Source organism: Panthera pardus, unplaced genomic scaffold, assembly GCF_024362965.1.
Source record: "Panthera pardus isolate Hobbes unplaced genomic scaffold, ASM2436296v1 HiC_scaffold_12, whole genome shotgun sequence".
Lineage (NCBI taxonomy): Eukaryota > Metazoa > Chordata > Mammalia > Carnivora > Felidae > Panthera > Panthera pardus.
Genome location: NW_026526677.1, coordinates 5592695 through 5724495, shown reverse-complemented (window position 1 = coordinate 5724495; position 131801 = coordinate 5592695). Strand labels below are relative to the sequence as shown.

At 42.8% G+C, this 131801-nt stretch overlaps 2 protein-coding genes across 2 annotated transcripts; both read left to right on the top strand.

The window, feature by feature from the left end:
• The first annotated feature begins 16877 nt into the window (after positions 1-16877).
• LOC128776234 (spidroin-1-like) lies at positions 16878-19824 on the top strand. The gene is made up of 3 exons (XM_053900604.1): positions 16878-17011; positions 17106-18611; positions 19638-19824. The coding sequence occupies exons 1-2, from the start codon at positions 16878-16880 to the stop codon at positions 18337-18339; spliced, it is 1368 nt and encodes a 455-aa protein (XP_053756579.1). The 3' UTR covers positions 18340-18611; positions 19638-19824.
• Positions 19825-47780: 27956 nt separating this feature from the next.
• On the top strand, positions 47781-131141 carry KDM2A (lysine demethylase 2A). Its single transcript, XM_019415135.2, is given in 22 exon segments — positions 47781-47829; positions 51268-51416; positions 81406-81544; positions 82817-82895; positions 83342-83388; positions 87833-88011; positions 94456-94562; positions 94923-95016; positions 96200-96353; positions 97207-97322; positions 103082-103208; positions 106566-106960; positions 116723-116806; positions 118250-118519; positions 119078-119209; positions 121458-121547; positions 123724-123807; positions 123809-124437; positions 126154-126317; positions 126814-126972; positions 127540-127755; positions 128180-131141. Coding segments are annotated over 22 exon segments (3630 nt in total). The 5' UTR covers positions 47781-47795; the 3' UTR covers positions 128362-131141.
• Positions 131142-131801: the final 660 nt, after the last annotated feature.

Sequence of the window (131801 nt, the reverse complement as noted above, 5' to 3'; positions counted from 1 at the left end):
ACGTGTACCAGGTTAATATAAGACACTAGTAATAGGGGAAAGTGGGTGAAGGGGTACATAGAAACTCTTATCTGCTACTTACTTCTCCTATAAATCTAAAACTTCTAAAATACAAAAAGATTATTTAAAGCATTAATCCAAGTAGTTAGTCATCAGGAGAAGTCTCGTGTTACTTGGACATCCTATTATTTATGCTGGGGTAGGGCCCCCTAATCTCTCGGCTGAGAGCCTCTAAAGACCCTGTCAGAGCAGGAACCCGTGCGGTGCCGTGACTGGTGTCTCCCTGGCAAGATGGCTGAGGGCAGGTCCCAGAGACTTAGTGACACCCCCTGGAGGCCTCCCTCAGAGGCCTTTAATGTTCATTAAATAAATGCACGTGGGCTATGTAAGCCTGAACTGCCCACCCCCAGGCAAGACAGATAAGAAGGGTGCAATTCACACCGACTTGTGAAATTCAAGTTCTGAACTGGAGCAGAGACCCAGAGGGACGAGGGGAGACCTCCTGGGGTTTAAACAAACAGACTCTGGCCGCTGACAATAGAAATGTAAACAGCCCCTAATGGGCTTGCTCACACGTTTTCACTCTCAGACGTATCCGCCCAAGCCCAAGTTCCCCTGACCCCAGGAGTCTGGGGAAACCAGTTCCCATCAATTATCCAAACAATTTCAAATCAGAACTAGGTAGTTTGTCCCAATGAACTCAATTCGGAGCCCCAAGGCATGACCCCTGCCCCTGGGCTGGCAGACTGCCCCAGGGACTCCTGGCCGTGAGGGTCCAGGACGTCCCTCCCAGGGTCTTCAGGCGGCGGATAGAGCAGGTCCCAGTGCCTCTCCAAGCTCACTGGCCCCTCTTCCCAACCCCCGTCAGCAGAAGGGATTATGGCAAGTATTAAAAGCCTGCCGGGGAGGGGCAGAGATCGCAGCGCCTGTGTCCGGGAGGCTGAGGCGGCTGGAGGACAAGGCATTGCTGTCCACTGGCCAGAAGGGGCCCCGAGCCCCTCCGCTCACCCTGCCCGAGCCTCCCTAAGCCTCTGGCTGAAGGTCTACCCGATCCAGCCTCACAGAGCAGGGGTCTGTGGTCACCTGTGCGTGGGTCTGGGCCCTGGAATAGAGGGCCGTGGTGGAGGTGAGGGAAACATTTTGGGCTAAGCCAGGCAGGGGGACCCCAGAGAATTTTTGCATCTGGGCTGGGGATAGAGCAGGTGTGAGAACCACAGGCAAGATGGAGGCTGCCCAAGCATATGTCCAGGTTGGAAACTAGTCAGGGCCAGGATCGAGACCCTTCACCTAAGGAGCAAAGGCCCAATCTGCGCCCCCACCCTGGCTCCCTTCTCCTGAAGCTGCCCTTTCAGCTCCCGCCAAGTACACTACCTGACAGCTAGGACATCACAGTCACTCAGAGGTGTGGGCAAGACCCAGGACAAACCTCCCTTTGGGAGGGGATCTTGCCCCCACAGCCATGTACCCCGCTGGGCTCTGCCCCAGTCCCACAAGCTGCGCTGACCCCTGCAGACTAGCCCCTCCTTGCCGGTCCCAACTCCCTCCTCTCCTCCCCAGGAGCCCTCTGGGATCCAGAGGAGACTGGGGCAGGCGTCGGGGTGGTGGTCACTGGGCCTGTGAGCACGAAGTAGCCTCCCTGCAGCGGACCCACCCTCCGCTGGCTGCCCCTTGGCTGCGGCCCCTGCCACCCCCGGCCCCCCTGAGGGGCATATAGACAGGAAAGGCACCTTAGCCCCCTCGCTGGGGCTCTCGCTCAGAAATGAGCAGGATTTCAACTTCACAAACTTGTCATACCCACCCATCTGAGGATGAAAAAAGCTTGAGTTGTGTGCTCCAAAGTATCTCCAGGTCGGCACCCTGTGAGGAGCAGCTCTCTTTACCTGGTGCATCGCCTCGGTACCCGAAGAGCCGCCCGAAGTCACCCCAGGCACAGCTCAGCTGCGACGGCTGGCTGGGGGCTTCGTCCAAGGGGATCGCTGCCCTCAGACTTGTCGCAAGACGATGAGCCCCCAGGTCCCGTCTGGGCCCCTGAGAGCACATCGCTGCCGGCTGCTGCTGACACTCAACGTCCTTAAGCAAACAGAGGTCAAAGAGGACAACGGACATGGGGTACCTTCTGGCTGCTCACTCTAGCACCAGAGCACAGTTAACTGCAATCTGCTGAACCTCGCGAGGGGAGAGGCAGGGGCATGCGTGGTGGGCAGGCATGGCTGCTGGGCATGGAGGAAGCAGGTGTCCTTGGCCTGGGCGCCGGGTGCATAGGAGCGGGCAGGCAGGAGGGAGGGGTGTGTGGGGGTGAGGAAGTGGGAGGCAGAGTTCGTCTTTCCGCTGCAGGATCAGACCACCTTGCTCTCTCTGCTTCCCATGTCTGCTCCCAGGCTGCTGCCATGCCCTGCCACGGCAGCCGTCACCTCCCTCCATCACTTATCGTGGCCTTTTTGATCTCCTCCACTGGACCGTGGTTCTGCTTGAGAGAAAGGGCTGAGTCTTCCTCGCCTTTTGCAAACCTAGTGCTCTCCGGCGCCTGAGATGGTGTGACTTCTGTCTTGGGCTCCTCCCATGTTGGGTGGACGTGTCTCATCCCCTGGCCCACAGCAGTGCCTGTCCCTCTTCCGCCTTGCCCCAGTCTGATGCCCAGGGAAGCTTCTTCCTCACCATGTTCCTGCACTGCACCCGTGCCTGGCCGTCAAGTTCCCGCGGGAGGCCCCCTGCAGCCATTCAGGCAGCCAGCAGCCCTCGGAGAGCTTCATTTTATGTCACTTGTCACTTGACACACACAGCCTTCTATGTGTTAACAGAGCAGGAACACGACCTCACCTGTATTTTTTTTTAAGTTTATTTATTTAAGCAATCTCTACGCCCAACAGGCGGCTCGAACCCACGACCCCAGGATCAAGAGTCGCATGCTCTACCGACTGAGTCAGCCAGGTGCCCCAAGAAATGCGACTGGTTTAAAAGGGCATCTCTGGGGCCCGGGTGGCTCTGTCAGTTAAGTGTCCTACTTCAGCTCAGGTCATGATCTCGCAGCTCGTGAGTTCTGTGCTGACAGCTCAGAGCCCGGAGCCTGCTGCGGAGTCTGTGTCTCCCTCTCTCTGTGCCCCTTCCCCGTTCATGCTCTGTCTCTCAAAAAATGAATAAACGTTAAAAAAATTTTTGAAAAACCAATCTGAAGATCTTTTCTCTCTGGAACTGACTGCTCTCTTCTGATGCCCACGGCCCCTGTCCCAGCGCTGAGAACCCATAGAACTCTCTCTCTCCGCTGCATTCCACAGTCCCGGATGTGGTGGCCCATCCATGGCTCCCTAGCAGCCCATATTCTGTGTCTCTGCCTGAGGGCTCCTTAAGCTACTAACTCTGCACGCGTGCAAGGCAGTGAAAGTTCTAAGGAGCTCATGGCCTCTGGAGGCACCCCTCAACCAATGACAGATGGCATCTGGTGGGTAAGTGAAACTCTGAGGCCTGTTCTACCCTCCCAGAGGCCCCAGCCAGGCTGAGCTGCAGGGACCCGCTGTAGCAGTCACCTGAGATGCCCCTTCTGTTGGCCGCCTTCTCTTCCCTGTCCTATTTCCGCACTTCCCTACCAGTGCTTCCTAGGACCACCCTCCCACAGAAACGACTTGCACTGGAATCCTTGTGCCGAGTTTTGCTTCTGGGTGAACTCAAATCAAGACACACTCACTTTGTTTACATTAAGACCAGAGTCGGGGCACCTGGGTGGCTCAGTTGGTGAAGCGTCCGACTCTTGGTTCCAGTTCAGGTCATGATGTCATGGTTCCGTGAGTTTGAGCCCCATATCGGGCTCTGTGCTGATGGCGTGGAGCCTGGCTGGGATCCATTCTCTCTCTGTCTCTCTCTCCCATTCTCTCTCTGTCCCTCCCCTGCTCATGCTGTCTCAGTGTCTCTCAAAAATAAATACGCTTAAAAAAAAAAAAAAAAAAAAAGGCCAGAGTCTGCCACATTTCTTTCCATCCCTCGTACCTAGCACATAGGAAAACTGAAGAGATGAACAAATCTGTAGTTCTTCTGGATTCTTCCTTGGACTCCACATCCGCATAGGAATCTGACAGCATCCTCAACCTTCAGTCAACAGGATCGAGCTCTCAGATTTAGTCAGAGTTCTTGGTCCTTGGTCGCAAGCGACAGAAATGGACTCCAGCCAACCAGAGAGGAGTTTAATCTAAGTGTGCGTGTGTGGTGGGGGAGGTGGCTCTCAGAATTTTCTGGGGACTGACGGACCACATTTGGGTTGGCGGGAAGCCAGGGAGCTTCACCTGGCTCAGGATCAATATTCGGAAATAGAAGGTCTGCCGGGTCAAACCTAGGTCGCAAGCCCCGCACCCACCCCGTGACTGCGTCCGATGAGGTGAGGACGGCTGGCCCCTTCCACTTGCACAGAGGGAAGACGCCGCCATGCTCCCTTAAGACCACCCATGAGGCCTTTCCAACCTTTTCTCTTCAACCCTTTTGAATGGAGTTGAATGGGGACCACCAAGAAATGCAGCGTTCATCGGCCTCTCCTCTCTTCATGCCTTGCCTCCCGCTCGCAGGGCGAAGCTTCGACTCTATGAGTCCCTGCCATCCTCCTCATTCCGTGCCCTCTGCCAAACACTGGTCTTTCTCGGCCTGGTTTCCACTCCTCTTCCCGTCCCTTAGTCACTGCCTCAGTCTAGCCTGTGACCATCAACCCTCCCCCTTACCAGCCTCGCCTCTAGCGACAGCTGACCAGGTGCCCAGAGCTGGTGTTACAGATGCTTTTCTTATCTCTGGCCTTGAGTATGGGACACTGCCCTTTCTGGAGCCCCTCGAGACTATTGGCCACCAACCTGCTGCCATCCCAGGCTAAACTCGCCACCAGATCCTCCTCAGGCCCTTGGCTCCCTCTTCCTCTTCGGTCTCTGCCACCCACTGGCTGGGCCTTCTTGACAAAGGGACTCAATGGCCTCCATCATTTCATCCCATTTGAGTCTCTACTCAGATGCAAATACTTTGTGCCCGCAGTGTTCTCCTCTGAGAGTTACTTTATGAAGTCCACCTCTTTCCTGGCAAGCCCTCTAGTCTGTTCCCCGTGCCCTCCGTTCCCAGACAGTGGCCTGCTCTCATATTACATGAAATGAGTGAGGAAATGGCTATTTTCTTTTTTTTTTAATGTTTATTTATTTGAGAGAGAGAAAGAGAGACAGAGATCGAGCGCAAGCTGGGAGGAGCGGGGGGGGGGGGGGGCGGTGCGTGGGGACAGAGGATCTGAAGCAGCCTCTGTGCTGACAGCAGAGAGCCTGATGCAGGGCTCGAACTCACAAACGGTGAGATCATGACCTGAATCGAAGTCGGACACTCAACCGACTGACCCAGCCACCCAGGGGCCCCGGAAATGACTTTTTTCGAGGGCTGATTCCAGAGACGGTGGAGGAAATCAGCACGCGTAAGCCCCAGCCCTCAGGGGGGCTTACTCCAGGAGGGGCTTACTCAGGGAACATTCTCCATGAGGGAGACTGAAACATACTCACTGGAGATTTTTAAAATGCAAAAAGGTCATGCAGTAAATGCCAAACTGGGTGGGTGGTTTACAGGCCTGGGGGAATCCACGGGGGTGGGGGGCAGCAGCGAAGGCCTGGTGCACATGTTTGAGGGCAGAGGAGGGCCTGGGGAGGAGGGAGCAGAGCCTGAACCTGTTTGGAGGCGAGGATCATGCGGGAGACTCATTCCTCACGGGAAAGTCCCAGGGGAAGCTCCAACAGCGAAGTTGCTGGCCAGGCCGTGTGGGAAGGTCAGGGTTGCTGTAACTGTGGGAGTCACCCCCACCTAGATGATATCTGAAGTTAGAAAAAGTGGAGACCTGAAGGGAAGGAAGAGCTGAGGGCTGAGTGCCAGGCTTTGCAGAAAGTCCAAGGGCAATTATGGGAGGGAGGTGGGGCTGAACCCGAGGGAGGCAGAAAACCCGTGTTTATCTGTCAGCTGGGGACCCATGGGGCCTGCTTTGGACTCTTCTAAGTTCTCCTTCCTCACCGACCTCTCGCATGACTTCAGGTCACAGGAGGTAGGCTCCCCGCCAGCCCCCTACTACTCCCCAAATCCAAGGACATGGCTTCTGTCAGAGAGAGAGGGATGGGGGTCGAAAGCCTACCACACTGCCTTCTCCATCCCTAAGACAGCTCCAGCGGTTCTCAGGTGTAAATGCGTTAGCCTCTTGTCCCCGCACCCCCCAAACCATCTCTGTGCAGCCTCTCCAAGTTCAGAGGAACGTGTCTTAGCCGGAGCTAATCTCAGGGCTGGTCCGCCCTCGCTGGCTGTTCCACACAAGGAGCCTCCCGTATTTCCAGGTTCCATTTCCAAGCCCTCTCTCTACCGACACCTTGCAGGCCACACACAAGCTCGGTTCTTTCCCATCACACTCCTGTCTTCCCCCTGCTCTTCAAGGAGGCTTACACTTGCCATCTTTTCTTCCCATTCATTCTTGGCTCATCGCATTCTGGCCCCCCACCCCCATCTGCGCTGACGCTGCTGTCAAAGGTGATGTCATAATGGCTCCCCACGGAGGGGGGACGTCTTCCAGCTGTGTCTTGCCCCCAACCCCTCCCTCCCGCTGGACACTGTCCTCCACGCTCTTTCCCGTGTCCTACCTCTTCGGTCTTTCCTTCTCAGCTGCTTTTACGGATTCCTCTTCCCCTGCTGGACACTTCCCACATTCATTCATTCTTCAAGCAAGAAGCAGGGACCGATAAAGGGCCAGGTGCACCGTCCTCTCAGCTGCAGCCCTCTCCCTGAGATTCTGGTCTCCTCCCACACTTTTTAAAACTTTCTTTCGGGGCGCCTGGGTGGCTCAGTCGGTTAAGCGTCCGACTTCAGCTCAGGTCACGATCTCGCGGTCTGCGAGTTCGAGCCCCGCGTCGGGCTCTGGGCTGACGGCTCAGAGCCTGGAGCCTGCTTCCGATTCAGTGTCTCCCTCTCTCTCTGCCCCTCCCCCGTTCATGCTGTGTCTCTCTCTGTCTCAAAAATAAATAAACGTTAAAAAAATTTTAAATAAAAAACCTTTCTTTCAATGTTTATTTTTGAGGGAGAGACAGACAGACAGAGTGCGAGCAGGGGAGGGGCAGAGAGAGAGAGAGACAGAAACCAAAGCAGCTCTAGGCTCTCAGCTGTCAGCCCAGAGCCAGATGCAGGGCTTGAACTCAGAATCTCAAGGTCATGACCTGAGCCGAAGTCAGGCACTTAACTACTGAGCCACCCAGGCGCCCCTCCTCCCACACTTTCTATGGGCCATCTCGGTCCTCGTTCCTCCCACGGTGGGTCTGAGTGTCACTGCTTTCCTCTGTCCCAGCCTTTGAAGAGCCCCAGTCTCAGCAACTGAGTGGTGCGATCCCCCTCCTCCTGCCCCGCCCCTGCTTCTCCCGGATGCCCCCACTTCAGGGGCTGGCACAACCCCTCTGCCCACACAGACCTGGGTGTGGCCAGACCCTGCGGAGCTGTCCTCTACCTTCCCTCTCCTCTACCAGATTTACTGCCTGAGGCCATGGCCTCAAGTTCAAAGTGAGAGACAGAACACCTTAATTTTCCCTCCAGCATTCTGCTTTTGCATGAGAGTTCTTTCTGAAACATAAATTTGATCTTGTCATCCCCTTGTTTCCAGGACCACCATGGGCTGCCCCTGCCCTGAGAGTACACTCCCAGCTTGTGGCAAGCTCTGTACGACCAGGCTGGGTCATCTCAGACCCCTCTCAGACCCCTCTCCACCTTGGCCAATCTGGGCGGCTTCTTCTTCTTTTCTTCTTTTTAATGTACGTATTTATTTTTGAGAGAGAGAGAAAATGAACAGGGGGAGGCAGAAAACAAAGGAGATGGGGATCGGAAGCCTACTCTGGACTCCGCACTCACAGCAGAGAACCAGATGCAGGGGCTTGAACTCATGAACTGGGAGATCATGACCTGAGCCAACCACTTAACCAACTGAGCCACCTAGGTGCCCCCCCCTTTTTTTAATTTTATGTTTATTTATTTTGAGAGAGAGAGAGAATTGCAGAGGGGCAGAGAGAAAGGGGGAGAGAGAGAAAGAGGGAGAGGGAGAGAGAGAGGGAGAGAGAGAGAGAGAGAGAGAGAGAATCTCAAACAGCCTCCACGCCGTCAGTGCTGAGGCAATGAGGGGCTCAAACTCATGAGCTGTGAGATTATGATCTGAGCTGAAATCAAGAGTCAGATGCTTAACCGACTGAGCCACCCAGGCGCCCCTGGCTCACTTCTTTTTAAGTACAGGAATATCTGGTCCCACTGAGGGCCTTGGCTCAAGCGGTTCTCTTTCCCTGGAATGTTCCGGTCTGTCATATGATCTCAACTCCAATGTCAGCTCCTCAGAGATGCCCTCCTATTTTCTTCACAGAATTTATCTAATAAATAATTTGCTGTGGTGCCCCCAACTAACTGTAAGCTCAGGTTTATTTCACAAACTTGCATAGCACTTGCTAGGTTCCAGGTGCTGTTCTAGCACGGTGAGTGTTAACCCGTTTAGATCTTGTGACAACCACCTATGAGGAGGGACTCATCCCCATTTTATGGATGAGGAAACTGAAACCCTAAGAGCTCCGTGGCTTGATCAAAGTGACATAATCAGTGCAGGATGCAGCTAGACTGGGAACACAGACAGCACATCTCCAGGGGCCGGGCCGGGCCGCCACACCATGTTGTCTCTCAGAACAGCCATCTGTCTGTCATGTCCACCGTATTCCCTATGACAGTGCCTGCTACCTAGTGGATACTCAGTAAATATTTGCTGCCTGGATGACCAGATATCTGCCGGGATCCAAAGGGGACTGGGGGTCACTGCGCCCCCATCTGCTTGCTGAACATGGTGTGAGGGGTCCTCTAGGATAGAATTCCCCCCACCTTTGCAGACTCAGCTCTTGCTGGCCATCCTGCTGCGTCCAGAGCATGTCAGGGATAGGAAATGCCCTTCCCCCATTGTCTTCTTGGTTAACATCAAAACCTCAGTAACTGTCAAGCATCACCTCCTCCAGAAAGACTTCCCTGACTGGACACCCCTCCCCCACCCCTTTGTGCAGAATTGGCCCCTCCCACCTTTGTGCCCTCACAGTATCCTGTACAGACCGTGCATATATCCTGCAGAGACCTGATGTCCACGATGGCACTCTTCTTAGTTTTAACACCTGATGTGCATATAGTTATCATCAGACCTTTTTGCTGTTTCAAAGGGTCTATAAATTAGAGGCTAACTTATATGGTCACCTGACCCCCCCCCCCACGCACACATAAGGTGGTCTCATGCACACCCACATTGCAATCAACCTCAGTGCCAAGTACAGTGTCCTGAGCAGGCTGGTGCTCTTTCTGGGGAAGGAACAAATGAATGATCTTAGATCTGATGGTTAGAAATGACATCAATTTGAGTAGTAGCAGAAAAAGCAGCGATCAGAAGACATGGTTTATAGTTCCAATTTCATTACTAAACTAGCTGCATGACCTTGGCCAAGCTGCTTAACATCTTTGGGTCTCAGACTGCCGGTTTTTAAAATGAGCGGGTTGGATTAAATGACCTCCAAGCTCCACGCCAGCTCTGAGATTCTGCGAATCAATGCTAATGTGCCCAACAGAGAGGGATCTAACAGACCCTAAGGAAGAAGTCGGTGCAGCACCGAGTAAATGCACCAGGGAGTCCTGGATGAGAGAGAACTATGGCTGCAGATTCTGAAGTGTGCAGATTCTGAAGTGTGCAGTCTCCTCCCTCTTCCAGCCCTACCAGGCACTTGTTGGTCTATGCACCTTGACAGTTTTCAGGTAGTCGTCTTTTTGTCCTTTTCTCTTTAAACTGTAAGCCCCTTGAGGGCAAGGTCCCAGTTTTATATTTTAAATCTTGAGGACCCAGCAGGTAGTTAAAAACTGGCATGTGTTTTGTGGTTGATGATGCTGATGGTCACACAGAGATCCAATCAAATGTGAGACGGTGGGTGGCAGGTTTCATCAGAAGTACACCAGCGAATGAAGAGCCGCTATTGGAAATGAGGGGCATTGTTCTCCTATCAATAGCAGCCAGATCGCATGCCTGTGTATTAAGGAGCGACTTAAACGCATATGGAACGAAATATGGTCCCTTCAAGAGGAATAATGTGGATTCAGAGAAAGGAAGACATTGCTTCCAGCAAGCTGGATCTGAGAATTCGATTTGCCCACTTTTCTGAATTGGTTGACTCTAAAAATGTATAAAATATAGGAAATAGCAAATGAGCACTAAATACTGAGGTGAAACAGAAAATGCTTAAATATGTTATAGACAATACTAACATTCATGCAAATAGTAACATTCATGCAGAACATAAGCTTTCACCAACAGAAACATATCCATTAAAAATAGATGTTGGGAGGTGCCTAGGTGGCTCAGTGGGTTAAGCGTCCGACTTTTGATTTCAGCTCAGGTCATGATCTCATGGTTCTGTGGGATTGAGCCCCGTGTAGGTCTCTGCGCTGTGAACACAGAAAATCTTTCTCTCCCTCTCTCTCTCTCTCTGCCCTTTCCCAGCTTGTGTGCTCTTTCTCGCAAAATAAACATTAAAAAAACATAGATGTTGCTAAATCTTGTAATCGGTTTCAATAATAAAGGCTAAGAGTAAACATATAGTGTCTCCCACATTCTTTATACCAACGAAATTATACAGGGATAGAAAGTTTACTAAGGATGTGCAGCTCACCAACAATAAGATAATTAGATCAATGGTAGAAGCAGATCTAGTAATTGTGACAAAATCAAAACACAAACTCCAAGCTGTGTGGCAAATCAGGTATAATTGCAAAAAAACACAACATGAAAATCTCACCTTCAATGTTGTCAATATTTTCTTGAGGTCCCCCAGAGAGTGTGAAAATAGATTTAGCCAGAAAGAGAAAGACAACTGAATACATTTCGGAGTTGAAATATTTAGTAGGCATTTTGGAAAAGAAAGGAGATTGTCATTTTAAAATTATACACTTCAGATATAATGAATGGTGTAATTAAAAGAGGCATTTTGAAAAAAAAAAGTTGACTGGAGATATTAAGTTTATGATATCACATCGAAAGCTGTACTCCAATATGGACTCTAGAGACGACACCCAGAAACTGGAAGCCGTAGAGATAAGTAGAGTGGAAAGAGTAGGTCACAAGAGAAGCTGGAGTAAAGAGAGTGATGAACTTGGCCTTAAATTCGCATCCTTGCTACCTGGCTGGGTTTGCAGTTGTAGGGCTTTGTCTGTCACCTCTATTCCAACCTAAGTGACAGCTGCAGGAACAGTTCACCTGCAACAATTGTTATCACACCAATCCTTTGCTCCAGAATCTATGTGCCTCTCTTACTCTGTCAAAACCAAACCTACCTGCAAAGGTTCCAAGCCCTCTGGTCTTCACACCCCTGTCTCTCAAAAGCATCACTGTACTACTGTATTCATGGAATCAATAAACACGGTCGAATAAATGCCAGCTGTGGCCAGCACTGTCCTGGGCACCGGGGATACAGCAATGAATGTGAACAAAATGAACAAATTTTCCTATCCCATGGGGCCTACATCCAGGTGGAATTCTCTATCCAGTTCCTATTCTTACATTATCTTCTGGTGATTGACCGTAATGATGATTGTTCTCCAAGCATGTCATGTCTTCATGGTATCTCCTCCATGATGTGAAGTCTTCAAGGGTAAAAGCCAAGCTTTCTAATTTTTCAAATCTTTTGTCTCCATATAAGCACTCAGTTTAGTGTTGGCCACACAGTACGTAGCAACAAAACAATTCCTTCATGTAGTCAAAAGAAGAAATAAACAGAAATAGGAGAACCAGCAATCTTGTCTAAATGTGTTGTCTTTCAGCTTTCGTAGAGCGTTCGTGTGCATTAGTCCATTTGATTCCACAACAATCCCAGCAGGAAACAGGGCAGGAGTCATTATGTCAGTTTTATTAAAGAGAGAACAGGGATCCTGATAGGTGAGGGGCCTGGGCTAATAACACACAGCTGGTAAGAACCTCTCACAAAGCGGCCAAAGAAGGGCCAGCTTTAGCCGAATCTGACAAAAGGCAGTGGACGCTCTTGAAGAAGATGGGCAAAGATCAGATCCACTAGAAGAATCCAGGAACAGGCCTAAGTGTTTAGGCAACTAGCCCTTTGGGGATGTGGCTGGAGGACTGAAAAGCTATCAATACCTGAGCCAGCAAATGAACATAAGGTTGCAAACAGATTCGAGACCCCAGGGAGCCAGAAACAGCCCCAGACCAAGCACAGGTGTAGTTGAGGCACAGGGCTCGGCTCAAGACCCACTTCCAGGAAAGGCAGGGAGTCCTCCCTCTTAGAAGTGAAGGTGAGGGTGGCCCTACCCCAACGTGAAGTAAGGCTGCTCAAAAGAGCAGGTGGATCCCAGATGCTGCTGCAGGTGCCCGAACAGCCAAAGTCAAACCCATATGTCAGGGGAGGCAGGTCTGCACAAAGGCAGGCTGTATGTCTAGAAAAAATGGCAGCAAGGAGGCATTGGGCCAGGGAGGGCTGTGGTCCCACAGTCCTACAGAATCAACGATGCTCCCTGAAGCTTACGAGAATCTCATGTGCCATTCATGTTCAATGATATATGACAACTGACAGGGCATTTCTGGCTTCCTTTTTTTTTTTTTTTTCTCCTGATCAATTTCAATTTTTACTTCCAAACTCAAAAGAAAACTTCTAGGGGTGACTGGGTGGCTCAGTGAGTTAAGTGACTCTTGGTTTAGGCTCAGGTCATGATCTTATGATTTGCGGGTTCAAGCCCATTTCAAGTTCAAGCTTGGGATTCTCCCTCTCTCCCTCTCTCTGCACTTCCCCGGCTCGCTCTCTCTCAAAATAAATAAACATTAAAAATAAACTTAAAAAATTTTTTTTAACGTTTATTCATTTTTGAGAGACAGAGACAGAGCATGAGTGGGGGAAAGACAGAGAGAGAGAGGAAGACACAGAATCCAAAGCAGGCTCCAGGCTCGAGCTGTCAGCACAGAGCCCGATGTGGGGCTCAAACTCACGAACTGTGGGATAATGACCCAAGCCGAAGTCGGATGCTTAAACAACTGAGCCACCCAGGCATCCCTAAACAAAACTTTCTATCCCTTAAAACTCACAATCACCCAACACCTAGTGTTTATACCTCCTAAGGTTGACACAGTAAGTATGTGATATTGATTTTGGAAGGTTTTTTGACAGATACAAATGTGGCCAGGCTCTTGCCTTGACAGAACTTATCGTCTAGTGTAAGGAGGTGGACGGAGGTGGTCAGGAAATGATTTTTTTTAAGTTTATTTATTCATTTTGAGAGCGAGAGACAGAAAGCGAGGGTGCATGACCTGGGGAGGGGCAGAGAAAGAGGGAGAGAGAGAGAATCCCAGGCAGGCTCCATGCTGTCAGCACAAAGCCCGATGAGGGGCTCAAACCCACAAACCACGAGATCATGACCAGAGCCGAGACCATGAGCTGGATGCTCAACCGACTGAGCTACCCAGGTGCCCCCATTCAGGAAATGATTAAGTAACAAAACTAGAGAGCATGGGCTTAAGTGCTCCAAATGGATGGATAAGGGGAAGTGAGCAAGTAAGGTCTGCCGAGGACACAGTAGAAGACAACAGGCTGGGCTGGGAGAGAGGAATGCACACAGCAGGTGGAGAGTGGCAGAGTGATGGAGAGAAGGATGGAAACAAAGAGACCTTAGGAGGGAGGTGATGATGAGAGGGGCACAGGCAGAGTCCAGGAAGAGAGGAAAATGGAAATCAGAGACACAAGGGGTAGGGAGGAAAGAAAGGCTTAGCAGCTAGAAAGGGAAAGAGGAGAAGCTCTAAGTCACTACTGACACTCCATGTCAATTTGCCTAAATATTGAAACATCTTTACTTAAAACTTTCCTTAAAACTAGAGGTCAGAAACGGGCGCCTGGGCGCTTGAGTTGGTTAAGCTTCTGACTTTGGTTTAGGCTCAGGTCATGATCTCACGCTGGTTCATGAGTTTGAGCTGGGGTTGGGCTCCGTGCTGCCAGCATGGAGCCTGCTTGGGATTCTCTCTCTCCCTCTCTCTCTCTCTGTCCCTCTCCCTCCCTTGCTCATGCTCTCTCTCAAAATAAATAATAAACTTAAAAAAAAAAAAAACAGCAGAGGTGAGAAACATAGTAAATGCTCACAATTGGAGGTTATCATGTGCCAGACATTGAGCTTTAAGACATTATTCATTTGAGAGTTAGGCATTTTCCTACTTCATAGATGAAAAACGGGCTTTGAGGAGTTCATTAGGATCAAATAGCTGGTAGAGAGTATACCTTCAGTCTCAGATGTCAAAGCTTTTTAACCACTAGTTATGCTACCTCTTAGGGCATCTTCGAGACAGATTTCTCTATGTTGGTTTAGACTTCTACTGCTTGAGACATCCCTATTTCCTTAACATTTAAGGAGTGCAGAGAAATTAGAAATAGATTAACTTACTTCATGAGACTACACAGTTCTCCTTTCGCCTACTAAAGTCTCCCAAAAGAAGTGGGTGATCTGGATTTTGACTCTTAGCACTTGTTGGCTCTCAGCTTTGCTCAAGAAGGCAGAGATGTGTTAATATCTTATTAAGGTACCAGCGTATTTCAACCAGGGGTCCTCTTCTCCATGTCTCTAGAAGGCACCTTTCTTTCCTTCTCATCTACTACTCTCTGCATCTGCCTGCGGTTACAGTTGAAGCCATACAGTTCATAGCTCTACTGCCCTTCTTGGGGAATCACCCAAAGTCTATTCTTGACAATGTCCTTTTAGGGCAAGCAGCGAGCCTCAAAATTACACCTTTGCCAATTGGGATTTGGGAGGAATCGCTAGGCACCTGACTATCTCTTATCTCACCCTGCACATCTTTCAAATATTAACAAAGAATGCTTGTGTATATCTGTTTAAACGCTATTCCTCCTCCCCCCCGCCCCGGCCCCGCCATGCAATGCACACTAGTTAAATAGCTTTCAACTGGAAAAGAGCTGGTTGCAATCTGACAAACTTTTACTCGCAGTTCTGTTCAAATTAAGTATTACTGTGACTGCTCTTAGAGCCTTCTTAGGTTTCCTCCCAGCATACCAACTGGGTTCAATCTGTAGGAGGTATCTTTTTGCTGAAAATGAGCAACTCACTCGGTGTTGACGGTTAATTACTTAAGGGGGTCGGAACCATAAGAAAAAGGGCAAAAGCAAGTTGAGCTACTGCTAGAGACCTCCTTCTCCTTCTCTTTTCGCTGAAGTATCCCACGGGTTACAAGGACAGGTGGCAAGGTAATAAAGCCATTTATTTTGCAAATAGCAATGAGGCCTAACACTTAATCTAAGGATAGCAAGAGTCCTCCTCTTCTACTGAAAAACAAAGCAAGCTGCTGCCTTTTTCTATACCTATAGACAGCCAGTTGCCTCTGGGACCACGTCTGGTAGCACCAATGTGAAAGACTGCTGCTTTTAAGGTATATTTTACTGTAGTCTGAAAGACTTAAAAAGGCTTTGGACCTGATAAAGTTTCGGTGAAGATCTTCACATCCGTGCTCCTGAAAATCTAAGAAGTCTGAACAAAAACTGGTATCAGAATAAAGAATATTTCCCAGTGACTGGAATGCAAGAGGGTAAGGCCATATTAACAAATCTTTTTTTTTTTTTTAAGTTTTTATTTTAATCCCAGTTAACATACAGTCTAAGTTTCAGGTGTACCGTGCGGTGATTCTAGAATTCCACACACCACTGGGTGCTCATCACCCCAAGCGTGCTTAACAAACCTTTCATTTTGTTGTGAGATGCTGCGGTCTGCTATCGCAGAGCGCTGGACTCCTCTCTGTTAGAGTAATTAGGCAAGCTGTTTAACCTTTCCAAACTTCAATTGTCTATCTTTAACAGGAGTATAATACTACCAGGCACGTTAGCTTGACTCCTGAGGATGCTGTGAAACAAAGTAGAGACTGTCTGTAAAACTCCCGACGTATGCATGTAGAAAAACACCGTGTGGTAATAAATAATAATACCTTGGGTTTACATAGCGCCTTTACCCAAGAGTTCAAATCTTAATAGAAATAGAAGCTATCATTATTTCAATTGTCTTTATCATCTTCCTAAAAGAGTTGAAGGCTGTTTATAGAAGTTATATGATTCACTCCATTCCTCCCCTGCCCTGCATCCCCGGATCCCAGGAATCAGAGGTTAAAGACTGGGAACCCAAGGCAGGGAGAAAAAGATCTGTGTGACACCTCTCGGCAAGAGTGTAGTGCAGCCAACAGTGCCGACCCGGATGCGTAACGCCCAAGCCACGGTCCTTTATGGGATTTATAATTTAAACGGGCCCCAAAGCACGAGATTGGCTGGGGAAATGCCCTGATCGCGGTTGGGCTGCTCGCATGGCGTTGCTCAGATACCTCCGGCCGGGCTCCGTCGACGTCCCCAGCCTGCTAGCCCGTCGGGCAGCTGTCGAGCTGCGGGAGCCTGTTCGTGGGCAGGGCCGGCGCGGCTCGGGCGGCCGCTGCCCCGTCGCTGACCCTCGCGCGAAGCTGCGCGCACCGAGAGGAGACATCTTCCCGGCCGGGCCTCCCGCGCCCGCCGCGGCCCGGGGCGGCGGGGTCGGCCCGGGGGCCGGGGCGACCCGCGCACCCCTCCGTGGGGGCGCCCCGACTCGCCGGGGGCGGGGTCACGTCCCACCCGGGGCGCCGGGGGGCACCGGCGCTGCGGAAACCTGAGCGTGGCCGAGGAGCGGGGGCTTCCAGGGCCACCTCCCCGGGCGCCTCGGGCCCGCAGTGGGCGCGCCGGCCGCCGCCGCCCCCGGGCCGTCGCGGAGACCACTCCCGCGCCTGGTACCTGTGGACGCCCTTGTCAAGCGCCTGGAGCTCCCCCGGGGGAGCCGAGCCCAGGACAGACATGCTACTCCCGTTTCCTGCCCCTTCGGAGCGGCGAGGAGTGGGTGAGGCGGGGCCGAGCCGCTGCACCGAGGAGACCCCGAGCCGGGGGCGAACGGGCCCCGCGGCGGGGGCGCTGGGGCCTGCCCGGGGATGGCGGGCAGGCCGTCCTCGGCCCACTGGCCGGCGGGCGAGGGGAGGGCAGCCCGCGCAAAGGCGCCCCTTCTCTGCGGCCCCTCGCCCTGGACAGGCCCGAACACGGCGCCGAGGTCGGACCGGCCGGGCCCAGCAGCCTGACCCCGGGAGACCCCGCTTTGAGGCGGGCAACGGCTGCTCTGGCCCAGGCCGCCTGGCCTTCAGGTTGTGTGACTGTGACGGGCCGACTGGGGCAGAGGGCGGCTGAAAGGGAACGGGGCGCTTCTCCCTACTGCTTGTGGGGGGGGGCGGTGGTTGTGCTTTGTGGGGGGTCGGGGGGGGGGTCACCACCCTCCCGGGAGAGGTGGGGGAGGGCCGCCGGCGCAGCTGGCCGGCAAGGGGCGGGGTCACAGAGGCGAAGTCTGTGTGTTCGAGCGAGGGCGTGTGGGAGGGGAGGGCGCGCGCGGAGGAGGATCCTGGCCTGCGCGCAGGCGCGAGCAGCAGGTCGGGCCCGAGCCCAGGAAGAAGGCCCTCGGGGAGCGGGGGCGGTGGGCCGGCGGGAGGGCGGGCGGGCTGACGCGAAGGGGGGCGGGGAGCCGCGTCGGCGTCGTCGGGCGCGGGCGATTCGAGGCCGACGCATCCGCGCGTGCGCGCGCCGCGGAGTGTCCGCGTTAGAGGGGAGTGACGCGTGCGCGTTCACGTGCGCCCTGGAGAGCGGTAAGAAACGAAGGGAGGCTTGGAGGGGGGTGGGGGTGGAGGCGAGCCGGAGGAGGGGTGGGGGGGCGGCGCCTGCGCAGTGCGCCGCGGAGCTGTGTGTATGTGAGAGTCTGACGGGTTCAAAATGGCGGCGGCTGCTTCAGCGGCTCCTCCTGTGTGAGGGAAACAACACCCCTCCCCGGCGGCAGCGGCGGCGGCGGCGGAGGCTGCGGCTCGCAGAGCACCTTCCCAGCGGCTGGGCCTGTCGCCGCTCCGTCTATCCTGGGCAGGGGGCGCTCCGGGAGGAGGGGCAACGCCAGGGGGCCCATCCCCCGGAGTCCCTCCTCTGCGACTGGGGAGTAGCCGGGGGCTCGTCCCGCAGCGCGGAGCCCCGGCTGAGGGGGAGACGCGAGGGGAGCCCGGGCCCCCAGCCCGGCGCGCCGCGCCGCTCCCGCCCTCTCCGCCCCCCGGGGCCGGGGCCCGCGTTCCGGGGGGCCGGGGCGGCGCGGGGAACCTCGGGCCGGCCGGTCTCAGCTGATCGGCCGCCGCTCCTGGGCTCCGGAGGCGGCCGGGCGGCTGCTTGCCTAGGGCACGGCGAAGAGGGCGCTCCCCGCGGCCGGGGGCTGGCTCGGGGCTCGGGCTCGGGCTGCTGACCGCTGGCCCGGGGGAGGCGGGGGCGCCCCGGGCTCGGCGCCGAGGGGTCGCGCTCCCCTCTCCTGACGCCTCCGACTGCTGGTCTCCGAAGCCTGAAGAGGAGGTTTGATTCAGCAACTGTTTCCTCTTTTCCGGGTCGCCCTGACCCTCTCTGGATAGTGGGTTGATCCACGGAAAAAACCGAAGACGACGTTTGGGATTTAATTTTTCCTCTCAGTTTTTGGAATCTTTTACTTCTCACTTGGACAAGAACTCACGAGCAAAATCCCCGGTGAGATTCCCCCTCCGCGGCCCCCCCCCCCCCCTCCTGGAAGTTTGGTTCACCGTGGCATCTAAAGTCTTAATGTAAAGTTTCTATTTCTTTTTCCGATGGGTGAACCATTGAAACGCCTTTCCTTGCGGGGATCCCGGCGAGATTTGCCATTTTCCTGGCCGGCCCTGGCTGCTTTCAGTCCCGGGCGACACTCGCCCAGGGGGTGCAAACACGGTCTCTTTCCCTCCCGACTTGGGACAAGGGCTTCCTCTAGGAGGGCTCTGCCACAAACTGCTCTTGCAAACTGTGTCATTGGGTCCTCTGGTCTTGGAGCAGTTTTGAAAGGATGCTATTAACGTGGCTGTAATGTAGTTACAAAAAGGAGAAAAAAAAAAAATCTGCGTTCCCTATGGAAGCCATTATCCTTGAGAATATTTAGAAAAAAGAAAAACCTTTCTTGGTATTATAGATCGACGGTGGTGCAAACCGGTCGTAATTTTTGGAAAAGATGTATTTTACTTGTTTCTCTGGATGGATTCGCTCATTTTATTACTTTATCCCAAAGGATCTAATGGAATTTTTGAACCTGATCTGCAACTCTCTTGAATTTGTTTCAGAGTTGTACACATCTTGGTTGGGGTGGAGTGTTGGTTTGGGAATGAAAAGATCCAGGGAGTCTGGGAAGGAAGGCGACGATTGTGTGCGGCTTTGCTAGAGGGGTATGGGAAATTGTTTTGGAATCTTTCTTTAAATCCTGATTTCTTGTCCTCTTTTTATGTCGTCTGCCCTTTTCCTCCCCCCTTTAGTTTCTAATTACCATTGAGAGAGAACTAATTTGATTGGGATCTGGATTAGTTCAGTGCCTGCTTCACCTGGTCAGCTCTCTACACATAAAAGTCTCCCCCCACCTCTTTTTTTTTTTTTTTTTTTTTTTTGCTATTGCTGCCATCAAGGGGAGGCTTGCTTATTGTAGTCCTGTGGGGAGAAACAGTGGTGTGGCCCATCCACCAGGAACTGAAACCAGCATCACCTCCTTCTGCCTAGGCCTCGGACAGTTGTAACGTGATTAATGTTGGTCATGACATGGAACCACTTGCCCGAGAGCAGAGGGGTCTCAGGCTGATGAAGAGGAACCAGATTTGTCAGCCTTTAACTTACACATATCTTAAATCTTCTTTCTCTGAAAGCTTGAGTTTGAGGATGAGTTCTCATCTCTGCTCATATCATTATTCTTTAGTGTTGCAATCTGGTTCCTAAGGAGGAAGAGGAAGGCAGCCCTGGAGTGGTTTCTTTACAGTAATTTCAACAGAAGAGTGAGAGATGGAACCCGAAGAAGAAAGGATTCGTTACAGCCAGAGATTGGTTAGTATTTTATCCTCCCTTTTTTTTTTTTTTTTCCAATTTTGAAGCACAATAACTATTTTGTTTCTATTTGTGAACCTACTATCATTAAAACTTTTCAGGTGGCCTTTCTGTGTACCAGAGGAAAGAAGGTATATTCATTTGGTTTTTAGGCCAAGCAGTTAGAGCCTTAATACTCATCCTGTTTGGAAATGGACTTGTATGTGTAGTCTTAATTTCTGTACAAACTATTGTAAATCAAAGGATTTTGTGGATTACAACGTGACAAGGATCACTAATTTTGCAATACTGATACTGTAATCTGATTTAGATTCGAATGTAAATTCTAGGGGCGAAACTGAGGAAGGATAGTTCTATATCATTTTGTAGATTATGGTGTGTCAGGATTTGTGGCTTTGAGCTGGGGAGTAGAACTATGGATTTTTATTTTTATTTTTTAACACACAAGTAATACTGATAGGTTTAGAGGGTTGGTGGGGATTGAGTGAGAAAATGTGGAATACCAAAAGTTCTGTGTTTTGTATTTTTGGGAGGGAAATATGAGATGCATCTTGTTGAAAGAAATTTTTACTTAGTAGTGATTTGGAGGGAATTTCCTTGTGTGTGCATATGAATGCTTGCTGCTTTAAGACCTACTTTCAGGGTTTCCCTATTGGAGTTTAAGAATTTGATTTTGGTATTTCCTAGTGAAAGAGAACTTTATTAATATTCTCACCATCTATTTCAGAAATGTGAATGTGTGTCTGTAGAGTAAGGTTTGGGGAAAACCAAAGAATTGTCTGTACTGTGTGAATTTTGGTAAACTGAAAGACCTAGAAGATTACTGAAGGAATTTGTGGTGGTCTTCTTTAGGTCTGCATTTTAGACTCAATTTGGGGGGGAAAAGAGTGATTCTATAATCTATTTTCTGATGATCTCCACTCTTTTTGAGAAAAGGCTACTTTTTCTTTTTTTAAATGTGACTCTTACAAAGGTGTGGAGTGCATTGGCAAGTATATCTAGCAGGCGTATGTTCTGGCAAGTCTTATTTCAGAGATTTGCCTCTTGTCTCCCAATTCGTGTATTGAGAATACATTTCTTTAGCTTTTAGAAATAAACTACGTGTATCAGTAGTGAAATTTTGTGTGCTAAGGATTGGTTTTTGTTTTGACATTTCTTAAGCTTTGGGAACGTAGAAGAAAGGATGCTGCAAAATTCTCTTCCCAGGTGATTATTCCCAGCTCTATATGGGGAATTCATTTGTATCATGTCAGGCCTGTAAGAATTGTTGAGCTGTTACATAAATACCTGAGGGATCTTGGATCTTGGGATCCAGTCTTTCAAAGGAAGAGCCTTTTCTTCAGCTAGCGAAAGTTCTTCACATTTTTTAACATTTTTAAGATAGGGAGGTAGCAGTAAGGAGATCCAAGGAATCTGTGACTTTTGTCCTGGCAAGTTTTTTTTTTTTTTTTTTTTTTTAAATCATAAAGTGCTACCTGTTGCACACATTAACCCTTTCCTTATCTAGCATATTTTTTCTTTTGGTTCATGTGCTATTGTAGCAGTGTTGTATAAGAGGGTACATCAGGTATTTTGGGGGCTCTTATTTAGAATTTTGGGTGATAATTCTGAAGTTTAGAGTGACTGATGTCTGTTTTCCTTTTTTTTTTTTAGTTTTTTTAAATGTTCATGTATTTTAGAAAGAGAGAGAGCTCGCACACACACGGGAGGGGCAGAGAGAGAGGGAGACGCAGAATCCGAAGCAGGCTCCACGCTCCTCACTGTCTGCACAGAGCCCTGCGGCGCAAGGCTCAGACTCACTAACTGTGAGATCATGACCTGAGCTGAAGTCGGATGCTTAACCAGCTGAGCCATCCAGGCGTCCCATGTATTTTCCTTTCTAAGATTACATGACCAAATTATATCTGAAGTGTAAATCCCTTCTATACCATAATTTTTGATGTGAGAGCATGTTGGCAGCTTATTTGAGTGACAAGTTTGCCTACCAAACTTCATGTCTCTCTCTCTCTCTCTCTCTCTCTCTCGTGAGTGCTCCTATTGATCCAACATTGATTAAGTTAGATCTTACTTGAGGAATTTTAAGACTATAAAGGCTGATTTTTATAGTAGTTAACTATTTTTTAACACCTTGTCTTTAGGCTAAAGTGTAGAACTTATTTTTGTTTTGCAGTTGGTCATAGAGGATAAAGTTTGAAAGAGACAAATGACAGGTTTATTTGGCTTAGTGGTTAAAATTTGCATGGTCTCGTATAATATATATTTGTCAAATTGAATGGAATTATCTAGTACATTGATTATAGTGTTTTTAAATGTTACTTCCATGTTGTTTTAGGGGACAAAACCTAAATAGTCATCCCTCTGTGATATACCTTCAAAGTAGCCTCTTGAGAGAGAAAACAATACCAGTATTAAAAGCCTGAGTCTAGACTCATTTTGGAATGACTTTTTTGTATTTAGGACCTTTTACCTATCTTTAAGAAAAAAAAGTTGTATTTTTATTAGTAAGAATACTGTTAATAGTAATGATCTAACAATAGATCATATCAGTGCTTTTTGCTGATGATATAGCTATTTCTCAAGTGCATAGGCTGAATTTGGCAAGTTTTGATTATGTTTATATCCTCTTTGTCATTTTGTAAAGTCAGAAACAGCTCGTTTAAAAAAAATGGCATGCCTTTTGCCAATCTATTTACTATTACATGTGGAAGAGAATTGTACCTTTGAAGATGGCGTGTATGTAGTACATTTGGGATATTCGCTCTACTTTCTGGAGCGAGAATGCTTGTTTTGCAGAGTAGGAAATGACAAGGATGGGCGAACAATGTTTGATTATTCCTAAGCAAGACATTGTTTTGTTTTTTAATGAGAAGATTAGTAGTTTTGTGTATAGATTCCTAGAACAAAGCCAGATAGATCTCTAAGGCAAATTGATACACTTGAAAGGGTAGTCCAGTGAGAGGGATAGAAGCTTCAGTGTTGGCGATGGGTGGGTATTTGGTTGTCCTGAGGTAAAGAGGATTTATTTCCGTGTTTCTGGTAAATTTAGATGGAGAACCTTATTGAGAAATACTGACAAGTACTGAAGATGGAACTTTTTTTTTTTCCCATTTGATTTCACGAGCCAAAGTGTTGGAGTAGTTTTGGATGTTTGTTACTATCCGTGTATATTTAAGTATTTATTTGTAGGGAATGTTTAGTATAATACCTTACAGTTTCTTAATCTAAAATGTTAAGTTAAATCCTTAGCAATTATAATGATCTTTCAGGTTTCTAAAATCATACCAATCCAGAGCAATCCTTATTATTGCATAGAAAATCAAGGGCAAAATAATGTGCATTTAAATGCTTAAGATTTCTATGCTATGTAGTATCACTTTACCATGGGACTTTTTCCACTTTTATTGGAAGAGATGGCCCTTGTTAAATATTTTAATACACTGGATTATGATATGTGCCTTCAACGTGTATAATATTTTGTACACATTGTTACATTTAGTATGGAAAAAATTCATTAGCTTCTGCCAAAGGCAATTGTAGAAACAAACGGACACCTAAATCATTGTAAAAGAAAGTGAAGACAGTATACTTCCTGGTAAAAGAAATTATGTAACCTGAATATTTTTCCTCCTGAATTCGCCTAAGTCTAGTGGTGTTATCTGAAGAAGGAGTTGTCGATTTACTTGAGAATTCAGTTTGCTTGTCAATCTTGATGATGACATTAAGAGATATTCTAAAGGATGTTCTTATACTATTGGATGTTCAGTACTGTTAATGTTCCCAACATACGGTTTTCTTCGAATCAGCTAAATCATTTATCTTTTGTAAGAAACTGGGGGCACTGAAGCCCTAGTGATATTCTCACCGTTCTTTGGGTTACCCTTAAAAATTGTCTTCCCAGATTCAGCAGCAGTTACCAGATCATCCCTTTTGCAAACAGTCCTACTCTGAATGAGTGGTCTTTCTGACCACACTAAGGTCTATTCTGACCAAGAATGGACTAGGCAAAATAAAATTCTAGTTTTAAGCCATTTTTTTTCCTAGCATGAAAGTATCATACTGTTAACAACTGGAAAAAAATTAAGATGATCTAAATTGTTGAATTTGCTTACTTATAATTATTTCATTAGACTTAACCTTCAACTGTGTTGGTGGAGGAGTACATTGTTCCGAGTGTTGCAGCCTCCTTACTGATGATGTAGGAAAAACTTGTTGCCCATTTTTTGGGTGATTCAAAATGCAAATAATGAGGGAGCTAATTCTTTATTCTTACGCATCAGTCTTCCACAGTAAGCTATATTTTAGGGACACATAATGAGGACTGTATTTAAGCCCTATCACTTTCTCTTGTTTTATTTTGCTGAGCACTAATCAGTACCATACTTGTTTGTTTGTTTGTGCATCTCTCTCCTTTGGAGTATATGCTCCTTGAGAGTTGAGACTTTCTTTTTGTTTATGGTATATACTGGATGCTTCAAATAGTGCCTTACACATAGAAAGTGCTCAATAAGTAGCCTCAAAAAAAAGAGAAAGTACTCCGTCTACAACACAGAAAGGGCTCAATAAGTATTTGTTGATGTTGTTGAAAGCCCTGATAAATACTTTTCTTTGCTACCAATTTCTTGAGTGCTAGGAATAAGCCACTGGAATGGAGGAGAGTTTGGTGACTGGGGATGAGCCAAATACCTGGGTATGTCTTGCAGTGTACATAGAACCAGAAGCTACTTTTGAGAGAGAGAATGAGTGGTAGAGGGATAGAGAGAATCCTAAGCAGGCTCCACGCTGAGCATGGACGTGAGGCTCAGTCTCACAACCATGAGATCATGACCTAAGCTGATATCAAGAGTGAGATGCTTAATCAACTGAGCCACCCAGGCGCCTCGAACCAGAAGCTTTAAGCTATGACGATATATATACAGATATAATATATATACACATACGTATTAATATATATACATATATATGTGTATGTATATATATATGTAATATTTGTATATATATCGTATATGCTTAGCACACATCCCAGATGAACATATTTACATATTTATAGTATTTGGGCCATTACAAATGAAAAAATGTTAACTTTAAAAGCTCATTCTGAATTTTAAGTTCTCCTACCCCTAATCTTGTCCTAAATCTTCTATTTCAAGGTTTTAGCTGGCTTTTAGATAGCCTTAAAGTTGCAAAGTTGCAAGTGATGGTGTTTGTGTTATTCTCAAGTTTTGGTTTTGATCATTAAGCCAAAGAATTGATATATTTACTGTATACCATACAGAGAGACATGGCATTATTTTATGTCCTGCAAAATTTTTCTTCTTGGGGGCACCTGGGTGGGTCACTCAGTTAAGCATCCAACTCTTGATTTTGGCTCAAGTCACGATCTCATGGATCATGAGATCAAGCCCCATGTCAGGCTCTGTGCATGGAGCCTGCTTGTGATTCTCTCTCTCCCTCTGCCCCTCCCCTGCTTGCTCACTCTCTCTCTCAAAATAAATAAACGTTAAAAAAATTTTTTTTTTCTTCTTGGGAAGTGGACATCCTTGACTGTAGTTTTCATTAATTTGCTCTGTGTAATCTCATTTTTGGAATAATCCTGTATTGTTGCTTTGTGCTTTTATGTCAACAAATGTTAGAATTCAGTAAGCATTTATGAGCCACGTACTAGGCTGAGTTCTTTCATATACATTACCTTATTTAATTCTCAAAACTGCCTATAAGGTAGATGGTATAGTTTTAAACTTTTTTTTTTTTTTTTAATGGAAATGGAACCTTTAGCCTGTGACTTGGCCAAGATCACAAAGTTGGTGAGGAATGGAACCAGACCTTGAACCCCATGTTTCTTGTGTCACACCTTGTCATCTTTCTAGCAGTGTTATCTCATACAGAAAACAAATGATAGCCACTCCTGTTGTAGAAAGTTGCAGACTAAGTACTTTCTCGTTTTTTGAAACTGCTTTTAAAATTTCTTCCCTCACAGATCCTAACATCCTAAATGAGATAGCTACAAATATTTGACAGTCAGTGTTTTATCATGTTTAGAAAAAGTTGGCACATTCTTTTTGTGAACTTTGAGCTTATTGCACTTGATCTATTAAAACAGCAGTATTTGTGCAGTTTGTGTGTATGTCAAGCCTTTTATTTATGCATGTCACTCATATCATTGTTTTCTGTTTTAAATTTTAGGTTCTTGGGGGTTTTCTCTATCTGTGAGTACTTGGTAAAAACTTAAACCATAAAGATAGAAGGCAGCAGATAGTGACCAAGCGAGTGGTTTTGGCAGATACAGTGGTGAAGGCCTCCTTCAGGTAGGTAGAGAGGAGGAGGGAAGAGGGTGGCCTTACAGGAGGTAAAGACAGCATAAGCTTTACTATGGAGTGGGACACTTATTAGGCCTATCCTGAGGATGCTCATTAGATTCGTAGGACTAAAGTAGATTTGTTTTGGGAGGCACTGTTCATAATGTTGGGAACATACTTTAAACAATTACGAAGGCCAGGTATGGACCATAGAGAGCCATTGGAAGTTGTGGTTTGTTTTTAATCAAATAGCAATTTGATCAAAGTGGTGTTTTAGGAGTAATATTTTCGCAGTTTCAGGTCTGGGATGTGTCCAAAAGAATATTGAAATAAGTTATCTCTTAAGGTGATAGGTATCTGAGCTCTAGGGCAGTGGTTCTCCAAGTGTGGTTCCCTCACCAGCAGCATCAGCATTATCTGAGTATCTGGGAACATGTTAGAAATGCAAATTTGGGGGACCCTGCTCTGTATTTACTGTATTAGAAACCCTGGGTTGGGGCCCAGCAATCTGTGCTTTAACAGGCCAGGTGATTCTGATACATGCAGAAGTTTGAGAACCACTGTTCTGGGGAATAGTTAATAGAAATAGAAAGGGAGGAAAAATGAAGGACTCACAAAACTTGGTGACTGATGGCTAGCAGCATGTTATGATGGAAAAAAGTGCTTGATTGGGGATCACAAGTGCTGAGTTTCAGTATCATCTTAATCACCTGCTGTTTTGACAAGAGAACTGACCTGTCATAGAGGGAATTGTACTTAGGGATTTCTGAGGATTTGGGAGGCGAATGAAGAATTAAGGTGGACCCTGGGATTAAGTCTGGGTTATTAGAAAGATCAGGAAGGAGTTTAAAATTTTTTTTTTATGTTTATTCATTTTTGAAAGACAGAGAGAGACAGAGCACAAGCAGGGGTGGGGTGGTAAGAAAGGGGGACACAGAATCTAAAGCAGGCTCCAGGCTCTGAGCTGTCAGCACCAGGGCCCAACGTGGGGCTTGAACTCATGAACCGTGAGATCATGACCTGAGCCGAAGTCAGACGCTCAACCAATTGAGCCACCCAGGCGCCCCTTTAAATTTTTTTTAATGTGTATTTATTTTTGAGACAGAGAGAGACAGAGCATGAGTGGGGGAGGGTCAGAGAGAGAGGGAGACACAGAATCTGAAGCAGGCTCCAGGCTCTGAGCTGTCAGCACAGAGCCAGACGCGGGGCTCGAACTCACAGACCGTGAGATCTTGACCTGAGCCGAAGTCGGAAGCTCAACCGACTGAGCCACCCAGGTGCCCCAAAGGAAGGAGTTTTGAAAGGGAGAGGAGAGAATATTGGGTAGATGTTTTAGAAAATTGGAACAGATTACTTAAAGCAAGGGTTCTCGACTGGGTGTGAGTTTGCCTCTTTGGGATATTTGGCAATATCAGGAGACATTTTTTTTTAATGTTTATTTATTTTTGAGAGAGACAGAGTGTGGGCAGGGGAGGGTCAGAGAGAGAGGGGGACACAGAATCTGAAGCAGGCTCTAGGCTCCGAGGAGGTGTCAGCACAGAGCCTGACATGGGGCTCGAACCCATGAACTGTGAGATCATGACCTGAGCCGAAGTTGGATGCTTAACCAACTGAGCCACCCAGGTGCCCCTGGAGACATTTTTGATTGTCAGATTAGGGAAGTACTACTGGTATTCTAGTGAGTAGAGGCCAAGGATGCTGTTAAAATATCCTAAACGCACAGCTCAACCCCCCACAGAGGAGGGTTATCTAGTCCAGAATGTCAACAGTGTGAGATTGAAAACCCTGATTTAAAGAGAAATATCCAGTAGATAGGTTCTATGTTTCCATCCTGATTTTCTGCTGTTAATCTTAAGAGTTTTAAGTCTAACACAGAACATTTCAAAAGCCTTCTCAAACTGCGTTTCCCTAGGGCTTTGCCCAAAGTATGAAGGGTTTGTTTTTTTTTTTGTTTTTTGTTTTTTGTTTTTTTTCCAAAGTATGAAGGGTTTTGTTGTCCATTGTCAAAAACTAAATGGTTATGGAAAATCCTCAACCCAGGTGCCAATTTAATACTCCTTTTAATTTATCTTGAAATCAGCTTATTTGGATAACCAAAGTAAGTAAGTCTGCACTGTCTTGAGATCAATAATTAAGTTACAACAAGAAATTTCCTTTTGATATACTCTTTGAAGGATAGAAAAATGAGATAAAAGCTGTGGTACTGATGTGAGCAAATATTGAAATATAATGAATTGCCCTGTAGCTCAATACCCTATGACCATTCTTAAGAAACAACTTCATGAGCTGGTTGTGGCCCTCAGTGTGAATTCAGGGTAGCCCCAACCTTAATCCATCTCTTGATGTCCATGGATCATGGAAGCTAGGAACTCTTTCCTGTCAGGGCAGTAATCTGGCCAACACACTCTTGTTTCTGACAGTGACTTCAAGAGAATGTAGATTCATAAATACAGTGATCACTGTATAGTACTTTCATAGTTTCCAAAGTACTTCTCTGTTTCTTGTGTCTTTTGATCATCTTTATCTTCTGATCATCATAATCCAGGGGGAGGGGGTTGCCAGAACTTGAGGATGGTGCTACCGTGTTGCACAATTCCCGAAGGTGCCATTCAGATATCTGAATCTATCTGAAAGGTGCCCTTGGAGATGTGTGGTGAACAAAAAAAAAGTGGTGAGCCTTTTTGAGTGGATAAGATAAAGGAAAAGTCACCCTGTGTATTTAAAACAAGGTAGGAAAAAGTCCGATCTGATGGATAATAGTACACATTAATTGAGTGCATACTGTGTGCTTGGTGCTGCACTTTACACATATAACTGACTTAATTCTCAGCAACCCTTTGAGATAGGTTCTGTGATTCCCATTTTCTGGTTTGGAAACTGAGGCAAGTACAATTAAGTAACTTGTCTGAAGTTAGGTTATCCAGCCAACAAGAGTAAGAGTCAGGATCCAAAGTGGGCAGTCTGGCTACCAAGCCTTCTAAACCGTACTGCCTCTTTTTCTACTTTGTTGAAGGACAGTTTGTATATGTTTTGTTGCTGAACTTTGGGTGTTCCCCAGGTAATCTTTTCTCATTCAGGAGATTCGTTCGCATAAATGTTTGTTCAGTGCTTTCACTGTGCCAGCTACTTGGGCCTTACTTTTTAGAACTTCCAAATACTGTGCTTTCAAATAGTGCTGATTGCTTTGAAGAAATTAAGAAGTTGATGAAATACAGTTGAGCCTGGGACAACATGGGAGCTAGGGGCAGTGACCCTCTGCACAGTTGAAAATCCATGTGTAACTTGTGACTCCCCAAACACTTAAGTCGTAATAGCCTATTTTGACTGGAAGCCTTCCTGCAACATAAAGAGTCAATTAACATAAGTTTTGTATGTTATATATATGTTGTATTCTCTTTTTAAATGTTTATTTTGAGAGACAGTGTGCACACGCATGCATGTGAATATGAGCAGGAGTGGGGGCAGAGAGAGAGAATCCCAAGCAGACTCCATGCTATCAGTGCAGACCCTGATGCAGGGCTTGATCCCACGAACTGTGAGCTCATGACCTAAGCTGAAATCAAGATGCTCAACCAACTGAACCAACCACCCAGGCACCCCTGTTGTATTCTTATGATAAAGTAAGTTAGAGAAAATGTAAAGAAAATCACAAGGAAGAGAAAATACATCTACAATACTGTGCTGTGTTGATCAGAAAAAATCTGCATGTAGGTGAACCCATGCAGTTCAAACCCATGTCGTTCAAGGGTCATCTGTACTTATTAGGGTAAGGATTGCTCCTTGAGATTAGATGATCACTAAAGGCTCCCTGAGAAGATGGCATTTTGTGACTGAGACCTGAAGGATGTGTGGAGTCATTCTTGTGAAGTTCAAGGGCTTAGGGGACCAAATCTGTGTCAAAAGAGCTCTGGGTAGAGGGACCAGCTAATGTAAAATCCTGTGGTATGAATGAGAAAATATTATAACTTTGTGTCAGACACCAAACAAAGACACTGGGATACAGTGATGAGCAAGACAGGCATGGTCCTTTTGTCATGAAGCTTACAGTCCGGTGGGGAAGTCAGTAATTAAATATTTCTGCTAGTAATGTCAATTATAGTTACGCAAAGGACTACAAAGGTAAATATAGGATGCAGTGAGAATTTATAATAAGGTGACCTAATCTAAACTTCAGGAGTGGGAGGAGGCATCAGAGAACACTTTTCCCGAGAAAGCCTTTAAAACTGAGACCTGGGGGCTCCTGGATGGCTCAGTTGGGCGTAAGCGCCCGACTTCAGTTCAGGTCATGATCTCGCGGTTCATGGGTTCGAGCCCTGTGTTGGGCTCTCCACTGTCAGCATGGAACCAGCTTTGGATCCTTGGTCTCCCTCTTTCTCTGCCCCTACCTCCCCCCACCGCCCAAAAGTAAGTAAACTTAAAAAAAAAAAGTAAAACTGAGACCAGAAGGGTAAGAGGTAACCAGTCAAAAAGGAAGTCATTAGCATATGCAGAAACCCTGAGATTGGAAGGAATCTGATGTGTTTGAAGAACCTACCAACCAAGCAAGACCAAAAAGGCTAGTGTAACTGCAAAGAAGTAGATGGAGGAGAGAGTTAAAATCTTGACAAGATAGTCAGGGGTCAGGTCAAGTAGGGCTTTATCTTGAAGATGGTGGGAAGGCAGAAGTTTATCAGAGGACTAATATGGGTGGACTGATAAACAGCTGCAGGATAGGGAAGGGATCAGGGAGGGAGGGAGAATGGATTTGATGACGCCAAGTAGGAGGCTACTACAGTGGTTGAGGTAAGACGGCAATATAGTTGCGAATGTGGGCAGTGGAATTCGGGAGGTTATGGAATTTTTAGAAAATAGAATCATAGGACTTTGGTTCCTTGGATACATGGGAGGGTGAGTTTAAGGGGGTACATGTAAACATGCCTCTCAAGGTTTTCTCATGTGAATGGCTTGTGGTGTAGTCCTTTTATCAAGATAGGGCACACTGAAAGAAGGGCAGGGCTGGAGATAGAAGGGAAGAACGTAAGCTCAGTTTTGAGTAAGTTTGGATAGATTGAATGTGAGATACCTATGAGACATCTGGTAGAACTGTTGAGTAGGTAACTGGTTCTGGGCCACAGGAAGGGTTTGTTGTGTCTCGTTGGCATAGGTATGGTCAATGAAGTTGGGTAGACGTGGCGTAAGCTTACAAAGGTATTGCGGGGGGTAGGGGTGTGCAGAAAAGTATGAGGAAAATCAAAAGAGACTGGTATCTTGGAAGACAGGAAACCGTGATACTGTTTATCAAGCACCGTGTTAAGCATTAGTGTATTTTTACTCACTTAATGCTCATAACTATGAAGAAGGTGCTTTTATTTCAATTTTATAGATCGGGAAAATGACAGAAGAAGGGGCTACATAAACAACATTTCATACTGAGAATGTAAAAAAAGAGGAGGGCAGTGGTCAGGTGAGGTGGATGCTACCCAGAGGCTGAGATTTTCATTGGATTTGGCAACATAGAGGTTAATGGTGACTAAACAGGGGTTTCAGTGGCATTTGGGAGCAGAACACATCAGATAAATGTTACATTAAACATCATGAAAGAAGAGACATTTAGAGACATTGGCTGTGAAGAGAGAAGGGGAGCAGGTTGTAGCTACAAGTTAAAGTGTAGGATCCAGAGAAGGCTCTCTTAGGTTTTTGTGTGTTATATTTTAAGATGGAAGAGACCACTGCTTTTTTTTTTAATGGTGTTATCAACTATTACTCCTTTGTCTGTTATCCCTCATGTTTAATCAGTAGCTAAGACCCGATGAATTACTAGTATTCATTGTTAGATAGTTCCCACTGCCATTTAAATTTAAAAAAAATTTTTTTTTAATTTGTTTTAATGTTTATTTATTTTTGAGACAATGTGAGAGAGAGAGTGCAAGCAGCAGAGGGACAGACAGAGGGAGACACAGAATCTGAAGCAGGCACCAGGCTCCGAGCCATCAGCACAGAGCCCAACGCAGGGCCTGAACTCACGAACCGTGAGATCATGACCTGAGCCGAAGTCAGACGCTTAACCGACTGAGCCACTCAGGAACCCCTAAATTCAAAAATTTTTAATTTTATTTACTATTTATTTTTTAAGTAGATTTCACGCCCAATGTAGAGCTTGAATTCATGACTCTAAGGTTAAGAGTCAGATGCTCTACTGACTGAGCCAGCCAGCCAGGTGTCCCTCCGTCATTTCTTAAATGTTTATGCTCCAAGGTTCTGATCGTGTTGCTCCTATTCTCTGTAGCTTTCCCATTCTGTAGTCACTGGTGGTATGGGAGGGACACTAGGCTTTGGTTCATGTGACCTGGCTTTGAATTTCAGCTTATTAAACTTACCTTTTTTTAACTTCATTTCTTTATTATTATTTTTATTTTTTATTAAGTAAACTCTACCCCCCATGTGAGGCTTGAACTCAATGATCCTATGATCAAGAGTTGTATGCTCTACGACTGAGCCAGCCAAGCACCCCTGGGAACTTTAATTTTTCATGTGTGGAATTAGTGAAAATAAAACTTACTTTTTGGAAATTGTTTATAAGTGCTTGGTTAACTTAAGCGTTTGCCATTGTAGGCACAAACTCCTTAGCCTGATATTCAGGCCCTAATTGATTATAGTCTTATTAGCTACTCTTAACTTATATATGTTCTAGCCAAACCAAGCTACCTTCTTGTTTTTTTCCACACACTTGTGCTATTTTGTCTCCCTGTCTCTACCCTAGTTCTCATTTTTTTTTTTAAAGGTAAAGTTTATCCTTTTTCTCTTTCTTTCTGTCTGTCTTTCTTTCTTTCTAGAATCCTAAGCAGGCTCCATGCTCAGCATGGAACCCAATGCAGGACTCAGTCTCGACCCTGAAATCACGCCTGAGTTGAAATCAGGAGTCAGATACTTAACCGATGGAGCCACCCAGGTGCCCCTTTAGTTCTCATCTTCTAAAGCTCATTTGTGATACTGCTTCCTTAGTCCTGTGTGTAGAAGGAAACCTCTTTCTCGAATCCTCATAATTTTTTCCGTATCTCTCATGATGTCTAACTGCGTACAAGATAGAAATTTTTTTATGTTTACTTACTTTTGAGAGAGAGACAGAGACAGAGACAGCACAAGTTGGAGAGGGGCAGAGAGAGAGGGAGACATAGAATCTGAAGCAGGCTCTAGGTTCTGAGCTGTCAGCACAGAGCCCATCGCGGGGCTCGAACCCACAAACTGTGAGATGATGACCTGAGCTGAAGTTGGTTGCTCAACCAACTGAGCCACCCAGGCGCCCCCAAGGTAGAAAATTTAATTATGTCTATATTGTATGCTCCATGAGGACAGGGCATGGTTTCCCTGGCATATACATAGCATAGTACTGTTTACATCATTAAGACTCATATTGCTGGTTGGTTAACTTTTTATGAAGACAAAGCATAATGTAATAAAATTAATCTATTCTGTGGTTGAGTGCTCACAGTTATGAGGAGGGTGATGTTTAGAACAGAATCAAAGAGAAGGGAGACAAGGAACAAGAATTTGCCATGTCTGATTGCTTCACTTGTTATGGTCACTGGATAGAGAAAGAAGGAACACACTACTCATTTCTTAAGACCATCTGGTTACCCTTGCTCTTATACTGTGTTCACCAGGCTATTTTCATAATTAGTAAAGTTCCCCTGTTTGTTGATATTGGGAAATGGGTTTCCTAGATAATGGGCATGAGTATTCATAGCCATTGCCAGGCAGTGTGAAGAAGCTAATTGACAGTCTTTTTGTCTTGTAGAGTTGAGTAGCAGCCTACCAGTATCCCTCCTTTGAACTTTGAAAGGAGACACAGTGTTCACTTAACAGTAATAGTGTCTACAAACATTCTTATGCACAAAGGTTTGAACATGTTGTATAGAATGCCAAGGTACCATCCTTCAGACCCTTTTTGTAGGGAAGCATTTCTTTGACTAGATCTTCCTGTTATACATTCTCATAAAATATCTCTTATGCATAACACTTATCAAAATTGCATCTTTATGTTTACTTGAATTATTGTTTGTTTCCCCTTCAGATTGCAAGCCTCATTAAAGGCTACTACCATGCCTTTTCTCACTGTTTTATCCCCATACTTAGTACAGTGTTTGGTCCACAGTAGGTGCTTGATAGATTTTTTTTTTTTTTCTGTGAATGTGCATCTCTAAAATGCTCTCCCTCCCACCCCATTCTGTCCTCCTGGTACGCTCCTAATTACCCTCCAAAGGCCCCAGATAGTCTTCTCTTGAGTTCTCCTCAGTTCCATTCCTGAGGCACATTACATGCATTTCTGTTGTGGGACCAGTCACTTTGGGTTGTAATTATTTGACAGTTGAGTTTCTTTTCATCCAGCTAGAGTAGACTTCTTTAAGGCAAGGATCATGTCTTATATAAGTGTTCAGAAAAATGTCTGTTGAATTGGACAAAATTGCACTTCCTAAAGATACATGAAATATTTATAACATAATAGCTGAACCCTAACAATGGAAAGAACCTTAGATTGGTAATCAGGAAGACTGTGGTCGTTATTCAGGCTTTATGTTATTCATCTGCAAGGTCTTTCTCAGTTCTAATTGTTTAAACTAGTTGTTTTCAAAGTGCTCCTGACCACATCATCTGGGAGCTTGTTAGAAATACATTCTCAGGTCCTACCCCAAACTTACTGAATCAGACACTCTGGGGTCAATAAGCCCACCAGGTGATTCTGGTAGATAATAAAGTTTGAGAACCAGTGGAATTATTTTAGTTTGTTTTCTGCGTGTTCAAAAAAAAAAATTATAGTTAGTTACTGTAATTTAAGCTTCATAGCTTAAAGTTATTTAAAAGAAATTTTTTTTAATGCTCACTTATTTTTGAGAAAGCGACAGAACACGAATGGGGGAGGGGCAAAGGGAGAAGGAGACACAGAATCTGAAGCAGGCTCCAGGCCCTGAGCTGTCAGCACAGAGCCGGATGCAGGGCTTAAGCCCACAAACTCTGAGGTCATGACCTGACCCGAAGTCAGACGCTCAACCAACTGAGCCACCCAGGTGCCCCTTAAAGTTATTTTTTTAAAAATAAGTTTAAAAAAAAGTTTTAACTTTTCTCAGGGTGCCTGGGTGGCTCAGTTGGTTGAGCATCCAACTTTGGCTCAGGTCATGATCTCATAGCTGATGAGTTCGAGCCCCGCGTCAGGCTCTGTGCTGACAACTCGGAGCCTGGAGCCTGCTTCGGAGTCTGTCTCTGCCTCTCTATGCCCCTTCCCTGCTCATGATCTCTTCTCTCTCTTTCTCTTTCTCTCTCAAAAATAAACATTAATTTTTTAAAGAAAAAAAGCAAAAACACTTTTCTTCATATGTTGAATTTTGGACATTTTTCTAAGCTACTGATCATAGCTGTATAGCCAGAGTGTCTTTGAACGAGAGGCAGTCAGTTCAGAAGTATTTGAAGACTGCTGCTTAATGCTGCTAGCAAAAGCAAAATGTGTGTGTGTGTGTGTTTATATCTTTATATATGCACCTAGCACACACGCATGGCTTTCTGTCAGTGGAAACTTCTCCATGATTGGTTAAAGGAAGGAAAGATAAAGTACAGGCCTTAATTGGGCAGACTTGAATGAATGGTATAGCAGAATAAGACATATCAAAAAGTAGAGGTTGCTTTTTTGCAGTAGCAGGTGTACATGCTCATTCACTTTCTATACCAAGGAGCTTATTTTATTTATTTTAATTCTAGTATAGTTAACAGTGTTAAATTAGTTTCAGGTGTACAATATAGTGATTACCAAGGTGCTTTCTTAGCAATAAACGTCTCCCTCAGTGTTACCTGCGACAGGTTGTTGTGGACTGAAAAGTGCTTATTGTTGGTATTCATTGACTTCCTGTAGAGGGAGTTGCACACTTTACTGATAGAAACCATGTAATAGTATATCTCAGATGTAAATTTTGTGCTTGGCATCATGCTAAGTGCTTCATATGTGGCCCACTTCCACCATTGTTTTGGCTGAATACCTTGAGTTTAAATTTATTCTCTGTTAAATAAAGGGAATTTTTTAGAAATGGAATTCCTAAAAAGAACTCCTTTTAAGATACTGTGTTGCTGTCTGGTTGCATGCTTTCAGGATTTAGTAAACAGTATCGTCCTGTTTTCTTTTTGTACCTTTAGTTATAAAACATCTCAGACTTTCTAAATTGAAGAAGCCTATTTAGTCTTTCCTTACATGGAAGTTGCTTTTTTTTCTTTAATTATTATAATTGCCTTTCTCCACATCTTTTCCTACCTGTTAACTATTTTTTAGTGTGGTTATTAAAACTACAGGAATCTGGGGCGCCTCGGTGGCTCAGTCGGTTAAGCGACCGACTTCGGCTCAGGTCATGATCTCACGGTCCGTGAGTTCGAGCCCCACGTAGGGCTCTGTGCTGACAGCTCAGAGCCTGGAGCCCGTTTCAGATTCTGTGTCTCCCTCTCTCTGACCCTCCCCCGTTCATGCTCTGTCTCAAAAATAAATAAACGTTAAAAAACTTTAAAAAAAAAAAATAAAATAAAATAAAACTACAGGAATTATAGGTTCAGAAGTTTTGTTCTTTTTGGCTTTGTGCTCATTTATTTAACAAACATTGTCAGGCATACTGTTGGTGCTTAATGAATGTACTGCGTATATAGAAATGAATATCTTGTAACCTCTCCTCATAGTCTAATAAGAGCCATATAAACAGATACTTATGCTATACTGTGATAAATGAAATTTAGGAAGTACAAAGTATAGAGGCAAGAGAAAGGAGAGAATGAGAAGGAAACTACTAAGTTGGGTATTGGAACATTAAGTATGGTCCAAGCATGTCAGAGGGCAAGGAAGGAAATTCCAAGTAGAGGAAGCAGCATGTCCAGAGGCAAATGCGTATGAGACAGCGTTACAAGCTCAAAACAGCATTGTCAGTAGTTTAGAGTTACTGGAACATAAGGATGGGAGGGAATCTGAGATGCAAAAAGTTAATCCTGTAATGTTGTATGTACTTTATTCAATTGGAAATGGGAAGATGTTAGAGGAACTGTAAATGTGGAAGAGGCCTGATGATGCTTTTGTTTTAGAGAGATTGCCCTTGGAGGGTGTTGTGGAGGATAGGCTGGTAGTGGAAAAATTGCAGAGGCAAGGGAATGAAATAAGAATCTACTATTATAGTTAACTTTTATTGTTTTTTTAAGTTTATTTATTTATTTTAAGAGAGCACAAACAGATGAGGTGCAGAGAGAAGGAGAGACAGAATCCCAAGCCAGCTCTGTGCCATAAGCACAGAGCCCAATGCAGGGCTCGAACTCACGAGGTATCAAAAGTTTGACGCTTAACCAACTGAACCACCCAGGCGCCTTAAGAATCTATTATAATAGTTTAGAAAGAAATGATAACTAGAGGTTTGGTATCAAGAATGGAGGTAGAGGCTAGACTGAGTCAAGGTATTTTAACACAGAGTTGATGGGACTTGGTGATCTCATTCGATGTTCTCAGAGAGGAGGGTGACTTCTGCGTTCTTGGCTTTAGTTGTTGGTTGATGGGTGGTGCCATTGACTGGGAGAGAATACCATGGTTTTATACAGAGGTAAAAATATAATTTTGATTTATTTATATTAATCTTTACATCTGTGGTAGTATTTAATTTACCAGTTTTGGAGAGTACTTTATGAACAAACCTACCAGAGATTCTTGGCTAATGTAATAAGGTATCAGCATAGATTTGGGTGACTTTTTATTGGATAAAACTAGTTCAGATTAATTGTTATATGTATTATTCTCTAGGCCTTCTCCCTTACACTTGCCCAAGTGAAAGGCTAATTATACAACATTCATTCACTTGGCTTGTGAGCTCTTTCTCAATTTATCTCCCTCTGTTTGTATTGTTACCCCATGTTGTCTTCTATGTCATTTATGAAAATACTAGGAACTGTCCCTAGCATTATGTTATGGGGGACACATTTGGAGATATCTATTTTCTTCTTTACTTTATTTTTTTTATTCATTTCTTTTTTTTTTTTTTAACCAGTTCTTCATATGTGGTACAGAATTATTCTAGATTCTATATTTTAAAAATTCTGAGGGTGCCTGATTCAGTTGGTAGAGCATGTGACTTTTGATCTCTGGATTGTGAGTTTGAGCTCCACATTGGGTGTAGAGTTTAATTAAAAAAAAAAAAAAGGGCATTGTAAAAATTCCGTACAAAGCCTTACTAAAGGTTTTTATAATTCTAAATAAATAAATTATACTTCTTTTCTCCTTTTATGGAATCCATGTGGCCATTATAATAGCCCATTCAGGAAAGCCTCTCTTGATACTTGTGCCATCTTTTTTTTTTCTTTAAGTGTATTTATTTTGAGAGAGAGAACCAGTGAGGGAGGACCAGAGGGAGGGTGGGACAGAAGATCTGAAATAGGCTCTATGCTGACAACAGAGATCCCGATGCCAGGTTCCAACTCACAAACTGCAGGATGATGACCTGAGCCGAAGTCAAGGCACTCAACCGACTATGCCACCCAGGTGCCCCATACTTGTGCCAACTTTGTACCAGCTGGGAGCCAAAGAACTCCACTGGGTAAAAGTAGAATAGGAATTTCTAAGCCATGGTCACGTGTGTGTGATGGTTTTAGGTGTGGGGAGATAGCACATCTCTATGCCTCTCAGCCTTCCCCCCTGTAAGAACAGCCTTCTCTCATTTTTCATAGGTTGAGAGTTTTCTAATTACCTAGCTATATTTCCTTAATTTGATGAAAGACTTAGTTTTAAGACCCATCTGAAAACAACTATTGGCTAAAATTTCTCAATCTTGTTCTATTATAATCATTTGAATGATTATGTGTACCTGCCTATATTAATAAAATTCATTGGCTTCTGCTAAAGCTCTAATGGGAGTAGAATGGCAAGCTGACACATGTCTGTTTGAATCAAAATATGTCTGTTCATTTCACAAGCATCTGATAGGTTCATTGCCACGGGATTTTAAACCAGAAACACTGGCTTAGCTGTGAAATAGTCTCTATTCAGTTTCTGAAAAGAAGAAGTTCCTTTGGGTGTATAATGCTTTTTTATATGCTATTAAATTCTAAAAATAGTTTATTGGCTAGTTGTACCTAGAATTGTAATTAAATATAGGGATAATACAAAGGACTTGAGAAAAGCTCAAATAAGATTTTCCCATGGGTAAAATTTTGTTTACCTTTTTCCATACTGATCAGTCTTTTGAATATAATAGTGATGACTTCTTTATTAGTGTTCTTGCTTTCTTCCCTCTACTTTGATAGAATCAATATTTTTAAGAGGATTTCCCCCCGCCCAGTGATAAAAGTTACAAATGCTGGTGGTGAAAAATACAAGAAGGTCACTCATAATCCTGACTTAACCAGCATCACCATTTTAGCATATCTTCCAATTTTTTCCCATGCATAAAAGTATTTTTATGTAGCTGAGATTATGCTTGATATAATTTTATATATCTTGCTTTCAAAATTTATTATGATCATTTCCATGTCACTAAACTTTTGTGAAAGTTACGCTGTGACCTTCTATAGTTCATTTGCTCATTTTTCTGTTATTGGGCACTAGGTTATATTCGCTTTTGGGGGCGTTAAAGATAACACAGTGAACTTAATTATATATTTGTTTTTCTGTGTTTCTAGTATATTCTTATCATTCCTAGAAGTGAGGTAGTTAAGGTTATGAACATTAAAAACTTATGGAAAAATTTAAACATGCATGGAGTAAAGAATAGTGTAATAAATAATAAATTCCTGTATATTTATCACCAACTGCAAAAATCATTGACATGAGGAACTCTTCTTTCACCACAGTCCTCCCCTCCCTCTCAATTATTTTGAATTAAATCCCAGATAGGTTCATTTACTTCATCTGTATATATTTAAGTTATACGTATCTAAGTGTTTTTTTTTTTTTAAGTTTATTACCTTGAGAGAGAGGGCCTGTGTGTGCAAGTGGGGGAGGGGCAAAAAGAGGGAGAGAGAACTGTGAGATCTCATGAACTGTGAGATCATGCCCTGAGCCAAAATTTCACAGTTGGACACTTAACCGACTCAGCCACCCAGGTGCCCCTATATCTAAGTTTTTAGTAAGTAAATAGTAAAAGTAAAATTTACTGTTTGTGAAGTATAATGCATATACAGAAAAGAGCATAAAATGTAAATTTATTATAGTTCAGTGAATGATCACAAAATGAATACCCTGGTAACTACCACTTGGTCGAGATTTGGAATTACCACCACCTCAGAAGCTTTCTCATGCCCCTCCCAGTCACTGGTTTGTTTTTCTTCACTAGTGGAGACTGCTGGCTCTATAATTTAGTTTTACTTCATTTTGAGCTTTTAAGAAATGGAATAATATAGTGTGTATTCTTTTGTGTCTGGCTTGTTTTGCCCAACATTGTGAGATTCATCCATGTTTCTCTGTAATACACAAAGATTTCAAAAGCATAGCCACATTGCCAGTATCTCAGTAAAACAATGAACAGTTTTTTTCTTTCTTCCTTTTCTTTCTTTTCTTTCTTTCTTTCTTTCTTTCTTTCTTTCTTTCTTTCTTTCTTTCAGATTTTAGTTTTAAGTAATTTATACATCCATTGTGGGGCTTGAACTCACCACTCCAAGACCAAGAGCTGTATGCTCTACCTACTGAGCCAGGCAGATGCCTCTGAAAAATTTCTTTTATGTTTTTTTTTTTTTTTGTTTTGTTTTGTTTTTTATTTTATTTTTGAGAGAGAGACAAAGCATGAACGGGGGAGGGTCAGGGAGAGGGAGACACAGAATCTGAAACAGGCTCCAGGCTCTGAGCTGTCAGCACAGAGCCTGACACGGGGCTCGAACTCACGGACCGCGAGATCATGACCTGAGCCGAAGTCGGCCGCCCAACCGACTGAGCCACCCAGGCGCCCCTGAAAAATTTCTTAATATCTTTATTGTCCAAATTTCCCTAATCATCTGACTTTTTTTAATGGTTGGCTGTCTCATTTTTCTTTCTTTTTTTTTTTTTTAATTTTTTTAACATTTATTTATTTTTGAGACACAGAAAGAGACAGAGCATGAGCAGGGGAGGGACAGAGAGAGACAGGGAGACACAGAATCTGAAACAGGTTCCATGCTCTGAGCTGTCAGCACAGAGCCCGAAGCAGGGCTTGAACCCACAAACTGTTGAGATCATGACCTAAGTTGAAGTCAGATGCTCAACCAACTGAGCCACCCAGGCGCCCTATCTCATTTTTCAAACAAGGCTATCCACATGTTTTGTATGGTTGCTCTGTGTCTGAAGTCTCTCAATCTGTTGGTCACTTCTCCCCTTTTTTCTTTTTCTTTTCTTGTGGAAATATTTGGTCACTTGTCTTCTAGAATTTCCCACCTTCTGGATTTTGCTGATAGGTTATCTGTGGCGTCATTTAAAATGTTTTAAATTTATTTTTATGTTTTTTAATGTTTATTTTGAGAGAGGGAGAGAGTGAGCTTGTGCACATGAGCAGGGGAGGGGTAGAGAGAGAGAGGGAAAGAGAGAATCCCAATCAGGCCCCACACTCAGTGTGGAGCCCAGTGTGGGGCTTGATGTCAGGACTGTGAGATCACGACCTGAGCCAATAGGCTCTTAACCGAATGAGCCACTGAGGCGCCCCTTGATGGACATTTACATTGTTTTCCATTTGGGGCTGTTATGAATAAGGTTGTGGTAAATATTCTTATATAGGTTGATGCAGACTTGTTTTTACATACAAAGGAGAAATTGCTAGGCCATGTGATAAATATATGTGTAACTTTGGAGATTGCTAAGCTCTTGAAATGCTATTCCATTTTATACCTCCCCCCACACAATGATATTTGAGATTCCATTTTATACCTCCTGCCCAAAATGATGTATGGGATTCCATTTTATACCCCCCCCCCCCAATGATACATGAGATCTGTTGCTCCATATTCCTGCCAGCGTTTTGTTTTTGATACTGGCCATTCTAATGAGTACAAAGTAATATCTTACTACTTTAATTCGTATTTCTCTGATGACTAATGATGTTGAATGTTTTTCCATGTGCTTATTGGCCGTTTGTGTATCTTCTTTGATAAAATGTCTGTTCAGATCTTTTGCCTCCCACCCCCTTTTTATTGGTTCGTCTTTTCATTTTTGATTTGTAGGTTCTTTATATATTTGGATACAAATTCTTTGTTAGACGTATGTGCTACAAATACTTTTTCCAGTCTGTGACTTGTCATTTTATTATTATTATTTAAGGTTATTTATTTATTTTGAGAGAAAGGAAGAGACAGTGCAGGGGAGGGGCATAAAGAGGGAGAAAGAGAGAATCCCTAGCAGGCTCTGCACTGTCAGCACAGAGCCCAAAGCAAGGCTCCAACCCATGAACTGTGAGATCATGACCTGAGCCGAAGTCAGATACTTAACCAACTGAGCCACCCAGGTGCCCCAGATTGTAACATATTTTAAAGTGAGGGTTATAAAATTTTATTTTTCATTCCCCATATACCTAGGAAGAGTTAAAAATTATTGAGTTTGTCTTTGAATAGCAGACATTGATTCACATCTTTCATTTGTGGAAAATAATAGATAGGTTTTTAAAAAGTAACTTGAAGAATTTACAACTGTTCTGTGGTTAGATTAAAAAACACTTTTTTTTTTAAACTTACTTTTAAGAGAGAGAGAGGTGGAGGGGGGAGGAGCAGAGGATCCAAAGTGGGCTCTGCACTAACAGCAGAGAGCCTAATGTAGGTCTTAACTCATGAAATGTGAGATCATAGCCTGAGCTGAAGTCGGATGCTTAACCAACTGAGCCACCCAGGTGCCCCTTGTTTTTATAATGTTTATTTATTTATTTTGAGAGAGAGAGTGCACACGTGAGTCAGGAGCAGAGAGGGAGGGAGACAGAGAATCCCAAGCAGGCTCTGGCATGTCAGTGCAGAACCTGATGCAGGGGTCAATCTCAGATCTCACGGTTCGTGAGATTGTGACCTGAGCCAAAATCAAGAGTTGGACGTTCAACCAGCTGAGCCACCCAGATGCCTCATGAAGTGACATTTTAATTTTTTGTTAAAATGTTTAAAAACTGGGGCGCCTGGGTGGCTCAGTCGGTTGAGCATCCGACTTCAGCTCAGGTCATGATCTCACCAGTTGTGAGTTCGAGCCCTGCATCGGGCTCTGTGCTGGCAGCTCAGAGCCTGGAGCCTGCTTCAGATTCGGATTCTGTGTCTCTCTCTCTGCCCCTCCCCTGCTCGTGCTCTCTCTCTGTCTCTCAATAATAAATGCTAAAAAATTTTAAAAAATATATTTAAAAACTATTTCATTATTGGTTATAAATATATGAGGAAATGAAAAACTAGCAAAACTAATATTTATTTGGTACACTAATTTAAAGCATTAGAAACATTGAATGTTAAAGTGTTTTATTTTGGGGGGCACCTCACTGGCTTAGCCGATGGAGCGTGTACCTCTTGATCTTGCAGTTGTGAGTATGGGCCCCATTTTGGATGTAGAGATTACTTAAAACATAAAATATTAAAAGAAATTTTTTTAATGTTTGTTTTTGAGAGAGAGAGACAGCACGAGTGGGGGAGGGGCAGAGAGAGAGGGACGCACAGAATCCGAAGCAAGCTCCAGGCTCTGAGCTGACAGCACAGAGCCTGATGTGGGGCTTGAACTAATGAACCATGAGATCATGACCTGATCCAAAGCCAGACGCTTAACTAACTGAATCACCCAGATGCCCCCAAAAATAAAATCTTTAAAAAAAAAAAAAGTTTTTATTTCTTTGTTTAAAAACGTATTGAGTAGTTTAAATAGTGCTTGCCTGCTTCTTGTCATATAACTTACAATATGGAGCAAATATCTTTTGGGTGTTGTGGCTTCCATCCTTTGTACTTTCAGGGTCATGTAATATCTTTGAGAGTTCCTTTAAGAACTCTTCCTCTGGGACATCTTCATCCTTGTTGTCATAATCGCTTTCCTTATTTATGTTGAAAAGTTTGCCTGTACTAATTTTCTCTGATGTGTGTAACTCCCATTTATTTTCTTTCCAGGTTTTACTTCTAGCATTATCACTTTTCATTTCTTTGCTTCATTTTCGTCTTGTTGGCCAGCTCCCTCTCTTGATTGTCCATTTTGTAAATGGGTTTATCACTGGTAGAGTAGGAGGCAATACAACTATATACTTTGCTGTTTGTGTGTGAACTGAATAACGTGTCCAATGACTCATCACTAACAGACTTTGAAAGAAGTGATGTGATTGGTTACTGATCGTGATGTACATCTGTTTACATGGTGAATTGTGGACTAAGGAACTCGCAGTAAAGTTTATATTTTATGCAACAACTCAGAGTTCATATACCATGGTAATTAAAATTTGAAGTATGTTGTTGGGGGACTGATGTTATTTAATTAACTAAACTGTGGTAACTGAAATTTGTGCATATTGGGAGTATGCAAAACAAGTACTACCTGTGTAAAGAGCGTGTACGAATGAATACAAATTTTTCTAATGTTAGATTAACTCCTTGCAGGCAGATTTATGTTAATTGTATTTGTTGTTACTGAATTGTAGCTATGGTTTACAGGGAGGATCAGATGATGAGACTGGATGTATATAAAAGTCCTTTGTTAACCACAACACATAGAGAACAAATGTGTGTTATGGTAGGGCAACCAACATATACTGAATAGTTCTAATATACCAGGCAGTATTTTAGATATTTTACATGTATTAGATACGTTATTTGATTATTGTAGCAACCTCTGAAGTTTGGTGGTGTTTTATACTATCTCATTTTATAGATGAAGAAACTGAGGTACAGAGCTAATGTAAGTTTAGTAATTAGCATCAGATCCAGGGTTCAAAGTTAGATATCTCTGGCTCCAAATCCATATGTATTTTACAACTCCCATTTTTCATGGTGGTTGTTGGGGATCCTCCCAGAGACCATTTGATAGTGACTAAATTGAGAGTAAAACATGAGGAAAGGAGCATTTTAGCTATATTTTATTTTGTTTGTGGGGCTTTAGGTGATAAATTCAAGTTAAGTATTTTGGCAAAAATACTGTACCACTGTGTATATATATTGCATTATATCATGAGACGCCGTGTCAGGTTACCTCACTCCTGATGATGCTAGGTTTGACTCTGTTACAGTTATGATTGTCAGGTCTTTCCTGTAAAAATGTATTTTTTCCTTTGTAATCGGAAAGTAATTTGTGGTGTGGTACCTTGAGGTTCTTCAACAATTTCACTGATCATCTATTTATTTTTATTTTATTTTATTTTTATTTTATTTATTTTTTATTTTATATTTTTTTTACCAATCATAAATTTATTGTCTTTTCTCAGATATACTTTTATCTTTACAGGTAACCAAAAAAAAAATATTTTTTAAAGATTTTATTTTTAAATAATCTCTGCACCCAAATAGGGCTCGAATTCATAACCCTGAGATAAAGAGTTGCATGCTCCACCAACTGAGCCAGGCAGGCACTCCAAAAATTATTAAAAATTTAAAAAATTAAATAACGTATTTTTTATTGTAGGAAAGAATTAGATGAGCTCGGGAGAAAAGATCCAAAGCACCATTGAACTTCTTTTTATTTTTTTTTATAACTTTGTAATTCCTAAATTATTTTGGAATCATGTGTTCTATGAATATGTCAAAGGCACTGTTACTGTATTTTAATTGTTAACACACAAATGCACATTTGACCTGCTAAACTTTTGGAGTTTTCTTCTTATTAAAAAAATTTTTTTTAAATGTTTATTATTTTTGAGAGAGAGCGCATGAGTCGGGGAGGGGCAGAGAGAGACGGAGACACAGAATCTGAAGCAGGCTCCAGTCTGAGCTGTCAGCACAGACCCTGACATGGGGCTCAAACTCCCGAACCGCAAGATCATGACCTGAGCCAAAGTCAGACCCTCAACCGACTAAGCCACCCAGGTGCCCTGGCTTTCTTTTTAAATTTTTATCAGTAAGCAAAATATAGCACTCAGTTGCAGAAACTCACGAGAAGGTAGAATTTGAGCTCTGCTCGGTTGGTCTAGATGTAGTGGCAAAGAAAAAAGAGTTCTACTTATGGTTACTGGGTGGATTGTGGTGACAGGAATTCAGGAATCAGGAGTAAGTAATGGCTTCTCTGGAAACGGTGAGTCTTGAACTGGTGAGGGAAGAGAGCCAAAGAAATAATAATCTTAGAAAGGAAGACCGGAAAAGCACAATATAGAACTTAGTTGTCTTGACATCGGACTGAATTTCCTGAGACCCAGTGAGAAGGTATCTTAATGTTGGGGGCAAGATGAAAGAGGGTGCGGTTGTCCCAACATGGTGGGGGAGGAAAGCTATAATTGTTAGCTTTTAAGTTTGGTGTTCTTTGTAAAGTAAGCCATGAGGTCATCATTTGTAAGGAAAGATGATAGAATGGGGAATAGAGTTTGGGAAAGGAACTTGAAACAGCATGTGTAGTATGAACTGATGCTACTAAATACAAAATGAGCAGTACCAAAACTGGAAGGAAAGTAACCATTTACATTTATTTATTTATTTATTTACTTACTTACTCATTTGCTATAGAAAGCTCTTCAGTTTATTATTGGTTACAAACTATAATGCCATGTTTTCCCTATCACTTTAGTGGGTTTTATCTATTTATTCCTTAATCGGAGGATAAGTGTTTTATAAAAGTTCTCAAAGGTACTAGCTTTCTGGTCTCATTTGGGATCATGTTAATGATTGAAACTCCTTGATAACCTGGCTGAGGTCTAAAGTTAATTTGTGGCACTAACAGTAAAGATTTCCTGAGCCAGGTAAAAACAGCCAGAAACGCAATGCAAGATGGAAGTTGAAACAGAACTAAAATTTATGAAAGTGTCTGCCATGTGAGTCTACAGTATGTAATCAAGTTAAAAACAATGCTATTATGAAAGATTTGGTGTATGAGAGTAGAAATAAGCCGTGTGTGTATTTCATCCAGGCTTAACCATATCTCTTGTGCCATCTTAGGGAAGGTCAGGTTAAAAAGATAGGCCTTTCCCTGGATTTCAGGAGTCATTGAACCTAGCTAAAACTTATTAAAGTAAGAAGGAAGGAGAATTTCAGGGATCAAGGGCTTACCCAGAGACTGAGTAATTCCATTACATTAGACATTCTTATAGTAAGACTTCTGGCTGAAATAGTGGTGATGTAAATCGACTTGATACATACATTTTGATTGATTAATGTAGAGTCTTTACTAGATCATAATACTTGGTGTAAGTACTTGTTGCTGTCACTGTCATTAAAGAAAATGATGGGGTATTTTGGTAGGTGAACTCAAATCATAGATTTTTTTCCCTTTATTAGAAACAAATAATCCATGCCATAAAGTGCAATCCGCTGAAATTGTCTATTGTACTTCACCTAGAATAAACCAAAAGAGCTGAGGTATGGGCCTGTGGTAGGTACCTAACTCAGTACTACAGTTCTACTTAAATCTCTTAAAACTTTCAATAGGTTCAGGATGCCACAGCCCTATTCAGCTTTTCAAAAAGCCAATCAAACACGGATGTTCCTACTGCTTCCTTTATTGAGGCAGACAGGTAAATAAGCAGATTTTCTTTTGGAGCTCTTTAAGGGCAAAAGCTAAAAAGTGTTTTCTCTTTATTCCTGAATTAACTCAATATTCCTTTAGCAGGACTATATATAGCCAGTGTGTTAAGTTCCCTATGGTATGCTTTAGTGTCGTTTTGGAGTTCCTTCTGGGTCCCAACATTTGTGTGACCTTAAACAGGATACTTCTTAACCTCTCTGAGTCTCAGTTTACTCATTTCTAAATGGGGGTGGGGGGGCAATAATGATACCTTTTTACGGTTGTTTGAGGATTTAATGGGATAACGACTGTAGACTGCTTTGTGAACAGTGAACTTTTAATAAATGGTATACATTATAATTTTTAAAACTAAGTTATATAATGAACTGGCTCTACATATTTCAAATCTGACTGGTTTTTAATTATGCAAATAAAATATGAAGCATTATTGCATAAAATTAAAGTTGTACAGATAAGGTTTTTTTTAATGTTTATTTTTGAGAAAGAGAGAGTGTGCGTGCGTGCGTGCTCGAGCGGGGGAGGGGCACAGAGAGAGGGAGACACAGAATCCTAAGCAGGCTCCAGGATCTGAGCGGTCAGCACAGAACCTGATGCAGGGCTCGAACTCACAAACCGTGAGATCATGACCTGAGCGAAAGTCGGATACTTAACTGACAGAGGCCCGAGTTTTACAGAGAAGGTTAAAGAGGCCCTTAACTCTCTACCCCCAATCCCTTCCCTAGAAGTAACTATTTTATCACTTCATGTATCCTTCCATGTCTTTTTCTTTACACACAGTTTCTACTTCATAGGTCAAGAATTAAAAAGATAGTGATTTAGTAATTTTGAAAGTATTTACAATTTCTGGTTATTAGAATATGTATTTTTATAGACTCAGTAACAAAATGATAGCAAAATTCAACAATTTGTTACATAGTGTCTGATCTTGAGCCAAATTGTAGAATTCTTTATAACCCTCGAAAGGTTTAGTCAAGGGGAAGAAGCCAGAAGAAATAAACATAGCTTAAGCCATTTAGCTCAAAAATATACATTTGCTTTTCCAGCCAATAAATATAGGTCAGAACTTAGGAAATTTACTGTCTTTCAGCTTATCTTAAATTCCACAACTATGAGTCAAAGATACTGTTTGTTAGTCTGACAAGTAAAAAAGTTTTCCTTTTCTCAAAAATGGGAAAATGTTGCCACTTTCTTTGGGGGCAAGGAAAGCGTTTGGGGGAGGATAATAGGAAAGTGTAATTGAAGCTATTCTTTTCATATCACTGATCCTCAAGTATACTTAAATTATTTTTGTAGTGACCTGTGGCATTTTTGTTAGCAGTACGTACACATTGGGAAGTAGATTCCAGCCCACTTAGGGAAGGAGATTGATCTTGAAGTGATGTTACTCGTTCTCCTAAAGCCACTTGTTCGGACAGAATTTTCTTTTTAAGTAAGGGAAGGTCAAGAGGAAGAGGCTATAGTTAATTTGGGAGCAGGGATCTAAGAGTTGGAGAATATGGATTTGACATGATCTCTCTTCTGTGGAGAATTAGAGGTAAGTTGGACAGAATTATGTGGAGAGGGGTTAGTGGACGAAGGAAAATACCAATTTAGAGTGGTGTTATTTCTAATCACTTTGGGAGAGTGATGGTGGAGAGTGGAGCAAAAGACTCAGCTCCTCTTCTTTCACTCTCATCTTAGACTGAACCTGGCAATGAAGGTCAAAGAAAAGAACTCCCATCCCGGTATGTGTGTGATGTGGTTTAGTAAAGTTCCTTTTGCCCAGAATAGAGATGTGATAACTTTTTTTGTTTGTAGGGTGTCATGCGGGATACCAGAGTAGGGATTGAAGTTAGTTTGAAAGTTATACCTTGATAAATAGTTGTTGTTTACCTGATTATCATATGAAAATATAGAACATTTCCAGCCTATGTTGCCTTGGGAGATTCATATACATATATTAATCACTTTATTGGTAGCTCATTTTCCAAGCTTTGCTTTTGTTGCTTTTTCCAAGAGTTAGATCGTCCTGTCCAGTGTAGTAAGCCACTAGTCACATGTGGCTGTTGAGCATATGAAATGTGTGTGACTCATCTAAATTGAGACGAGAGTATAAAATACACACTGAATTTTGAAGACTTAGTATGGGAAAAGAATGTAAATTATCCCTGTAATTTTTTCATAATGATAACATATTGAAATGCTATTATGTATTACATATAAATAGATTGAATGGTTTAAATAAAACATATTAAAATTAATATCACCTTTGGGCTGCCTGGGTGGCTCAGTTGGTTAAGCATCCAACTTCAGCTCAGGTCATGACCTCACAGTTTGTGAGTTTGAGCCCCGCTTTGGGCTCTGTGCTGACAGCTCAGTGCCTGGAGCCTGCTTCCGATTCTGTCCCTTCTCTTTCTGCCCCTCCCCTGCTCATACTCTGTCTCTCTCTCTCTCTCTCAAAAATAAATAAAGCATTAAAAAAACATTACAAATTAATATCACCTTTAAAAAATACAGCTACTTGGGGCGCCTGGGTGGCTTGGTCGGTTAAGCGTCCGACTTCGGCTCGGGTCATGATCTCAACGGTCCGTGAGTTCGAGCCCCGCATCGGGCTCTGTGCTGACAGCTCAGAGCCTGGAGCCTGTTTCGGATTCTGTGTCTCCCTCTCTCTCTGCCCCTCCCCTGTTCATGCTCTGTCTCAAAAATAAATAAACGTTAAAAAAAAAAATTTTTTTTTAAAATACAGCTACTAGAAAAAATTGTACATGTAGCTGACATTATGTTTCTTTTGGGCTCTCCTGGTCTACAACAACCTGCATTAGGGATAAGTAATTTTTTTCTTGCTGTAAAATTTCATATGGGTGGTTCTAGAGATGTTATGTGATTTTAGTTCCATAAAAATGCTTCAGGGGTCATTTAACTTGTATAGTCAGATATTTTTCCCCTTTGGGGGAAATTTTTTTTTTTCAAGTTTTTATTTAAATTCCAGTTAGTAGTTAACATACAGTGTAGGGGTGCCTGGGTGGCTTAGTTTGTTGAGTGTCCAACTCTATCTGACTCTTGATTTTGGCTCAGGTCATGATCTCAGGGTCATGGGATTGAGACCCGCGTCAGACTCTGCACTGAACATGGAGCCTGCTTAAGATTCTCTCCCTCTGCCCCTCTCCCCACCTCCCCCAGGGTGCTCTCTTTCTAAAATAAATAACACCAAACATACAGTGTAATACTGGTTTTAGGAGTAGAAGTTAGTGATTCAACACTTACATACAACAACACCTGGTAGTCATCACAAGTGCCCTTCTTAATACTCGTCGTTCATTTAACCCATGCCTCTGCCTAGGAGGAGAATTTAAATTTAGTTTTATCTAAATCAGTGGGAATATAGGCTTACAGTGTCAAATTGTGTGTGTTTTGTGTTATGTGCATGCACGTATGTGTTATTTTCCAGGAATTCCTATTCTAGTGATCATGGTGCATCTTATACCCATGGGCCTTATACCCATCAGAAGGCCCGGGTCCTACCAGTCTTCCTACCTGATTAAGCCTGTCCTTGGAAGAGTGATGCTTTTCGGTCCCAGAAAAGAATCCTGGAACCAGGTATAGTCCTCAGCCCAGCTTGTAATAAGCCCTATTCCCAAGGAATATGGAACATTAATCTTAACATATTGTCAGACTTCATATTGGGCAGTCTCAAGCCAGTTTTCTATATTCATAAAATACATTTTCCCCCAAACATTTTTATTTTGAAAAAGTTCTAATACAGGAAAGTTAAAAGAGAAATACAATGAACATTTATATATCCTTCAGAGTCCCCAGTTGTTTAAAAAAAAATCGCCACGTTTCTTTAGTTCTACATGTATTTTTTGGAGTGGAATTATTTGAAAGTAATTTGCATATCATGATGTTATCCCTAAATATTTCAGCACACCTCTCCTAGGAATAAGAAATGACCTTACCACTAATATATTGTCTTACTTAAAGAAAATTACAGTAATTCCACGGTATCCAATGTTAACTTTTCCCCAAATATTCTGCATAGCCTTTTTTCTGACTTTTTTCAATTCTGGATTTAGTCCAGGTTTATGCATTGCGTTTAGTTATGACTCTTTAGTCTCTTTTCACCTAGAGTAGAGGTCAGCACCTGACAATCCATGTGCCAAGTCTTACTAGCCACCTGTTTTTGTACAGTTTACCAGACAAAAATAGCTTTTACATTTTTTTCTGTATCATTGAAAAAAAACTTACGGTAAAGTTCACCTAACATAAAAGTAACCATCAGCCATTTTAATGTGCACTATTCATTGGCATTTAGTATATTCAATATGTTGTGTAACCATCATGTCTTTCTAGTTCCAAGACATTTTAAGCACCCAAAAAAGAAACCTTTTACCATTAAGCGGTCTCCCCATTTTCTTTCCCTGCAGCTTCTGCTAAGTACTAGTTGCCTTTCTGTCTCTGGATTAACCTATTTTGGATGTTTCATAGAGATGGAATCACAACATGTGACCTTTTATGTTTCGCTTCTTCCACTTAGCATGTTTTTAAGGTTTGTTCACATTGTAGTGTGTATCAGTATTTCATTCCTTTTTATGACTGAATAATAATCCACTTTGATAAAGGTATATCACTTTTTGTTTATCCATTCATCTGTTGATGGACTTTGGCATTGTTTCTACCTTTTGGCTATTTTGAATAGTGCTGCCATGGGCATCTGTGTATAAGTATTTGTTTAGATACCTGTTTTTAGTTCTTTGGTTTTAACATTTTTAAATGGTTGGAAAAAAAATCAAAAGAATAGTATATCATGACATATGAAAACTATATGAGATTCAAATTTCAGTGTCCATAAATAAGCCATGCTTATTCATTTGTGTGTTGTCTGTGGCTGCTTTCATGCTTCAGTGGCAGAGTTGAGTAGTTGTGATAGAGACCATATGTCCCACAAAGCTTAAAATATTTTCTCTCTGGCCCTTTATAGTAAAAGTTTGATGACTCTGAACAGTCTATCTATCTTTTTGTTTTTGTGACATTGATTATTTTTAAGTTTGTTTATTTGTTTAGAAAGAGAGCACATGGGGGAGGGGCAGAAAGAGGGAGAGAATCCCAAGCAAGTTCCACATGTTGTCAGCACAGAGCCCGACTCGGGGATCAATCCCACAAACCATAAGATCATGATCTGAGCTGAGATCAAGAGTCAGATGCCCAACTGACTGAGCCACCCAGCCACCCTGTGTGTGTGTGTGTGTGTGTGTGTGTGTGTGTGTGTGTGTGTGTGTGTGTTTAACTAATAAGACTTTATTTTTTTAACATTTATTTATTTATTTTGAGAGAAAGAGCAAGCAGGGGAGAGACAGAGAGAGGGAGAGAGAGAATCCCAAGCAGGCTCCATGCTGAGCCCCAGGGCTCAATCTCACAACTGCGAGGTCACAACCTGCACCCATTCCAAGAGTCAGATGCTAAACCAACTGAGCCATCCAGGTGCCCCTAATAAGGCTTTATTTTTGAAGCAGTTTTAGATTGCAGAAAAATTTAGCAGGAAGTAGAATTCCCACATACCTCTTCTCTGCCCCCCAGTTTCTCCTGTTAACATCTTGCATTAATGTGGTACATTTGTTACGATGAACCTACATTGACACAGTATTATCACCCAAAGCCCATAGTTTACATTAGAGTTCGCTCTTTGTGTTTATAATTCTTTGGGTTTTGACAAATGTATATGGTTATGTATTTGCCATAAAAGTATCATACAGGATAGTTTCACTGCCCTAAAATTCTATTATGCTCCATTTATTTATCCCTTCCTTTCTCTGTTTTCCTCTCCCCCTCACACCAGCAGCTAGAGATATTTTTATTCTCTCTGTAGTTTTGCCTTTCTAGCATGTCATATAGCTGGAATCCAAATACAGTATGTAGCCTTTCCAGGCTGGCCTCTTTCACTTAGTAATATGCATTTAAGGTTGCTCCATGTTTCTGTGTCTTGAGAATTCATTTCTTTTTATTGCTGAATAATATTTCATTGTATAGCTGTACCACCACAGTTTGTTTATCCATTTACGTACCGAAGGACATCTTGGTTGCTTCCAAGTTTTGGCAGTTATGAATAAAACTCCTATAAATGTTTGCAGGTTTTTTATGGACATACATTTTTAAAAAACAGGCTATTTTTTAGAGCTGTTTTAGATTCGCAGTAAAATTAAGCGGAAGGTACAGAGTTCTCATATACCTCCTGCCCTGCTATGTGCACATAGCTTCCTCCTCTATCAGAATCACACACATTAAGTGTTATATTTATTAACACTTAATGAACCTACAATGACATTAGTCCCAAAGCCTATAGTTTACATTAGGGTTCACTTTGGGTGTTATACACTGTATGGATTTTGGCAGATGTATAATGATATGTATCCACCATTACAGTATTACACAGAATAGTTTTCATTCTGATTCTTGAAAATCTGTGCCCTGCCTACTTATCCCTTCCCCTCCATATCCCCTGGCAACCACTTACCCTTTTACTGTTTATAGTTTTGCCTTTTCCAAAAATGTCATATAGATGGAATCATATGGTATGTATATAGCTTTCTCAGATTGGCTTCTTTCACTTAGTAATATGCATTTTAACTTTCTTCCATGCCTTTTCATGACATAATAGCTCATTTCTTTTTAGTGCTGAATAGTATTCCATTATTTGGATGTATCACAGCTTGTTTATCCATTTACTTACTGAAGAACATCTTGGTTGCTTCCACATTGTGTCAATTATAAGTAAAACTGCTGTAAACATTTGTGTGCAGGTTTTTGTGTGGACATGAGTTTTCACTTCCTTTTGCAGATTTTTTTTTTTCTGGTTGTGGCTTATCTTTTCATTCTCTTAACCGTGTCTCATGCAGAGCAGTTATTTTTTTATTATTTTTTTTTAATGTTTATTATTTTTGAGAGAGACAGAGAGCAAGCAGGGGAGGGACAGAGAGAGAAGGGGGGAGACGTAGAATCTAAAACAGGCTCTAGGCTCTGAGCTGTCAGCACAGAGCCCGATGTGGGGCTCGAACCCACCAGCTCTGAGATCATGACCTGAGCTGAAGTTGGGCGCTTAACCAAACTGAGCCACCCAGGTGCCCTGGGAATTGTGGTTTTGTTGTTGTAGCTAGAAACTTGTTGCCAAATCCGATGTACCTAAGCTTTATCTTCTAGAAGTTTTATAGTTGTGTGTTTTACCTTTTAGTCTCTGATCCATTTTGAGTTTTTGTGTAATGTTGTATAAGGTCAGTATTTGTATTTGGGGGAAGGATATGTATATCTAGTTGTTCCAGGAAAAGTTTCTGAAAAGATTTTTTTTCCACATTGAAATGTTAAATTGTCTTTGGTCCTTTGTCGAAGATCGGTTGACTATGCTTGTATGAGTGACATTATCATTTAAAATGAATTTGTCTGGGGGCGCCTCGGTGTCTCAGTTGGTTAAGCATCCGACTCTTGGTTTCAGCTCAGGTCATGATCTCTGGTTTCCTCTCGGAATCTGCTTGGGATTCTCTCTCCCTCTTTCTCTGCCCTTCCCCCACTTGCACTGTCTCCATAAACCTGGGGAAAAAAATGTAAATGAATTTGTTTCTTCATTGTGTAGTTTGTTTTCCTAAAATGTATTCCTTGTAAACTGGAACTTGGGTCTAGAGGATTAGATTCACATTAAACATTTTGGCAAGAATGCTTCCTAGGTGGGGCGCCTGGGTGGCGCAGTCGGTTAAGCGTCCGACTTCAGCCAGGTCACGATCTCGCGGTCCGTGAGTTCGAGCCCCGCATCGGGCTCTGGGCTGATGGCTCGGAGCCTGGAGCCTGTTTCCGATTCTGTGTCTCCCTCTCTCTCTGCCCCTCCCCCGTTCATGCTCTGTCTCTCTCTGTCCCAAAAATAAATAAAAAACGTTGAAAAAAAAATTAAAAAAAAAAAAAAAAAGAATGCTTCCTAGGTGACAGAACACTTCAAATTGTATCAAGTCGGGAGGTACCCAGTATTAGAGTGTCCCACTGGTAGTGATGGTTAAGATTGATTAAGGTAGGGTGCTTGGGTGGCTCAATTGGTAGAGTATGTGACTCTTGATTTTGTGGTCATGAATTGGAACCCCACCTTGGGTGTAGAGATTGCTTTAAAAAAAATCTCCTTTCTACTCCTGAAACCACTATTACACTATATGTTAACTAACCAGACTTTAAATAAAAATTTGAAGAAAAAAAAAAAGATTGGTTAAAGTGGTAACTAACCGATCTTTCCATTATAAAGGTGTTTTTTTTTTCCCTTTGCAATTAGTAAGTAATTTGTGTGGTCATACTTTAACCATATAACAAATGAATATTTGAATCTATATTTGTCAGGCATGTACTAGGTTCTGAAGAGACAACCGTAAAAAGAGAGATTTGTACTCTCACAGAATTTGCCTTTTTCCCCTCTAGGTTTCAAGACAGTAGTGGGATTGGGTCTATCCTTGGAGAGGGATGCATTTGCATCTTAGGGTATGTTGATAACAGAAAATTATATCATTGCAAAAGTATATGCCAGTAAGTACAGAGTTTCAGTATGAGGTGATGCAAAAGTTCTGGAGATAGTGTGATGGTTACCTAACAATGTGAATGGACTTAATGCCATTGAACTACATGCTCAAAAACAGTTAAAAAGATAAATCTTATGTTTTATACATGTTACCACAATTTTTAAAAAGTATGTGCCATTATAATTTTCATCAAGCTTCTTATTGGTCTGTTTGGACTAGTTGGGAGAGAAACTTTCTGAAACAAAATTCTATAGTATATTTCTGGTAAAGAGGAAGAGGCAGTGATTTTATATCTCACCCACTGCCTTCAGTAGAGTTTGTCTTTGTAGTTGATTCTCAGGGAAACCATTGAGACCTCTGGGTGTCCTGGATTGTGCCCGGGCTGTGGGTGGAGCTTCAGCTGTTGGTAGACTGGCTCTGCCTTTCACTATGTGCCGTTTCCATTTGTTGCAGTTCACCAGATGCAGGCCTGCCTTTGTCAGGATACCAAGAGAGATCTGCAACTTGAACCATTGTCTGAATGCTGCAGTTTTGACCCAAGAAATCCTATAGAGTCAGGATAAGAGCAGTAACCATAATGCCAGTAGGAAAGTGATTTTTGGCCCGTTTGCTGTGAAGGAAGTAAACCCTCTGATTAAGAGCAAGAGCTCAAGAGCACCTTTATTTGTGGCTGATGGAGTTTGGATAACCTCTCTTGCCTTCCTTTTTCCCTGAATTGACTGTGGAAGAGAAGGTAGTAGGAAAGGCTTTAGCGATGGCTGTAGCATGATATGGTAAGGTGAACCGTGACTTTCTTCAGTCTGTAGAAGTTTTATCCATCTGAAACCTTTAATTGCCTTCATGTTGGAGAATGTGTAGCTTATCATAAATTCTCAGTTTTTAGTCTACAGATTGTAGGTTATTTGTATGGCCTTTGCTTTGGCAGAATTGGAAATTATGTTGTTGTACAGTGTTTTCACAGTTTTTGACCTGCAGTAGGAAATATATTCTGTTACCACCTAGTACTTTGCATACTAGATATATGTAACTAATAGAAGTTTCAGGAAATGGAAGTGTACTACGTTTTCTGATCTTTTCCATTTCATTCTGTCTTTTCATTTTTCAAAAATGCATATATGACTTAAATCGATTTTTATAACTCACGGTTTAAAGATGATTGGTGTGGGGGCGCCTGGGTGGCTCAGTCAGTTGAGTGTCCGACCTCAGCTCAGGTCATGATCTCAGAGCTTGTGAGTTCAAGTCCCACATCAGGCTCTGCGCTGCCAGCTCAGAGCCTGGAGCCTGCTTCGGATTCTGTGTCTCCCTCTTCTCTGCCCCTAATCCACTTGCATTCTGTCTGTCTCAAAAATAAATAAACATTAAAAAAAATTTTTTTTTTTAATAAATAAAGATGATTGGTGTGGAACAGTGGTTCGCAAAGTGTGGTATATAGTCAGGATTCTTTTATAGGGGTCTGCAAAGTCCAGACTATTTTCATAGTAATGTTAAGATGTTACTTGTTTTTTTTTTTTCTTTCTCATTCTCTAATAAGTGGAGGTTTTCCAGAGCTACATGATGTGTGAGGGCATTACATGCAGGGCTAATGACATGTATATTTGTCTATTCTTGTATTTTCTATAATTTCCTAAAGTAGTAGGATATAAATGTACCTTTTTTTCAGATATTAAACTCCATTTTCAGTACTCATATTGTCCTTTTACTTTTGATTATACCTGCCTACTATAATCTCTATAACCTCATTGTGGTCTAGTGAGTCATTACTTTGAAATCCTAAAGTTTTCCTTCAGCCTATGTGGAAATGTACAGTTTGTTGTCTTGTTTTGCAGTTTTATATATTTAGAGAATTCCTGGGGCACCTGGATGGCTCAGTCTGTTAAGCACTGATTGAAGCTCAAGTCATGATCTCATGATTTGTGAGATCAAGCCCTGAGATCAGAGCCTGCTTGGGATTCTCTCTCTCCCTCTCTCTGCCCTCCTTTGCTTGCTCTCTTTCTCAAAATAAATAACATTAAAAAATAAATGAAAGTTAAAAAAAAGATAATTCCTCAGTTTTAATTGTGATCAGTAAGTATTGACATAAATATCCCATATAAACAAAAGCTGTTTGAGGTCCTCTAATTTTTAAGAATGTAAGGGGTTCCTGAGACCAAGAAGTTTGAGGGTTAAGAATGTAGACTTGGGTGGGCAATGCCTGGGTGGCTCAGTTGGTTGGGCATCCCACTTTGGCTCAGGTCATGATCTCATGGCTCATGAGTTCAAACCCCATATTGGGCTCTGTGCTAACAGCTCAGAGCCTGGAGCCTGCTTCAGATTCTGTGTCTCCCTCTCTGTCTGCCCCTTCCCTGCTCACACTCTGTCTCTCTTGCCTTCAAAAATAAACATTAGGCAAAAAAAATTTTTTTAATGTAGACCTGGAGGTGGGGGAGGTCATACTTTGTATGTGTGTGGTTTAAAAATACACACACACATACACACACACATATATATATATATATGTGTATGTGTGTGTATATGTAAGATCTGTACTCTTAAGTTTTTAAGTATACAGTGTTCACTGTAAGCACAGTGTTGTACAATAGATCTAGAGATTTTTCATCTTGTGTAATTGAAACTTTATACACATTGAGCAGCAACTCCCTTTTTCCCCTCTTCCCTCAGCCCCTGGTAGCCACCATTTTACTTTCTGCTTCTGTGAGTTTGACTAGAATGTAGGCCTTTTTGTAACTGTTGGGCCTAGACTGAAATCCCAGCTTGGCTACTTGTTAAATTATCCTGGCGCAAGTTACCTAACCTTTTTGATTCTTAACTTTCTTTATAACTAAAATTGACATTTTATTATCTTTCTTCATAAGGCTTTTGTGAGGATTAAATGAGCTAGAAAAATGGCCTTGAAAATAAATGCTTAGGACATAGGAAGCATTCATATGTTATCTGTTATTATTATTATTGAATATGTAGTAACATCTAGCCACATTGATATTTAGCTGTAGTTTTTTTTTTTTTTTTTTTTTTACATTTTATTTATTTTTGAGGGAGAGAGGGAGGGAGACAGAGCACAAGTGGGGGAGAGGCAGAGAGAGAGGGAGACACAGAATCCAAAGCAGCCTCCAGGCTCTGAGCTGTCAGCACAGAGCCCAACGCGAGGCTCGACCTCACATACTGCGAGATATGACCCGAGCCGAAGTCGGATACTTAACTGACTGAGCCACACACGCACCCCTTAAAATTTTTTTTAACGTTTATTTTTATTTTTGAGGGACAGAGAAAGAGACAGAGGGCAAACGGGGGGAGTAGAAAGACACACAGAAGCAGGCTCCAGGCTCCGAGCTATCAGCACAAAGCCTGACGCGGGGGTTGAACCCATAAACCAGGAGATCATGACATGAAGTCAGATGCTCAACTGACTGAGCCACCCTGGCACCCCTTAGCTGTAGTCTTTCTTTCTTTTTTTAAAAAAAGGAAATAATTTATTTTAGTATTTTTATTATACCATTATATATCTTTTTCTTTAATGTTAATTTTATTTTTTAATTTATATCCAAGTTAGCATATAGTGCAACAATGATTTCAGGAGTACATTCCTTAATGCCCCTTACCCATTTAGCCCATCTCCCCTCCCACAACCCCTCCAGTAACCCTCTGTTCTCCATATTTAAGAGTCTCTTCTGTTTTGTCCCCCTCCCTGTTTTTATGTTATTTTTGCTTCCCTTCCCTTGTGTTCATCTGTTCTGTGTCTTGAAGTCCTCATAAGAGTGAAGTCATATGATGTTTGTCTTTCTCTGACTGACTAATTTCGCTTAGCATAATACCCTCTGGTTCCATCCACGTAGTTGCAAATGGCAAGATTTCATTCTTTTTGATTGCAAAGTAATACTCCGTTGTATGTGTATATACCACATCTTTATCCATTCATCCATCTATGGACATTTGGGCTCTTTCCATACTTTGGCTATTGTCGGTAGTGCTGCTATAAACATTGGGGTACACGTGCCCCTTCGAAACAGCACACCTGTATCCTTTGGATAAATACCTAGTAGTGCAATTGCTGGGTCATATGGTAGTTCTATTTTTAATTTTTTGAGGAACCTTCATACTGTTTTCCAGAGTGGCTGTACCAGTTTACATTCCCACCAGCAGTCAAAATAGATCCTCTCTCCACATCCTCGCCAACATCTGTTGTTGCCTGAGGTGTTAATGTTAGCCATTCTGACAGGTGTGAGGTGGTATCTCATTGTGGTTTTGATTTGTATTTCCCTGATAATGAGTAATGTTGAGCATTTTTTCATATGTCAGTTGGCCATCTGGATGTCTTCTTTGGAGAAGTGTCTATTCATGTCTTTTGCCCATTTCTTCACTGTATTATCTGTTTTTTGGGTGTTGAGTTTGATAAGTTTTGTATAGATTTTGGATACTAACCCTTCATCTGTCATTTGCAAATACCTTCTCCCATTCTGTTGGTTGCCTTTTAGTTTTGCTGATTGTTTCCTTCGCTGTGCAGAAGCTTTTTATTTTGATGAGGTCCCAGTAGTTCATTTTTGCTTTTGTTTCCCTTGCCTCTGGAGACGTGTGGAGTAAGAAGTTGCTGTGTCCAAGATCAGAGAGGTTTTGCCTGCTTTCTCCTCAAGGGTTTTGATGGCTTCCTGTCTTACATTTAGGTCTTTTATTATCCATTTCGAGTTTGTTTTTGTGTCTGGTGTAAGAAAGTGGTCCAGATTCATTCTTCTGCATGTCGCTGTCCAGTTTTCCCAGCACCACTTGCTGAAGAGACTGCCTTTATTCCATTGGACATTCTTTCCTGCTTTGTCAAAGATTAGTTGGCCATACATTTGTGGGTCCATTTCTGGGTTCTCTATTCTGTTCCATGGATCTGAGGTGTCTGTTCTTGTGCCAGTACCATACTGTCTTGATGATTACAGCCTGAAGTCCAGTAGCTAAATTATTTCTTAGCCACACTCACCTGTGTGAAGCTGGATTGACTAAACTTCTCATTCGCACTCTGCTGTTCCCTTTGCCTCTAGACTTTTCTTAATTAACTGAGTTTTGTTTCCCAAATTGTGAGCTTCTTGAAAATAGCAGCTCTCTTCTATTTCTTTCTGTTGTGTCTTAGTACTCAGCCTTCAGTAAGCAGTCAAGACGTGTAAGTCCTAGTACAAAGACCATGGGACACACAGGCTCGGAATTCCCATTAGGATGGTGGTGGGAAAAGAGGTCCTCCTCCTGATTGTTTACTCTGTCTTAGGAACTTTCCTCCACTGCCGAACAGGCTTCCTAAGAAGTATAATGAAGGATGAATTATAATTATTAAATAATATCGATTTCATTGGTTAATTCCATTCCTCTTGGCAGTATGAAGTTCAAACATACTTATCATATTTCTCACCTGGGTTTCTCTCATTACAGTCCAACAATACAAGAAAATTATAATAATAGGTGCCAAATAATTCATATTAGGGTGATTTTTAAAAAAATTTTTTAATGTTTATTTTTGAGAGAGAGAGACAGCGCACACGGGACAGGGGCAGAGAGAGCAGGAGACACAGAATCTGAAATAAGCTCCAGGCTCCGAGCTGTTAGCACAGAGCCTGATGTGGGGCTCAAACTCATGAACCATGAGATAATGACCCGAGCCGAAGTTGGACGCTTAATGGACTGAGCCATCCAGGTGCCCCTCAGATTAGGATGACTTAATTCTTATTGTCTAGTAGGTATAGATAATGATTACTTTTTTTTTTTTTTATAATGATTATTGCTAAAGTCCCTGATATTTGGAGCGACACAGGCAAAGATGTATGAATGTCGCTTAAGCCTTTTATTTTTGTTCATCATTCCTCTTCTCTCCAAGTCTACTTACAGCCTTCTGCTCTAGTCTTGACTGTCTTGATATCCAGAAACTTGTTCTTAAGCACATTGCTACTCTTTTCTTCTGTTCACATTTGAGCATCCCTTCAAGCTCTCTGTACCCAGAAATCAAGAACAGAACCCACTCTGTTGTTTAGAGCAGAGGCTTCTCCCAAATTACACCTTCTAGAAATGACCATATTAAATTGCTGGCAGTGACGGGTGGAGAGAATGAAGTTGTTGGATTTCATAAAATTTTATCCCTAGGATTAGATATTTGGTGTGAGGAGATTTAGAGATGGTGGAATCAGAAGAGAGCTTCTGAAAGGGATGGACTTAGAAAGCTTATTAGAAGCATACTACTTGGGATGATAAGAAAATCTTATTTGATGTTTAATGCTATTTGAGAAGAGGCGTATGAAGTATGATTTGTCTCTAGCCACATAGACCATTCTTTTTGGAAAAGATAGTTGGTTTCTCAGTCCAATGTTGATTCATGTTCAAAACCATAATTGCTAATATTTTTTGAGCATGTACTAGCTATTTTTTATTTCATTTAATCCTCCTACAGTCCTGTGCAATGACTTCTGTTAATTAAGCAGCTCATATATAGTGAGAGGCTCAACCATGAGCCTGATTTGAACCCTGGAAACCTGGTCCAAACCCTACCACTACTCTATACGGCCTTTTTTTTTTTTTTTTTTTTTTTTTTAATTTCTTAAAATGTTTATATACTTTTGAGAGAGAGAGAGAGAGAGACAGAGTATGAGCGGGGGGGTTGGGGGGCAGAGAAAGAAGGAGACAAAGAATCCGAAGCAGGCTCCAGGCTCTGAGCCGTCAGCACAGAGCCTGACGTGGGGCTTGAACCCATGAACTGTGAGATTATGACCTGACCCAAAGTTGGGCACTTAAACAACTGAGTCACCCAGGTGCCCCAGCCTCTTGCTTTTTTTTTTTTTTTAAGTTTGTTTATTTTTGAGAGAAAGAGTGCATGAGAGTGTGCTAGCGGGGGCGGCGGGGGGGGGGGGGTTGGCAGAGAGAGGGAGAGAAAGAATCCCAAGCAGACTCTGTGCTGTCAGCATAGAACCTGATGCCGGTCTTGATCCCACAATGTGAGATCATGACCTGAGCCAAAACCAAGAGTCAGATGCTCAACCAACTGAGACACCCAGGCACCCATAGCCTCTTTTTATGCATAGGGCACTTCACAGTTTATAGAATAGTTGTACATTTGTTCTCGTATAAACTTCACAAGAATCCTGTGCATCAGGTGAAATTTTTGACATTTTCACCTGACGAAAAGGCATCTTAGGGAATTTGAAGCTCAGTGTGGTGGTACTTATACCCAGGCCCACACCCGCTTCTTAGTTCAGTTTCTTTGTTCTCACTATGAATTGCTAAAGATAGTAAATAATAGAGTCATATCTGAAGGTGAATTTGTTAAGAATTTTAACTTGGCTGAGGGTGATTGGTAGTGTTCTAGATGTGATACTTAAGTCTAGAGAAATTTAGCAAAGACGTGATTGTTAACTGGCACTATTGGCTTCCCTTGGTAGCTTGAGTATAACTGCCTTGTTAAATATTTTGTTGTTGTTGGACTTTTTAATGATGGGGTCAGTTTACCACTCTTTATTAATGTTCCTAGGTAGATTCAGGAGTGGAGACATAGTTTTCTCTGCTTTAACTTCAGTTGGCACAGATGGGTGACTGAAAGCTTAGAAGGAAAGAAGTCTTGCCAGGATTATAATGTAGTCATGACAGTGGGATAGGGGAGGAGTAAATGATTTATGGGGGACAGTTTAAAAAATCAGCTCTTTTGCCAATTCCTTCTAGAGCTTCTACTTCTACATATGAAATTTGATGATCCTTTTTTTTTTTAAGTTTATCTTTGGAAGAGAGAGAAAGTGTGAGTGGGGGAAGGGTAGAGAGAGGAGGAGAGAGGATCCCAAGCAGGCTCCATGCTTTCAGCACAGAGCCTGATGAGGGGTTCTAACTCACGAACACTGAGATCATGGCCTATGACGAAATCAAGAGTTGGACACTCAACCCCCTGAGCCACTCAGTTGCTCATCGTGATCCCGTTAAATCTCGAGATTGACCTTTGTCTGTGAATCAAAACCTTGATCATCGCTCCACAAAGGGACATAGAGGAAAGCATCCTGATGAGAACAATGTAGCAAGGCTGGAAATAGGTGCATTTATATAATCTGGCTTCCAGTGACTTTTTGCTGTCTCGCTAAACTCACTGAAAGATTCAGAAGATGTATGTGTGGCACATTTCATTGCTTGTGTTATTTACTGAGCAAATGTCTAGAGTTAGTGTTTTTCAGAACAAGCTGTCCTTTAAGGTCTGCAGCACCTTTTTCAATGACAGGCAGAAAGATCACGTACTTCCCCTTTAGATTTAAGATTTAACTTCGAGGGGTGTTTTCTTTTTCTATAAATTGTTGTTGCCTGACAGACATACTAACCTTTACCTTTTAGGAGCTGCTGTGGCATGACTTGCACCACATATTATACTAATGTCTTTCTGTTGTACCAGTTACATCAGTTACAGAAGATGTGAAAAAACTAGGTATTATCTCTGTTTCTGTGTTCTGGGTGTCTGTTGCTATAGAAACACATCAGGCAGTAAACAGATGTGTTCAGGGAGTATTTGAATCTCAGTGGATGTTATTGGCTAATGAAAATAAAGTTAAAAAATTGGTCGAGTTGAGGGAGAAATTGAGTATTTCTGAGTTCATTATTGTTTCCATTTTTGGTAGGTGATATTTTTTTGTAGCATGTGGGTAATTTAAAGATTATTTCCTACTAACTGGGTCTTCTAAAATTCCCTTGTTTTTTGTTCTAGGAAGTAAATAATTGGAAGAAGCAAACTTTTTACATTTTGGGGGGAGGATTATGATTTCACTTAGACTAATTTTTAAATGTCAGATAGTGGAAGTGATAAGTTTAAAAATTGTTCTGCGGCTACAGAAAGGAGGTGAAAGTTTGAAAGAGTGGGACAGAAGGTAGAGTGAGGAATTACACATCTTTACGAGGCTACTTGTGGATAAGGTAATTGTACATTTGCGTGTTGCTAGAAAGTGTAATATTGCTGATACTTCTTTTGCCAGTATCCAAGGAAAAGAGTGTATGTATATTAGAAGAAAGCCTTTGAGGGAATAAAAATATGCTTTTGGTGTAATATTTGAACTCAGATTATTTTTCTTCAGGATGTTCTTCAGATGCCTTACCTTCATCCTGAATTTCAGAGGATGATTTTGCTACACTTGTAGCCACACTTTTTTCCTTTGCAGAATTGTGGCAGTATCATGGTTAAATCTGCAGCAAGCACACTGAACAGTTGATTATATTAAATGGTATGTAGAAAAGCAGGCAGTGTTGGTGGAAGGGATCCAGCACTTTAACTCATTTCTCAGCCAGTTGGTTTTGTGGAGGGCATATTTGTGGTCAGGGTAAGTGTATGCTGACTCTTTCAGAGAATTTTAGGATCATTCTGTATATGTAGTAGGTATTTGACACTAGTTTTGAGAGAACTTTCAAGAGAAAATTCACTTTGTGTTGTATATTCCTCTTCCCTTTGAGCATTCTGCCTTCTCAGCTGCCTGTTTGGTTGTTTTTTTTTTTTTTTTTTTTTTTTCTTTCCCTAAATCAAGAGGGACTTAGCTGCAAATAAGCTTCTTGCCAAATTCTATAGATAATGTCTTCCTTTTATGGATTACTCTTTTTGTTGGAATTAACTGTGATCTACTAAAGTCTTTCATATATAGAAAGTGTTCTGTGTGCCGTTGATCTCTGCAGAAGTTGATCTAAGTTAGCTCAGAAAATACTTGGAGGCTGACCTAGCTGAATTTCAACAAAAGAAATGCAAGCTTTTTCAGCCATGCCAGTTGATCAGTACTCATTCTTTGAAATGTATTAAAGCAGTTACGTTGAAATGTGTTCTTCCTTAATCCTTATGCTCAAGCCTCTTAATATTTTGGGGCAATAAGTGTTACGTGGATCAAAAGATAAAAACTTGGGCCCTGTGTTCAGTCACTGTAAGGCAGTGGTTCCCACTACTTTTGTACTACCTTAGGATGTTCCCATTAATATCCCCTATTAAGTGAGGTGTAATGAAATTTTCAGATGTTCTAAATAAAGATTATAACCTTTTGTTTATTTTTTATTTTTTTAATGTTTTTATTTATTTTTGAGACAGAGAGACAGAGCATGAGCAGGGGAGGGGCAGAAAGAGGGAGACACAGAATATGAAGCAGGTTCCAGGCTCCAAGCTGTCAGCACAGAGTCCGACGCAGGGCTCAAACTCACAGACCATGAGATCATGACCTGAGCTGAAGTCGGACGCTTAACCGACTGAGCTACCCAGGTGCCCCATAACGTTTTATTTTTGAAAAATGCTCACGGTCTATCTATAGGTTATTAATGAGATACTGAGAAATCCAGTAGTATGAGAGGGAAGCCCATAAAAGTCTGAAGAGGTCACTGCCATAGAGGAGCAACATAGAGTCTATTTATATCCATTGTCCTTGGAACTTCGTAGGTATTTAGTAAAGCTGTACTCGATGAATAAACATTTCCTCTTATATTAGTTCTTATATGGAGCCTTAACCAACCCTTCTATGCTAGTTGTTCTTCCTCCTGAGCTTTAATAACATTTGTATCTATCTGTTTTACTACAAACCATGGTGAAATGTAATACTGTAATTCATTTACATGTCTGTCTCCCTCTACTGGCCAACAGCTTCTTGAGGACTAGAACTGTGCCTTTTTCTTTGTATGCAGAGCATCTGGCTATTACTTCATATTCAGTGTGTGTTTTATGAATGAATAACTATTCAAACAATAATTTTTATAGCACACACACACATGCACATGGGAGGGGTATAGACCACAATCTATATGTACAGTGTGTGACCTTGGGGTAATGTTGCGTTTTCAAAAGCATGGAATAAAGAAAATGAGAACAACACTTTAAAGTTCAATTGATTTTGGGGATGTGTATGTTGTTCATATGTCTGTGGGGGTGTTGGGGAGAGAATGAGAGCCTGAGCATGTTTCTTCTTTTTGAAGTGTATATAAATGCATACTAAGGCTATCAAGTGGCGATTTGGTATATGTTGCAAAGATTCAGATTTATTTAATCCATGTAAATTTATAAAAATATGCCCTCAAACTTTTTTTTTTAATAGCAGTATCATGATGTGAGACATGAAAATCTAGTTAGTACTGTACTTCCTATATCATCACCAGCACAGGCTCTGTAATTAAAATTTTTCTCTCAGGTAGTGGGATAAGATAGGTCAGAATTGTAGAGAAAATAATGGGTCCTGTCCCTGTGCTGCCATTTTGTACCGTAAAAAAAGAATGTTCGAGAAAATAGGAGATGAAATTAATCTTGGTAAAAAATATTGGCAATTTCATCTTTATAGAAAGTGTGTAATAAATGTCACTTTGAGTACAAATTTAGAGAGTGAGAACAAGTTTAATAGTATACACAATTCATGTGCTAAGTTCAAAGCACTCTGTGATATAAAATGGTCTCTGGTTAAGAATAGTATTATTTTTCAGCGAGAATAGCTAAATGACCAGTAACATAATTTGTCAAGTAAAAACTAGAATTAGAAATCAGGAATCATTGGGGCAGCTGCCTGGCTCATTCGGTAGAGCATGTGAATCTTTTTTTTTTGTTTGTTTGTTTTGTTTGGTTTTGTTTTTGTTATTTATTTTGAGAGAAAGTGTGAGCAGGAGAGGGGCAGAGAGAGATGAAAAAGGACTCACTCCCAAGCAGGCTCTACACTGAGAGTGCAGAGGGGCTTGAACTCACTAATTGTGAGACTGTGACCTGAGCTGAAATTGAGAGTTGGGCGCTTAACCTTCTGAGCCACCCAGGAGCCCTGCATGTGAGTCTTAAATCTCAGGGCTGTAGATTCAAGCCCCACGTTGGGTGTAGAGATTGGTTAAAAATAAAAAATCTTAGAAAGAAGGGAAGGTAGGTAAACAGTGGCAGAGCTAGAAAAGTAGCATCCCTTAGCGAATACCAGAAATCTCCTACCCTGGGGAAGAATCTTTGCTAACCTCCTATCTACAAAACACAGTGTTCTAATTTAAAGAAAATCTCCTTTGTTGCCATCACCTCTCACCACTTCTCCTTTCTCTGCCAGAGCCATTTCAGCTGTATGGAGTCTCCTTCCTTTGCTAGTTTCTTCCATCTGCCTCAAGCTACTGGTCTGGCTGAAGTTTCATTCCAAACCAGTGTCAGCATAGAGCAGTAGTTAAGACCATTGGCCTAGAAACAAAGTATCAGGGTTCAGATACCATCCACACCAATTTTACTAGCTTTGTAACTTGGGGAAGTTACTTCTGTCCTTCATTTTCTTTGTAAAGTGGAGAGGATAATAATCTTATAGGGATGTTGTTTGCCTTATGGCAGTAGCCTTTCTGGGTGTCATTAATAAGAACTGCCTTTTTGTGGGTCGCCTAGGTGGCTCAGTTGGTTAAGTGTCCGACTTCAACTCAGGTCATGATTTCATGGTTTGTAAGTTCGAGCCCCACGTCGGGCTCTATGCTGACAGCTCAGAGCCTGGAGCCTGCTCTGGATTCTGTGTCTCCCTCTCTCTCTGCCTCTCTCCCATGTGTGCTCGCTCGCTCATTCTCAAAAATAAAATATAAAAAAAAAATTAAAAAAAAATAAAAACTGCCTTTTCATACTTTATACAGCTTATTCCTTCTCTGATTTCTTTTGTGCCCTTTGGGGATGAGAATTGCCTAAGCTCTCCAGAAAGAACTACTAACATCTGGTTGACTGAGATATGTGAAAGTTTGTTTAATATGGGAGAGGGAGTTGTGGGAAGATGGGAAGAAGATGTGGAAGTCCCTAGGAGAGCTACCCTGCCAACCGCCAGCAGGTCTCCCTGGTCAGGGCAGAGGGAGCCGGATCTGAAAAAATATTCTTTGAATAAGGACAGACAGACCCGGGGGACTGGTATGCAGCAGATTTTCCACATTGTATAATACAGGAGCAAGACTGAGGTCTCAGCTGGAACCAGATTGCAGAGGACTTTATTTTAGAACACAAAGGGACCTTAACACCAAGGGAAAATTAGATCTAAAGAAGTTAAATGATTTACTTAAGATTGCAGAGCAAAGTAGTAGTAGTAGTAGAATGACACTATGTAAGTTCTCCCTTTAGACACTTCTGCTTTCTTGCTTTTCTGTTACCCAAAAAAGTTAATGTGGGTCAGTTTTACGTGTCTTTTTCATTTGTAAAATGATGCCATCCTATTTCCTGACCCTCACAGAGTGATTATCTTAGGTAAGAAAACTACTAGAGGGGTGCCTTAGTGGCTCAGCCGGTTAAGTGACCTGCTGACTCTGGGTTTTGGCTCAGGTTATGATCCCATGTTTCATGAGTTCAGGCCCTGCGTCGGTCTCTGTGCTGAGCAGAGCCTGGTTGGGATTCTCTCTCTCCCTCTGTCTCTGCCTCTGCCCCTGCCCCACTCTTTTTCTTTTTCAAAATAAATACTGCAAAAAAAGAAAAGAAGAAAAACTATTTGATACAAAAATTGATATGATGTATAATTGTACATTGGTTCTCAGAGGGTGGTTTTTGGTATATTACATGATTCTTTAAAATTGTGGTAAAATACATATAAAATTTGCCGCTTTAACTATTAAAAAAAAATTATGTCTATTTTTGAGAGAGTGAGCAAGTGAGTGGGGGAGGGACAGAGAGAGAGGGAGACAGAATCCAAAGCGGGCTCCAGGCTCTGAGCTGTCAGCACAGAGCTTGACTCGGGGCATAAGCCCACCAACTGGGAGATTATGACATGAGCCAATGTTGGAGGCTGATCCGACTGAGCCACCCAGGCACCCCTAACTACTTTTTAAATGTTTGTTTATTTTTATGTCTCTCTCAAAAATAAGTAAACATTAAAAAAATTTTTTTAAATAAATGTTTATTTTTAAAAGAGAGTGCAAATGGGGGAGGGGCAGAGAGACAGGGGGACAGAGGATCTGAAGTGGTCTCTGTGCTGACAGCAGAGGGCCTGGTGCAGGCCTCGAACTCACGAACCGTGAGATCATAACCTGATCTACCCAGACGCCTGCCCCCATTTTAACTATTTTTAAGTGTACAGTTCAGTGGCATTAATTACATTCACAGCTTTGTGCAACTATCATCAGTATTTATTTCCAAAGCTTTGTCATTACCCCAAATAGAAACTCTAACCATACAGCAGTAACTCCCCATTCTTCCTCTCCCCCCAGCCCTTGATAACTTCTAATCTGCTTTCTGTCTTTGTGAATTTGCCTGTTCTAGGTACCTCATATAAGTGGGATCCTACAATATTTATCCTTTTGAATCAGGTCTATTTCGCAGAGCATAATGTCTTCAAGATTCATTCAAGGTGCAACATGTATCAGAACTCCATTCCTCTTATTGCTGAATAATATTCCATTGTATCTATATACCACATTCCATTTGTTTATCTGTCAGTGGACATTTGGGATTGTTTGTACCTTCTGACTATTATGAATAGTGCTGTTATGAATATTAGTGTAAAAATATCTGTTTGAGTCCCTGCTTTCAGTCTTTTGGGTATGTACCTAAAAGTGGAATTACCGGATCATATGGTAATTCTGCATTTAATTTTTTGAGCAACTGCCCCACTGTTTTCCACACAGGCTTCACCATATTATGTTCCTATCAGCAATGCATAAGGGTTCCAGTTTCTCTGTTTCCTTGCTAACACTTGTCATTTTGAGTGTTGGGGTTTTTTTTTGGTGTGTTTTTGGTTTTTTTTTTTTTTGGACAATAAATAACACATCCTAATGGTGAAACTTCATTGTGGTTTTGATTTGCATTTCCCTGACAACTAGTGATGCTGAGCATCTTTTCGTGTGCATATTGGTCATTTGTATATCTTCTTTGGAGAAATGTTTAAGTCCTTTCCCAGTTTTTTTTAAATGTTTATTTTTCAGAGAGAGAGAGAGAGAGAGACAGAGGAAGGGGGAGGGAGGAGCAGGGGAGGGACAGAGAGAGAAGGAGACACAGAATCTGAAGCAGGCTTCAGGCTCTGAGCTGTCAGCATAGAACCAAGCTCAGGGCTTGAACCCGTGAACTGCAAAACCATGTCCTGAGCTGAAGTTAGATGCTTAACTGACTGCACCACCAGGCACCCCAGTCCTTTGCCCATTTTTAAATTGAGTTATTTTGTTGTTGAGTTGTAAGAATTCTTTATATATTCTAGATATTAATTCCTTATCAGATATAGGATTTGCAAATATTTTCTCCCATTCTGTAGTTTGTCTTTTTGCTCTGTTGATAGTATCCTTTGCACAAAAGTTTCTTTTTTTAAAGATTTTATTTTAAAGTAATCTTAGCACCCTGTATGGGGCTCGAATTTACAGCCCTGAGATCAAGAGTTTCATGTTCTACCAGCTGAGCCGGCCAGGTGCCCCTGCACAAAAGTTTTTAATTTTGATGAAGTCTAGTGTGTCTGGTTTTTTCCTTTGCTTTTGGTGTCATGTCCAAGAAATCCAATGTTGTGAAGATGTTCCCTGCATTTTTTTCTAAAAATGTTACAGTTTTAACTTTTTTTGTTTTGTTTTTATTTATTATTACTTTTTTAACGTTTTATTTATTTTTAAAAGACAGCGTGATTGGGGTTGGGCAGAGAGGCAGAGGGAGACAGAGGATACAAAGTGGGCTCTGCACTGACAGCACCAAGCCCAATGCGGGACTCGAACTCACTAACCCCGAGATCATGACCTGAGCCAAAGTCAGATGCTCACCTCACTGAGCCACCCAGGTGCCCCTATATAGTTTTAACTCTTATGGTTAGGTTTTTGATCCATTTTGAGTTAATTTTTGTATATGGTGTTAGATAAGGGTCCAGCTTTATTATTTTTTTAATGTTTATTTTTGAGAAAGAAAGAGAGACAGAGCATGAGTGGGAGAGGGGCAGAGAGAGAGGGAGACACAGAATCCAAAGCAGGCTCCAGACTCTGAGCTGTCAGCACAGAGCTCAACGCAGGGCTCAAACCTCCCTGCGAGATCATGGACTGCCAGATCATGACCTGAGCAGAAGTCAGACGCTTAACCGTCTCAGCCACCCAGGAGCCCACCCCTCCCTGCATCATTTGTTGAAAATATATTTAATCTGCTAGTTGCTACCATATTGGACAGCACAGATGTAGATGATCATACCATTTTTGTCCTCTACCCTGTTAAAGTGGTGAATTATATCTGTAGATGGGAGTGGAAATTCTTAGAACTAACAAACTGTTTTTGCGTTCCTGGAACATCATGGTAGTTCATTAAATACTTAACTTTTTTTTAGTCACTTGTGTATGCTCCCTTTCATATAAAATCAACCTAAATGGCTATGGCAATTATTTAGAAAACAAATTGTGCTTAATCAGAAACGGTATTAAGCAGTGTGTCTTGAATGGGTCTACATCAAACCTTATTCTCATATTATCAAACTACAGTGCTTTATTTAAACATATACATGTATTACCCCTTTCTTAACCTTTTTTTCTCTTACAGATTGCCAGTCATTTTTTATTGAAATACAATTTCTGTGCTATACAAGTCACCCTTTTAAAGTGTACAATTCAGTGGTTTTTAATATATTCACAAAGTTGTGCAGACATTACCACTATCTAATTCCAGAACATTTTCATTACCTCAAAAAAACCCAAAAGTCATTAGCAGTTAGTCCCCATCTCTTTTCCCTCCAGCCCCTGGCAGTCACTAATCTACTTTGTCTCTATAGATTTACTTATTCTGGACCTTTCATATGAATGTTATCATGTAATATGTAGTCTTTTGTGACCGGCTTTTTTCACTGAGCATTGTTTTTAAAGCTTGTTATGTGTTGTAGCGTGTATCAGTATTTCACTCCCTTTTATTGCTAAACAATATTCCATTGTGTGAATATACTATATTTATCCGTTCTCCAGTTGATGGACCTTTGAATTGTTTCTGCCTTTTGGCTATAATGAATAATGTTGTTATGAATGTTTGTGGGCATATGTTTTTATTCTCTTGGGTAGGTACCTGGGAATGGAATTGCTGGGTCATATGGTAACTCTGTTTAACCATTTGAAGAACTGCCAGACTTTTTCCAAGAGGGTCGTGCTAGTCTGCATTTCCGCCAACTGTGTACGAGGGTTTTACTTTATTCACATTCTCACCAGCGCTTTAGTTATCCAACTCGTAGGTACAAGGTAGTATCTCATTGTAGTTTTGATTTACATTGTCTTAATGACTATTAATGAACTCATGACTAATGATACTTCATGTGCTTACTGGCCAGTTATATATATTTGAGAGATAATTATTCAGACCCTTTTCCTGTTTTTTAATTTTTGTCTTTTTATTATTAAGTTGTAAGAGTTCTTTATATATTCTAGATATCCATCTAGATACAGATATGTATTCTGGATACTTATGAGATACATGATTTGCAAATATATTCTCCTATTCTGTAGTTTGATTTTATTTTTCTTGATAGTGTTTTTTGAAGCACAAAAAGTATTAATTTTGAGGAAGTTCAGTTTTGTTGTTCAGTTATTTTGATGTTATATCCAAGAAGCTATTGCCTAATCCAAATTCATGAATATTTACACATTTTCTGAAGACTTACAGTTTTAGCCATTACATTTTAAGTCTTTGATCCATTTTTTTTAAGTTCTTTAACTTCCCCTTCCTTCCTTTTTCTTTTTTCTTTTTCTTTTTTCTTTTCTTTTTCTTTTTCTTTCTCTTTCTCTCTTTCTCTTTCTTTCTCTCCTTCCTTCATTCCTTTCCTTCCTTTCCTTCCTTCCTTCCTTCTTCCCTTCCCTTCCATTTCTTTCCCTTCCTTCCTTCTTCTCTTCCGTTGCCTTCCCTTCCATTCCCTTCCTTCTTCCCTTCCCTTCCTTCTTCCCTTCCCTTCCTTTCCTTCTTCCCTTCCTTCCTTCTTCCCTTCCCTTCCTTCTTCCCTTCCCTTCCTTATTCTCTTCCTTTCCTTCTTCCCTTCTCTTCCTTTTCCTTCCTCCCTTCCTTCCTTCCTCCCTTCCTTCTTCCCTCCCCCTCCCCCTACCCTTCCCCTTCCATAGGCTTCATGCCCAGCATGGAGCCCAGTGCAGGGCTTGAGCTCACCACTGTGAGATCAAGACCTGAGCCAAGAGAGTGAGACATTTAATTCGCTGAACCACCCAGGTACCCCCTTGTATGTCTTTTTCGTGCCTAATCGCCTTGGCTAGAACCTCTAATGCAGTGTTGAATAGAAGTGGAGAGCAGACATCCATGTCTCGTTGCTGATCTTAGGGAGAAAGTTCTCAGTCTTTTACCGTTAAGTGTGATAGCTGTGGGGTTTTGGTAGATGCCCTTTATTAGCTGAAGGAAGTTACCTTCTGTTCCTAATTTGCTGAATGTCTTTTATCATGAAAGGGTGCTGAATTTTGTCAAAGAGGATCACATCATTTTTTTCCTTCTTTCTATTACATTACTTTTGTAATAAAAATATTAAAGAAGTTAGGTATTGAAAGAAAGATGGTATGGGGAACATGAAAACCTTTCACTAAAAGTTAACAAATACGAACTGTTGTCTTCCACTGTTTCTTTTTTATGCACACTTTTTAATTTAATGTTTATTTAAAAAAATTTTTTTTATGTTTATTTCTGAGACAGAGACAGAGCATGAGTGGGGGAGGGGCAGAGAGAGAGGGAGACACAGAATCCGAAGCAGACTCAGGCTCTGAGCTGTCGGCACAGAGCCCGACGCGAGGCTCAAACTCACAAACTATGAGATCATGACCTGAGCCGAAGTCGGTCGCTCAACCGACCGAGCCACCCAGGCACCCCTTTAATGTTTATTTTTGAAGGAGAGAGAGAGACAGAGAGACAGAGCATGAGCGGGGAAGGGGCAGAGAGAGAGGGAGGCACAATACAGAATCCAGAGTAGGCTCCAGGCTCTGAGCTGTCAGCACAGAGCCTGTCTAGGGGCTCGAATTCGCATAATTTCATGTGCTGATTTTTTTTTTTTTTTTTTTTTTTTTTTTTTTTTGAGAGAAAGACAGAATCTTAGGCTCCACACTCAGTGGGGAGCCCACTGCAGGGCTTGATCCCATGACTGAAATCATGACCTGAGCCGAAATCAAGAATTGGATGTTTAACTGACTGAGGCACCTGGGCACCCCACATGTACTGATTTTTAAACTTAGCATTTTATAAGCACTTTTCAGTGTTATTTGTTGTAATAAATGTGTTAATGGTCACATATTCACTAGAGTATATGTTAGCCTTGGATGGCTTAGCTGTTTTCCTATAGGACAAGTCTAGTTTTATCTGACCTTTAAAAATGATTTCTCTTTCTCACCTCGTTCCACTCCCCAAATATCTAAGAGAGGCAGATGGTTGCTGGCATTAGGGAATTCTCTGCTGTTTTACTTTTTTTTAATTTTTACTCTCTGTAAAAATTCTCTGCTGTTTTACTCTCTGCTGTCTTACTCTGCTCTGTTGTTTTACTTTTTTTTATTTATTAAAAAAATTTTTTTTTCTTAACGTTTATTTATTATTGAGAGACAGAGAGAGATAGAGCACGAGCATGGGAGGGGCAGAGAGAGGAGGAGACGCAGAATCTGAAGCAGGCTCCAGGCTCTGAGCTGTCAGCACAGAGCCCGATGCAGGGCTCAAACTCACAAACCACGAGATCATGACCTGAGCCGAAGTCAGATGCTCAACCGACTGAGCCACCCAGGCACCCTGCTGTTTTACTTTTTAAGTGTGTTGCCTAAAGACATCTTAAGACAGTGCCCTTTCCATCATTCTTTTTTTTACTACATGTTTAGAAAAGAGAATGCTGAAAGTTTCTATATAATGATTGATACCTGTTTGCATCTAGTCTTGCCTCATTATCTTTTTTTCACCTAATCATCTAGGGAAATGATTGTGTAATATTTATATCCATTGAGCTTGACTTACCTGTCAGTAATTGAGTTAATCTAAATATTCCATTTATGTAGCCATTTATATCATTTAATGTAGTTAGTTACAACTTGACTGAGAGTGGTGAGTGTTAGGGCGTCTAGGTGGCTCAGTTGGTTGAGCATCTGACTTCAATTCAGGTCATGGTCTCACAGTTCCTGAATCGAGCCCCATGTCAGGCTCTGCACTGTTAGCTTCGGAGCCTCTGTCTCCCTCCCTCTCTCTGCCCCTCCTCTCCTCGTGAGATCACGTGTGTGCTCTCTGTCTCAAAAATAAAGAGTGGTGAATGTTTTTAAGGCAGTTTTAAAATTCTTTTTATTATTTGAATCCTGGAAAACATGAGTTTGCTATATAGTTTGGTCATCTAAATAGAATAAACAGTGATTGGTTATTCATGACTACAGCTCACTTTTGACCCTGGAAAGTACAAATTGCTTTTGAGTGAAAATGTGGTTGGAATAGATTTCAGTGTTCAGTTTGTACCTGCTATTTATTGTGACACCGAGTTCAGTGAGGGCTGGCATCTATGGGAGGCCAGTAACTTCCTCTGGGTTGCCTAAATTGCCTTCAATGAAAAGCACCTAGAATAAAAAAAGCACAGCATGCTGGTAAACCATTTTGAATTATTTGGTAATGTTGGTGGGCTGGAGGGGATTGGTGGTTGCTTTCCTTAGCATTAAAGTGGCCTTGCCTTTTGGGTTTCACCTGTAGCAAATTGTGTTATTGCCTACTGATTTCCAGGCTTATTACAAGGACTGACTGTGTTTTTATAGCACTAAGAAATTTGCTATAGATGTTTACTTTCACCAGGATTTACATTAAGACAAGGAATAGACAGAAAAACAACAAACACCATTCTTGGCAGTATTAAAACTGATACAAATAATTTTTGCATTATTGCTGACTTCCCATTTAAAACACTCAAAAAGAAAACAAGAATCCAAATTCATTTTTCTCTTGTCTTTTACGTGGCTTGGCTAGAGCAGATTTCCCTATATCCTTATATTCTCTATATTGAAAGCGTAAATGAAAGGAGTCTTCTTGAATATTGGAAGGAAGAAGCATATAAAAATAAAGGAAGGATGGGGGAACTTCTGGCTACCATGTTAGAAATTTTGGGATAATCAGGGTGATTATGTCCTCCTTACTGGAGAAGAATCAGTAATGGTAGACCCAGGAAAGGCTGAAATTTGAAAGTATGACTGGGATTTTTTTTTTTTTTACAAGTATATTAGAACTTACAGTGCAAATTAGTGCTTTCTAAATTTTGCAGGGGAGAAGGGGAAACTACATTAATTCTGATTGTATTGTCTTTGTTCTGTGATACTTGGAATTCATATTTTGGACTTCTCTTCAAAGACACATAAATGAAGTACAGTAAGGAGGGGAGCTGAGGAGGGGCACCTGGGTGGCTCAGTCAGTTAAGCATCCGACTTTGGCTCAGGTCATGATCTCACAGCTTGAGCCCCGCCCCCGCATGAGGCTTTCTGCTGACAGCCTGGAGCCTGCTTCAGGTTCTGTGTCTCCCTCTCTCTCTGTGCCCCTCCCCTGCTTGCACTCACACTCTCTCAAAAATAAATAAACATTTAAAAAATTTTTAAAAAAAAGAGGGGAGGGGAACTGAAGATATCTTATATGGAAGTAAACTCATGCAGTTCCTGTGCCCAAGAAGCTACTGTTGATAGCCAGTATTGATGACACTTGGCTAGGGGCTGTGCTACCATCATGGGCAACTTCGCCAAGGCCACTTTTTTTTTTTTTTTTTTTTTTTTTAATGTTTATTTTCGAGAGAGAGCATGTGTGAGCGGGAAAGGGGCAGAGAGAGGGGGACAGAGGATCCGAAGCAGGCTCTGGGCTGACAGCAGCAAGCCCGATGTAGGGCGCCAACTCAGGAACCACAAGATCATGACCTGAGCTGAAGTTGGATGCTTAACCAACTGAGCCACCCAGGCACCCAGCCAAGGCCACTTTTGATGCCATTTCCAAGATAAGACCTACAGCTGTCTCAACCCTGACTTCTGGAAAGAGACTGTGTTCACCAAGTCTCCCTATCAGGAATTCACTGACATGTTGTAAAAGAGACCCACACCAGTCTCCGTGCAGAAGACCCAGGCTTCAGCTGTGGCCACCACATAGTTTCATAGAAGAAAAATAAAGTTGATGAGTTTGAGCCCAGCGTCAGGCTCTCTGCTGTCAGAGCAGAGCCCGCTTCTGATCTGTCTGGCTCTCTCTGTCTGCCTCTCCCCTGCTTGCATTCTCTCAAAAATAAAAAACGTTAAAACAAAAAATTTAAGGGGCACCTGGGTAGCTCAGTCAATTAAGCATCCAGCTTCGGCTCAGGTCATGATCTCACAGTTCATGTGGGTTCGAGCCCCGCGTCAGGCTCTGTGCTGTCAACTCAGTGCCTGGAGCCTGCTTCGGATTCTGTGTCTCCCTCTCTCTCTGTCCCTCCCCTGCTCAAGCTCTGTCTCTCTCTCTCTCTCAAAAGTAAATAATACACATTTAAAAAAAATTTTTTTTATTAATTTAAAAAGGTGGGGGAGCACCTGGGTGGTTTGGTCAGTCAGTTAAGTATCTGACTCTTGATTTCTGCTCAGGTCTCAGGGTTTGTGGATTTGAACCCCAAGCCCCTGGCATTGGACTCTGCATTGACAGCAGGGAGCCTGCTTGGGATTTTCTCTCTGCCCCTCCCCTGCACTCCCGTGAGTGTGTGTTCTCCTTGCCCCCCGCTTCTTTCTCAAAATAAATAAACTTTAAAAGTTTAAAAAAAAAAAAAACAACAAAACTTGTGTCAGAAACTGTCAGTGAAGGGTCACCTGAGTGGCTCAGTCGGTTAAGTGTCTGACTTTTGGTTGTGGCTCAGGTCATGGTCTCACAGCTCGTGAATCGGGCTCTGTGCTGACAGTGTGGAGCCCACTTGGGATTCTCTCTCTCCCCACCCCACCCCACCCCCGCCCCTTCCCAGCTTGCTCTGTCTGTCTCTCTCTCAAGAAATAAAAACAAAAAAAGAAATGTCGGTGAAAATAACCCCCTCTATCAAGCTACCTAAAAATATTTTGAGCAGTGATGGTATTGAAATAAGTGAAGCTTACCAAAATTAGGTCTTCTTTTGGCCTTTGAGCTGGGACTTATGGCAGCAAAGGTGGTAGGTAAAAGTATTACAAAGTTTTTGCCAAATATGGAAAAGATACCAGGTATCCCTCAGTATTTCTACCAAACATACTATTGGTATGCTGAATCTAGCTCTGCTCCAGTGTGTAACAGTCATTCTTACTTTCTTTAATTTTATTTCTTATGACTCGTTTCTGCCCCTTCACTGACCCCCATTCCCCAGGAGACCTTCCCCTGATATCTAACTTTAAATTCCAAGTTTGTTTGTTCTTAGTACGTCCTAGGGTAGGGCTACTTTATTAACCTTTGCCCCTGCCACTTCCATACCAGTTGTCCCATGTGTATATATGCAAGAAATTTCAGCAAAATTGGACACTAGCTAAAGTAAATATACTAGAATGTGTTGCAGCATAAGCAAAGTTATCAGTTTTTTAAAAATATAGCTTATGAGCTATAATTCATATGCTGTAAAACTCACCAGTTTAAGTGTATATAATTCATTGGGTTTTTAGTATAGTCACAAGAGTTGTACAAATACCACCACTTGCTAATTCCAGAATATTTTCATGACTCTTGAAAGAAACCCATACCATTAATAGTCACTTCCTACTGCTCTCCCCAGCCCCTGGCAACTATTAATCTACTTTCTATCTGTATGGGTTTGCCTATTCTGGACATTTCATGTAAATAAAATTCCATAATCTGTGATGATGTGCTCTGTTGTGCTTGACTTCTTTCACTTGGCATAATATTTTCAGTATTCTTCCATGCTGTAGCTACATACCAGTATTTCATTCCTTTTTATGGCCAAATATTATTCCATTGTGTAAATATACCACATTTTTTAATCCATTCATCAATCCGTTGACATTTGGGTTAATGCTGCTATGAACACCTGTGTACAAGTTTTTGTGTGGACATAGGATTTTAATGCTTTTGGATATGTACCTAGGAGTAGAATTACTGGGTCATAAGATGACTCCATATTTAATTTTTTGAGGAACTGCTAAACTGTTTTCCATGGCTGCACCGTTTTACATTCCCGCCAGCCGTGTATGAGGGTTCTAGTTTCTCTAGATTCTCACCATCATTTGTTATTGTCCACCTTTTGATAATAGCCATCCTAGTGGGTGTGAAGTGGTATCTCATGGTGGTTTTGATTTTCATTTCCCCTAATGACTAATGATATTGAGTATCTTTTCCTGTGTTCTTTGGCCATTTATATGTTTTCTTTTTCTAATTTATTTAATTAATCCCTATACCCACCATGGGCCTTGAACTCGTGACACCGAGATCAAGAGTTGCATGCTCTTCCAGCTGAGTCACCCAGGCACCCTTGTATATTTTCTTTGGGGAGATATCCTTAAAGCTAAATATTGATGGTCTGCTATTTGGAATACTAAGTTGTTTAGATTAACTTCTTTTATCTGGTGTAAAGGAGTTTTTGTTTCATTAATTCAAATGTTTTAGCCTATTCTTGAAGATTGTTTTAGAAAATTAATGTAGATACAGCTTTCCCCTATGAAAACATTGTATTTTGTATCCTGACCTAAGATATCTATATACAGATTGTCTCCAGTCTTTATTGGACTGTGAACACAATTTGGTCATATTTCTTTTTTTTTTTTTTTAATGTTTATTTATTCTTGAGAGGCAGAGACAGAGTGTGAGTGGGGGAGGGGCAGAGAGAGAAGGAGACACAGAATCTGAAGCAGGATCCAGGCTCTGAGCTGTCAGCACAGAGCCCGATGTGGGGCTTGAACTCACGAACCATGAGATCATGACCTGAGCCAAAGTCAGACACTTAACTGACTGAGCCACCCAGGCGCCCCGGTCATATTTCTATTGTAAATTTATATCTCTAGGTCCAAAGAGTTAGCAGAGGTAGAATTCACAAGTAGGGAACCAGTGGCCCATCAAAATTTTGTTATATTCTGTACATTCTGAGGACATTACCTGACCTTTAGTTGAGAGAAAGGTTTATAAGGCAAGGAAAATTGATGTTTGACATAACACCTGAAGTTGAAAGTACATAAAGTTGAAGCGTACATATGTTTGTGAGTACTTTTAGATAAGCATGAAAAAGTACATGATTTGATCCTTCTGTCCCTCTCTCCCCCAGCGTGGTACCATGCGACGACGCTATGAAGATGATGGCATTTCAGATGATGAAATTGAAGGGAAAAGAACTTTTGACTTGGAAGAGAAACTCCACACCAACAAATATAATGCAAATTTTGTTACTTTTATGGAAGGAAAAGGTCAGTATCATTTTGGTTCCAGGGACCTGCAGTCCCTTGGTGTAAGAAGTTGTAGACTCTGGGAACCATGGGCTCAGTATCTGTGCAGCTAAAATATTGCGTATTGATGCTATGATGCTGTTTATTTTATCTTATTACACAATGCTATTCTTACACATGTGCGTGCCCACACACACACACACACACACACACACACACACACACCCTCATTTCCCTAGTTCTCCCACCTTGGGAGTCATTCTCTGCGACACAAGAAGAAAAGTGTTTTATTAGGGCCAGGAACATTGCTGGAATTTTTCCCTGAAGCCCTCTTCCTTCTTCTCCTATCCCTTGTTTTAGGTTTAATTAAGAATAGTACAGTAAAAACTTTTTTTTTAACGTTTATTTATTTTTAAGAGAGAACACATGCAGGAGGGGCAGAGAGAAGGGGGAGAGAGAGAATCCCAAGCAGGCTCCGCCCTGTCAGTGCAGAGCCTGATGCAGGGTTCAATCCCAGGAACTGTGAGATCATGACCTGAGCTGAAGTCGGACACTCGACTGACTGAGCCACCTAGGCGCCCCAGTAAAAACTCTTCTATGCACGTACCTCTCCCCACAACCACAACAGAGTTGGGATTCCATGTGTACTATGCAGCTTTGCTCCTTGGCAAACTGACAAGGATGTCATGGTATATACTCTAGTGGACAGTAGTAAATTTTTGGGCTGTTAAGAGACAGGGTGATGATAATTTCTGCTTAGGATTTACGAGATGACTCATTAGTAGTACTACCCTCTGTTGGTTAAATTCTGAATTTACTGTGGAAATACAGACTTAGAAAACATCTTGAACCCTGCCTCTCAGTGTGAGTTTCCTATATCCTGAGGGATGCTTTTTTTTTCCCCTAATATTTATTTATTTTTGAGAGGGAGAGAGACAGAGCACAAGCAGGGGAGAGGCAGAGAGACAGGGAGAGGCAGAGAGAGAGGGAGACACAGAATCCGAAGCAGGCTCCAGGCTCTGAGCTGTCAGCACAGAGCCCGATGTGGGGCTCGAACTCACAAACTGTGAGATCATGACCTGAGCTGGAGTCAGAGGCTGAACCAGCTGAGCCACCCAGGTGCCCCAACGAAGGATGCTTCTTTTGCATGTATTGTCTCACAGAGCAAAACTATTTACACAGAAACAGCAAACACCATCTCCACCTTAATACTTAAGATCTATTTTATGGTCTTTTTATCTTTTTCCAGCTATACCTCTTGCCTTTCTAACAGTTGTTTTCTTATGGTGACAGATTTTAATGTAGAGTATATTCAGCGGGGTGGCTTAAGAGACCCTCTGATTTTCAAGAATTCGGATGGACTTGGAATAAAGTAAGTGTTCTCGGCCTGATTGGATATAGTTGTGAAATGGCCATATTACACCAGGGCTATAGACAATGCAGTATTGATAACCCAAAGCAGTAGATAATTAAAAAGAATCCCCCATATAGTCTTAAAACCATGTATTTTTCTTCTTTTGTTACAAAAACAACTCATGGTTGTTAATAATTAAATGAAAAAATATAGGTGACCTAAAAAGAAAATAAATCTCTTAAAAATCTATTACCCTGGGATAATAATCACTTGTTAACATTTTGTTATATATTCTTTTTTATTATGTATATGTGAATATATAATCATATTTAAAATATGTCATTAAATCTAAATATGAATATGAATATTTATGTGTCTTGGGCGTTTTTAGTACGTTAATGAAGAACTCACACTGATTAGAGAAGGTGTGCTTCCATTTATACTTACAAGTGTTTGTTTCATAGGATGCCAGATCCAGACTTCACTGTGAATGATGTCAAAATGTGTGTGGGTAAGTAGTAATATGTGTGGCCGTTGCGCCTATGAGGCAAAGATTTAAGATTGGAATTGATTTCTAAATTTCTGACTGAGATTTAAGGCTTAGGAACGTTGAAGTACATATTTGATTGAAGTATATGCATCTTGATAAAAACTACCATTTCATTGGCCACTGAGAATTTTCACAGAAAGAGTTACAAAAGTTGCTTCGTTTAGTACACACCGGGCATAGAACTTTAAAACTTTTCCTTCTTCCCTACCTACCATTTTATCACTGTGTGCCCCTCCTTCTCTCCGTGAAAAGCCTGTTCCAGGGCATCTCACCCAGGAAAGTGACATTTTATATCTTTGAAACAAGAAGGAAGATTCATTCATATCTGTGATTCTCTTCCATTCTCCAAAAGCAGTAGAGAATTTCCAGGAAATTTTCACCAGTGCTACATTTGGTAACTTGACCAGGGTTTAAAACTTTGTAAACTGAAGCATGTGACTCTTGATCTCAGGGTTGTAGATTCAAGCCCTACTTTCGGAGGAGAGATTACTTAAACAAATATATATATAATAAAAACATATGTATATTTATATATTTTTATTTTATTTATATATATATATATACATATACATATATATATGTGTGTGTGTGTGTGTGTGTATATATATATATATATATATATATATATATATATATATATATATATATATATAATGGTAATAATAAACAAAAGCGTTGTAAGCCGAGAAAGAGATATGTTAACATTTCTTTCAGTGACTGGTTGAGTTTTTAGTCTGATTTGTATTCTATTCAAAATTTAGGGGAAAAAAACAAATTGGATCAACCTAATTAAAGAAGAAAGCTTCCTGGTGTCAGTAAAGGCTCAGGTCAAATTTCTGCAGACCATTTGGTTTTCACGGTAGCCCTGAGACTCACCAGGATCCTTTGGAATTCAGAATGGTTGCAGTCCTATACACGTTAAAGCAGTAAAGTGGATTAAAACCTTTTGGACATGTTTCCAACAGGACATGAAGCAAAAAGAGTTTTTTCTGATGCTTTCCTCCCAACATTATAGCTTCTGTTAAGTTTTGTTCTCTATGTTAAAGTTCCAGTGCAATGTCTTGCTTTGGAAATTGACACTGCAGTACTATCTCCTAGCCACCGGAGGGCCCTTTTTAGACAGCTGGATAACTCTTCTGTTTATCCAAGAGGTGAAAGTCACAGATAGCCCAGGTGAAGGAAAGTTCTTGAATTCCCTGGTTTTTTCACTCCTTCACTATTTCTGTGTTAGAGTCCAGCTGTCTGCCTGTCACTGGGTATTTCCTAATACCTAGTGCAATCTGGAGTATAGTAGGCACTCAGTAAGTCTGTTGAGTAATTAAAATGCTTTCCCATTCTTCACAATGCAGGGCTCTCTCAGAGGACCTCAGAAAATCTTCTTGAGTACCTATAGGTCCATCACTGGACTTCTTTTCCTAACAGACCTCCAGGACAGTAATAAGTTTCTTGTTGTTGTTTATTTACATCCAAGTTAGCATATAGTGCAACAATGATTTCAGGAGTAGATTCCTTAATGACCTGTACCCATTTTAGCCCATCCCCCCTCCCACAAGCCCTCCAGCAACCCTCTGTTCTCTATATTTAAGAGTCTCATGTTTTGTCCCCCTCCCTGTTTTTATATTATTTTTGCTTCCCTTCCCTTATGTTCATCTGTTTTGTATCTTAAATTCCACATGAGTGAAGCCATATATTTGTCTTTCTCTGACTAATTTGCTTAGCATAATACACTCTGGTTCCATCCACGTTGCAGTCTTGCAAATGGCAAGATTTCATTCTTTTTGATTGCCAAGTAATACTCCATTGTACGTATATACAACATCTTTATCCATTCATCCATCGATGGACATTTGGGCTCTTTCCATACTTTGGCTATTGTCAGTAGTGCTGCTGTAAACATTGGGGTGCATGTGCCCCTTCGAAACAGCACGCCTGTATCCTTTGGATAGACACCTGGTAGTGTAATTGCTGGGTTGTAAGGTAGTTCTATTTTTGATGTTTTGAGGAACCCCCATACTGTGAGGAACCCCCATACTGTTTCCAGAGTGGCTGCACCAGTTTGCATTCCCCACAGCGCAAAAGCGTTCCTCTTTCTCTGCATCCTCGCCAACAGCTTTGATCTACATTTTTGAAGGAAAGCATTCACTTTTATTTTTTTATTTTTATTTTTTCAAATGTTTTTATTTTTGAGAGAGAAAGAGACAGAGAATGAGCTGGGGGGAGGCAGAGAGCAAGGGAGACACAGAATCCAAAGCAGGCTCCAGGCTCTGAGCTGTTAGCACAGAGCCCGATGTGGGGCTCCAACTCACAAACCATGAGATCTTGACCTGAGCCGAAGTCAGACACTCAACCAACTGAGCCACCCAGGCACCCCTGTTTTTTTAAACAATTGTGCTAAAATATAAGTAACATAAAATTTACCATTATAATAATTTTTAAAGTATATACTTCAGTGGCATTAAATTTATTCACAGTGTGCAACCGTCACCATCAGTTTCTAGTTCAGAACTTTTTCATCACCTGTATCTTTAGATATATACCTAGGAGTGAAGTTGTTGGGTCACATGGTCATTCCGTGTTTAATTTATTGAGGAACCACCAAACTTTTTCACAGCAGCTGCACCACTTTACATTATTCCCAGCAAAGTCTTGAGGGTTCCAGTTTTTCTGCATCCTTGCCAGCACTTGTTATTTTCCTTTTTTTTTTTTTTTAATTTACGGCTATCATAGTGGGTGTGAAATGGTATTACAAGGCAATTTTGATTTAGCATTAGCATTTTCTTCCAAAATATAAAGGGTAGGTTTGCTTTATTGCCTTATATTATGAGTTATATCTTATGTGTATTCTGCCATGTCTCCTTTATTATGGCCATATTCTAGTCCTCCTGACTATTATCTCATATCTCTGACTAGACTGTAAACGTCTTAGAGGCAGGGGACCAGGTCTTGATACTAGTTGTTATAGCCACGAAGTCCAGGTATATAGTAGATGTTTGCTAGTTTCTTACAAATTGGACAATATTCTTTTTTTTTTAATTTTTTTTAACGTTTATTTATTTTTGAGACAGAGACAGAGCATGAACGGGGGAGGGTCAGAGAGAGAGGGAGACACAGAATCTGAAGCAGGCCCCAGGCTCTGAGCTGCCAGCACAGAGCCCGACGCGGGGCTCAAACCCACAAACCGTGAGATCGTGACCTGAGCCGAAGTCAGTTGCTTAACTGACGGAGCCACCCAGGCGCCCCTGAACAATATTCTTAATATCAGCAGCTTTTTATTCTCTTTCCTTTTCTTGACCACTATTATTTTAACTTTTTTAGCTGTCTTGCCTCTCCATATTGTCTCTTATGCTGCTGCTTCTGCTTGGAATTCTCTGTTGAATCTTTCTTGTTGAAATTCTTTTTATTTTTCAAGGCCTAACTCAAAAGTCTCTTCTTCACCTTCTTTTCCTAAAAGGCTTCTCTGGTCAGTCCAATGTTACAAAAATAATAAAAATAATAATAATTTTCCTTTTATTTTTACTACTGTTTAATTGACACCTACTTTGTGTTAAATATTTTCCTTCACAGCGGCCTCCAAGGTAATATTATTCCCAAGTTAAAGAAGAAGATATTAAGGTTCAGAGAAGTTAAATAGCTTTCCCAACTATTATTAGAGCTGAAATTTAAACTTAGGTATCTTTGGCTTTAATTAGGCTATTGTTTTTCCTCCCTACTAATTTATGCATTCTCCTTTTTGTTGTAGTTGTTATAGTTGGTTGAGAATCTGATACAGATCTTTGTGTCCCTCATGGTGGCTTTATCAGTCAGTAAATATTTGTGAAATGAATGAAAAGGGACGTTTATATTAGAAATGCTTAACAGGTTTTGGAAATAACCCTTTTAAACAGAAGAATGGACAGCTTCAGAATGAATCTAGTACTCACTATATCACTGTATAGTGGATCAAAGTATAGGATAGATAAGATCCTTAAAACTGCATCAAAGCAGTGTAGCTCAGTGGGTAAGAGCATTAACTCTGGAGTTGGTGTAGAGTTCTGGGATTCTTGTCCTGCCTTGTCCTGCAAGTTACCTAACACCTATTTTTTCATCTATGAAATGGAGATTAGTACTTACCATTTAGAATTGTTAGGGTTGAGTAAGATATTGAATATAGGATTTGTTACCTGACCATATAGAAATATGCCATAGGGAATCGGTTTTTTATATTAACCTGTTGTTTTTCCCATTCTCTGTGGTTTGATTTTCTGTTGATTTATCCACCTTGAGTGACAGCTCTCTCCTTGCTTATTACTGAATACCCTGAATAAAGAAACGATAGTTTGTTTCCTTCTACTTGTATTTTATATTCTTAATATATTTGAGGATAATAGCCGCTCAGTAGAGATGATTGATACATCTTTCGTGGCAGGGAGTCGTCGCATGGTGGATGTCATGGACGTGAACACACAGAAAGGCATTGAAATGACCATGGCTCAGTGGACACGCTACTATGAGACCCCAGAGGAGGAGCGAGAAAAACTCTATAATGTCATCAGCCTAGAGTTCAGCCACACCAGGCTGGAGAATATGGTGCAGAGGCCCTCCACGGTTAGTCTGATCATTTTTTCCACATTGTCATTGTCACCAAGAGAGTTGTTTATATACTGGGAGAATTTATAACTTTTTTTTTATGTTTATTTATTAGAGTGAGTGGGGGGTGGGGCAGAGAGAGAGGCGGAGAGGATCCCAAGCAGGCTCCGTGCTGTGAGCACACAGCTTGACTCCAGGCTTGATACATGAACTGTGAGATCATGACCTGAGCTGAAATCAAGAGTCGGACGCTTAACCAACTGAGTCACTCAGGTGCCCCCTAATCATTCTTTTAAAATCAAGATCTCAGCCTGGGTGGCTGTCATTTAAGCTTCTTACTCTTGATTTTGGCTCAGGTCATGATCTCACTGTTTGTGAGATTGAACCCCACATCATGCTACACACTGACAGCACAGAGCCAGCTTGGGATTCTCTCCCTCTCTCTGCCCCTTTCCTGCTCTCTCTGATCCTCCCCCTGCTCTCTATCCCACACCCCAAAATAAAAAATAAACATTTAAAAATAAATAAAGTCGAGATCTCAGTGTTTTATTCAATCTCCATTTAATTATCCTAATTGCATCAAAATTATGATAATTGTTTCTAATATTGTTATTTTATATATACACCTACATTCAGCTTACCAGTAAGATGCATTGTTATTATCACTAAATCATTGATATGTACAGACCAACAGGAAAATGTTCTTCGGATTTTACTATTATTACCTGAAGAGACAATGTAATTTTTTGTCATTGCTTCTTGTTACTGGAGATGGCTACAGCTAAGTACAGAATTTCTTATTAAGGGTCGCCTGGGTGGCTCAGTCGGTTAAGCATCCGACTTCAGCTCAGGTCATGATCTCACGGTTCATGAGTTTGAGCCTCGCGTTGGGCTCTGTGCTGACAGCTTGGAGCCTGGAGCCTGCTTCGGATTCTGTGTCTCCTTTTCTCTCTGCCCCTCCCCAACTCACACTCTGTCTCTCTCTCAAAAATAAATAAAGATTAAAAAAAATTTTTTTTAATTTCTTAAGAAAACTTTTATCTCCTTAGAATGATAAAAATCCTTTTGTATTATAATTTGTTTGGTCATGTGGAAATATAGGAAGACAGTTAGAATTTAGTCTTGTTATTAGCCAAACATGGTGCACTTAATAAATAAAGAATATAGGGCACCTGGCTGGCTCAGTTGGTAGAGTATGCAACTCTTGATCTTGGGGTCATGAGTTCAAGCCCCACATTGAGCATATAGAGCCTACTTTAAAGAAAAAGTTTTTTTAATGTACAGTTCAGTGCATTAAAATAATAAGAGAGGGATGTAAGAATCACAGTAACATTTGTTTATAAATTGTTTTTAATATTGCTTATAAATTAACATTGTTAATATTGTTAGAATTTCAACTTAAAAATAAAGTGATTATAGCTATAAAAGTCAAACATTCATACTTTTCTGTTCTTGAAATTTAGAACTATGTCATTCACACATGAAGCCTTTTTTGTAACATTCTTAATTTATTCACTTTTGTTCCTAGCTTTAATGATAAAAATCCATCATTATATAACATAAAAATAATAGACCTAAATGGAGGAGTGGAACTATGGAAGGGCTCGGAAAAAGGAAATTTTCTGGAGGACAGAGAATAATGCACCAATATTTTTTAGGGACCTAAAACATGACTGGAAAGATTGAGCTATTACCAAGGTCACTTCCTGAAAGCGGGAAAGCTTTTGATGACTTGCTATGTAAGCAATAATATGCTTATTCTGCTGGGGTATTATTTATTTATTTACTGGAGTATTTTTCCCCACAGTGTATCCTTCCATTTATTTAGGTATTTTCTAACATATCTCAGTAATGCTTTTTTATTTATTTTTATTTTTTATTATTATTCTTTTTTTTAATATTTATTTATTTTTGAGAGACAAATTGTGAGCAGAGGAGGGGCAGAGATTGAGAGGGAGACACAGAATCCAAAGGCTTCAGGCTCTGAACTGTCAGCACAGAGCCTAACATGGGGCTCAAACCCACAAACCGCGGAATCATAACCTGAGCCAAAGGTGGATGCTTAACCAACTGAGCCACCTAGTCACCCCAATAATGCTTTTTTAAAAACCAACTTTATTGAGGTATAATTGACATAAAATATACTCATTTTAAGTATACATTTCAATGAGTTTGAACAAATATTCTTGTAATCTTTCACGTAAACCACATAATCTCTTATTCTCTGTGACATTCACACCTTCAGAGTTAGCGTATTATTGGCTCAAGTGCCCACCATGTGCTGAGCACTATGCTAGGTGCTAGAGGACCTGTGGAAGATAAGGTCATGGTCATTCTCACAGTGCTTAAAGTCTCACGGGGAAGAAAGACCAGAGGATAGACATTTCTATAAGCCACACTAATGGTAAGTGCATCATAAGTGAATAAATATAGAGTGTTGTGGGGGCAAGAAGAAGGACCCCCCTCTAACCTAAACTGGATGAGAACTAGGGGAAGCTCTTTGGAGGAAGTGATATCTAAGCTTGACATGAAAGAAATGAGGCAAAGGGAATGAAAACCAGAATTCCAGGCAGAAGAAGTAGTATGTGTAAAAGTAGGTGCAGTGGAAGAGGAAGGTGGGCAACCTTTAGGTGCCTCTTGGGGTGTTAGCATAAAATGGGATTTTCTGGTAAGGAGAGAGATTGTTTTCTGCTGTCATTCCAGCAGTACCTGAGAGGTAGCTGGAAAGTAACATATACGATGCGCAGATTTGTTTGGTGGTGGGAAAATCAGTTCATGTAAGGCCGTGAGCTTTTTTTGTGCAGCATATGAATAGATTAGGTCCTGGGTATTGGACTTCTTACCAGTTTGGCCCTAGTATTGATGCAGAGCAGGTAGAAACTGGTGATTACCCCTTCTGGAGACTTGCTCTCACATGGATCAGGCCATTTAGTAAAAGGCCTACCCAGAGCCTAAACATTAACCGAAGGAAAAAAGTATGAGTCCCATACCACAAGACGATACCTAATAATACCAAAAAATAAAAGGCCAGAATGAGTGACTCAGTGCTGCAGGTGAGAAATTCTGGCCAAAGAAATTCAGCTTTCTCTGAATGAAAATTGAGAAAAAAATACCCATGTGTTCTTAACCCTTCTTTTCCCCATCCGGGCATAAGAGCTTATACTGTCTTGAGCAAGTACAGTTATTCATTATTCTGTTACAGTGTTAGCAAAGGAGAGGACCATGAGATAGAAGGTGCTGACCACTACATTAAGAGAACAGAAAGTAGATTTTGTTTGAGGGAAAGGAAGGAAGTTGGAGTTCATTCAGTGTTTGAGACCCAGTGGATGCTTGGTTGAAACTATTGGCTCCCTGAGCAGAAATCTTTGAAGTGCAGCCACAAGTTAACTTCATGGTTGCTCTCAACTTGCATGTCATTGGTGATCCCTTCCAGCCTTGCTCCCACGGTTTCCTAGACACCTGCCTCATATCATTATGCACAGATTGTATGCATTTGTCCAGATCTATATTGTAAGGGAAATAAATTATTAAATACAGGTATTGTCGTAAAGCTTACTGTATAGGTATGTTTTATAGCCTTAAGTTAGATTATTTGTAGTGTCAATACTGTACTGGACTCATGTTTTGGCTCACATTTTATCTACCTGAGACTGTTTCTTGGAGGTCAGTGGTTGGGTAATGCACACATTTGAAGGTAGAGGACATGTTACAGTTCAGTGTAAAGTGCAGATACGTTCATATTGCCTTCACTTCTTTCAGCACATATAATTTAAAATAGATTACCAAATATAAAAGATCTGTATGCTGAAAACTATAGAAAAAGATCCGTATGCTGAAAACTATAGAAAACTTACAAAGGAAATTGAATAAGACACAAAGAAATGGAAAAACATTCCATGCTCGTGGATTGGAAGAACAAATATTGTTAAAATGTCAGTACTACCCAAAGCACTCTACATATTCAGTGCATTCCCAATCAAAATTGCACCAGCATTCTTCTCAGAGCTAGAACAAACAATCCTAAAATTTGTGTGGAACCACAAAAGACCCCGGATAGCCAAAGTTATGTTGAAAAAGAAAACCAAAGCGGGAGGCATCACAATCCTGGACTTTAGCCTCTACTACAAGGCTGTAATCATCAAGACAGTATGGTATTGGCACAAGAACACATAGACCAATGGGATAGAAGAGAACCCGGAATTGGACCCACAGACATATGGCCAACCAGTCTTTGACAAAGCAGGAAAGAGCATCCAGTGGAAAAAAGACAGTCTCTTTAGCAAATGGTGCTGGGAGAACTGGACAGCAATATGCAGAAGAATGAAACTGGACCAGTTGCTTACACCAGACACAAAGATAAACTCAAAATGGATGAAAGACCTAAATGTAAGACAGGAAACCATCAAAAACCCCAGAGGAGAAAACAGGCAACAACCTCTTTGACCTCAGCTGCAGCAATTTCTTGCTTGACACGTCTCCAAAGGCAAGGGAAATAAAAGCAAAAATGAACTGTGGGGACCTCCTCAAGCTAAAAAGCTTCTGCACTACAAATAAAGCAATCAACAAAAGTAAAAGGCAACCAATGGAATGGGAGAAGATATTTGCAAATAACATATCGGATAAAGGGTTAGTATCCAAAATCTGTAAAGAATGTACCAAATTCAACACCCAAAAAACAAGTAATCCCGTGAAGAAATGGGCAGAAGACATGAATAGACACTTTCCCTAAGAAGACATCCAAATGGCCAACAGACGCATGAAAAGATGCTCAACATCACTCATCATTAGGGAAATGCAAATCAAAACCACATTGAGATACCACCTCACACTGGTCGGAGTGACTAACATTAACAACTCAGAAAACAACAGATGTTGGCAAGGATGTGGAGAAACAGGAACCCTCTTGCACTGTTGGTGGGAATGCAAACTGGTGCGGCCGCTCTGGAAAACAGTGTGGAGATTCCTCAAAAAATTAAGAATAGAACTACCCTACGACCCAACAATAGTGCTACTAGGAATTTATCCAAAAGATACAGGAGTCCTGATTCATAGGGGCACATGTACCCCAATGTTTATAGAAGTGCTTTCAACAATAACCAAATTATGGAAAGAGCCCAAACGTACATCCACTGATGAATGGATAAAGAAGATGTGGTTTATACATACAATGGAGTACTATTTGGCAATGAGAAAGAATGAAATCCTGCCATTTGCAACAACGTGGTTGGAACTGGAGGGTATTATGCTAAGTGAAATAAGCCAGTCAAAGAAAGACAAATATCATATGTTTTCACTCATATGTGGAACTTGAGAGACTTAGCAGAAGACCTTGGAGGAAGGGAAGGGGAAGAAATAGTTTTAAACAGAGAGGGAGGCAAACCCATAAAAGACTCTTAAATACAGAGAACAAACCGTGGGTTGATAGGGGGTGTGGGAGGGGGGAAATGGGTGATGAATATTGAAGAGGGCACTTGTTGGTATGAGCACTGGGCGTTGTATGTAAGTGATGAATCACAGGATTCTACCCCCGAAACCAAGAGCACACTGTATATACACTATATGTTAGCTAACTTGACAATAAATTATATATGTTTTAAAAAATACAGAATTATACATTTAGCCACATGTATTTTTAATGACCAAGTATTGTGTTCATGTAGTTAGTGATAATAAAAACCAAGTGATTAAAGATAGAAAATAAAGGTGAAATGAAAATGAAATAAAAAATAGATTACTAAATTCTGCTAACGTTATCTCAAGAAATTTTAACATGTATTTACATGTAATCCTCACAATATCCCTTGGAGTTAATTATCCTCATTTTAGAAATGAGTTCCAGGGACTTGCATGTGATCTTGAGAAAACATGACAGACCTGGAACTTCTGATTCCTAACCTAGTAGATTCTACATTGTTCATGTAGGGTTACAAATCCCTATTGGATTTGTTTCTTTTTCTTCTTCTTCTTCTTCTTCGTCGTCGTCTTCTTCGTTGTCGTCTTCTTCGTCTTCGTCGTCGTCGTCTTCTTCTTCTTCTTCTTCTTCTTCTTCTTCTTCTTCTTCTTCACTTTGGATGTCTTAGCTGCTCTAACAGTTCACCGTGTTACATCTCTGGTAAGTTTAGAAGTACCTTCCAGACAGCACCTTTGATTGAATTAGAAAAATACAGTTGATTATACCAGTATTGACACAAAGGGGATACTACTGTGTTATTTAATGACTTCATTTTGATTAGTGCTATCTTTATGATGTTGACGGGTCCATTAGCCTTTATTCTCATTGAAAAATTATTTCTAGAAGGTTTGCCTGTCGACCCTAAGATTCACCAACAGATTGTTTTGTTTATAATTAAATTATAGTCTTTCAGTGTGTATTTTGAGAAATTCTGTTTTTCTGGACTTTAAAGTTCTCTTTAATCCCAGTCCTTCCATTGAATCCTAAATGTTTCCTTCTTCTTTTTAAAGGTGGATTTCATTGACTGGGTAGACAACATGTGGCCGAGGCATTTGAAGGAAAGTCAGACTGAATCAACAAATGCCATCTTGGAGATGCAGTACCCCAAAGTGCAGAAGTAAGTGGCTTTCCCTGCATTTCCTCAGGTACATCACCGGGAAACCAGAGTGATTGCAAGGAATGGTTCCTCCCTTTGGAGCCTTGGTCTGTGTCCTAAATGATCAAAAAGATGAATTCTTTAAACAGATTTCACAGTTCCAGAGGGAAGAGTATATATAACGGTGTCACAACCCACAATTACATAGTTTAAAGAAAATGTGTCGTTCTGGTAACATGATGACGCAGTTGTACTCCTCTTACTGACTGGGAATTGATTATGTGGAAGGTGGGGTGCACAAGGGGAGAGTGTGGTATTGTGGTGGGGCATGCTCTCTTTTTCTCATCGGTGCACTAATGGCTGCTGTTTTTTTTGGGTCAGGTACTGTCTGATGAGTGTTCGAGGCTGCTATACTGACTTCCATGTGGACTTTGGTGGTACCTCTGTTTGGTATCACATCCATCAAGGGGGAAAGGTACGGTCATAGTTGGGATGGGGGTTGGAATCTGAAGCTGGTTATATGTCTCTGCTTCAGTTCATGCATGCCTAATATACCTAGAAATGAATCTGTTAGGAAATTGTCCCCTATTCTAGAGAGAAACGGTGATTATGTTGACCCTTTTGGCTGGACTTCAGTAGGAATTCGTATTCTTCTAGTCTGCTGTCATAATACCAATATTGGCATACTACTTAGTAAACCTCAGCAGCCTTATTTTTAGATTCCCAAGGCAGAATTCTCCACATGAAGACAAGAAAGTGGTTTTAGGAAGACAAGACAATTTCTCTACATGGAAGTGCGATAAAGTAGTAGATGGCAACACAAATTTTGTATAGATTCAGGATGAAATCAGCAAATTAGAATCCAAACCACCTTTCCCTATTTTGAAGGCATTGATCTGAAATGTGGCCAGAGGAAGCCTTTAAGTCCTCCCTAAGGATGTGAATAGATTTTGAAAGATTATTCTCATTCGTAAAGAACTGTATTCCAGCTTGTCAGATTGTTTCTGAATGCTGTGTGAGAATGGAAATCTGGGATTAATGTCGGAGGTTTGTAGTATTACGCTCTTATTATTAGTTACCCTTTTTTCCCTTGCTAGAAGTAGATGCGTTTGTGAGAGAAAAGTAGAACCGGAATGAAAACACATAATGCTTTTAAAATGTGAGGTCCTAATTTAGAACAACTATACCTCCAAATCCAAAGTCATTTTGTTTGCTTTGGATCCATTTCAGTGGTGTCTCAAGTTTTGTCCTTTTGGTCTTGGTTACTACCCTAGAACAAAGTAAGCTAGGCCTGTCTCTAGAAGATATTGTACCTACTGTATTTCTTAGGACTGTAGAGGCCAGACAGCCAGGGGCAAGTAAGGGACTTCCTAGGTAACAAACTGAATGTCCCTCTTCTCCCTGAGTCCTGGATGGGTTCTGGGTTCTACAGTGAAACTCCAGGGAAGCCCTAAAAGCCATTTCATCAAGTGAAGGACAGAAAATATCTGCTTCCTTGGGGCCTCTAGAATTTCCCAAATGGTCAGGTTCTGCAGGCTAGGAGGATTGCTTGCTGCTCTTCTGCCTGTTGGCCTTAACTTTGTACCTGTTTATCAGTTGAGGGAGACGACTGGGTCATGTCAATGGCTGTTAACAGACTGAAGTTTTTTAACTCACAGGTCTTCTGGCTCATCCCCCCTACAGCCCACAACCTGGAGCTGTACGAGAATTGGCTGCTGTCAGGGAAACAGGGAGACATCTTTCTGGGTGACCGGGTATCAGATTGTCAGCGCATTGAGCTCAAGCAGGGCTATACCTTCGTCATTCCCTCAGGTAAGCAAGATGGGAAAAAATTAGTTGTTTACTCTAGCCACTAGAATTAATGGATTACCACCAAGAGTGGTTGTGATGCTGGGGTGGACAGAAAACAATAGTGTCCTTTCCTGTCATTATGGATTAGATGGTAAGAATGTGGATTTTTGAAAAAGGCACTGATTTTCCACTAAAATCAGAATTGTCAGTGGTGGCTTCTCACAGAAGGTCTACATTTGGACCGCACATTAGGTCTAGGTAATCAGAATCTCTAAGGATAAGACCTGGTCAGCGGGCAGTATCTAACGTCTGGGTGAAAGAGACCTACTTTCTAAGGGATGTCTATGAAGGCTGGGGTGTAGTAGCATCAGTGATAATTTTTAGGAGGTCACTAGTTACAAAATAAGTATTTACAGCACAGATTTTGAAGTCACAGACCTGTATTAGAATTCTGACACTTGTAAAAAAAAAAAAAAAAAGAAGAAGAATTCTGACACTTGTTTACCTGCTAATACCTTGTTGGTCAAATATTTAAACCTCTGTCACATTTTGTTTTGAGGAGTAAATGGAAATACATGTCAGCTCTTGTACTGCACCTTCACAGTAGGTGCTCCTGTAAATAGAAGCAGCATTTGTTAAGCTTACTGTATGCTAAACACTTTACGTGCATTTTCTGATTTACTACTTACTAATAACCATATAAAGTTTAATTTATATAGAGGATATTGAGGCTGCAAGAGATTAAATAACTTGACCAACCACTAAGTAACAACCAGAGTAAAAAGTAGGACCTAGGAGTATTATACTAGTTCTCTGAGAGAGCCATGTTGTAATGTGTGCTTACAGTCACTACCCTCCATTCCCTTTCTTCTAGGCTGGATTCATGCTGTGTATACTCCTACAGACACATTAGTCTTTGGAGGCAATTTTTTGCATAGTTTCAATATCCCCATGCAATTAAAAATATACAACATTGAAGATCGGACACGGGTAAGTAATTGTATTATGTAACAGTTGGATGTGAAGAGATTAACTCCATTTAAGCCAGATGTTATAACAGATTCACTGGTAGTTTATCTCAAAATTTCAAAATTTTTCTTTGAGTTAAAGTGCAGTGTTAACATTTCAGGGACACTGAGAAAAAAGTTTTAACAAGATCTACCTGCTTATTTTGGGGAACTCTAATTCTTTGAGGTTCTTGATATCTTGGATTTTTATAAGGCTAGAGATAGACATTTGGTAATCTTTTGAGCCATGTTTTTAATATGTATGCTCGTAGAATAACCCAGTGTAATGGGATTCATCAAGTCAAGAGTCAGCAACTTTGAGTGCATGTATGTATCTTTATTCTGATTACTGTCTAACATGTGAAATGTTGTACTTTTCTTTTTTAATGTTTATTTATTTTGAGAGAGAATAAGGGAGGGGCAGAGAGAGAATCTCAAGCAGGCTCTGCCCTGTTAGTACAGAGCCCGACTCCAGGCTCAATTTCAAGAATTGTGAGATCATGACATGAGCCGAAATCAAGAGTTGGACACTTAACCGACTGAGCCACCCAGGTGCCTCTGTACTTAATAAATAAATGTGCATACAGCTTTTCTCAGCTGGGGTTCCATGAGAGAATTAAGTCTTTTAGAAAATGATATGTGTGTCTTATTCTCTTGGTTTTCTTTCCCTAGGATGTTACATAGCTGATACCATTCTAGATATATAGGAGAAAAAGTTCATTACATGTGGTGGACACCCTCGCAAGAGTTGGCAAACTTTTTCTGAAAAGGATCAGAGAGTGAAATACTTAAACGAATGAGCATGGCTCAAATAAAATAGAATTTTATTTATGGACACTGAAATTTGAATTTCATATAGTTTTCCCATATCCCAAAATGCTCTAATTTTAGGGTTTTTTTTCAGCCATTTAAAAATGTAAAAACATTCTTAGCTCACAGAAAAACAGGCAGCAGACCAAATCCACTAGCTGCTGTTTGTTGGCCAACCCATGTCTTGGGGAAACAGGGCTTAATTCTTTAGCAGAACCCAAGTTGGTGAGGGCTGAATTATATATGATGAAAGTATAGATGTTGTAGACATTAAACAGCAGTTAGAGTATAGAGCCTTTAGAAGGCATGATGTTCTCACCTTGTTCTCAGGTAGTTCAACATAATAATAACAACAACAACAACAACCATGTTGGGGCACCTGGGTAACTCAGTTGGTTAAGCATCTGACTCTTTTTTTTTTTTTTTTTTTTTTCAACGTTTTTTATTTTTATTTTTGGGACAGAGAGAGACAGAGCATGAACGGGGGAGGGGCAGAGAGAGAGGGAGACACAGAATCGGAAACAGGCTCCAGGCTCCGAGCCATCAACCCAGAGCCTGACGCGGGGCTCGAACTCACGGACCGCGAGATCGTGACCTGGCTGAAGTCGGACGCCATCTGACTCTTAATATGGGCTCAGGTCATGATCTCAGAGTTCGTGAAATCGAGCCCCCTCCTCAGGCTCTGCGCTGAGCATGGCGCTTGCTTGGGATTCTTTCTGTCCTCTCTCTGCTCCTCCCTTGCTTGTGCATGCTCTCTCTCTCAAAATAAATAAGTTAAGTTTAATAATAATAATTACAGCCACGTATGTGAATAGAGATTAGCAAATGTGGGGAAATGTTAATAGCTGGTGAATCTTGAAGAATGCTGTAAGCATTCTTAAGCTTTTTGGCAGATTAAAAAAAAAAAAAAAGATAAAACAGAGGGGGAGGCAAACCATAAGAGATTCTTAAATACAGAGAACAGACTGTGTTGCTGGAGGGGTGGTGGGTGGGGGGAGGTGGGTTAAATGGGTGACGGGCATTAAAGAGGGCACTTTTCTGAGTACTGGGTGTCATATGTAAGAGATGAATCACTGGGTTCTACTCCTAAAGCCAAAACTATAGTGTATGTTAACTAACTTGAATATTAAAAAAAAAAAAAGAAGAAGAAAAAGAGAGAGAGAGAGAGAAAGGAAAGAAAAGAAAGAAAGAAAAAGAAAGAAAGAAAGAAAGAAAGAAAGAAAGAAAGAAAGAAAGAAAGAAAGAGAGAAAGAACTTTTTTAGCAGATTTGAAAGTTTGCAAAGTTAAATTTAAAAAAATCACAATTTGGGGTGCCTAAATGGCTCAGTCGGCTAAGCATCTGTTGATTTTGGCTGAGGTCATGACCTCACAGTAGTGAGACTGAGCCCCACTTTGGGCTCTGAGCTAAGTGTGGAGCCTGCTTAAGATTCCGTCTCTCCTCCTTTCTCTGTCCCTCCTCTGCTTGCTCTCTCCCTAAAAATAAATAAATAAATAATCACAATTAGTGAAGAAGTTACAATTTTTAGAAGGAATAGTCATTGACCTGTTTACTGTGAACACGATCAGTTAGCTATTCTGGTGCCTATTTTGAAATATTTATTTTGGTTAGGAGCTATTACACACAACAGTGGTATTGTTCGTGTTCTAGGGATTGCCCCACTTGAATTAAGAAGATACAGTGCTTTTAAAATAAATTTTATAAAAGTAAATTTCTGCTTATTAAGAGTAATGAGGGGTTCCTGGGTGGCTCAGTCAGTTGAGCATCCAACTTCAGCTCAGGCCATGATCTCACAGATCATGGGTTTGAGCCCCATGTCAGGCTGTTAGCATAGAGCCTGGAGCCTGCCTCGGATTCTGGGTCTCCCTCTCTCTCTGACCCTCCCTGCTCTCACTCAGTCTGTTTCTCTCTCTCTGAAAGTAAACAAACATTTAAAAAAAAGTAATTAAGCTACAAAAAATAATTAGTAAGTTTGAAATTATAATAGTAAAAATAGTTAAAGTTAAAATGTTTCAAAATTATGTAATTTCACAGAATACTCTTATTTAACTCCAAATTATTCTGAGGTAATACCACTTATCTACTGTAAGACTCAATCTGAAAATTAGTTTTTAGAAAGTACTCCCCTTTTTTGGCTAAAAACTATTGTATTATACCCGTGATTTAATTGCTTAGTTGCTCAGTTTGAGGGAAGAAAGGGAGAATATGTATATATTCAGTGGCATAGGTGAAATGAGGTACCTTACCTTCACACGGAGTTTCTTACAGACTGTTAAACTTGTGATAACTGATCTTGATTTACCTATCTAATTTTCTAAGACTGTTTTTTGTTTATGAAAAAAATGTCAAATTTCAGTCTAACCACCATATTATTCCATTTTTCCTAAGTATAGCTTAATTCTTTCATTCTCAATAAGGAACTCCTCTGTGTTTCTATAAAATTTCATTGAGTCCCTGCATATGTATGTACAAAGCAATTATTTTTTTATTGCTTTCTACACCAACCTTTTATGTGCCAATACCAGCTGGTATCCAGTTAATATATTACTTTACAAAAATGCAGTGTGTTGTAAATTTAAGACAGTGTTTTTGGTTTCTTTTGCCATGCCAGTGTGGAAATACCATACTATTTACACGAGTGCTGAGGGGCACCTGGGTGGCTCAGTTGGTTAAGCATCCAACTTTGGCTTAGGTCATGATCTCATGGTTTGTGAGTTCAAGCCCCACATTGGCTTCTCTGGTGTCAGCACAGAGCCTGCTTCAGATTCTCTGTCCCCACTGTGTATCTGCTCCTCCCCCGCTCATTCTCTCTCTATCTCTGTCTCTCCCTCCCTCCCTCTCTCCCTCTCTCTCCTCTCTAAATAAATAAACTTTAAATAAACTTGAATGCTGATAATTATTCCACTGGTAGCACTGAAAAGCTCAATTCTGTAAGGTGGATTTTTTAAAAACTCTCTCCCTGCCCCACAAAAAATTTTAGCCCAGTCTTAGAAACTTGATATACTCTGTAGTATCTGGCAACATAGATAAAATATGAGGCAAGTTGGGTATGTGATATCTTGGCTGTTATTAATGCAGTCTGATGAGTTCCAAGTAAAAAATCAAAAGTTTAATGATCTACTATATATTACCTTTTTTTTTTTTTTTACTGTCAGTATTAGCTTTCAACAGAGTCCCAAAGGGCTGTAGAATTTTGGGTTGTCCTGAACTTTTAATAAAGACCCTTCCAGAAAAGTGTTAATACCTGTAAAAGGTGAGCAGAGAGGCCCGTGTATTATATTTAACTTGGGGACATCTAGTACCTGTTAATTCTTGTGGTCCCCCTCCCACACCTTACCAAAAGTAAATTAGTTTGACCTTTTTTAAGCTCTTATTTATTTTTCAGTAGGCTTTAGGCCCAATGTGGGGCCTGAGATCAAGAGTTGTGTGCTCTACTGACTGAGCGAGCCAGCCACCCCCAATTTGACTTTTAAATAAAGGAGGAAAACCTCTTCTAGTTGTTAAAACTGTAGTTGCTTAAGAGACCTCGATTCAGGGGCACCTGAGTGGCTCAGTTGGTTAAGCATTCGACTCTTGATCTCAGCTCAGGTCTTGATCTCAGGGTTGTGAGTTCAGGCCCTCCATGTTGGGCTCTGCGTTGGGCGTGAAGCCTACTTAGAGAGAGAGAGAGATTCAGAGCCTGGATCCTCTGAATTGGAAACCTAATGAAAGGTACATACCTCTCCTGCCTTGCAATGAGGAAAGTAACCTCCTCATTCCACAGTCCTGCTCCGTGACCTAGCGAAGGATTTTCAAAGCGGCCTGGCATCCAGATTTCCTTGATTCAGGAATACTGCCTGACGTGGAGCTTTGAAAAGGAGATGAGAACGTACTCAGGAGTTGAATATTCAAAACAATCTTAGAAGTATCGTATGGCTTATCCTTTTGAAAGATGTCCTCTCTAAAAGATGATGGCAAAATATATATAGGTTAGTCCCCATTGTTGATCTTCCTTACTGGTTAATCCATGCTGATTTGCCTTTTCTTTGACTATGCTAGATCTGAAGGGCAGTTCTTTTTATTATTATTCAGCTGGAATAATTTCATGCTACTTCTGGAGGACATGAAAAAAAAAAACTAAAGACAATGGCTGCTTAGGCCGTGTGGGACAGTAATCTAATTTGTGGACTTGCCCTTTTGGCTACAAAGTACTGTACAGACAAGCTGAGAGTTGACGGTGGGAAAAATACTGTCTTGTGTCCTACACTAGACAAAGCTTGAGAATGAATCTCTAATTATACTTTTCTATAACTTCAGCTCATGTCCTGTTTTCCATTAGATTCTTTGTTTCCTGGTCTTCTGATTGAGGTTAAAACTGTAGTGAAGGCAAGACTGCTTGGCATGCCTTTATGTCCTAAGAACCCTGAAACCATTTTCTCAAGTGTATTGTGTCTTACTCTAACACTTTACTCCCTGTCCCACAACTTCTTTTTTTTTTTAAGAGAGTGAGTGTGAGAGCCAGGGAGAAGGGGCATTGGAGAGAGAGAAAGGGAGGGAGGGAGGGAGGGAGAGAGAATAAATCTCAAGAGGCTCCACGCCCAATGCAGAGCCCGACATGGGGCTTGATCTCACAAGCCTGGGAACATAACCTCAGCCAAAACCAAGAATTGGCTGCTCAACCCAGGCACCCCCACAACTTCTTTTGATGCTTTCCCAAGACACCTTCTTGGTGGTTCTGAGATACCTTTTAATTTCTAGTGATTGTTTCCCAAGACCAACATTTTTCAGGTTGTCAGATCCACTTAGATTCTTGTTCCAATTGCCACCCGACGTTTCAGGTTGACGAGAGAGCATTTTTCCTGGGTTAATCTTTGCAGTGATTCAGTTTGTCTTACTCTCTTTCCTTGAAAATTGTTATCAGCTTGCTTTTTCTCATTGTTTTGTTCCCATGCAGGTTCCAAATAAGTTCCGCTATCCATTCTACTATGAGATGTGTTGGTACGTGTTGGAGCGCTACGTGTACTGCATAACCAACCGCTCCCACCTAACTAAGGAATTTCAAAAAGAGTCCCTCAGTATGGGTAAGTGTTCTGCCTACGTGAACTTACCTGCTTGGGTCTACAAAATTCATTCGTTGGAGCTGAATGGCGTTTACAGCTGATCTCTTACCCAGATGTGAATTATTAGGCAAAATGAAATATCTGGATCTCCTCTTTGTCTGAATTGTTAGTACCTTAGCTCCTTAAGAAAGATGATCACTTTTCTGCTGTGTTTTATTGTATAAAGAGTGGTCTTTGGCAAAGTAAAAACTAAGAACATGCCATCATACTAACTCTTACGGTGTTCCAGGCACTTTACTAAGCAGTGTATATACATTAAATTCTAATCATTACTGATGAGGGTAGGTATTATTATCTCATTTTACAGATGGTGGCATTTAAGTTTCAAGGAGATTAGAAAACTTGATCTGTGATCTTATAGTTAATAAGTGGGAAATAATAACGGTTAATAAGTGGGGAAGGTACAGTTTGAATCAGATTGGTAAGACTCTACAATCTATATCCTTAACCTCTATGCTTTAATGTTTCCCCAACTTCTATCAAGAGAAATATTTTATTGGATGGCAAGATACTTTGTTTTTCTCCTGACTCTCACTGAGATTGGCAGCTTCAAAACTGAGAACAGTGGATGTGATTAGACAAGAGTACTTCCGTTTTCTTTCTTGATTTTCTTAAATGTTTGTTTATTTACTTTGAGAGAGAGGGAGAGAGAAAATCCCGAGCAGGGTTTTTGCTGTCAGCATGGAGCCTGACATGGGGCTTGATCCCAGGAACCGTGAGATCATAGCCTGAGCCGAAATCAAGAGCTGGACACTTAACCAACTGAGCCACCCAGGTGCCCCAGGATACTTTCAGTTGTACATTTTTAGGCTGTTTTATACCCTAAGGTGCAGAGGAGCCAACACTGTAATATCTTGTGGTCATATGTTTCATGGAATCTTCAATCTAAACCAGATATTTTTGGGGCGCCTGGGTGGCTCAGTCAATTGAGTGTCCGACTTCAGCTCAGGTTATGATCTCGCAGTTTGTGAGTTCGAGCCCCGCATCAGGCTCTGTGCTGATGAGCCTGGAGCCTGCTTCGGATTCTGTCTCCCTCTCTGTCCCCACACTTGTGTGCGCGCTCTCTCTCTCTCTCTCTCTCTCTCTCAAAAATAAATAAACATTAAGAAAAAAAAACTAAACCAGATACATTTTTTCTTTGAGGGTTGTTTATACTCTTGTTTGAAAATAAAAAATGGTCGAGTACATGAAAGCAGGATACAGAATTGTGTATGCAGCATAATCCCAGTGCAACTATAGTCGTGCACATATGTGTCAAAAAAGATGGAAAGAAAATACACATCAGTTGTTGAGTTATCTAAGGGCAGAGGGATAAGGGATGACTTCTTTGCACCATCCTATAGTTTCTAAATTATGATTATTTTGATTATTTTAATGTTTGTTTGTTTCTGAGAGAGAGAGCATATGCAAAGTGGGAAAGGGGTAGAGAGAGAGGGAGACACAGAATCTGAAGCAGGCTGCAGGCTCTGAGCTCTCAGTGCAGAGCCCGATGCGGGGCTCGAACCCACGATCCGTGAAATCGTGACTTGAGCTGAAGTCAGACCTTAACTGACTGAGCCACCCAGGCGCCCCTATGTTTTCTAAATTATTACTAGTAAACATACATTACTTTTTTTCCCTTTGGATTGGCTAAGTAATTTTTATAGGGTATTTTGAATGTTTGTTTTTGAGAGAGAATGTGCACAGGTGCATGCACACATGAGTGGGGAAGGGGCGGGGGTGGGGGGGCAGAGGATCCAAAGCAGGCTCCCTGCTCACAGCAGAGAGCCCAATATGGGGCTTAAACTCACAAACCATGAGATCATGACCCGAGCCAAAGTCAGACACTTAACCAACTGAGCCACCCAAGTGCCCCACCCATATAGTTTTCTTAAAAAATGGGGGGGGTGGCGCCTGGGTGGCTCAGTTGGTTAAGCGTCCGACTTCAGCTCAGGTCATGATCTCGCGGTCCGTGAGTTCGAGCCCCACATTGGGCTCTGTGCTGACAGCTCAGAGCTTGGAGCCTGTTTCAGATTCTGCGTCTCCCTCTTTCTCTCTCTTCCACCGCTCATGCTCTGTCTCTCTCTCCTCAAAAATAAACGTTAAAAAAGAATTTTTTTTTTAAGTTATTTATTTTTGAGAGAGAGCATGTGCGAGTTGGGGAGAGGTGGAGAGAGAGAAAATCCCAAGCAGGCTCCGCACTGCCAGCACAGAGGCTAAGGCGGGGCTCAAACCCATGAACCACAGGACCATGACCTGAGCAGAAGTTAGATGCTCAACTGACTGAGCCACCTGGGTGCCCCCCCCCTTTTTTAACTTTTTATTCAAATTCCAGTTACTTAACATGCATGGACGATATAGTGATTCAACTCTTCCATATAGCACCCGGTGCTCATCTCAAAAAGCACACTCCTTAATCCCCATCACCTTTTTTAACTCATCCCCTCACCCACCTCCCCTTTGGTAACTAGCTATCAGTTTGTTCTCTGTAGTTAGGGTCTGTTTCTTGTATTACTTTCATAACAAAGAACCAATGCACATTTAACAATATTTCTTTCACTAAAACTTTTGACTGTCAGAAATCTTCCCTTTAAAAAATACTTAGCGTGTGGGGTGCCCAGGTGGCTCAGTCGGTTAAGCATCCGACTTCAGCTCAGGTCACGATCTCATGGTTTGTGAGTTTGAGCCCTGCATCGGACTCTGTGCTGACAGCTCAGAGTCTGGAGCCTGCTTCGGATTCTGTGTCTCCCTCTCTCTCTACCCCTTGCCCCTACCCCCCCCCCCCCAACGTAAATAAACATTAAAAAATTAAAAAGAAATACTCACTTTGTTAGCCATATTGACAGGATTCAATTCCAAAGTTTAATTTTATGGCAAAACTTTCAATAAAACTGCTTTTTAGGGGCACCTGGGTGGCTCAATCAGCTAAGCCTCCAACTCTTGATTTCATCTCAGGTCATGATCTCACAGATTTGTGAGTTTGAGCCCAGCATTGGGCTCGGCACTGACAGTTGAGAACCTGTTTGAGATTCTGTTTCTCTCTCCCTCTCTCTCTCTCTCTGCCCTTACCCCCCTCACATGTGCATGTGTGCGCACTCTCTCTCTCTCTCAAAATAAACTTGATTAAAAAAACTGTAAGTATATGCTTCATAATATCTGCCTTTTTGAAGAAAAGTTAATGAAATCACAATCCCAAATTTCAGTTTGGACTTGAAACTAATTTACAGCCATTTTCAGCTGACTTTTTATAACCTCAGACCCCTTCCATGCTACCTGTTTCTCTTGTTGATCACACAGTCAAGTGGCATGTTCTTACTATATTTTTTTTCTTGCTGGCAGATTTGGAGTTAAATGGGTTGGAATCTGGAAATGGGGATGAGGAAGCAGTGGATCGAGAACCAAGGCGCCTGAGCAGTAGGCGCTCTGTCCTCACTAGCCCCGTAGCCAACGGGGTCAACCTGGACTATGACGGACTGGGCAAAACCTGCCGAAGTCTTCCAAGTCTGAAGAAAAGTTTGTCGGGGGACTCATCCTCTGACTCTAGCCGGGGCTCCCACAATGGCCAAGTGTGGGATCCCCAGTGTAGCCCCCGAAAGGACAGGCAGGTGCATCTGACCCATTTTGAGCTTGAAGGCCTTCGCTGTCTTGTAGATAAGTTGGAGTCTCTGCCACTGCACAAGAAATGCGTCCCCACAGGGATAGAAGATGAAGATGCTCTTATTGCCGACGTAAAGGTAAGGTCGGTTATGTCGCATGACAGCCACTGGTCCGGCTGGGGCAGGCAGTCGCTCAGTTCTGAGAGAGAAAGTACAGGAATTCTGGATAATCTGCGGCTCATTCAGAAAGACATTCATGTCTACCTGTGTCTGCTGCACGGTGCTTCAGTTCTCAGGGCGAGGCTAAGTCCCTGTTGCGAAAACACTGACTTCTGTATGTTCAGTTAGGACTTAAATTTAGTCTTAAAAACAGAGATTTCAGACTGATTTTAAAAATAAAGAAGAGCCTAATCTAAGAAAGTATTTGTATTAGGAAATATTACTTAATCAAGTTACCCTCAGATAAAGAGGCCTATTTCAGAACAGAAGTGGCCAATAGCAATCTCCAGCAGCCTCCGCCCAAGCAGATGAGAGAGAAGCTTTGCTGTGCTGGGTGGTGCTGATAGGCTTTGCATATTTAGTTTCGTACTTACCTACTATTAAGACCAAAAAAAAAAAAAAATTAAATACATTGGGACAGCTTCTGAGAAAGTGTCATTGTAAACATAATCTGTCCTGGGGCACCTGGCTGGCTCAGTCTCTGGAGTGTGCAACTCTTGATCTCGGAGTTGTGAGTTTGAGCCCCATGTTGGGTGTAGAGATTTAAAAAAAAAAACCAAAAGACATAATCTATCCTATTGCTATATCCAGTTTCTTCATGTTATATATTTTTCTTTTTCAAGAGGTCTCCCAGTATCAGTATTTTCAGAGCCTAGCCCACCCCTCATGCATTGATCTCAAAGAAATTAGCTTATTTTTAAGGAATCCAGATTTCAGCTGTCTAAATTGGAGGAAGTTCTTTTAAGTCTTTCCTCACAAGTTACCATTAACATGAACACCAAAAAGTATAAACCTGGAAATATCAATTTTCTTTTTAAAATCATCATTTGGAACTACATCTTGGGTGCAAGGCCTGGGAATGTGTAGTAGAAAGCTAGTTCACAATTAGTAATTAAGTATTTATTTTTAAACCCTGTCAGATTATCTTAAGCCACAGAAGAATTTATGTTGAATAATTTTATGTGACCCTAAGGAATATAGGCTGAATATCTGAGTACGTCTTTTCCATTCCTGATTCCTGATTCGTGTTTTTCCTTGGCCGCTGCTACGGTCTGAAGTGCTTCTGCAAACACCTCAGGAAGAGTTCCAAAGTCTGGGATAGGACCTGAACTGGTTTTTTTCTCTTTTGTTTTTCTTTTTACAACAGACTTTTACATTGTATTTTATTGTTTATGCATCAGTGAAAGGGTGAAAAAATAAAGAGGCTTAAAAAAGTGGTAGCCTGGTTAGATTGGTCCTCTCCAATGGTGATAGAAGCAGGATAGTTGACTTTTTTTTTTTTAATGTTTGTTTATTTTTGAGAGAGAAAGAGACAGAATGCAAGTGCGTTAGGGACAGACAGAGAGGGAGACACAGAACCTGAAGCGGGCTCCAGGCTCCGAGCTGTCAGCACAGAGCCCAACACGGGGCTCGAACTCACAAGCTGTGAGATCATGATCTGAGCCAAAGTTGGACGCTCAGCCGACGGAGCCACCCAGGTGCCCCAACAGTTGATTTTTCAGTTTGGTTTTACAAGGTTTGTTCTAGAAGAGACAGGTGGCATCATCGTGGCTTGTATTTAGGGGAGGAAATGACAAAGTTCTAGATAAATGTGGTCCTATTTCTGTAATGATTAATGTGTAGCAAAACAAACTTAGTCCTACTTTTCCAGACTCACAAACTAGATTCCAAACTCACTTTCCACCCTTGAGTGAGCAAAGGACATATACATTTTCTCTTTTCCATTGTGATAGGACATATCTATTAATACTTCCTGAGAGTTTGAGTGTAACATCTTTTTTTTTTTCCTCAGAAGTTTTTTTTATGTGGCTATTCCATAGATACATTTAGGAAACATTAAATTAACTTGCCTGTAGGATCCCTGAAAAGAAAGATTTCTAAGTTTATAGCTCACAGTCTTTTGGCCTGGGCGTCTGTATTTCTGAATCATGAGAAAGAATAGTTATCTTCTCAGTCCTATGGGATTTGACTCCATTGACTCCAGTTATAGGAAGCCTTATTGTAATCCACTGGTCAGCTGTACAAGGTCAAGTGTCATAATAGAAATACACAAACTCCCATAACTGTTAAATAAAGATACTTGAGGCAGAGTGGCAGGGGAAAATGTAGAAAAATTTGGGTCAAATACTAAGCAGAGTAAAAGTATGCGCGGGAAGGGGGCAAATGAGTTAAAAAGAGGTATCTAAAGAGGGCTCTTAGCATTATGAAAAGTGTCTACAGAGAGCTTCCTTGTGTTTGTCAGGAATCGTGAAAAACATGGCTGCCACCCCGGGCTCAGTCAGAGTGGCACAGAGACCAGAGCCTGAGGAAGGAGTGGTCAGCAGGATGACTAGGAGACTGACAGTGTTTGAATTCTTCCTGCAGGGGCTTGTCTGCACCTTGTTTTGCTTGCCCGATACCATAGTTAAAATGCAGCTGATAGCAGAAGACAACAGACTTAGATACCAGCTATGCAGGTAGTTTAACTTAAGATCAAATGGATTCATTATTCCTGCATTTGACCATTTATATTTAATCTGAGCTTCAGATAATAGTGAGTATAGAGCTTGAATACTTTGAGAATCTGAACATCACCCAAAAGAAAAGAAGCTGTGCATTGGGTAGGTGCCATCACCGCACAGCTGGAGACTGCAGTGCTAGAGAGCTTGGTGCTTGTAGCATAGAAGCCTACACTGCAGTGGAGGACAGCAGCAAGCCGAGTTTACTCTTCCTGCAGAGAGAGGGATTGTTTCTTGTTGCAGCCTGTGTGGCTCTTAGGAAGAACTAGCAGAAGAGATGAGCGCTCTATAGCTATATATCCCTGGAAGAAAAGTCCATTTTAGTGTTGGGGGGGAAGGGCTTTGAAGATTCTAAAATGTTAAATTCTGCATTGTTAAAGAAAGATCGGGGCACCTGAGTGGCTCAGGTCACGATCTCAGGGTTCGTGGGTTCGAGCCCCGCGTCAGGCCCTGTGCTGACAGCTCGGAATCTGGAGCCTGCTTCGGATTCTGTGTCTCCCTCCCTCTCTCTCTGCCCCTCCCCCAGGCATGTTCGTTCATTCCTTCTCTCTCTCTCTCTCTTTCTCAAAAATAAACATTAAAAATTAAAAGAGAGAGAAAGAAAGAAAATAGAATATAAAGTTGGGAGGGGATTAGATAAAAAAAAAAAAACAAAAACGGGGCATTAAAAACTGTTGACCTGGGGCTCCTGGGTGGCTCAGTCTGTTGAGCATGTTGAGTGTCCAAGTCGTGATTTTGGCTCAGGTCATGTTCTCACAGTCTGAGGGATCAAGTCCCAAGTCACGCTCCTCGCTGAGCATTGAGCTGGCCTGGGATTGATTCATATTCATTCATATTCTCTCTCTCTCTCTCTCTCTCTCTCCCTCCCTCCCTCCCTCCCTCCCTCCCTCCCTCCCTCCCTCCCTCCCTCTCTCTCCCTCTCTCTCCCTCTCTCTCCCTCTCTCTCCCTCCCTCTCTCTCTCTCTCCCTCTCTCTCCCTCTTCCTCCCTTTCCCTCCCTCTCTCCCCTCCTCTCCCCTCCCCTCCCTCCCTCTCTCTCTCACTCTTTCCCTCTGTTCCTGAGCCCCTCCCCCACTCCTTGCTCTCTCTCTCTCTCTCTCTCTCTCTCTCTCTGGAAAAAAAAAAAAAGACAGGACTTAGAGCAGTGTCAGTAATACAGTCCCATTAAAGTGAGAGAAAGTCTCTGTGTGCATTGCAGCGGTGCTGGAGAAAGGGACATGCCACCTGCTGACAGTGGGTCACAGAAAGGAGGTAGGAGTCAGCCTGAAGACTGTTTTTATTCAGAATTTATTGTTTTGTATTTATTTTGGTCATAAAGGAGCTCTTAATATATATACATACATAAAAAGGTTTTAATATATCAATGTATTTGGCTGCCCAACTCAGTGAAACAAATTCAGTGTTGTATACGTATTTACTTTCCTGTTTTCTCTAAGATATTTTGATAAGCTGGGCAAACATGTGACTTGTGGTCAAGATACTAGATCTATGAAAGCTTGTTTTCTCCTCTGTAAAATAACATCTACCTCAATGGGGCTGTTGTGAAATTTAATGATAATGTTAGTAAATATTTAATAAACTCTATCACTATTACAGAAAAAAAAATCAGATGTCACAAATCTATGAATAATGCCTGCCTACTCTGTGCCAGAACCGGGCTGAGTGTTGGGGTAAATATGCGCACACGCTGTGGATGAGGCCCTCGAGGGTCTTGCAAGGCAGTGGCGGAGCAGGCATTTCAATAGGCTGAGAAAGTGAGTGCGTCCTAGGTTTGCAGGCACCGTGCATGCCACTAGAGTGCTGCCTGAACACTGAGAAGCTGGGTGTGGATTCTGTCCCGAGGGAAGGAAGTGCCAGTCTTAACTCAGAAGTTAAGGGGGCACCTGGCTGGCTCAGTAGGTAGAGCATGTGGCTCTTGATCTTGGGATTGTGAGTTTGAGCCCCACGTTGGTTGTAGAGAGATTGCTTATGAACAAACAAACAAACAAACAAACAAACAGACTTCTACTATGGGCTCCTGGGTGGCTGAGTGGATTGAGTGTCTGACTCTTGATTTCGGCTGAGGTCCTGATCCCCGGGTCATGGGATGGAGCCCTGAGTCTGGTTCCATGCTGAGTGTGAAGCCTGCTTGGGATTCTCTCTCCCTCTCCCTTTGCCCCTTTCTCCCACTCATTCTCTCTTTAAAAAAAAAAAAAAAAAGTTAATAAACTTTCCTGTTAGATGATAAAACAGTATATAAATGACTCTCAGTTTGTGAATTCTAGAATTGTTCTTTGTGGTGCAATAGGCTACTACTGCTGCTCTGAACTAAGATCCTAACATTTTATTTTGTAACCATGATCTAAAAATTTACACTCGGCTCTCTCTCAGGAGTATGATGGAACCAAAAGCAAAGTCATGGTTTCAGGTAGATACAGACACTAATGATAAATTCGCTTCATCTGACACTTTGGGGGTGACTCTGGCACTAGTTAAAGAGAAAAACTGGTAGAGGATCCACTATAATTAGATCTTAATCCATTAAACTAGATTAGAGGGGGGAAAGGCAACCTGTATAAATAAAACTTCATTTGAAATATAATCCACACATTCTAAGTGGGAAGTTTTATATTTATTTACTCATCAGTTTATTTTTTAAATGTAAACTCTATACCCAACATGGGGCTTGAACTCATGACCCCAAGATCAAGAGTCACATGCTCCACCAACTGAGCCAGCCTGGTACCCCCCTAAGAAAAAAGTTTTGAATAATTTAATAGCTACAAGGCATATAAGGTTAGGTTAAAATACATAATAATTCTTCAAAGTGTTATTATATTATTGTGTTATGTAATGTCATGTTCTTACCATCTCTGATCTTTGGTGCCTGTCTTTTATTCTGAATTAATGTGGGGGGGGGGGGGGGCGGGGAGGGACTGGCCTCATTTAATAAGCGATTTGGAAGCCCTGTCTGGTTTTTGTCCTTTCCTGGTGGCCTCTCGGGTTTTACTTGCTACAGCTGGTAACATGTTTCTCCTTAGTATTCCATTCTTTATCACCCCTCCAGGTTAGATAGGACTGAGATAAGAACCAGGATTTTCCAAGAAGACCTCTCACACTATTAAGGAGAGCGTTTCAGACATAATAGTCTGATTGAACTTGGTCTTTCAGTCTTAAGATAAAGGGCAAACGAGACGTTTAGGATTAGAATGGCCATAGAAACTTTTTCAGGGAGAGCTCAACCAAAAAGCACAAAACTCCCACCTTTCTTGGTAAACTACTGTAAAAACTGAAATATTTAGCCCCTCCCTGGCAGCAAAGCCCAAGCCCCAAAAAGCATATTAAGCCACTGACTACATCAGAAACTCACTGACACAACTGTCCTGGAAATAAAAAGGTTTCCAGTGGTAAGAGCTAGGTTCTTAGTGGCCTGAGATGTTTATTTCAAAGCAGCTCCTGTAATTTCTGAAAAAAAAGCCAAGTTATAGTTATGAGAGTCTGAAAATTACATAAATCTAGATCCAAAATACAGTACACTGTAGTGAGAGATTGCTTGTTCAGTCCGAGCTTCACCCTGACCGTGAATCAGTGTGTGGAGAGTGTGTGGCACGCATCACTCGAGTAGCTGCCACAAATGGCATCGAGACGTCTGACGGGATACGAGGCTGGCCGCATCATCCAGGGAACATCAAGAATGTGGCAGGCAAAACAAACGACTAGGATAGGAAATGGGCAGGAGTGCTGGTGTCCTGGGGGGAGGGGGAATCTGAGGGGCAGAGTCCCAGGAGACTGGTGGATGTGGAATTGGCAGACACAGATTCAGTGGCTCCTTGCGCTGGTACCAAGGCAGGAGATAAAGCCCCTTGACGCCTTGACCTCAGGTTGTACGTCGGCTAGCTTTACTTGGTCAAGATGGAACCGCGGGAAGAGCTGCCTAGACGTTTCGGTTATGGTGGTAGAGTGCCCAGTCGTAACCAGAGGCAGGCATCTGTTGTCGAAGTGGTTGATATTAAACAGACATATGTATTGAATATCTCAGTATTGGTTGAAATGTGTCATCCCTGAAGGTTTTTCTGGAAACATGTATGCTCATTCTGGATTCTGGGCTGGGAGAGCAGCAGTGAGGGCAGGTGAAGCAGGCGGGTGTGTGGGGAAAGAAGGGAAGTTGGAGGAACTCAGCTTGGGTGCCTGGCTCTTGCACAGGCTGAACTTCGGGTGACTCGCTGTTTGCCTGAAGAGCAGGAGGGAGAATTGGGGGGGGGGGGGGTCAGTGGGCAGGAGTGCCGGCTGTAACAATAAGAAGTGACCCTGAGGGGCAGGGTGTGGACGAAGACAAGGACACTCACGGGCCCAGATGCAGAACGGGTTAAAGCCTTCCCTTTTGCTGGCGCCTTCCGAAGTCGGCCAGAGGGAGCCCTCCGGGGCCGGCCTTGGGTTCTCCTATTGCAGTGGTGGTGGGAGGGAGGAGGCGGGGGCGCGGCCCGGCTCGCCTCCCGGGCAGCCTTTCCTCCAATCACCAGGCCGAGAGCGCCGGCTGAGCACACCCCCTCCCGACTCTGCAGCAGGACGGCTGGGCCCTCTGCCTGGCTCGCTCACTCGAGCTCAGCTCCCCCTCCTGCCATCTTCCGTTGCAAAGCATTTCTGGGAGCTGCATGTGGGTGACGCAGCAGCATTGTTCGCAGGCACAGGAAGCCGCGGCTGAGCTGAAGGGCTCGAGAAGGAGCTCAGAGCACGACACGCTGCTCCCTCTGGGTAGCCTCAAGGGTTATAGCTGGACTGCCCCGCCTGATGTACTTTGGGAGATTCCAGAATTTTCAAGTAAATCAGGATTTTCCTAGAGGCAGAAAACCTAAACTCCTTCAGCACAACTTCCAATACAGAAAACAAAACAAAGACGCTGGGGAAACTTCAACCAAGAGCTTCAGCAGCTCCAGAGCGACGAGAAACGCAAGGTCAGGCGGGTGGGCGGCAAACCCTTTCTGGCTCGGGGTGTGTGTAACTGTAGGGACTTTGTCTCAGCGGAAGAGGCGGAAGAACAGCCTACCAGGGGACTCCAGGACAATGCTCAGGTTACTTGGTGTTGCTCTAGCCGTCATTGCACTTGTTCCCTCTCCTGGTGGGATGTGCTCTTGAATGGGGTCTCTTGGCTTTGGGGAATCCTTTTTCCTTCTCTTCCCAGACGCCCGCTGTTCTCTTCCCCTTCCTGTGATGTGTGGGGTGTGGGCTTGTGTTTGAATGTTCTCCCGAATGCCAGGAGCCTAGATAGGCGTCAGCCTTTCCGCACTCCACCCCCGCTCCCTGTCCCAAACCCCCTCTGGTGAAGGGTGGTGGCTGCTTTATATGGTTTCTTGGAGGGCCTCAGCTGGAGTCTGCCTTTTTTGATGAAGCAGGGCGAGTTTGGTTGTCTGGCCCCAACAAAATAAGGCTTGGAAGGAAATCTGCATTTCCCTCCACACCCACACAGACCCCGGTAACAGAGTCGTATATGTGTGAACAGCTGCCCCCCACCCCCCACGCAGACACAGTTTCTCCACCTACCTTTCCTTATCCCCCACAAAAAATCTTGCAGGTAGATTTAGACTGCTTTTGGTGAACGGTTAGGTTCCTTTTGCTACTCTTAAACAATTGTGGATCTTTCTGTGAGGTCTGTTTTGCTGAAAGTGGAAAGTCCCTGTTTGTGGACAGCTCAGTGCTCTCCGGGGCGGCAGAGGAAATGGGCAGAGTCCTGCTCCTCAGCAGTAGACATGGGGGAGGGGAACTGTGCACTCCCTCGCACACGTTTTGAATGGACCTGAATTTTTCACCCTAGGGAGATTAGGAGTCCAAACTGGAGCCCAGTCCCAGAGCCTTAGTCCCACGTGGCACCGCACCCCGCCTCTTCACCCCCACGCTGTGCGGTGCTAAACAGGACACTTCAGAATAGGATGTCATAGCAACTTGAAGTAAATAAAACGTCTGCAAATGAAATCAGTTTGGGGGAGGGTGAGAGGCAGCTGGAGACTTGGCAAAGGGGTTCTTCGTAGAGGAGCTTCCTGGGTGTTTTAAAGGGTCTTTCTGAGTCCCAACTCGAATTTGGAGCATGATCCTTGGTAGAGAAGTGCCGCATGCTTCAAAAAGTCCTGGCCTCTAGGCACAGAGCCCACAAGATTATGGAAATGGTTATTAACGATGGCCTAGGCATGCTTATTGTCCAGGATCAAAGTTGAGTGTTCACTGAAACACTGAAACAGTTAACACCCTGTACACAGTAGGGCAACCTGAAAGGAATCTCGTAACTTGTCTTCTGGATTTGTGTTCTTTTGCTGTTGCCCTTGCTGTAGGGCGCATGAGGTCAGAGGAAGAGGGATTTCGTCTTCTGCTCTAAGGTTCAGGATTCAGAAATTTCTGTCGAAAACATAAAGGCTTGCTTCCAAATAACACTCAACCAGTATGATTCACTTAAGTGGTAGTTTCTTACTGTAGCAGTGTCCTCAAGTCATTCAAACTAGATTGGCTAAAGCCATCAAAACTGTTGCCCCTAAATTGTTCCTGTTCCATTCCAGAATAAAGCCAAATGATTGACTTTGTGTGTGTGTGTGTGTGTGTGTGTGTGTGTGTGTGTGTGAGAGAGAGAGAGAGAGAGAGAGAGAGAGAGAGAGAGAGATTAATCGATTGGTTAATTTGAAGTTGGGATTTCTGTAATCAGACTTAGAAGAACAGAGCTCTGGGTTGAATCAAGACATTAAGATTGTTGTTCTGTTCATATTATTAATTAAGTATTAGCCAATCTTTTTTGCCACTTTGCTGAGATCTGCAAAATGAAAGCAGTACTTCTTGATAATTGTCACTGGTGTTGAAAAGTAAGGGGGCAATATAAAGTTTTACTGCCATGTATAGAACTGTGTGCCAAGTAACACTTGTCGCCCCAGAGCTAGTTACTTCAGCATACGTATTAACAGTACAGTGAGTATGCAGGTACGGGGTTGGGAGCAAAGGTAAATTCAAAGTCTTGATAGTACTACAGTAGTTTGAGTTTTCTCTTTCATCTTCAATTTATTTGTTTGGCAGTGAGTCTCTAAATGAAGGGAAAACACAGCTGCCAGCCTGCCCTTCCCATGTCGCTTGTGGGGACCGAGGCTAAGTCTGGATGCTGTTGGGAGTGGTTGGCTCTTTGTTCACTGTGTCCTGCTTTTCTTCCCCCCTCTTCTATCCTATTCTGCCCTTAGATTTTGCTGGAGGAGCTTGCCAACAGCGATCCCAAGTTAGCCCTCACTGGAGTCCCTATAGTACAGTGGCCAAAAAGGGATAAGGTAAGAAACTATTGTTCTTATCTTCAGGCCGCTGAAGCATTTTGCTAGCCGACCATCCCCATTCCGGGAAGAAAAAGAACAACTAGAGGCAGACAGCTTTTGGTGCATTAATATGAACTGACAGAAAATCATTACTCAGTTCTGTTTTAACTCTTAGGTCAGGGTAATTGGCTATCTTTAGAGGTGACTCTGTTAACGGAACTATCAAACCAGAAACCTGCCTCCAGGTTTGGATGCAAAAGTGTGCATTTGTTCACCAGAATGGATCAGTTCCTATCCTTCTGGCCCAGTGATTCGGTCATTTTCAGATATTTTTTAAAACTAGTTAAAATAATTACATACATATTCAAATGGCTGGAGTATTTCTATGATGGCCTGAGTGTACACTCAAGATTCCCCTTCATTTGGATTTTTCAGTATCAAAAAGAGAAGGAAAGGGATCACCTGTAAGCTAATAAATTGTCAGGTATGAATTTTCATGCCTCTTCAGTTAGGTCCTGTGTAATTTTTCCCATATTGTCCTTTGTCAAGGTTATTTATCAAATAAAACGTAAGGGCCCATGGGTCTGGCAAATACGTAGGCCCTTCTTTGGTTTTCCCCGGTTGAAATTTGCAGAGCCATCACATTCCAGGAGTGTTTAGGTGAATAGCTGTGAAAGATGTCTTAAAGAACCACTTCTTACTACCAGGGTGGAGGAGTCCCACTTGGCCTGGGCTTGACCACATGAGACTGCCTCAGAACAGTTTAGGCATCTCTGGCTGTTCAATGTTTTGTGTCAGGAACATGTTTGAGGCACCGCGGAAAAAACTGAAAGACCCAGTCCTTGTTCTTGAAAAGATCACCAGCTGGACAAATACAAGCACTAAAATTTTAAACGTATACCTGAGGGATGTATTTTACTGGAGTGTCTGTTATGTACCAGACTCAGAGTAATAAAGAAATGAGCAAGAGTCATCTCGCCCTCAAGTAGTTTATCGTCATCTTTAGGAGTATCTTCTGAGTAGTAATATCCAGGATAGGGAAATATTGGAGGGTCCCTGGAATGACATTTGGTACATAGAAAGCCTCAGGGAGGGGTGAATCTCACAGCTCAGCAGAGTGAGAGGGACGTGACTGAAGTAGATAGCCTGAAGGGACTGGCAAACCTTGTCTTTGAAGGTAATACGTAGGTGATAAGTAGAGTAAAATCAATAAATATTTTAGGTTTCGCAGGCCACGCAGTCTCTGTCGGCAACTTCTCCACTCTGTCATTGCAAGTGAAAGCAGCCATAGACCAGACAGAAAACAAATGAACATCATGGTACTCCAGTCAAATTTCATGTACAAACAGGCAGTGGGCAGATCTGCCCACGGGCCATAGTTTGCCAAGCCTTGTGATCTTCTGCCCCCTCCAGTCCTTAAAGCTACTTGATATATTTGACCTCACCGCTTTCTCTTTCTAGCTTAAATTCCCCACCCGGCCAAAGGTGCGGGTTCCTACCATCCCCATCACAAAGCCTCACACTATGAAACCAGCTCCTCGGTTAACACCTGTGAGGCCGGCCGCTGCCTCCCCCATAGTGTCAGGAGCCCGGCGGAGACGAGTGCGCTGTCGAAAATGCAAAGCCTGTGTGCAAGGAGAGTGTGGTGTCTGCCACTACTGCAGGGACATGAAGAAGTTCGGGGGGCCTGGTCGCATGAAGCAGTCGTGTGTCCTTCGACAGTGCTTGGCAGTAAGTGGTCTGCTGGATACAGAGCTTGGGGGAGGGGTGGTCGTGCCAAAAGGACTGAAACACAGGTAGTAGAGGGTGGTAGAGCCTTCAGAGATGGAAAGGAGAAGTTACTCTCTCTCTCTTTGGCTTGCTTTGTTTTGCCCCATTTCTCTCTGAGTTCAGAAGGAAGATACCTCACACTAAAAATGATCCCATTTAACCTTTCAGCCTTGCTCGCCCAGTTTTCAAATGAGGGAGCAGTGTTTCAAGGGCAAATCACTGCTTCTTGTCCCCTCTTTAACTGGATTAGAAAGGAAGGACCTGGGAGGCCTGGGATAGACTGGTGAAAATAAACTGGTCTCTGTCAGTCTCTAGTTCTCAGCTGGTTCACTCTCCCTATCCTCTTTCTCATCTAGTTTTCCTACCAGAAACCTCTCTTCTCCACCTGGTTTCCTTGCTCCCTAAGTGTTCCCAGGAGAATTAGAGGAAGCAAAGCACTCGTCTTCAGTTAAAGGGAAGCTAAACCGATAAGGATCTAAGTCTGCTCTTTTCTTGGTTTCTGTCTTTGTCCTCTTGTAGCCCAGACTGCCTCACTCAGTCACATGTTCCCTCTGTGGAGAGGTGGATCAAAATGAGGAGACACAGGACTTCGAGAAGAAACTTATGGAATGCTGTATCTGCAACGAGATTGTTCATCCTGGCTGCCTCCAGGTGAGGAGAGGCCAAAGGGGCCCCTAAGGTCTCAGGTACTGAGTGGAGCAGAGGAGGGTGGGAATCCCCGATCTGGACCATCAGCAATGGGCTATGTAGTGGTCTAACATCTGTCCTTGATTCATGGTCTATGCTGTGTGTCAGCCACTGGCTCGACCCTGAGGATAGTCTCGGACACAGAATAATAGTCCCGTTCCCTGCCCTCATGGAGCTTGCGGTCTGGCCTCCATAGAGTGTGTTTGGAGTCCCCAGGCTATCATGGAACTGCCTGGTCTATTTGGGAATGCCTTGTGCCTTTAAGCATCTCTCCTGTGTACTTGACTGTATCTCTGGATGTCAGTTCCTGAAAGATGGTTAGAGTAATAGTATCAGCTAACGTTTAATGAGTGTATCAGGCTTGGTTCACACTTGAGGGCCTTTAAGAAAAAATGATAGAGGTTGTGCCTGGGTGGCTCAATCAGTTAAGCATCTGACTCTTGGTTTTGGCTCAGGTCATGATGTCACAGATTGGGAGTTCAAGTAAAAAAAAAAAAGAGAAAATGATAGAGGGGCACCTAAGGTGGCTCAGTCGGCTCAGGCTATGATCCCAGGGTCGTGGGATCAAGCCCCGAGTCCAGCTCTGCACAGAACGTGGAGCCTGCTTAAGATTCTTTCCCTCTCTCTCTCCCTCTCTCCCTCTCTCCCTCTCTCCCTCTCTCCCTCTCTCTCCCTCTCTCCCTCTCTCTCCCTCTCTCTCCCTCTCTCTCCCTCTCTCCCTCTCTCCCTCTCTCCCTCTCTCTCTCCCTCTCTCTCCCTCTCTCTCCCTCTCTCTCCCTCTCTCTCCCTCTCTCTCCCTCTCTCCCTCTCTCCCTCTCTCTCCCTCTCTCCCCCTCTCCCCCTCTCTCCCCCTCTCCCCCCCCTCTCTCTCTCTCTCTCTCTCCCCCTCTCTCCCTCTCTCTCTCTCTCTCTCTCTCCCCCCCGCCCCCCCCCGCCACTCTTCACCTGCTCATGTGTGCACTCGCTCACTCTCTCTAAAAAAAATCTTTTTTTTTTTTTTTTTTTAATTTTTTTTTCAACGTTTTTTATTTATTTTTGGGACAGAGAGAGACAGAGCATGAACGGGGGAGGGGCAGAGAGAGAGGGAGACACAGAATCGGAAACAGGCTCCAGGCTCCGAGCCATCAGCCCAGAGCCTGATGCGGGGCTCGAACTCACGGACCGCGAGATCGTGACCTGGCTGAAGTCGGACGCTTAACCGACTGCGCCACCCAGGCGCCCCTAAAAAAAATCTTAAAAGGAAAGAAAAAGTGATAGGGAAGCTGATACAGTCTTTAGGAGGTAGCATCAAATCTTTAAGCATGGGCCCTGGGCCTAAGTATGCGCCAGAGCTCCTTAAGTGATACTAATATGTGGCTGGGGTGGACAACCATTGTTTTATATGCATTCTCTTGTTTACATCTTTTAAGATAGCCCTGTGAAGTTGGGTCTACCCTGTTACTTCATTCTTTAAAGGGCATTGGTGCTGGTACTTTGTCGATTTTTCCAAAGGTGTCAGCTATATCACGACTGCCACCTGGCTGACAATGATTGTAAGATACAGTTAATTGTGAGAAGCAGCTCAATTTTAGAAATATTCAAATGTGAAAAAAATATGCATCATAAGATCAGTAAAATTAAGGTATCCTCTCCATGCTGATAAACGAAGCATTTACTATATGTCAAGCTTTTATCTAAACACATTATTTAACAAGTAATTCATTTAATCCTCACCACACCCTTATAGGAGTATTTATGCGCACTGTACAGTTGAGAACAGAGTCACAGAGACTAGGCTACAGTCTCTGAACCCAAGCAATCATAATTACTATGCCCCACTATCAAGATGAGGTCTGGCACCATTCTGAATAGTGTGGTCAGTTCCTTTAGCAGAGAGGCATGAGATGCTCAAGAAAATAAATGTGTCGGGAAAGATGCATATAGAAGTCTGCAGACCCCAGATTGACGCAGACTCTTGGGAATCTCCTCGTGGAATCTAACTTTGATCAAGTAACCAAGAGTGAAGGTGACCGGTCTCCTAGTGGCTAGGAGTGGGGCTGAATGACTCGGTTTTTCTCCCCGATGGGCCGATGTGTTTACAAATGGGTAAAACTTCCAGGTTCTTCCCAACCATGTGGCTGTTATTGTTTGATAAAGGAGCCTTAAGAAACAGGCTTTTTTTTTTTTTTTTTTTTTAATGAGACAGATTTTTAACATCTCTGTCTTCCTCTAGATGGATGGAGAGGGGTTGCTTAATGAGGAATTGCCAAATTGCTGGGAGTGTCCAAAGTGCTACCAGGAGGACAACTCAGAGAAAGCCCAGGTAAGGAAGCTTTATCCAGACTGCACCGGAGAAGAAAAGAAACGTCCAGCTTAGGGGATGGCTAGAGTCTGTTTGCCTTTGCGTCTTTGTTCGCATGGTTTTTCTGACTGTGGAGATGATTTTGTATTTTGTTTGATAACTTTTTTCCCCCCTCTTCGGTTAATTATTTGTTTTTCTTTTGTTTGAGTTTTTGTGTTACTGAATATTGTTCCACTTGGGGTCTGCAAATTGCTGAGGTCCTCTTACACTCTGAGACCCTAGAAAAAGGGGCAGCATAGCTAGGCTGTGTGAGGAGGGCAGTGAGGCGAGCACGGTTGCTCCTGAGGAATGAAACTAGAGGGAAGGCAGTGACCTGAGGCAGCTAGTAAATACAGTGGTGTGCCGGAGTTTCCAGTTAAGCGGGCTCACATTTTTGTCCTCTTCACCTTTATGGCCCTACAGAAAACCCTACCCTTGTGCCCTACACAGGCAGCCCCTCCCTGCAAGGGGACCAGTGCCATGACCTTGGCCCTGAGTAGCTGACATTGCTGGCCTGATGGGTAATACCAAAGGGCCAAGAGGACTCTGGTTGATCAGGCCAGGAGGAATAAGACCTGTTGAGGGCACAGACAGAGGAGGCAGCTGGCCTAGTGGCAGCCATCCAGGCCCAGTGGTCTCCTCCAGGCGCATTGCACTGGAGTAGGGACAAGTTTCCTGGTCTGTCTGTTTCTTCCCACTTGGGTACTGAGGTGACTGAATTTTCATTCTATATATCTTTGAAGGGCAGGGATTTCTAGAGTGGACTAGTGCTGAAGTTCTCCTTATCCCAAGTTCTTAAACTAGGGGTTCTTAAACATTTTCTCTTCACTGACGACAGTGGAGGCAGTAGTGGTGGTGTTTGCCTCCCTGCCACAGCAGGTAGGGGGACAGATGCCTCATTTTATCTTTTTTAAGTTTATTTATTTTGAGAGAGAGGGAGAGAGCACATGTGTGCACACAAGTTGGAGAGGGGCAGGGGGTGGGGGGGAGGGAGAGAATCCCCAGCAGACTCCATGCTGTGAACACAGAGCCTGACGCAGGGCCCGAACCCACGAACCATGAGATCATGACCTGAACCGAAACCAAGAGTCAGATGCTTGACTGACTGAGCCACCCGGGTGCCCCAGGTGGCTGTACGTTAGTATTGCCTTCTTGCATTGTAAAAACCAAAAGCCAGCACCCACAAGGTAGTCATTCTCTTCCAACCACGGTGCCCTATGAATGTAGAGGAAAGGGAGCAGGCTTGTTGCTGAGGGACAGAAACCATCTCCTTGAGGAAAATGTGAACCACTGCTCACTGATCCCTAGTGGAACACTGGTGCAGCCTCATCACGGCGGCGTCATGGTGGCCCCAGAGGGAGACAAGTGGCGTAGGATGAGGTCGTGGACCTTTATGGAATGTCAGCTTCACTGAACCAAAATTCTTTTTCATCCAGAGTAGATTCCTTTGGAGCAGTGTGGTTCCTCAGAGGTTCTCATTCTCTGCTTTATATTCCATGCAGTTGGTCTCTAAGGGTAGGGTAGGGTGCTGAGTGGAAGAAGCAGCCTGGTGGAGTCCAGCTCAGACACCAGTGGAGCTAAAAGTGGTGTTTACTTCTGTCAGATTCTGTGTTCTAGTTTAAATGGTATATGTAGACTGCTTTTCTTCTACCACAGGCATCTCTCTTCTATCAAAAGCATCTCCTGGGTGAAGGAGTTAAATTAGAGATAGAACTAAAAACGGTCAGATTGCATAGGGGTAAAGTTGTGGCCTCTTTAAAGCGTGTCTTTATCCAGGGAATTATAATCCAGAAATTGGGGCAAGAGATGAATAAGGTGGGCTGTGGAATCGTGCAGCCCAAATTTGGATCTCACTCCTCTATACTTGAACACAGACCTTTTTGTCACAGGTAGATTTCCCAAGTGACCTATTTTAAGGGTTTTGTTCTGTAATCAGCTTTCTCAGCACAGACTTGAGCTCGGTTGCTGATCCAGGCAGATTGCAGACTAGACTCTGAGGAGGTGACCACCCTGTAGCATGCAGGTACCCCTTTCCCCATAGACGAGCGGTGATCTGTCTTTTCTCTAGTCTCCTGAGAGCAGTAGTGAGGCTCACCCCGTAAATGTAGAGGGTTTTGGAGAAAGCACTGATGTGGCTTTTTGGGGGCCTGTTTTGCAGAAGCGGAAAATGGAAGAGAGCGATGAAGAATCCGTGCAAGCCAAAGTCCTGCGGCCCCTGCGGAGCTGCGACGAGCCCCTCACGCCCCCCGCCTCACTCACCCACTTCTATGCTACAGCTCATCCATGACCCGGTTTCCCCTCGGGGTATGGTGACTCGGTCATCCCCTGGGGCTGGCCCCAGCGACCACCACAGTGCCAGCCGGGATGAGCGCTTCAAACGGCGGCAGTTGCTGCGGCTGCAGGCCACAGAGCGCACCATGGTACGGGAAAAGGAGAACAATCCCAGCGGCAAAAAGGAGCTGTCTGAAGTTGAGAAAGCCAAGATCCGGGGATCGTACCTCACTGTCACGCTACAGAGGCCCACCAAAGAGCTCCACGGGACATCCATTGTGCCCAAGCTGCAGGCCATCACGGCCTCCTCTGCCAACCTTCGCCATTCCCCCCGCGTGCTAGTACAGCACTGCCCAGCCCGAACCCCCCAGCGTGGGGATGAGGAGGGGCTGGGGGGAGAGGAGGAGGAAGAGGAGGAGGAGGAGGAGGAAGATGACAGTGCAGAGGAGGGGGGTGCAGCCAGGCTGAATGGCCGGGGCAGTTGGGCTCAGGATGGAGACGAAAGCTGGATGCAGCGGGAGGTCTGGATGTCTGTCTTCCGCTACCTCAGCCGCAGAGAACTTTGTGAATGTATGCGAGTGTGCAAGACGTGGTATAAATGGTGAGCAGGGATACAGGGATCAGGAATAGGGGTATGGGAGCAGGTGGCAGGTTTTCCATAAGAGAACTGCATGCGTCCTGGCATCTGGAGGCTTGCTGGGTCTTAAAGGATTGAATCCACTCTGTCTGTTCCCTAGACAGTGGGTCCTGTTATATTTGTGGCCAGTCGTGCCTATAGGTGTGGCCCTTCAGGGGAATGTGGCCCTTTGCTTCCTCTCCCTGCTCCGACCTTTCCCATCTCTCTTTTTACTGAACATATGAAACTGATCTGGGGGATGGATTTATATAGTTTGTGCTGAAACTTCAGTCCACGGAGCTGCGACAGTTTTCCCCCTCAAGTAAGCTGCACTCATCACCCATCTGTTGAGAGCCTGTGATGATGTGATAGTCACTGTTATTGGTGACACACATGACTGCTTTTAAGCCCCTGCCTCAATTACCTCTCCATCTAATGAAAGGGGTGGACATGCTTTTCAAAAAATTTGAATGTTTCCACAGTTTTCCAGTTGTTTGTTCTTATCCCAATAAGACCTACCATTTCTTCTCAAAAGGGTGATGCTTGGACCACTGGCATTACCTGGGGTCATGTTAGAAACGCAGATTCTCAGGGTCCGTTTCAATATGGCCTGAGTCAGAGCTTTGGGGGTGGAGCCAAGCAAACTGTTTTTAACGCTTTTTCCAGGGGCTTCTGATACACTGCTCTATCATAAGCAGCTTGTTTCTGCCATAGAAGTCTTATGTGCCACTGGTGAAATATTTTCAGTCTTTAAATAAAGACCTCATTCTTTACAAACACTAGTTTTATTTCCCAAATCTGAATTAATATGTGATCTACCCAAATTCTCCTAATATTTTCTCTTTGTAGAGCTAGTGGGCCTGCCTGGCTCTATTCCTCAGTTTCCAGGCTGAGCCACATAAGACTGCCATTATGTGCTGTCTCCCCTTCCCCTGCCAACCAGACTCTGAGCCGGGCTGGGAGGCAGGGGCTGTAAAATATTAAACAGAAGCCTGCATGTTGCAGTGCTATTTGTGGCCTGTGGACTGTAGATTGCAGTGGAAAGGCAGGCCTTTCGCTTTCAGTTCTGGTCTGGACTGGACCAGAGAATATAAAGATAGCCCTGAGGCAAAAACGCAAGATGGGAAGAAGACTCTCCAGGCCTGATAATAAAGAGCCTCTTTCTGCCTGATACAGTAGTGGGCTCTTTCTAGAGCTTAAAGGAGGACTGACTGTAGATATGCTGAGGAACGCCTGCATCTCAGGCAGCTGGGTATGACTGACAAAGGAGAGAATGAAGGCAAGCCTAAGGCTTCAGGCAGCAGGAAGTCAATTTTTTAAATAATTCCTTATGTACACTTTGGGGAGCCATACCATTTTAATGCACATGAGAGAGTATAGTATACTGTTTGTCATGTGTTCCTAACCACTGCGCTGTATTCCCAGCCCTTCCAAAGTAAATCAGTGAACTGGTCAAGTTGCCTACTACTTAACCTGTAGGGCTGCCATAGAGGACAGGCCCTTTTGTCTGAGGATTGAAAAAACAAAAACAAACAAAAAAAAACCCAGCAGGGCATGATCCTTGTCTGCTTATAGAAGAACCTGGGGAGGGTGACACTCCAGGTGCTCTGTGTTTTCTAGAAGCCTGCAGTACCCTTTGATGGGAGCTCCTCTGACAAGGAGTATCACATTGACGGCTAGTGTTCTCTCCTTCTGTCACAGGTGCTGCGACAAGAGACTTTGGACAAAAATTGACTTGAGTAGGTGTAAGGCTATTGTACCCCAGGCCCTCAGTGGCATCATCAAGAGGCAACCAGTTAGCCTGGACCTCAGTTGGACCAACATCTCCAAAAAACAACTGACGTGGCTCGTCAATAGACTGCCAGGTGAGCAGGCAGGGAAAGCTGAGTTACAGGCAGTGCTTAAAACTGCTTTAGGGCAATTTAGGGCAACAGTCCCATTCCATTGTTGTCTTTCTGCTTAACAAGGGATTCACCCAGGGCCACCTTAACTGCCAGTCCCCAGGCGGCACCCCAGACTAGCTGGACTAGCCAATCATTGCCCCGGACAATGAAGAGAATGGGTCTTCTCAACACAACCACTGAAGAGATTTGAGTAAGATGTTGCCATGATCAGCCCCTTAGAATGCTTTGTTCCCCTCAGCATTTTGAGGTCTTGGGAAGACAGTGTCTCGCATACTACATTGCTCCTGTAGGAACGAAGTAATTGGTTTTACCACCAAAGCTAGAAGATGTCATATAGGAGACCATAGGAATTTTTGAACTGGATTTCTAGACTGAGAATCCATTTTACCGTGGTCACATCGGCTCGTCGTTGAGGCTTTGGATGTGCTGATTGCATGTCTGTTTCTTCCCGCTGCAGGACTGAAAGACCTCCTCCTAGCGGGCTGTTCCTGGTCTGCAGTCTCTGCCCTCAGCACCTCCAGCTGCCCCCTTCTCAGGACCCTTGATCTTCGGTGGGCAGTGGGAATCAAGGACCCTCAAATTCGGGACTTGCTGACTCCACCGGCTGATAAACCAGGTGTGCTCTGGGCCTGACTTCTCTGTGGTCACCTGAGGGTAGCTTTGTCTTTCGACAGACTTTGTCCTCAGAAACTAAAAAAGTGTTACAAATGATGCTGTGGATGAGTGCAAATGGAGAACAGAGCAATGGACTCAAGGTTAGCTATTTACAGCCAGTTACCTGCCTGCAGATAAAGGAGGGACTACTCCGTCTCAGGGGTATTGGAGTTTGGGGCCCAGAGAGTATAATCCTGAGGAAGGCCGGGAAGGCTTCATGGTTGAGGTGGAACATTGAAAGCTGTTTGCATTATGGTCTAAAAAAGTGTGGGAGTGTGGAAAGGGGTGGAGCATTCCACACATACCCTTTTGCTCTATAAGTGAGGCATAATCTAGCAGCTGGGAAGAAAGAAAACGTGTCTGGTTTCCTAGAAACTGCCCCCACACACTGCTCACTACAGGCAGGGCTGGGTGTGGGCAGTTCGCTCAACCGCTGCAAGAAGGCCTGGCCAGGAAGGAGCTGAAGCTGCCTGAGGCTTTGGAGCTGGACCAGAGTTAAGAGTTTTGACCTAGGTTCTTTTCTGTGCAGGTCAGGACAATCGCAGCAAGCTCCGGAACATGACTGACTTCCGGCTGGCAGGCCTTGACATCACAGACGCCACACTTCGCCTCATCATTCGCCACATGCCCCTCCTTTCTCGACTCGACCTCAGTCACTGCAGCCACCTGACAGATCAGTCCTCCAATCTGCTCACCGCTGTCGGGTCTTCCACTCGCTACTCCCTCACAGAGCTCAACATGGCAGGTATGCTGCTGTGATGTTTCATGACAGACGGTACCCCGTGCCTCCTGGAGGGCCCAGCCCTCCCTGGAACTTGACCAGTAAAACAATGAACTTGGGTCTGTTGACCGAACTGTGTTAACTCGTTTCCTCACACCTGAACAAGGACATTGATTTCTCGCTCTCTGTTTTAACCGATGGGGGTGGAGGCCCAAGTAGTTGTCAGATGCCTAAGGTCATGGCCAACTGCCAGCCACAGCCTGGTCAGCTTTGCAGTGCAGGGAGTGAGGCATCGGGGGGCACTTCCCGTCTCTGAGCCAGGTAGTTACAAGATACAGAGGGCTTTTGCTGAGCATTTTAAAGGAAAGAGCTGGGGAATCGAGCGGCAGAGTCAGGCGCCTGTGGCAGTATGTACCCAGCATCGTCCTCGTTGTCACTTTCCCCACAGGTTGCAATAAATTGACAGACCAGACCCTGATCTACCTACGGCGCATCGCCAATGTCACCTTGATTGACCTTCGAGGATGTAAGCAGATCACTCGAAAAGCCTGCGAGCACTTCATCTCAGACTTGTCCATCAACAGTCTCTACTGCCTGTCTGACGAGAAGCTGATACAGAAGATCAGCTAAAACACACACAGCCCAGACTGAACAGGAAACCGATCTTCCCCTGACTCCCCAGCCAGGAGAGCCTCTCTCCCCGACCCTGCACGGGCTCTGAGGCCAGCGTCACACTCCCTCTCTGCTCTCCTGTCCCTTGAGCCCTTTCCCTACAGGCTGGGCAGAGAGGGTGGTAGACACCAGGCTTACCTGCCTGCTCCTCTCCCTCCTAAGGAGAAAGGAGTAGCAAGCAAATTGATCCGAATCCGAGGGGAAAGCACAGGCTCTGTGCTGTCAAGGTGCCTGCTCGCTTGCTCGCCTGCCCGCCCGCCCGCTCACTCACCGGCCAGGAGGCCAGGCTCTCAGTTTGGGGTGTCTGTGCAGCCGTCATCTGTGCTGGGCCCTGGGGCCCTTCTCCCCATCCGTGGTCCCCAGCCGTGCCTGGTTCTGAGCAAATTTCCAGGGAAGAAAGCGGCCCTGTCTCCATGGCCAGGTTCTCCTTGTGGTGTCCAGTGCGTGTCTCTCCTCTACCACACTCTCCCCGCGTATGCAGGAGGGGCCGGCAGCAGCCCCGGGAAGGCTAGACCCGTGCCGATCATACTGGTGCTGTTGAGGTGTCTAAAACCTCTCATCCGTGTCCACGCTCTCCCCCTCCCTGTAGCTTGATCCTGTCCGATGCTCGTGGTGGTTCACGTAATGAGGTTACCCCACCCCAGACTTGCCCGCTAGTCTCTACGAGGTCCTTGTTGCACTTATTGGGGTTGAAGCTCTTCAGAGGAGCCGGAACTGTGTACCCCAGGGACACCCCCATTTTATTGCTTCCTAGGCAGATTCTGAGACAGGCACCATCTCCTTGTTCCCCTCCCTCGTTAGCCTCCCACTGCCCTTTCCACATGTTCCTCCTTCCTGCCTGGACAGGACTTTCCCAGGATGCGTGTCCTCAGAGGGAGCAGCCGATATCCCCCGGCTGGGGAGAGCAGAGAGCTGGGCTCGGTCCCACCTGCCTCCCAGCAGGCTCTGGGTCTCCAGTGGGTGTAGCCCCCAGAGCCCAGGCCTGTGTTTAGCCCCAGTGGCTCACTGATCTGGCACCTTGTGGGGGGGAGGGGGGTCCTGCTTTGAAGCCAGTCACCTGCCCTCTGCCTGCAGCCGTGGAAGGGGGTGTGCATGTGCCTCTGTGTGTGTGGCTGAGTGTATTACACGTGTGTGTGGAGGGAGGGAGGGAGGGGAGCATGGTGTCTCCCACCCCACCGCCCTGTGTTGAGCCCCATCAGCTGCCCCCTTTTACTTTGCATTGAACGGCCTGTCCAAAGATCCTCTCTCTAGGGCAGCAGAGAGCTTTTTGCACTTTAAAAAAAAAAAAGGAAAGAAAGGTCGGAATTTCTTTTGGGTCAATATTTAAGTGTGTGAGGAGATGCTCAATAGCAGCAGCCTGTGGCAAGAGCTTATAAAGGACGGATGCGGATTTGCACTCTGCTCCCCACCTGTGAGGATAGCGATAGCACAACCTTGCCCCGCCTTCTCGTCCTCCGGCCCCTCCCTTCCTGGCCCCTTTCCTGCAGCCCAGCCTCAGGCTCGCCTCCTCCCAAAACCCTCCGGGGGGAGGAAACCCTACAGGGGAGGGGGAGGGGACGGAGCCCAGGCCCCGGGGGTCTGAAACGTGAGCCACCTTGAGGAGAGACGCCAACTGCACACTCGCCACTTCCAAAGCAATAGAGGCAGAGGGGCCCCCTCTTTGCCACCTAGCCCAGCTTTGACCCTGGCATTGACTGGCCTCCTGAGAGAAAACTGGGTCCTGGTAAGGGGTGGCATTGTGTCTGTTTCTTCCAATCTGCTGATTCTCTTGGCTGCTCCTTAAAAGCAGCAGTCTGCTCCCACGACCCTCTGCCCCTTCCATCGGTCTCCAGGCCCCAGTAACCTGGGGCTGAAACTTTGAGGAAATGCCAGTGACTTATTCCAGAGTGCCTCAGTTAGGGGAACTTCTCTGTAAAGAACCCTGGGTATTGAGCAAAAACCTTATTAATATTATTGTTAATGACCTATAATTGGAAGCTTCCTGCCTTTTTTTGGTTGCTCCTGTGGAAAGTACTGAAAAGATTGTTTTGTTTTGTTGTCTTTTTATAAAAGGGGAGGTGGAGAGACCCCCTCAGAGCAGGGATTGTGCCGGGAGAGTGCCTCTGACTTTGGGACATTTCATCCACAGAAATTTCCAAGCTGATGGTTTGGGTTTTTTGGGGTTTTGGTTTTAATTTTGGTTTGTTTTTGGTTTGGAAAAACAAGCATTTTTACCGTGCACGTAAATTGGTCAGCAGGAAAGGGAGCCCAGGAGTGGCAGCAGTTGGACCTATGCCCTTGCCGGGTTTCCTTTATCTCTGGGACTGGAAGGGGGCAAACGGTTTTTAGAGGTGAGGGTTGGTCCGTGTGGAGGACAGAAATGTCTCTGGGGACAGAGGATCCCGGGAGTCCCATCGCATTTCCTGCAATCTGCTCTGAGATGTGGCCTTGCCAGGAGAGCCTGCCCTCCTCAGACCGCAGGGCCAGACACCCCGCCTCCATCTTTCCGAGCACCGGGGCGAAAAACCACAAAGGAAAGGAAGAAAATTTATATATATATAATATAAAATCACTTGGTGATTAAAAAAATAACTGCTCCATAAATAAAACTCCTAAAGTCACTATGTTTAAAGGGTTTGGTTGTGTTTTTTTGTTTTTCGGAGAAATATTGTAAATATATATTTTTTGTTGCTGATTTAGAGTCAATCTCCAATGTTGTGCTAAAAAATTTAAATTAAATGTAAGCATTAAGGGGGCAAGTCCTGCTATCTCATTTGACACATGGGGGTTATTTTGGGCCAGGGAAGGAGGGAACCTAGTTGGACTTTTGTTTTCTAAACGTTCTCCACTATTGGTTTTAGAAAGAGCAAGGACCTCTTTCCTCTGACACGTGGGAATGGGAGATATTTGTGTAATAAAATTTTTAAAAGACAAAAAAAGAAATAGACTCCGATGGGAAATATTTTGATTTGGGTTTGGGGGGTTGTTTTTTTTGTTTTTTTTTTTTTGGGGGGGGGTTGTTTTGCTTTTTTAATAAAAAGGTTTTAAAAACAAAAACAAAACCAAAACCTTTTCTGCCTTGGTGTGTGTGTGCGTGAAAGAGAAGGTCGTGCAGGCTCTGGTGCTGGAGGCCAAGGTTGCCTGCTTCATTCCTCTGAGCAGAAGCAGCAGAACTGCTATGCGCCTGTAGTACTTGCCTTTTTCTTTTTTTTCTTCTATGACAGCATTACTTGCTTCTAGAAACACCATGATACTTTACTTCATCAAGGTGAACTTTCTGATGGATGTGAAAATGTTAAGTGTGATTGCCTGATCCCCTGCAGTCCCCCTTCCTCTCCCACGGTGCTGTCCTGAGAAGGCCTGGGGATTTCTAATCTTGCCATCTCTGGAGATTCGAGGCCAACCTCCATCCACTAAAG

Bases quoted from the DNA above. Each gene is read 5' to 3' on its own strand.
- LOC128776234 (XM_053900604.1), top strand. From the start codon at position 16,878: ATGCTACTCCCGTTTCCTGCCCCTTCGGAGCGGCGAGGAGTGGGTGAG. The intron at 17,012-17,105 runs GCGGGCAGGCCG...CGCCCTGGACAG, and splicing joins CTGGGGCCTGCCCGGGGATG to GCCCGAACACGGCGCCGAGG.